General features: G+C 36.2%; 1 protein-coding gene and 1 pseudogene across 2 annotated transcripts; one reads left to right on the top strand and one right to left on the bottom strand.

The window, feature by feature from the left end:
- Positions 1 to 23,957: 23,957 nt before the first annotated feature.
- Positions 23,958 to 51,558, top strand: LOC143558887 (UDP-glycosyltransferase 85A8-like; annotated as a pseudogene). The gene is made up of 4 exons (XR_013139826.1): positions 23,958 to 24,281; positions 29,014 to 29,478; positions 49,106 to 49,683; positions 51,163 to 51,558. The product of XR_013139826.1 is annotated as a UDP-glycosyltransferase 85A8-like (transcript).
- Positions 51,559 to 56,112: 4,554 nt separating this feature from the next.
- Positions 56,113 to 84,783, bottom strand: LOC143558881 (UDP-glycosyltransferase 85A8-like). Its single transcript, XM_077047632.1, has 2 exons — positions 84,205 to 84,783; positions 56,113 to 56,464 (listed from the first exon to the last, which is right to left on the bottom strand). Exons 1-2 carry the CDS (start codon positions 84,778 to 84,780, stop codon positions 56,114 to 56,116), a joined length of 927 nt encoding a protein of 308 aa, XP_076903747.1. The 5' UTR covers positions 84,781 to 84,783; the 3' UTR covers position 56,113.
- Between the last annotated feature and the right edge of the window lie 59,396 nt (positions 84,784 to 144,179).

The raw sequence follows: 144,179 nt of genomic DNA on the forward strand, positions 1-144,179 counted from the left end.
AAACCTCTGCACTTATTTGATGTTCTTGGGGGGGGGGGGGGACTTCATTTGGAGTAAAGCTTCCACCTTCTCTGGGTTAGCCTTAATCCTTCCTTTGTTACTAGCACCCCCAGAAGCTTTCCTTCCTCCACACCAAAGGAACATTCACAGGGTTCGGTTTCATATCCCCCCCCCCTTAAAGTTTGGAATGTTTTCTTGATGTCATTTAACATCTTTTCTTCATCTTTACTTTTGACAACTAAATCATCAACATAAATCTCCACGTTCCTTCCCCTTTGGTGATCAAACAGCTCATCCATAATGAAAATACGTTGCTTGATGACGTAGGACGTACGTACGGATCGGAATGTTATCGCTCTAGCCTTGAAGTATGGAATTCAAGAAAGATGGAAGAACACAAGAAACATTATAGTCATCTTCATTAATGTTATCAGTCAATTACATAAGATGTGACAATTACAAGCAACTTTCTCTCTCTAAGATCTGAAGATGAGTAAAAGTCTTACTGTTCACGCATAAGTCCACTATTTATAGACTTGAAAAAAGTTCCACATCCAACGGATATGTTATACGGCGCATAAGTTATGCGCCGCATAACTTATGCGTTGGATGCTACTTGCGCTACATAACAACTATAAAACATACATTTGACTTTTAAGCAATACAAAATAAACTACGATCCTAACAATTGACATTATGCTTCTACAAACTCCCCCTTGGATGTTTCTAGGTCTTCAGTCCTTCATTCCAAAAACTCTTTCCATGTATTCCCTTCTGATATCTTCCCACGAACGCTTAGTAGACGGCTTTTGATTCGTAGGGATCGAAATACCAGTACCTTTGTATTGGTACTTTGACCACGAAGCACGCTCCCTATTCTCCTTTATCATCTGTTCCCGTTCCTTCTCCTTGCGTTCCTCTTCTTCTCCTATCTTCTTCCACTTGCTCTTCCATACTTGACCTGCATGTATCTTGTAAGTATGACAGACTTTCACAACCCGATGATACTGCAGAGCTGATTTTGCTCCCGATCAGAATATTGTTCTTGAATAGTGCGTCAATATCTTTTTTCGAGCAATTGATAAGCCGCATAGGATCCATCATATAAATAACATCCCACAAACCATCCCAATTCAAAACTATTGCAGCCTCACCCCTGTTCGCATCATAGTTCCTCCACTTGAAATAAACATGAAAATCCTGCTCCATCGGGTACATAGGAATGATCTTTAGAGTCTCTGGCTTCTTATACTACCAACTCTTGACAAAATCATCGATTTCTGAATCTTTCTTGATGCGAGACACATGTAGAAACGGATCTAATGTGTCCAACTCATGAAATTACACTTAGCTTGCCTCCTGATGAATTCCTATATTTTCTTAACAGGGCCTCATTTGGGATAATATAGTAACTCCTTATCAACTATATCCACGACATCCATCCAGGGCAAAGATTTCAGCTCACACAAGCTCTCAAAGTATTGCACCCAGAATGTCCTTCGTACAACAATCTTTCTAATCTTTAATAAGTAAGCAATGCTAACCACTTTCCCGAGTTTTACCTCATTTTCCTTTTTATAATACTTGATTGGCTTCAAGTATATATGTTTCGGCTCAATCTTCCTCCTCTCGAACCAATCAGCCTGCTCCTGACTATTAACTTCCTCATCTTCAACATACTTTCCTTTATCCCCTTGAATTGGATTACCCTGACTGTCAAACTCCTGGCTTATCATGTCAATCTCATTGTCAAACTTTTCAGCGAACTTTGGAATCTCATGATATGCATTCGCGTACGTCACGGGTTCTTTTTCCAACTCCCCTCCAGTATCGGTTCGTTAACAAGAACAACATCTAAACCACCAACAGCATCTAAATCCTTCTCAAAATCAAACTTAAACTCATCCTCTATGACCTCCAATAGTCTAGCAATGTCAGCTCGTGTCATTTCAATCTCCCCTTCCTCTAACTCCTCTCCAGTAGAAGTAAACCTAGCTGGAGGTTTAAACGATAAAGGATCGACGTCTAACACTTCTAACTCCTCAACATTACCACTAGTATGAGCCTCCCCTTGACTTGGTTCAGTTGCTTAAGATGCTTCAGTAGATGATTTAACAACAGCACTCGAACTAGAACCAATTAGAACTCCAACACCTCCACCCGCACTCGGATCATCAGGATTATCATATTCAAAGTCATCATGAGTCGGGGAGTCTCCATAGTCTACCTTTTCTTCATCATCTTCCTCCTGATCACCTTCATCAACAACTTGATCATGAACAGGCTCAATAACAACTTGTTCTACCACTGGTATAACATTCACCGGCTCAGCAACCACAGGAACAACTATAGGCTCAACAACTAGCTCTATCATTGGTTCTACCACCAAAGTTTCAACAACCGGATCAACAATCGGATCTGCAATCAAAGTAGATGAAGTTCCAACATCCTAAACCTCGAAGTGAACAACAGGTTCATCAACCTTTCCTTTCCCCTTGGCTTCTACTCGATCCTGATCATATTGCATCTTGAATTCCAATTCCTTAACACGCACTTCACCACCATAAATTCTGGTAAAGAACTTATCATCAGCATCTGACTTCTCCAACTCTTTCTTCAAATCAATTCCTAATCTATCCTCCAGAACTGCAAAGTACCTCATATGAAGATTCAACAGATCGGCTTGTTGTTTACGTCTCAGCTCACCATATTCAATAATCTTCTCTTCTAAGCATTTTCCGTCCTTAATCGATCATTTCCAGCCACCAAGCTATCGATCTTAACACCCTGTTTAGTCACGATCCCTTACAACGTATCATGCTCCTTGAATGTTGGAAAATCGCCAAAACAACCTGCGTCTAGTGATGGAAAGCTACCAAAATCAGCAGCTTTAGTTGGTGTTTGATTGGGTGAAGGCTGCTGTTCAGGAGCTTGTTGTGTTGGTGTAGGATGTACAACTGGTGTCTTCAACGTTTTATCATCACCACCCAGATCCACAACAGGTTCCTCAACAATGAACTCCGGGTTAATTGGTGTAACAACAATCTCCGGTTGATCAATATCCGGCTCATCAACTAACTTCAATGCCGGAGATTTAGCCCTCTTTGACTTCTTCTACAATCTAATCGTCTTCTTCTTTACTGGCTTGTCAAATTTCATATCAGGAACATAAGACTCATCAATATCATTAGTAGATTTTCTTTTCTTGGATGCAGCCTTCTTCTCAAATCTGGTTCTTGGATCAGCTGATGTCGTTCGTCTCTCCTCAGAATCCGACTCAATCTCCTTCGGATCCATATCAGATGTAGCAAAATAGACTACCTCCTCCTGTGTACTCTAAGTCACCACCTCTTTCTTAACCACGTTTCTCTTTTTCTTCTTTGGTGCAACGCATTCATCCTCAGATTCTGACTCAATCTTGATAAATTTCTTACTCCCCCAACAGGTATAAAATCTAACGTCAATCTGTCCTCTGTTTCTCTATGTGAGTCACTCCCATCCTTTCTCCACTTGTTATCAGATGGAGGAATGCAATCCGGATTCGAAAAATGACCAAATAACCCCCTAAACTTTGGAATCTGTGCTCCTTTATGTTCTTGTATGACACAAGCTTCGCCAAATTATTCCCAGTCATATGATCCAAGTAAATAATCGGTCCTTCTTTCTTGACTGCCGGAAATAACTCATCCACGAATATCTGTATTAATCTAGGATACTGTAACCACTGCTCCTTCCCAAAATTCAACTTCATGTCGTCCAGCACCATCGTTGAAAAATTGTACATCGGATTAAGATATAAAGCAGCAAGAGTACTCATCTAGTAGTCTAATATCTCTTCGTATCCCCTTTTACGATGTCCCAAACAATGAACACCCACAAGAACTAGAAACTTTTAAGGCTTGGATAAAGCTGTCTTCCTCAAAGACAACTTATTCAAAGACTCTCTTTAACCCATCCTTAACATGCGCCCCTTAACCATACGCTCGTCCAAATCAACATGATCTGTCGGATCATCACCAAACTCTAATACCTTCCTGATCAAAGTCTCAGTAATAACTATCTACTTGCCCTAAAACTTTGAATGTATATCTGACCCAAAAACAGCAGCCTTCTTCCAGAACTCGGAAATGATACTCTCGTACGGTACATCAAGGTGTGTCATGGCCTTGTATATTCTCGATGTCTTTAGGAACGGCAACATTACAGCAAACTTCACGGATTTCTTGTCATCCTCATTAAGATAAGCGCAGATATTGTTCTTACCGTTAGTATTCTTAGCTTCCTTAACCATCTGAAAACAAAATCGGTCAATTAAACATGTTATAATTATTTTTCAGATTTCAAATTATAAAAGCTGGTTGTCTATGATTATTACTGGTCACGCATAAGTCTATGTGACCAGTTTGACCAGCGTATAAGTCCATTGACCAACGAATATGAAATGAACGTATAAGTCAAGTTGACTTTGTTTGATCACGTATATGTCTGGAACCAGCGTATAAGTGATAAAAATGATATCCGCCGCATATGTTTTGACATATGTGCCGCATATGTCCAAACGTATGCGCCAGATATATTACGAAAAAATCTAATCTACACAACAGGCCAGTTTTGATTAATTCAAACCCACATATGTTGCCAATAGATGCCGATTATCACTAATCAGTAATCAATTTTGACCTTTTCATGAGTTTAATTAGCCAATTAAGAGTTTATATCACCGGAGATATGTGTTACTCTAAGATCTGTCTACTATTGACATATTAAAACTCAATTAACTGTGTTCATAAGATTCATTAAGCAAGTAACAGTTCAAATCTATCATTTATTAGTAAAACCCCTTTGTTTTCTAGTCAGATTCATATATGTTCATAAACACTGTTCACTTCCAGATCTGTAACATATATCATCAAAAAATCTCACCTTTAAACTCTAAGTTGGTGTGAAATTCACCAAAACAAAGAAGAATGGGCAGTATAACGGCTAGATATTGAGCAAATAATGAATCAAGATAGAGAGTAATTCAAGTTCCAGCGCATAAGTAATAAACTAATGCGCCAGATATGTTGCTTTATACAGTGGATGATATACGGTGTATAAGTTTAATAAACTTATGCGGCACATAACTTATGTGCCCCATAAGTTTGTAGACTTCTGCGCTGCATAAGTAAACAACCACATATCCTAATTAAATTTCCAATTCGCACCCATGTGATATGTAACATCTCGGGAATACCCAATTCAATTTTGGGCCAAAAGTGACAAATCTGAAACTTAGAGGATTGAAAATTGAAATTTTGGTTTTCCAGACCCATGGCGCTACGCGATGGGCATATAAACAGGATCATCGCGCTACGCGATGCAGCTTCCCAAGAAATCATAAAAAGGGGGCGCCACGCTACGCGATGGTCCAAAAGCAAGTGGGCATCGCGCTACGCGATGACCGGGTTAAGTAATCAGGGCCACGGGGCCAACCACGTGTCCACACGTGACAACACCTCGTCAATTGCGGCGTCGCGCTACGCGATGGCCTAAGGAAAGGCCCATCGCGCTACGTGACGGTCCCCAAAACTTTGTCTATAAAAGGGGGCTATGGGTTTGAACCCCATTCATCCCATAATCACATTCAAAAACACACACTTAGCCTTGGGGAACGTGCCAGGTTGCCGAGAAGCTCCGAGGTGCTGTTTCTTGAAGTTCGTGCAAGTATCGAAGTTTTAATGAGCCATAGAGCAGTTAAGCGAGTTAGGAGCAAAGTTCTGCCGACTAAGCAATCATTCTATCTTAGCATAAGTACTTCTAACATTCACTAAGGTAGAATTTAAGTTTAAGTTATTAACAATCATATTATAATAGCTCAGACTCAGTCAAGGCTATGGCCTTTAACCTTGAAAGTATTTTCAAAAGCATTCACAAACAGATTTCAAGCAAACATTATTTTTATAAATATAATGTTAACAAAACTATATTTTAACAGGCCTGTAGTAACTAGAAGGGGGATATCATTAGTAGACTTTTCTTGCCTAAGGTAAGTAATTCCTACACATCTCAATCAACCGCGGGACATGTTTACTTACCTGGATAAGTTTGCCAACGTGATAGACTCTATTAGGCCAAAGCAGGCTATATCAAACATCACACAAATACAATCATGATTTCAAAATACATTCATAAACCTAATCAAGATTAAAACTAGACTTATGGTCTGCAGTCTAAACAAGAAAACACCATCAAGGTGATCATTCAAACCTATTTTGTTATAGGTTAACAATCAGTCACAATCAAGAAATGTTTTCAAATCAAACACCCCGACGGTACAGGTGAATACGTTCAATCTTTTTATATAACGTAAATACGTTGAACTTTTACAAACAGTCAAAATATACTCAATGAGATAGATAGGTTATTTGTCTTATAGAGTCAGTCAAACGTTTACATGATATTTCATGATCTCTAAAACGTTGTAATACAAATTAGAGAATAAGAACAACTCAGACCGAATACACATGTGTCTGGATCCAAACAAAACTGTTCAGCCTAACAGTCAAGGCTACGTGGCCGCGGGCTAACGTTCATAACTTATCCTCCGGAATGGGCTACGTGGCTCGAAGACTTGTGTGTGTGTAGGGCAATGTTCCAAATATCGGAAGTAGAAATATTTCTAATGAGATGTGTTAAGAAATCTATATTCGTATTATGATTGTTATTTAAATGTTTTTAGAGTCTTAACTATTCACCAACATATCGCTGACATATTTTTCCCCACATTACAGGAAAGCAAGCATAGTACAGATAGCAAGGCATAAGAATCATTTATGGAGTTAGATGCTCACAGGTGGAGATGGATCAGTTTTAAATAAATCAAATATTGTAAACGAGAATAAACAAGGTTTGTAAACCAAATACTTGGATATTTATTATCCAAGAGATTTTCAAAATAAATTATTATTTTAATATATTCAAAGACTTTCGCTAATAACTCGCAACTCTGATATATTTACAAAACAGGTACCAACTATTGGTCACACGCCCAGGCCCAGAATCGGGGTGTGACAGGTTTGTATCAGAGTCATCGATCTTAGCGAATTAGGTATTTAATTATACCTAGGCTTTGATCAAAAGATAAAATATCAGTCTTACTACATAATCATTGGTTTTAGTAAATTAGGTATTAATATGTTAATACCTAAGCTTTAATCACTTGTTTAAAAAATAGGGATAAGCATTGAGTACATATCTTTAAGTATAAGTATGCAGATATACTTTAGGCACAAAAATCGAGTAGTTGTACGTTCAATTCAAGCCATCAGACATGGCCAGTAATAAACAGTTATTACATGAACTTTTTTGGTCAAGAGCAACTGATAGTTTCAATATTATCATATAGAAAACAACCGGTGTATATACCGGGCAGTCAGCAGATGTCAATCAGAATATCACATTCACCCGTTAGAGATTTTATCATCCTTCGGAAGAAATAAGATAAACAAGAAACAAGTACGGATTCATTCAGTCAGATAGATTACCATTCTAGTAAAGGTTAGTGATATTTTGGGTCGTAACCACCTAATTATCAAACTCCACACATAACCGCAAGAACCAAACCGTAAGCCGAAAATAAGAGTTATTATGCCCCATGAAAGAAAAACCATTCTAAATGCCAATAAGCTTTTTACCTGAACCAGAAGAAGAAAGGAAGGAAGAAGAAAAAGAAAATTGATCTCCTTACCCTCCACCATGTCAAGGTCCGGTACCAACAATCTATGAACCAATGAATAGGTCCGATTTGTCGAATAATTTTTCTACGAACAATATCCTAGAGGAAGAAATGCAAGCTTATGTGGAGAATCCACATTTGTACCCAAAGAAAAATAGTCTATCTTTTTCTAGCAGCATCCACACCTGTAAGATATCCAAGAGAAAAAGAAATAATAAATCTTCATAGATATCTTACCATCACTTTAGTCAAGGATCGATAAAGCCTCCATTCGATAAAGGTAAGGGATATATAGGAACAGTTATAACCTCAATTCCTATATCTAGTAATGAGGATTCCTACCGAAAAAACAATGAAGTAAAATTTAGACTCATCAAGACCCCGCTAATCCCAAAGAGTATAAAATCATAATATACATGGATTAGGATAAAGTGGATCCAAGAAGCCAAATATATAAATAATGGCATATACAGAAAATTATCCTCAGGGACAGGAATATTTAATCTGGCAATTTAAGAACTATACTTGGTTATACGCAAGAAGTGATGATTTATTAAGGAATGATTGCCAAAGAAAGGAAAAAAGAGAAAAGAAGGGATAACAAGGTTAAGAAATTTACCATTCATTGGAGGAAATAAGAATATCAATGGTTATAAGTAATCTTGTGCAACATAAACAAAAGATATGTTCTGTTTCTTTGAAATATAAACTTGTCTTTAAAAGATTTATGTCAAGAAAATATGGTAAAAATTCTCAAAGTAATTCTTCTGGCAAATTTAGAAATAAGAAAATACCAACAATAAGATGAATCAAAGGTCCAGGTGGACAAATTTCAAAGAAAGATTAACTTTGAGTCGAAACTAGACAAAAATATTTAAGGGAAAACAGGATAGACCCAGAAAGAGAATTAAAGAAATGCTCATGGTTTGTTGTACACAAGGTATGTACTAGCCACTTCAAGAGTATATGACAAAGTAATTATTGCTACCTCTTTAAGAACATTCGTCAACCATCATTATATATGGAACATGATTATGAGACATATGAATTTATTGTCCTATATCATTACCCTAACATCATTCTCAAAGAAGCAAACATTTGGATCGTGCCGAATATGACAAAGAAAACCACAATAGGGAATTAGTTGAGGTCAAAGACAAGAAAAGGAAACATCATAAAGAAATCCTCCTTAAATATTAAACGTTTCAGACCTTTCGTATTGTATCGTTGTTTTAGTATCTCTGTCATACTAAATCAATTCCATTTTACAGAATGTCGAATTCTAACAATCACATGAATAATGATGAAGCTTCAAGCAACAGAAACATAACAGAATCTACTCAGGAGATTCATGAGCAGTATTTCGTTAAAATGAAGGAAATGATCCATAACACACTAACTCCATACATAGACACAATGAGAGAAGAGATACATAAGATTCAACATTCAAATAAGATAATTAGAAATCATCCATACTTAAATCCTTCTCGTTATAGTAAAATTACCAAAGACAATTTAGAAGGCCAAGGTTGTAGTTTTGAGGAATTCGAAGCCTTTAAACCAAAAGAATTTTATGGAGACCAAGGTGTCATACCAGCTTTACGATGGCTTGATGAGATCGAGACTATTGTCATTATTAGTCAATGTACTGAGATTGAAAAGATACAGTATGCATCTCTTAAATTTAAAGGTGAAGCCCTAGAATGGTGGAACCATTTAGTCATGTTAAAGGGTAGAAAAACCATATATCAAATGAAATGGGAAACATTCAAAGAACTGGTGTTACAGCATTTTTGTCCCATTAGTGAAATCGATCATATTCAGATCAAGTTTCTAGACCACAAAATGGAAGGCACAAATTTCAAGGACTATAATGCCAAGTTCTTTGACTACTACCAATCAAATCCATGCCTAGATGATTCATAATACAACAAGGTTATTCAATACATATATGGGCTACCCGAGGAAATAAGAGATATAGTAAAAACCCATATGCCATCAACAATCTACTTGGCCATGAGATTAGTCGAATACTTGATCAATAAAATGTCAAAGGACATGGAAGTTATAGAGGAAAATAATGCAAAGAAGAAAGAAACAGCAACAGTAAAACAAATAAAGACGAACAATGAAAAACCAACTAGTGAGTATTGTGGTAAACAACACTTTGGAAGATGTCGAAAACAAAACAAAAGCAATGCATCAGTTATATGTACGTACAGTAATAAAGTTGGTCATTTTGAGTAAGACTGTAGAAAGAAAACCGTTACATGTTTTAATTGTAGAGAAAAAGGGCATTTCAGCATTGAATGTTCGAAAAAGACAAGTTACACAAGTGAAAGTGGTGTTAAGGAAAGAATGCCAGAGTAATTATGTTAGACACAAGAATAATATGGGAATCAAGAATAAAGGAGGATAAGAGTATGTCAAAGGGAATGATCAAGAATCCAAGGCATTTGAAATAACTAATAGTTTAGATAAACTCTTACAAACTGCTTGTAAACTCATTTTAAAACGAGAAGTTTTGTAACCATAACATGTTCTTTGTATCCCTAATGTGAATAAAGAAACATATTAGTATATAGATCGTATCTTTACACAAAAATGTTTATACTCATCAAAAAGATAGATTCGAAATACGACAAACTATATGATTAATATAGTCCATCATCTATAGAAAGATGAAATAAAAAGAAAGAAGGGAGTATGTTCAAAGAAAATCGGTTATGTATTCTTTGAAAGTCCAAAAGAAACAACTGATGGATATAAATGGGAGAAGTTCGTCAAGATCATAAAGCAACGAACAACGCGAGACAAGTAAAAACTATCTTGAAAGTTATCAAGACAAATAAGTTGGAAGGATTTGATAGACTAAATCCAAAGAGGCATTTTGGATAACATCAGCAAATGTTTAGAATACAATAGGTAAGCTAAATAATTAAACACAACTGGCCACTGTGTTTAGTAATTTATGATTACTTATGATATTCTGAACCATTGACTAATAATATCAATCAAGATGCAAAAATCATTTAGTATGGACAAATTAGTACAACTATATGTTAAAAATATTGTATCTTTGCATGGTGTGCCATTATGTATCGTCTCTGATAGAGATAGTCGTTTCACTTCAAAAATTTTGGCAAGTTTTCGAAAAACTATGGGAACACGATTAAATTTGAGTACCGCATATCACCCTCAGGCTAATGGTCAAAGTGAACATCCTATATGCTTCTTGCATGTGTGATTGATTTAGGAGGAAGTTGGGATACTCATTTACCGCTAATGGAATTTTCATACAACAATGTTATCATACGAGTATCCAAATGGCACCATTCGAAGCAATATACAGACAGAAATGTAGCACGCATGTATATTGGTCAGAAATAGGGGACAATCAATTATCCGGTCCTGAAATCGTTCAAAAGACCGCTGATCAAGTAATGCAAATTCGAGAACAATTGAAAGCGGCAAGGGATAGACAAAAGAGTTATGCCGATTTTCGCCGCAAACCATTAGAATTTCAAGTAGGAGATAAAGTACTACTTAAAGTATCACCTTCGAAAGATGTAGTACGATTTGGAAAGAAAGGAAAACTGAGTCCACGATTTGTTAGACCATTCAAAATACATGAAAGAATAGGACCTGTTGCATATCGATTGGAGTTGCCTGATGAAACGAGAGGCATACATGAATGTTCCATGTGTCAAATTTACGCAAGTGTTTAGCTTATGAAACTCTTGCGATACAGTTAAAAGATATTGAGGTTAACGAAAAGCTTAAATTTGGGGAACAACCACTTCAAATTTAAGTTCCTCAAACGTAAACAACTCAAGTTGGTAAAGGTCCGTTGGGATTCAAGACATGGACCAGAATATACATGGGAACTTGAATCTAAGATGAAAAGAAAATACCCACATTTATTTCAATAAATCTCGAGGACGAGATTATTCAAAAGGTGCGGAGGATGTAACATCTCAGAAATACCCTATTCAATTTTGGGCCAAAAGTGACAAATCTGAAACTTAGAGAATTGAAAATGAAAATTTTGGTTTTACAGGCCCATCGCGCTACGCGATGGGCATATAAACAGGATCATCGCGCTACGCGATGCAGCTTCCCAAGAAATCAGAAAAAGGGGGCGCCGCGCTATGCGATGGTCCAAAAGCAAGTGGGCATCGCGCTACGCGATGACCGGGATAAGTAATCAGGGCCACGTGGCCAACCACGTGTCCACACGTGGCAACACCTCGCCAATTGCGGCGTCTTCGTCAGCGTAGGAAGGCCAACCGAGCGAAGCTCCTTTGGCCGTTCCGTGAAGTTCAATTGTATCATATGTTAGTTAGAGAGGTTGGCGAACTACTACGATCTATAGATTCCCCATCCGTATCCAATCCCAACGAGAATAGAAGCGAGTAGCTTCCGGCTTGGCTTGTAGTCGTAGTCTTTTAGCTTATATAGTCGTCATGAACGCGAGGTGCAGGATACCAGGCCGAGAAAGCCGGGCAACCACTCCCCGAGAAAGCAGGCCGAGAAAGCCGGGCGCTCAGCTCCGCTGGAGAGGTAAAGCAAACTCCCTCCTTGGACGAGCACGGGCTTAGTCAAGTAGAACCGGGTTGCGCTGCTGGATGCTCCGATCGAAAAGAAATCAGTGGGGCCATGCCGGTACGACTGAATATGCGTTAGAAAGGTCAATGCGCTACGTGATGGCCTAAGGAAAGGCCCATCGCGCTATGCGACGGTCTCCAAAAGTTTTCCTATAAAATGGGGCTACGGGTTTGAACCCCATTCATCCCACAATCACATTGAAAAACACACACTTAGCCTTGGGGAACATGCCAGGTTGCCGAGAAGCTCCGAGGTGCTGTTTTATTGAAGTTCGCGCAAGTATCGAAGTTTTAACGAGCCATAAAGCAGTTAAGCGAGTTAGGAGCAAAGTTCTGCCGACTAAGCAATCATTCTACCTTAGCATAAGTATTTCTAACATTCACTAAGGTAGAATTTAAGTTTAAGTTATTGACAATCATATTATAATAGCTCAGACTCAGTCAAGGCAATGCCCTTTAACCTTGAAATTATTTTCAAAAGCATTCACAAACAGATTTCAAGCAAACATTATTCTTGCCTAAGGTAAGTAATTCGTACACATCTCAATCAACCGCGGGACCTGTTTACTTACCTGGAGAAGATTGCCAACGTGATAGACTCTATTAGGCCAAAGCAGGCTATATCAAATGTCACACAAATACAATCATGATTTCAAAATACATTCATAAACCTAATCAAGGTTAAAACCAGACTTATGGTCTGCAGTCTAAACAAGAAAACACCATCAAGGTGATCATTCAAACCTATTTGTTTATAGGTTAACAATCAGTCACAATAAAGAAAGGTTTTCAAAACAAACACACCGACGGTACAGGTGAATACGTTCAATCCTTTTATATAGCGTAAATACGTTGAACTTTTACAAACAGTCAAAATATACTCTATGAGATAGAAACGTTGTTTGTCTTATTGAGTCAGTCAAACATTTACATGATATTTCATGATCTCTAAACCATTGTAATACAAATTAGAGAATAAGAACAACTCAGACTGAATATACATGTGTCTGGATCCAAACATAACTGTTCAGCTTAACAGTCAAAGGTTACGTGGCCGCGGGCTAACGGTCATAACTTGTCCTCCAGAATGCGCTACGTGGCTCGGAGACTTGTGTGTGTTGGGCAGTGTTCCAAATACCGGAAGTAGAAATATTTTTGCTAAGATGTGTTAAGAAATCTATATTTGTATTATGATTGTTACTTAAATGTTTTTAGAGTCTTAACTATTCATCAGCATATCGCTGACGTATTTTTTCCCACATTACAGGAAAGCAAGCATAGTACAGATAGCAAGGCATAAGAATCATTTATGGAGTTAGATGCTTACAAATGGAGATGGCTCAGTTTTAAATAAATAAAGTATTGTAAACAAGAATAAACAAGGTTTGTAAACCAAATACTTGGATATTTATTATCCAAGAGATTTTCAAAATAAATTATTATATTAATAATCAAAGACTTCCGCTAATAACCCGCAACTCTTATATATTTACCAAACAGGTACCAACTATTGGTCACACGCCTAGGCCCAGAATCGGGGTGTGACATGATGTTACAAGTACAACCTAATGTCCTTGTACATCAAAATAATAACTTAAATAGTTCAATTTCGAACAAATATTGTATATCAAGTTTAATTAAGTACCTTGAATATAACAGATAAATGTTTTGATTCTTGTTTTGAAATGATTGCGAAACTCAGCTCGATTCATTGTTCTTTGAAAATTATTATCCCCAAAGATAGTTCACACAGACATCAAGAGTCGAAAATTAAAACAGAATATAAAAATCTTTTTGGTTTTTAACAAATGAAAAAAAGTAAAGATAACAAGCAAATGGACTTCAAGCTATTTACAAATAGTTAATCACATATTTTTGTGAATTTGAGCAGGGAATCATATTGACCAAATAGCCCTTCGGTCACAGTTTTATTTTCAGCTATTATTCTGACTGGTGTAAGTCAGTCATTGGTATTGTCGTCCACCTAAACCTTCCAACAAATTTTTCATAAATTCTGTGATATGATTAATTGGTTCAATTAAGCACGAATCTTATATGGACCCCACTTATCAGACATAATTTGTATATCTTTATACTGCGATTTTTCACAACTATGCTTTTGATTTGGGATCTTTAAAACTTGATTAGTTGTGACTCATGCAAAAATAACAAAGCAAAACAACTCAGAACGTCAAAATTTTTCCTTAAGGTCGGTATTACTACACGCAAATAAGGTTACATTTTAAAAAAAATAAAAAGATAAAATAAGATGAAGTTATACATGCCTTAATCCCCAGATCGATGCATGACTTTCACACGTTTGTGCTTATAGTATATGCGGAGGAGATCCAAGGCTTGTACGAAACACCAAGAAAATAAAGCAGAACATTTAAATCTTAGCCCTCATGTCGGATAATCTTATCACGGATGAGGGAATCCAAGATTTGAACAAAAATAAAGAAAAATAAAGTTGAATTTCTTTGCAAAATAAAATAAAAAGTAAGTTAAATTTCTTTGCAAAATGAAAAACATGCACACAAAGCAATCTTAAACTTTTCGTTGCTTTTAAAACTTATATTAATCAAGCATCAAGATGTTTCCCACTAGATTAGACAATGTTTTAGTTTGTATCACATACTTTTTTGTACTTGTTTGTTTAAATGCCTACCAATGCACTAATGCAATTAAGCACACAGCCTTTTATACCTACTTTTTACTGGACTTGGGACCAGATGATCAATGCACTATAATCTTCCCTTTGTGCTTCAAAACTCATTTTCTGAGGAGTAAACATATTTGAATGTTTTTGACTTTTTGGATTTTATAATGTTTTAGACTTTTTCAAATATTTGAATGTTTTTGGTTTTTCTGAAAATATCTCCCCTAAAATCAAAAACTATATGAAAACAAAACAAGAAAATTGACTCCGATGTATAGGCTCACGGATATAAGAATCATGTGTCTCGGTAACACTCTTTTCCCCACCGCCCATACATTTATACCATTAAGCTTTAGTAAGTAATTAAAACGTGTTTTATCGAAAGCTTTGGTAAAAAGATCAGCTTTTTATTCATCGGTGTGAATTTTGTCTACGGTGATCAATTTCTTTTCGTAGTAGTCACGAATGAAGTGATACCGTATTTCTATATGTTTCGTTTTAGATTGATTACCGGATTTTTAGTTATTGAAATTGCTGCAGAGTTATCTACAAATATAGGAGTAGTTAGAAAATTCAAACCGTAGTCCCGCATCTGTTATTGTATTAGAGAACCTGAGAGCAGCAACTTGAAGCAGCTACTAACTCAGCTTCACATGTAGATAGTGACACCGTGGTTTGTTTTTACACTACCAACTGACTAATCTCCTGCCAAAGAATTGGCAACCGGCTATTGTATATTTGGCGTTCAGCTTGCAGCTTCCATAGTCCGAATCTGAGTATGCCCTCAGCACAAATTCATCGTCTCGCGGATATAATAGATCCGGACATCCCTTAAGATAGCGTAAGATGCGCCTGACGATCATGAGATGTGAAACCTTTAGATTAGACTGATATCGGGCGGACAACCATGTGGCATACATGTTGTCTAGCCGGGAAGCAATGAGGTACATTAGTGAGCCAATCATGGATCGGTAGAGAATTTGATCCACCTTCTCCCCCTTGGGATCAGGGCAAATCTCATGACTCAGAGGTAGAGGAGTACTGATAGCCGATGCATCAGTCATGTTGAATTTCATTAGGACATCATTGACGTATTTCGTCTGGTGAATGAAGATACCGTCGGATAGCTGCTCCACTTGAAGCCCTAAGAAAAACTTCATCTCCCCCATAGCACTCATCTCAAAATTTTGCTTCATAACCTCCTAGAAATACTTGCACATATCATCGTTTTTCGACCCAAAGATGATATCGTCTTTGTATATCTGCCCGATCAGTAGATGGTCATCCACTTGCTTCGTGAAAAGTGTACCGTCAATGGTTCCTTGAATAAAGCCATTGTCCAGCAAGTGTTGGGACAATGTCTTATACCAGGCTCTCGGGGCCTGATGGAGACCGTATAAGGCTTTATTGAGTAAGTACACCTTGTCTTTGTGAATCGGATTGACAAACCTCGGTGGTTGTCCCACGTAGGCCTCTTCACCAATTCTCCCATTGAGAAAAGCAGACTTTACATCCAACTGATAAAACTTAAAGCCCTTCCTGGAAGCGAAGTCTAGGAAGATCTGAATCACTTCCAGTCTTGCTATCGGTGCATAAACCTCGTTGTAATCAATCCCTTATTTCTGATTAAACCCTAGAACAACTATTGTTTCTGACAATTATAACATTCTCGTCCTGCTTGCACTTGAACACCCACCTGGTGTTAATCTGCTTCTTGTTCTCTGGCAAGTCGACGAGCTTCCAGACCCCGAGCTTTTCAAATTGCATAAGCTCCTCCTGCTTCGCATTTATCCAACTCTCTTCGGGTAATGCTTCCTTATACGTCTTCGGTTCTATATGAGAGATGAAACATTTGAATGAGAACCAGCTTTGTAGTGGTGATACACTCGTGTAGAAACAATGAGCTCTGATCAATCTGACGTCTTGTCTGGATCACCGTGTTCAAATCACCAATTATGTTCTCTTCTGGATGATGTGACAAGGTACAAGGCATGACTTCAGTGGGTACTAGCACATCAGATTAGAGGTTATATACATTCTCCTCGACTGAAACCTCATGTGATGAAGAAGAAATAGCCTCAATTAACTCCTCAGATGATTCACCATCATCATCAAAAACAGGTGTAGTCTCAGGTACATCATCAGTCTGAACGGGATCTGGAACATTTTGAGGAATAGCAACATTAGGAGCTTCTGGTGTTGACACTTTGACTGAATCTTCAGAAAGCAGTTGTTGATATAACATGGTGACAGCATCTTCAGATATAGTCTCCCCATGGAGTTTGAAACTCTCCTAAAGGCTATCATAATCAAACAGCCAAGAATCTCGAGGTCTCTGGGTTGGCGGAGTGTAATGTTGACAGTCAACATTTTGTACTTGAACGATCCGGTGTCTTCTAGGTAAGTATACACGTCTGAGAGGACTAGCATAACCCACAAAGAACCTTTCAACCGACTTGGGGATCAAATTTGCCAGCGGGTTCAAGAACGGTGCAGGTCGATCCAAACGGTTCAAGCCACTTGAGATTCGGTTTTTGCCGATTACGCAGCTCAAAACACGTCTTCCCGATCCTCTTGACAGTAAGAACGCGGTTAAGAGTTTAACAAGGCGACGCCACTGCTTCGGTCCAAAAATTAACTTGTAACTTTGAATCTACAAGCATGGTCCGAGCTGTCTCAATCAAAGTCCGATTCTTTCGTTCAGCGAACATGTTTTGTTGCGGAGTAAAGGGTGCGCTAAACTCATGAAGAATCCCCCATTGGTTACAATACTCTAGCATCTGATTGTTATTGAACTCTGTCCAGTTGTCGCTTCAGATACGACGAATCGGTAAATTGTACAGCATCTCCAGTTTCTTGAACTGAATCATAAGCGAATCAAGCGTCTCATCTTTAGTATCCAAAAACATAACCCAAGAGAATCTTTAATAATCATCACTGACCATGAGGCAATAGAGTTCGCCCGTGATACTCTTGACATTCACTGGACCAAATGAATCCATGTGCAGACGCTCAAATGGTAAGTTGATGGAGTTGATCATTTCTTCAAATGAGGTTTCTTCGTTTGCTTCCCTTTCTTACATTCCAAGCATTCTTCATTCAAATGAAAACTCCTCAAATTAACCCCATCGACTAGATGATTATGAAATAGGTGGTTCATCTTTCTCACATTTATGTTCACCATCCAACGATGCCATAGAATTAACTCCCGTTCTGATGCCTTTGACATGAACCATTGAGCATTTGATAAAAACGTTGACGTGGTGCTCATGTTGAGAACATAGAGATCGTTCTCTCGAGGTGCACTTATCAATATCCAATCATCGGGTATCTTGAAACCATGTTTCAAGATAAGGCACTCCTTATCGATGAAGTGAGTCAAGAAGCTTTTATCACAAATTTGTGATATACTAAGTAAGTAGTTCAAAAACTCCGATATATAGTTCACCTTGTCAAATGTAACCTTGTCATTTGTTAACGTTCCCTCACCCACTATCTGACCACCTTGGTTTCCAGCAAAGCCGGCATACCCTCTACGTATTGATTTGACATTCTCGAGCAAGTGTAGGGTACCCATCATGTGCCTCGAGGCTCCACTATCCATTATCCAACGCGAATCTTGGGATCTTGGAAGCCCCTGCACAAACTGCTAACGATTTAGTGAAACAAGGAAACCCAAGCCTTGTTGGTCTTAAGTTGTTTCAAATTACACAACAACATCTTCAAATCATCTGATTCTGAATCACTTGATAGTAAATCACAACTTGATATATGTGTATCAGTAACAGATCTTTTGTCATCTTCAAAACTCGGTGGTTTGTCGTTTGACACTGTTTTTACCACCCAGTTTTGACCAACATTCTTTTTCTTGATGTAAAAAGTGGATGGTGTAGATTAGAGCATTCAACTTTGTCACAACCACTTTTAACAACATCTACTCTCTTTAAAATCCAAACTGGCTTAGATTTTGAAGTACCTTTAAGTTTGTCAACATAACCGACACCCCGTTTTCTTTGAGATAAACTTCTTAGGTTGTCCGTGAACGTGCTTCAACCTATTTGGACGTGCATAATATACATGCCCAATTTCATTGCAATTGAAACACCTCCTCCTATCATGAACTTCTTGACTGGAGGTGATGTTTCAGCACGCTCGCGTTCAGCTTTTAAACGATAAAACTCTTGATTAGTTTGATTTCGAAAGATTGCTTCTTTCTCGGACTCAGAAGTTTCACCCTTGACAAACGCAATCTTGTTAACAACTTTCAGTTTGTTAACACCAAGAGATTGCTTATTATAGAAACTTGTCTTAGAAAACCTCTTGGAGTTACCAACACCGTTATTCTCAGAATGATTAACCTTAGTAGGTTGTTTGATTAACACAGACTCTACAACTTTCACCCCGGCTGCGATATCACAACCAGAACTATCAATATTAGTAGTTACAGAAGCATCAACACACTCATCAACAGGCACAGTGGAATCATGAAGTGAAGTGGTAATCTCCACGTTCAACGCCTTCTTGAAACCTCTCGGTTTCTTTGGAATGTTTAAATTCCAGATCGGTGGCGAAACAACATGATATTCCACGTTAGGTTTAATGTTCTCGGTCACATCATCCTCAGATTTAGCATTTGAAGAAGTTTTAGGCATAATGTGATCGAGAACATAAGATGAAGCAGCATAACTTTTTAGTTTTAAGCTGACACGCTCAGTCTCAATCTTGAGTGTTTGCAACTCAAGTTTGAGGGCTGCGTTACATCTGTGTGCCTATTAATAGCTATCAATTTGTCCTCAACAGTGTGTTTCAGCATCAAGATGGTTTTCTCATCTTGTAGTATTTTCTCCCGCGGCTTCTTCTCACACATTTGAATCTTATCATATGCTTCATTAACATACTTTAAGTCAAGTAAAACATTATCATAATATTTCTGGACTTATCTTAGCTCTAAGTCCTTAAACTCATACTCATCACACGGTATCTCACACTTGTCACATAAAACATTAGAAGATTGTACCTGATTAGACATGAGTGTGTGTTCAACTGGTAGACTTTCCTCAGTTGAGTATTCAGATTCTTCGTCAGTAACATCTTCAACCAGTCCATCAACCTAATCGTTCTGAACTTCCACAGCTGCTGATTCATCCTGGTCCTCTTCTCCAAAGTCTACATTTCCAAATGGTACCTCTTCTCCGTTAAACCAACCTGCAAAACTCTCAATAATGTCAAGTGGAAACAAAGATTTAAGGTAATCAGAAGGAACTGGATGAATTCTGCCGTATGTGCGTGGCAAGTCGTCTTCTGATTCATCAGCTTGACCATCAGTCACTTGATCATCATCCAAAACTTTGTCCTTACAAACCTCTGTCACAATCTCATTCTTACCAACCTCATTCACCAATACATCCTCTTTCAAACTCATATCCTCAACTTTATCTAAAAACCAAATCTTATCCTCTATCTTATCCTCAATACCCTGACCAATCACTTTGTCCAAATCACTATCAACCTGCTTATCCTTAACTTGTACAGCTTCAGCACATTCCTTAATCAAACCAGAATCTCCCTCAACAACCTCAACAACATTTGCTTGGAACACCGAATTCCAATTAAATCCCTCATCAACTTATGCAGTAGTTGCCTTTGGTTATGAAGGTGAGGCTTCTATTGACTTCTTCTCCTTTGAAGATTCTGCATCACTCGATTGATGATAGATGTCTTTTTTATAATAATCTCTCCCAAACGGATTTGCCCCATTGTCATCAACAACCTTGCTTGTGCATTCCCTCTTGAAGTGCCCATTTTCCCTTTTCCTTGCACCTAAAGCAACAAACCTTGGATTTATCAAAATCAAGTTTTGAAGGCGACCCCTCAAGAACATTCTAGCCCGTGATCTCCTTGAAACGTTGTTCTCTACGAATAACACTAGCCAAGCACCATCTGATATCAATAATTTCCATTTCCTAGGGATCGATCTAGTCATAATCTTCTTTGGTCATGATGTAGTTGCCGATCCTCCCCGCAACCAAACATTCATTGGATTCCAGAACATATCCAAGAAATGCCATGTGCTCCTTGACAATTTCAGTAGTCATACCACCAGTATTCTTAATATTTACAGCTATGTTGCAATGAAAAACATCTGGATCTGCTGCTTGTGAACTTGATGATGCTTGAGACACCGGGACTGTTCGTGAATAGTTGCTACTGTACTGTGGTGTACCCTGCACATTACCAACAAAAGCTTGACCCGTTGGCTCCACACAAAAAGCAGTTTGAATCTTTGGGCTTTGTGAAACAACATATTGAGAGCCTTTGTAGTATGGCCTTATGTCTTGTGATACCGCAGTAATCTTCATCTTCTGCTTCTTTCACAGCTCCAATTCATGTACCTTCAGTTTCTCAATAAATCGAGCAAGGTTCAATCGGGCATATGCAACATGATTTAATTGCTGAATCATTCACTCTTCAGGTAATACATCTACCAGCTTGTTACTCATATTCAGGCTTGTCAATCCCCAATCTTTTCATCTCATTAACTAGATGACAATACCTTTCAACAAGCTGTGCAAATGATTCACCTTTTACCTGTGTGAATATGTCGAATTCTTTCTTGAGCAAAGCCATCTTGCTTTTCCTCATGTCAGGATTCCCATGGTCTTTGTTCAGCAAAGCTTGCCATATAGAATAACAAGACCCGTTGTGCTGTAACAGTTGGAAGATCTCAGCTTTGATTGCTTGCTGAAATAAGTTCAACATTTTCTTTTCTTTTTGAAAGGCTGCCTTATCACGTTCATCAATCTGAGACAGTCTGTAGTTGCTTCCATTCTCATTCTTGGGAATTATGTATTCCTCCTCAACTGTTATCCATGTCTCATAGTTTAACGCTTGCACATACGTCTCGAATTTTTCTGTCCAAGATGGATAGTCTTCCATCCTAAGAAACTTTGGAGGCTTATTAGAAGTACCCATCTCATTCTCCAGGTTAATGTTTTGTAACAAAGTAGATGGTTGAGACACATAAGCACTTATATTGTCCATGGTTTCAGTCAAAGATCAAGGATAGAACAAGTCAAGGTTTGGATAACGAGTCAAAGTTTGAATAACAAGTCAACAGATATGTTTAGTAAACAACGGATAAGTAAGAGCGTATATGTTTGGTAAGTGAAAGTCAAACGGATATGATCTGGTCAACGGATATGTCAAACAACGGATATGTATGAGGGAGCGTATTTTCCTATTAACGGATATGTTTTAATGCATAAGAACATATACGGCGTATATGTTATGCGCCGTATATGTTATGCGCTTGTAACATATGCGTTAACACACATATGCCCCCAGATTGAACAAGATAAATTTTTGACATTTTGTAATGGATGTTGTTGTTGCATTGAGATGAAACTTGGTAGGGTTTGACACGGATGTATAAGGAATTGATGGTGAAAATTTGAAGAAGTTTGAACGGTGAAAATGAAGATAGCGAGAAAAGAGTTGAATTCTTGCGTTTTCCAAGCGAATAGCGAGTCTATTGCTCTGATACCATTTGAAAAGACGTTGCTTGATGACATAGGATGTACGTATGGATCGGAATGTTATCTCTCTAGCCTTGAAGTGCGGAATTCAACAAGGAAGGAAGAACACAAGAAACATTAAAGTTATCTTCATTAATGTTATCAATCAATTACACAAGATATAACAAATCCAGGCAACTTTCTCTCTCTACTTTCTCTCTTTAAGCTCTGACAATGAGCAAAAGTCTTACTGTTCATGCATAAGTTCACTATTTATAGACTTGACAAAAGTTCCACATCCAACGGATATGTTATACGGCGCACAAGTTATGGGCCGCATAACTTATGCGTTGGATGCTACTTATGCGCTACATAACAACTATAAAACATACATTTGACTTTTAAGCAATAGAAAACAAACTGAGACCCTAGAAATAGTCATTATGCTTCTACACATAAATCGCTGGTAAGTGGCCCCAACATGCTTTAATCCGAAGGGTATCTTTGTATAATAGAAGGTCCCTTCATTAGTGTAGAATGATGTCTTCTCCTCATCTCTGGGGTTCATCTGGACTTTATGGTACCCGTTATATGCATCTAAGAAGCATCTTAAGGGAAACTGTGCAAGGGACTCAACCTTCTTTTCTACTTCAGGCAAAGGATAAGAATCTTTGGGGCAGGCTTTGTTCAAGTCCTTAAAGCAATACACATACACCAGCTGTGGTCGGACTTGGCTATCATAACCGCGTTCGATATCCATTGAGGATATCTTACCTCCCGTACTATTCCATCTTGCAATAGCTTCCAGGTTTCCACTAGAACAACTTGCCTTTTCTCAGGTCCCGTGCTTCTCTTTTTCTGTATCATGGGTTCCATCCAATGGAATTCCTTGAGACTGTGTTGTACTTTGTCTCAAGGTATTCCCATGATGTCTTCATGTCTTCATGCGAAGACATCGGTGTTTCTCAACAACATTTCTTTCAATACTACCTTTCCCATGTCTGACAGCTGGGCCCCTATCTTTACTGTTTGCTCCTAATATTTGCCATTGAGGACCCACTATTCTATTCATTTTTGTCCCTTCTTGGGTGTATCTTCTACCCCCACACTAGCCACTATTTCAGTAGATGACCGGATGGTAGCTACCCCCTAGGAGTAGGTAACTTTATGCAACCATGTGTCATGGAGCCTATGGCCCTAAGGGCCCTCATTCCAGGTCTGCCAAGTACAATGTTATACTTAGAGGGAGCTCATACCCCAGAGAATCGTAGGCGCACAGTTCTGATTTTCTCACCACCCTTTAAAGTGAACGGGAGAGTCAGGGAACCCAAGGGCTTTATGACGTCCTGTGAAAAACCCTATCAACGGACACATATCTTCCTCTAGCTTGCTTCTCACGTCCCTTTCAAGTCTAGCCAAACAGTGTTCATACATGACCTCTACACCTCTTCCTCCCATCAATGTGTACTCACGTTATCCAATGCCCAGCTACACTAGCTGATATGTTCAAAGGCATTTCCCTGGCATCTTCTTTACTTAACCCGGAAAACAAGAGGGGTGCATTCATCCATGACTGGTTTGATGGGAGTAGGTTTATTCTCCCGACTTTAGGTGCTTTGTCTCTTTCTTCCTCATCACACTCTCTTCTTCTAACCATGTCTAGGAAGTGCTTATCTTCGTCTTTTTCTTTGACTTTTGAGAATGACTCTTTAGAAGGTGGCGGCAGCTACCCTGATTTTAGCGCGGTCTCCCATAACCTTTTCAGTTGGACACAGCTTTACGTGGTGTGCCCTTGGCTTTTGTGGTAATTGCAGTATTCCTGGGGGGTGGGCTTATAAGACTGCTTGAAGGGGCTGGATGGCTTTGGAGCATACTTATTTTTGTTTGTTGGTAGCCATCCCCCATCCCAGAGGACGGCTTCTCATTAGCAGGGAGCTTGTAACGCGAAGTCTCCTAATGGAGGTTCATGGGGAACAGGGGGGAGGTAGTAAGGGGAGGTGGGAGAATAGGGATGTGAAGGCGGCTGATAAGGGGTGAATCGGGTTCCTTCAAAGGAAGACTTCCCTCTGGTAGCTGTAGGCCCACCATTATGTCTCCCTCTACCTCCTGTTCTGGGAGCTACTTTCTTGATTTCCCATTCTCTTAAGTTGGACCCCATATCTTTCCCCCGAACAAATGCCCTGACCCGATCCATGAGCTGGTCAAACAGGGAGGGGAAGTCTTTTCCTAGTTTTTCTGTGAGTTGGGAGAATCTTACCCCGTTGATGAACCCACTTCTCTTCGTAACTTTCGGTACCCCCTTAATGTTTATACTCTCCGCCACGTATCGTTCCACCTTTTCTTTATCTTTTCTTCGAATGTGAAAAATCTCGTTCGGATTTTTCTTTGCCTTTCATTGCTGACTGAAATTTTGAAGGAACTTTTCCCTTAGCTCTTCGTAGCCATCTATGCTCCCAGGTTCCAAGCTGTCGAACCAGACCCGGGCTCCCCCTGTCAAGGTTTGAGGGAACATGAGGCACCACATGGCATGGACCACCCACTCACAAGCCCTCCCCCCCCCCCCCCCCTAAAGGCATGGAGATGATCTTCGGGGTCTTGAATCCTGTCATACTTGCCTACTGTAGACGGGTAGCATAGCTTGGGGGAATGGTGTCTTATGTTATGCGCTTAGTGAATTTAGAAAAGTTTGAGGTATCCTTAGGCCGATACGGGGTTTCTAGAGCATCATGAGGTTTTTTCCTTACCCTTGGCTGCAGACTCGAGAATTCATTTGAAAATCATGATCACTCTGATCTTGATATGTGTCCAGAGCTCCAAGCCTCTCCCCAGTGTGTTGCTTTGCCGTTAACAAACACGACCTTGGTGTCTCGATTACAGGGTTAGCTCCGAGAAAGCTAAAAAAATTTTGGGCTGTAGTCGATTTTTTTTTTTTTTGCCTTAAGTAAAAGGAGTATTTTGTTAGGCTTAAACAATTCAATTTTGATATGGGCTTACTTGGTTAAAATTTAGGTTGTGTGAAAAAATTTTGTATAAAAATATGATTAAACATGTTTCAAATGAGACTGGAACTCATAACCTTTTAGTTGGGAGTAATACCCTTTTGCCACTAGACCAAGCTAGTGATTATTTAATTGAGTTTACACACTAAATATACATATTGTTTTAATAAAAACATATAACTTTTTTAAAATTCGGGCCTAGCCGGGTGTCGGGCCTGTGGTCGTCGACCCCCCCCCCTCCCAGGGCCGGTTCTGCTCGATTATTGTGAAGTTTTTTACCTGTCGTTAAAGCTTTAGCCTTTCCATGTAACTAGTTACTAAGCTTGTATGCCATCAACAGACCCGACCCTAGTGTCTTAATTAGCGTAAACCATCTGCCCGATCGTTAAAGCCTAAGCCTTGCCCTGTAGCTAGTTACTAAGTTTGTTTTCGGTAAGGTTTATAAGCTTATGTGCTTACTTAGTCTAAGCTATGACCTTAGACGAGGTTGTAGTCATACCTTTATTGAACGTATAAAGTATTTAAATTAGTTTTAATACAAATGCTTTGACAAATAAAGATTTCTTCGTTATGAAGGTCTTTTGGAATAAAGATATAACTAATCAAACAGAGAGAAAGTCTAACCGTTTATATAGATTATCAAAAAATAGAAAATTGTTTTTTCTAACAAAGGTTTTTATTAAATAAGTGTTTCTTCATGATGAATAAATCTATAATCTATCTATAATCTATATAGACGAAAACCCTAAAATCCTATGTGTCGTGATGTGGTCGCTCTCCTTTTTATGGAAGCCACCAGATTGCTTAACTTTTAAATTGAGGTCTCTCATTGATTTAACCCCAATTCATGGGTATGGATCTTACCAAAACCAGATAGATCTTAAATGGATTATAACATCTCATTAAATTAAAAATTAATCTTACCAATTATTTGATATGAAAATCCTATAAAATAGGAATATACTAGAATTTAATATCCAATTTAAAAAGGAAAAAAAAACTATTTATAACTAATAAACAATTTTATAGTAAAAAACATAAGCTGGTCATGGGTCATCAAATCCAGATAGCTTTTAAACAGATTATAACATATCATTTATTTATGAAACACTTTCATCATCAAACCCTAAGTATATTATTAACTTTCTTACAATAAAGAAAATTAAAATCCAAAAAATAAATATTTAAAAACGAAAAATGTAAAACAACCATTCTCTCAAGCCATCATATTGGTTTATTTGTAAATGAAGGCTTCTCACGCATTTAACCCGAAATCAGGGGTAAAGGTCTCACTAAACCCAGATATCTCTTAAACGGGTTAAAACATCTCATTATATTAAAAATTAATCTAATCAAATATTTGATGTGGAAATCCTATAAAACAGGGATATACTAAAAATTAATATCCTATTTTAGTGAGACTAAGAAACAATTTTATAATAAAGAAATTAAACAGGTAATGGGTATCACCAAACCCAGATAATTTTAAACCTGATTATAACATATCATTTATTTGTGAAATCATTTCATCATCAAACCTTAAGTATATTTAACTTTCTTACAATAATCAAATATGCATATATAAATATTAAAAACGAATAATGTAAAACAACCCCCGTAATACGGGGGATAAAATCTAGTAATATATATAAATGAAAGCCTTTAAAAGCTCTCTGGTTGCTGCCTAAATTCTCTCAAACCATCAAATTGCTTTATTTGTAAATGTAGGCTTCTCATGCATTTGACCCGAATTCATGAGTATGGGTCTCACCAAACCCAGATATCTCTTAAATGGGTTATAACATCTCCTTAAATTAAAAAAAAATTAATCTTACTAAATATTTGATGTGCAAATCCTATAAAATAGGGATATATTAAAAATTAATATCCGATTTTTTTAAAAAAATATATATTATTTATAATTAAGAAACAATTTTATAGTTAAAATAAAATAAGCGGGTCATGGGCTGTCAAATCCAGATAGCTTTTAAACGGGTTATAGCATATCATTTATTTGTTAAATCATTTTATTATCAAACCCTAATGGGGTGTTTGGGATTCCTTATTTTTTCCTTCTTGTAACTTATTAACTTTTATAAGTTAAAAAGATGTTGAGTAATGCGACTTTTTTAAGTTTTTAAAGAAGGAAAAAGGAGGTTTTGATAAGTTTGAAGGGAATAACTTATCAAAAACAACTTACATAAATCAAAAGGAGGTGCAAATAAGGAATTCCAAACATGGCCTACGTATATTATTAATTTTTTTAAACTAAAGAAATTTAAAATCCAAAAAATAAATATTAAAAAAAGAAAAATGTAAAACAGCCTCCGTAATACAGTGGATAAAACCTAGTGTATAATAAACAAACATAAAATTGTTCAAACAGATAGGCTATATTCTAACTCTATTGCTGACTTATCTAAAGACAGAATGTTTTAAGAAAAAGGTTTTGAACTATAAAACAAGATAGATTTTTTACAACATTTGATAAAGCCAGACCTTGGAAGACTGAAATTAGATAAAGGTTTTGAATTATAAAATGAGATAGATTTTTTACGACTTTTAAAACTATAAAGCCAGACTGGAGGAGACTGAAATTAGATCCCAAGATGATCTAGATAATCGATACGAACAAGTTATGGTCCTGAACAATAGCGAGAGATAGAATTGAACCACGACTTTAACTATATTAAAAGGTGAATATGCCCTTACGTTTTAAAAGTATTTGAATGAGTCAAAGTTTACATGCTGGGATTTTAAATCCATATAACTTTATAAACAAAAGTAATCATTTAAACTTACGCTAAGACAGGCTTCTCCCTTTCGATATTCTCCCTTGATCGAAAGTCGACTCTCAAATTTTATTACTTGTTAAATTACTTTGATACCAACTATTTTGAAAAGGCAGAACCAAACTCAAACACAAAAAACACGATGCATTATTTATAAAATAAAGCACAAAATGACAAAAATTACAGTAGACCCAACAATCTATTTATACCGGTTAAACTCACACTAATTCTAACTCAACTCAAAGTCTATTGAAGTTACAAATAAACCGATAGACGTACCATTTAATTCAAACCAACAGTTACCCCTAATTTAAATATAGACTCAATAAATAATTAAGCAAATTATCTATAAGGTGTCTTGATCTTGATCTTATTAATGTCTTCATCTGCCACTGTCGGTGACAGATCCGCTTGAATTTACTCACAAAACTATCATTGTCGTCGTTCGATTCAGCTCTAGTCAACAGAGGTTAATGGATTTCCTAGGTGGAACCCTATAGCCGTCACTAATCTCCTTTGCTAGAACCACCGAAACTCCCACGTACCCCCAACTATTGTCGTCCGTCGCTACCAGTTTTATCCCAAAAAGACGCTATATCATTGTCGGCGCTCACCTCTCCTCTTTCTCTTACTCAAGAATCACATTGACTAATTGAGGCTAGCAACAAGGATTACGGATTTATACTGGGGTTAGTTTGTAACACGATATGGGTATCATATTTTAGGGTTCACATGCCTTATGCATCCCCTATCCAGCCCAAAGGCCACATCAACCCCACGATGAAACTAGCCAAACTCTTTCACTTTAAAGGCTTCCACATCTCCTTCCTTTGTCAATAACCACTACAACCACAAACGCTTGCTCCAATCCCGAGGCCCATCGGACAGCCCGACTTTTGTTTCTACTCCATAACCGTCGGGCTTCCGCCTCACTCAGTCGATTCCTGCCATTTGTGAATCAGTTCCTAAGCATAGTTTGGAACCGTTTTGTGAGCTGATCACTAGGCTTAATGATTCAGATGGGCCACCGGTGAGTTGTATTATTTCGGATGGGTGCATGAGCTTTACGCTTGAAGCGGCCGAGAGGTTCAGGCTGCCGGAAGTTTTGTTCTGGACTCCAAGTGGGTGAGGGGGGTTGGCTTACACTTACTATCGTGATCTTGTTGAGAAGAAGTATGTTCCCCTCAAAGGTAAAAAAAATGTTACTGTCATGTTCTTTAAGTTAAACCTTACTCTTTTTTTGAGCAATGTTTTTGACTTTACGGTACGTCATTAGCCCTACTAATTAAAAATGCCCAAGAACCGTGACGTTATAAAGATTCACCTACTAATTAAAAATGCCCAAGAATCGTTCATTATTGTTTGATGCTATAAAGATTCGAACCTAAGACAAATTAAATATTAGTTGATTTTTCCAAATGAAATTGAAAAAAAAAAAAGACAAATTAAATATTAGTTAATTTTCCCAAATGAAATTGAAAAAAAAAGGCATCGTGTTTTTAAATAGAGTTATGGGAGTTTCCCATTGAATTTTTATAATTTTTTGAAATTCATTTAGCTTATTTAAAGTTAGTATGTTTTTGACTTTGTGAGATGTCATTAGGCCTACTAATAAATATGCCCAAGAACCGTCCATTATTAGTTTGACGCTATAAAGATTCGAACCTAAGACAAATTAAATATTAGTTAATTTTTCCAAATGAAATTAAAAAAATAAAAAGAAAAAATAGACATCGTGCTTTTAAATAGATTTATCGAAGTTTCCCATTGAATTTTTATAATTTTTTGAAATTTCATTTAGCTAATTTAAAGTTAGTTATTACAGTGAGTGAGAGATTTTCGATGGTATTTTTAGAGACAGATTTCTAAAGTAAAGAGCTATCATTAGATTCATTCGGCATTAATACCCATATTTTTCGGTGAGAAATGAGTTTTTTCCCAAAAAGATGTTGGTGGGAAAAATATTTGTCTGTGTTGATTCAAAATTATTTACTAAAACAGTGTTGTTAGATAATTTTTTTCTCTCTCCTATATATATATTAGGTAACTTGTATTTTTATAACTAATACCATTAAACCTTTTTTTTAATTACTCTCAACCAAATATGAATTTTACCTGAATAATAAAAATTAGTATTAGTAAAATAAATCATAGGTTTTTATATATTTGGTCAATCAAAATTTATCCACAATAATATTTGTGGGTCTGAAAAAATGAAAACTTAATTCTCAAAAGCTATATAAAAATTTAAGCATAAAACAAACCGATTTCCTAGCAAAACATAAAAAATGGAACCGTTTTTTCATCAAAAACATTCACTAATGCTTTTACGAAAAATAATTAAACTTTTTTTTATACATTTTCTTTCAATAAGTTGTTTTTTGTTGGGTTGGATTTATGATAAGAAAGATTGGAATCTTTTCAACCTCCTCAGAAAACTACTAAGTATGGACTTCGAGCAAGCCTAGACGATCGAGCATGGTTTTACAACTTCGAGCAAGGTCTTCAGAACCTTAGATGGTTAATTCTTCTAAGTGTTAAGGCTTCGAGCAAGCTATACTTCAACGAGCAAGAGTATTCTTCTATCGAGCATGGATTGCCAATCGAGCAAACAGCTTGATCATACAAGTTTTAACCAAGTGTTACGAGCATAGGATGATCGAGCACATGGAGACAAGCATGGATGCAATAAAAAGATGTCACGCGATCAAAGTAAGGACTTCGAGCACAGTTCAGTTCCCCGAGCAAGATTTACATCCGAGCATGCTAAAGATTGCTGAATAAGAATACTGAAGACATCAAAAAGAATGAGCTTGCTCGATAGACGAGTTCGAGCAAAGCATGGATTGGTCAAGAGGAATGAAGCTTGCTGGAGGAGAATATCTTCACTGAAGATATTCTAAGTAAAGTATGCTCGAGGACATTCATCGAGCATACCTAGCATAGTGAGTTTGCTCGAGCAAGATTGTTACCTTGCTTGAGGACTCAACACTTGTATTATTTTGTATTTCATTATATAATGATTAGGAACTTCTAGAAGGAATGTCAGGGTCTATAAATAGGGGTCCAAGGTTTCCATTTAGGTCACGGATTTACAGGTTGGAACACACGGAATACAAGAAACATTCTAAAGGAATATTCTATTTGTTTCCTCGTACAACCACCGCCGCCGTCATACACGAAACCCTAGACATTCCTTTCACTATTTCATTAATGAATCATTTAATACAGTGAATCTTTGTCTTTGAATGAGCCTTTATTGATTATCTATTATTGTTTTGTGTTTGCTATTTTCACTCCTTCGTTCCCACACGTTGGACATCCTGATTCCGCTGGGATATTCAACAGGCCTTTTGGGTAATCGAGTCGGTGTGTTCTTTTCAACCTTTTAGAAGGTTTTACCCGACTCACGATCTTGACATTTTTAATCAAGATACTATGTTCAAATTTTTTTCTCACACATAAATAAATAAATAGATATATAATTCAAGTTTATTTACAAAAATATAGAATTCAACAAAATGAACTAGCATAATACAATTATGTTAGTTGAAGAATATGTTATAGCGTAATTACGCATTAATTCATGTAATTGCAAAAATGACACCGTGTCACTTTTTTATTCACTTCGCGTTGTCTGTGAAAAAGATATAAACATCGCATTTTAAAAAAGTTTTTAAAAAGCTTGCCAAAAGAAAATGTACATAAAAGAAGTTTAATCATTAAACTGGTGGACAATTTTTAAGGAAAAAAATAGTGTTATTTTTTCCAGGGAAATCTATTTACCTAATTATTTTTGTCTAATTATTTTTTTGCGTAAAGTTTTATATAGCTTGATTCACCAAATATATAAAAGCATCTGATTCATTTTACCGTACTATTTTTTATTATTCATTTAAAACCCATATATGGTTGAGAGTATTAAAAAAATAGGTTTAATGGCATTAATTAATTATTAGCTTACAAGTTACCCAATAAAATTAAGAGTGAGAAACAAAAATTATTGAACTGTTATGAATGCATACATTATGTGGTGACTCTTCACATACACAACTCATCTTTATTGCTCTTATATTAATGTAAGGCCTATATATATCACTCTTTTGTATCGATAATAGATACTCAATGAGAAAACTCCTCTTATTCATTATTCTATACTATCTCTCTCTATGTATTATGTTTTTATGTTTATGTACTATGAATATTGGTTGCTAATAAGCCGTAGTTTCACAACACGTTATTAGCACGAATTGCATTTGGAATATATCGTATAATCATAAGGTAAGTCTCTTTAATTTTATCTTCATTCTCCTAAATATAATGCATTCTATAATTCGTACAACTTTGTATCATGTGGAGATTATTAATCAATGTTCTTGCTTACATACTCTATAACAAAATCTGTTTAGTTTTATTTGTCTCTATTATTTTATCATACATTTTATTATATTAAATGAATAAGAAATCATTTCATTCATTCTCTTCGTATTGTTAATTTAAAGTTATTTTAGAATTCTATGATTTTTGTTATGAAAAATATATTTTTTAAAGAGAGAATGAAAAGGCATGTATGCTACTTTATTGGTTATTTAAGCGCATTTTATGTTTCATTCACATATTCATTAATAGTACAGCATAACTAAGAAATACATTCATATTACTTTATTGGTTATTATTTAATGGCATTTGGTTAATATTTACATAATGTACTTGATGTTTCATGTTCATACTATTGAATGTTACATAAAGATGGTGGTTTCAAGTTTGATGATTAATATATTAATTAACTAATTAGTTATTAGATTATGACTATATATATTATACATGTAATAATATATTACTTTTCAAAATTGATATCTCGTATTGAAATAATATATAACCGCATTATATGACATGAATATTACAAGATGATTGTTAAGATTATTTACATAATAGTTGTTATGGTATTTATTAGATGAAAATGATATAGTTATGATGCTTGTTAAATTGCTACATATATGAAAAGTATTATTACTTGATTTTTTTAATATCCGCCTGAATGATTTATTGTGTTAGTTTGTTTGATTGTTTTTGTTATAAAAAATAATTGTAACATAAAGATAATGAATGGGTGTTAAATTGATATATTAATTTATAAGTTGTAGTTACCCTTGAATAGATGTTATTAAATTTATTAGTTTTTAAGGATATTAAAAGATAACCGACTTTTTCAACACCATTTGTGCTATTTTAATTCATGGTTGTAACATAATTTATTTTATGATTTCCAAGACCAATTATGACTATGATTAGTAACATAATATATTGCTTGTTACGATTTATGAAGACATTCATTTCATGATGCGTTAACACTTTTAAAGACCATTTTTTTTATTTTATGACTTGATATATATTACCAATGTGAATTTGTGGATCGCCATTGTTTTAGTGCTATTATATATATTTTTAAGTGTTATTTATACTTTCAATGAGTTATCATATAGAGTACATGATTCACTTTAATAATGGATAAAAGTTGCTTACTTGAATTATATGGTTACCACATAATAACATGATACATAAGAAATTTAAAGAAAGTTGTATTCTTTTGTTTATGAAAATTTATTTGATCTTGCATTCATTTGGTGTTTTTGTATTTAAAGTATTACATTTGTTGTATGACAACAAATCTTTATTTTGTAAGACATTGTCATCATTATATATCAACTATTAGTTTGCATTTGTGATGCACTAAGTATTTTGCAAATGATGTTTAAAGCTTTTAAATTTCATTATTTTACTTTGTGATATATGTCTTCTAGATGCTGCAAAGTATATAATTGGTCTTAACTAAAACAACTAAAAGACCAAAATTATGCATTATTGTCATTCTCATTAAAAGATTATAAACACAATTGAGTTGTGGTAAGTCCATTTATAATATGACAGTACTTATTGTATCAAACTCTGTAAATCTTGTGATCGGTTATAAAAAGAACATTACTCAATCATAATTACTTTTCAATTGATATTTATGTGATTAGAATATTATTCATAAGAAAATGTTGAACAAAATAGTTATTCACTTGTCACGCTTCATATATGCTCAAGAAATAGCAATGTTATTACAAGTGTATAAAAGGTTTAAAATAACCAAAACATGAAACTTGTGTGGTGCATATTCATTCCTTGAGGTGAATGTGATGGTAAAATGATCATTTTAAATATCATGATAGTGTAAATAATTGATGAAATTGTAATAATTTTAATTCATTCATCGAAATGAATATGATGATATAATGAGCATTGTAAATGTCGTGATTATGAAATTTGTAATGACTATAATCCATTGAAGGGAAAGTGATGATGAGATCATTCGGGTAATGGTGGTCATGATTATAATGAGATCAACCGAGTAGTGGTGATCATGAGAATAATTATATCAACCAAGATTATAACGACGCTCCTAATTATGAGATCAACCAAATTAATAATAAAAGTGACCACAAGTTGCGATACACTAAGGGAGTGATCACGAGAATATAATTGGGAAAAGTGCTAACATGAATTTTCGAATAATTGGGAAAAGTGCTAACATGAATTTTCGAACTAATAACGCACTATACTCTTGGATATAATGTCGTGTATTAAACAAACACGGGTGAAAGTAAGCATATATGATCAAAATGTAGAAATTTATGAATCATAATTGCTTAATATATTGGCTTGACTGGTTGGACCATTCCGAGTCATTGATGATGTGAAAATATTGAAGAACAAGAAGATTCTTTATAGTAATTAAACATACAATGTTTGCTCTCAATAGAAATTAGTCGTCAACCAACTATGTTGGGTGTAAATCTCTAATATACTATGGAAATTCTAAAAGGTTGTGTGTATCCCGACATGATACCATTTAGTGTTTCAAAATCGATGCATCGTCTAAATGGTTATCAAATTCGCAACCAGAAATTTGCGTGACTTGTGGCTTGGCTAATAAGATAGCAAGCACATTATTCCATACTATTTTGATAAATGCGGTGAACTTAATTCCATTTTAGTAATGATTATTGGAATAAGTGTTAAACTACATGTGACAAAAGTTGTTACAAAAATTTCTTTTGTCGAAGACGGTGAACAAACGTCTACGATTGATAAAAAAAATCCAATAATCATGAGAGCAGAAGTTCATATTTGTATGTTGGAACATATGTTTTTACATGATGTAATATTAACACATCAGGCCAATAGGTGATAATACGTCATCCCCATTACAATTGGTTTTCGGTCAGGAACCAAATACTTCCCATTTATAGTTTTAAAAGTGCAATATACATTGCAATTACTCCACCACAATGTACAAGTATGGGACGTCAAGTAAGGTTAGGAATATATGTTGGATATGAAAAGGTATTGATAATTATATAGTTAAAGTCATCAACATGGGATTCGTTTATGACTCAGAATTGATTTTTACTTAAACAAAATAATATTTCCAACATGAGGGGGAAATAAGAAGCGGTTGCAAAAATTAAAAAGTTGTAATGAATTATTATTATGTTGATCCTCAAGTTAAAAAGGGTAAAACAGAAGTTCAAAAGATAATTCATTTACAAGAATTATCGAATTAACACCATATGCACTTACTGACCTAAATAGAGTGACTAGCTAAGTCACATATAACAACTGCTAGTGCTCCAAAATATGTTATTAAAAGGATAACCATAGATTGGTGATGAGTCTCTAGCACGCCTGAAGCGTGCTAGTTATTCGGTTCAAATAATAAAAATCCTCGAAAATGGAGCAAGTAATGAAAATGTTCAAGTCGAAGTATAATGAAAAATTCTCTTTAAGAGACGATTGACATGATGGTTCTCGAAGAGAACCTCAGGTACCTGAATATAAAAGAGATCTCAATAAACTATATCATGTGTAGAAATATATGGAATCGAAACAAAATCGACGTCGATAATAAATGTGTACATAATATAGCGCTTGAAATAATGAAAATAATGAGAATCAAGAAATAAGTTCTGCCGAAAATGAGATATTAAATGATTGGCCAAAATGAAATGATGCAAATAATGCAGAACTGAATTCTCTTATCAATCTGTTAATTTTGGACAAGTGGTCCATACAATTAAATGTTGTAAAATATATTAAATATAAAAAAGTTTTTTTGTGTGAAAGCGTAATAAGAGAAATTTTTATGCAATTTATGGCATAATGGTGGCATAAAGATGAGAAGTTATATACTCTAGTGGTGGATACAATATAATTTAATCTGGTAATACAAGAAAGAATTTATATGCATCATACATATTATGGTAACGAAATTAATCCTTGAAAGATTTAATTTGCCAAAATCATATGAAATAAGTTCTCGAGAACGATATGATTGCAATCTACAAATTTAAGGTTAAGTACATGAAGTAAGCATCTTAAGTATGTAGCATATCACGATATTCAATAAATTATGCATAATAATGGTACAATATGAAATGAAAATTATATAATATGGATGACATATTTGAATATGACATAGAAAATGATGTGGTAAAAGGATGCTAAATTCTTGAAGAGTAAATTTGTATACATGATTGGTCAACATGGAAGGAAGTCCATGACAGAGTGTAAAAATTCTTGAATAGTATATTGTATACATGATTAGTCAACATGGAATGAAGTCCATGACATATTATATATGCATAAAACATTTAAAACTAAAAGCCCAAGAAATTTATTATGTGAAATTAACAAAGTTTTATACATGGACTACAAATTCCGAGTTAGAAATGATATAATCAACTCGGTGATCATCTCGTGGAAAAGATATATGAATATGATGGATATGATCCATGTGTTGAATACTATAATATTAAATCATTGATATCATGTTGATAATTGCATTGTATCTCATAAAGGGATGGTATGCGGGTTGAGCATTTGTATAAGGGTATTTTAAGAAGATGTTGGAAAATTTTAATACAGATAAAGTTCATTTCTAAAAGGTTTAAAGGATGTTAATTAATTTGATATAGTTGGTTTCCAGTGAGGAGACATCCAAATGAGCTAAAAATAAATATTTTGATACTTTTAGATATGAAATATATGAGTTTATATTATTCTATTTAACTATAAAAAAGTTTTGGTTAGTCTTGTTGATGCAGTGAGTGTAACACATCACGTTCGTTGGTCTTGTGACCTTTATTTACCAAAGGAGGCAACATTAGTTATACAACATTGCTCAACTTAAAGAATTGCACATACGAGAGCAGAGACTAAAATTCTTGGAATGAAGATCATCAATGCTCAGCTTAAAGAGTTACAAATTAAGAGATCAAATGAGATTATTGACCAAAAAAAAGTTTTTAGAAACTTTCACAGAAGATCAACATTGTCACTCAAAAGTTACTTATTAAAATGAGGGGGGTATTACAAATGTTGTATTATTTACCCTTCACTAAGTTTCGACCCAACAAGTTTCTTAGCAAGTCTTCAACGAGACAATACAACAAATTTGGAAATATCATGTGATGAAAGTACGCGCTGCATTCTTTTTTCCTTAGCTGTGGTTTTATCCCACTGGGTTTTTCTAGCAAGGTTTTTAACTTAAGCAGCATCACCAAGCGTATTAAAGAATAATCTATTACCATGTGGATCGTCAAGGGGGAGTGTAATGAATGCATAAATTATGTGGTGACTCTCCACATGCATAATTCATCTCTCTTTATTACTCTTATATTAATGTAAGGCTTATATATATCACACTCTTGTATTTGTAATAGATACTCAATGAGAAAACTCCTCTTATTCATCATTCTATACTATCTCTCTCTATATATTATGTTTTTATGTTTATGTACTATGAATATTGGCTGCTAATAAGCCGTAGTTTCACAACACTATTTTGGTAAATAGTTTTGAATCAACACCAAATTGATAAATAATTTTTCCACCAACACTCTTTTGGAAAAAACTCGAAATGAGCATATATCTTTTAGATCCATACGGCAACACCCATTTATCTTTGTGGGGGGCTCGGCCGAATATTGTGAGAGGTAGTGCCGCGGGTAGGGTGTAAGCAAACCGAGCTCAAGCTTATTTAATTTATTAGAGCTCGAGCTTGGGTCTTGAGTTGTTTCTAAGATCGAGCACGGCTTAGGCTCGGCACATTTATTAATTATCAATTATTTTATTAAAAAAATTTCACCATTAATAGTTATTTTTTTATATATTTATATTTATAATTATAGGTTTTGTATTTAGCATAATTAATATATAGGATTGTTGGATTTAATTACTTCAACTTTCACTCATTAGTGGAGCACAATCAGAACTAACGAAATGCTTACCACTACTCCCAACGTTTATCTTTTCTGGTATTAAACTAGATACGAAACGACCACCACCCGCCTAGCCACCTCCAACTCAACCGACCGAACGCACCGTCGTCGACCACCATTTGCTTCCACCAATGACCATCACACCTACTGCCACCAACAACAATTCTCGATATTACCAGCAACAGTCTTACCACCAATGACCATCACACCTATTGCCACCACCATCTATTGCACCTGAGTGGGGCGGAACTGATATATCATCAACACATTCAGTTAACTCCAAGAATTGTTCCCACCATCTTCCCTCTAAATTGGGAATAAGTTGTTTCCGCTTCCGACGATAGATTAATGTTCTACCAGCAACAATCGTACTGTTCTTCATGCATCAAGATCAAAGGGGATTCAGGGGCTTCTTTATCTTCTGAAATCGATCATGGTTTCGATTCATATTAAGGATCTTAAGGGCTATGCTGTTGTCATTGATACCTACTCTTGGCTTCACAAGGGAGCCCTTTCTTGTAGTAAAGAGGATGAAGAGGTGGTACCACCCTTGCAAGATATCCAAAATACAAACAGATGGTCTCGTAAATAGTCTTAATTCGAAGTTGTCATCTCACTTCTCGCCAAACCACAACTAAACCAAGAAAGCTTTTTTCTACACACCACGAAACCACCACCAAGTTCACCAAATGAGATAATCAAACGAAACACCACCGTTGAACAACGCAAACACTCTTGAGTTGCTCGTGCGGATGATGGTGGCTATTGCTAGAGTTTAATGGTGTTGAACAACAAGAACACCCTTGGGTTGCTCTTGCAATCCTCTGGTCTCCCCGGCCCCACTTTTCATACTCACTCTTTTAACTTCTTGTAACCTTCACATCTATGAAGATATACATATAAACAAATATAAAGAATACTATAATAAAAGTCTAATTTAGGCTCCCAAGCTTGTTTGAGCTCAATAAATGAAGTGGGCTCGAACTCGCTAGTTATGTAAGCTTATTTTTAGGCTTGTTCTTGTTCAAGCTTAACTCGATTCAAACTTTTAGCGTGTTGATTTCGATCAACTCATTAACAATTTGACTCGTTTCCATCTTAACCGTCGGTAAAGAATACGAAAGAGAAGGAGACGGAGAAGAGAGTAAGTCCATTAATCTAAGTATTGTCCAACTTGGTGCACCCACCCTTTCTCACTACTATTACTCCAAATAACAAGTTGGATCGATAGGGACCAATTCCTATTCATAGTCGAAATAAATCAACTAACTTTTTCTTGTTGTCTTTTTGTCTCCTCCCGGTCCCACTTTTTAGACTCACTGTTTTATAAAAATAAATATAAATAATACTATATTATAAATGACGTCCTTCTAGCATTTATCGACCCACAATTACTTGGATTGCAAATGAACACACATTACATGCAACCGGTAAACCTAAACTCACATATTCAAAATGGGTAATTACACAACTTTATGGATATGTGATCGAGTATGATACTAGTTTTAAAAATTATTATAAATATGAGATGGACATGATATTAAATAATACCCAACACGACTACCATCAACTATAGATTTCATGGTTGATTTTCTTCTTTAACTTTTGGTCGGCTGGTTTTGAAAATTAAAACCATAGCAAACGGTTTGGTTTATGATTTATATCAAAAACCGGCCGTATTAAACCGAACATGATAGCAAGATTTAATATTTTTTATAATTATATATATTGTGCTTTGTTAATTAGTTGTAATATATTTACCTAAATATCCAATTGGGTTTTTATCAACCGTGTAAGATTTGTATCAAAATATGTCATCTAAGAAAACTTTATCAGTATTGTGTCAGTCTTCATTTTTTCATCATCGTACAACACAATCAAGCGTTAAGTTCTAATCTCAAGTTTCTAAAGATATCCCATCTCTACTACACTGTTAGATAGTTTGCTGTTTTATATAATTGTAACTTTGCTTTAAGCATTTCTTTTATATACTTTGTTATATTTTGAACTTCTTGTATTAACTATTAAGACTCCAGGAGCACAAATCGTGAAACCAGATCAAAACCAATCAATCAAACCGTAAATAACAGTTCAGTTTTAAATTTTAACAGTTCGGGTTTGGTTTTCAATAAAAAAAACCGTTGCTAACGATTTGGTTCACGGTATGACCTAAAAAATGTCAAAACCGGACCGTGAATACCCCTATTTTAATGCTTTTAAAGAATTATGAGAATTTCATCATGTAATTTTTTTTTTAATTTTAGTTTGTAATTTATTAGATTTTATAGATGCATATTTATATTTATTTTTATATATGATATAATTTATCCAGTCTACGTATCAAACAGGTTATTAACCCGTAGAGGGCCCATCTCTCTCACTACCATATGACTAACAAGTGGGACAAATTCCCAATCATATAATCCTTACAAATTCATCAAACTTTTCTCTTATAACTTAGAATCTTCTTCCCTCTCTCCGTCCCACTCTTCCACTCTTTAGCTTGTTGCAACAATAAAAGTATTCATATCTTCAAAGGTACACATGAAAACTGTAGATATACCGTTCACAAATTAAAGCAAAACAATAAACTTTAAATTTCTATTAATATTGATTACAATACAAGAGTGAAGAAAACCAAAACAACTTTACATAAAATTACATAATTGAATATAGAAAACAGTAGTACAAAAATGAAAGCAACATAAAACGAGTGTTGGTTGAGGATGTATGTTTAACAGAGGTCCCTTAAAACAGATTTCGGGCCACCCAGGTGAACCCGTCTGTCTCCCAGGGTACAACAGCCGAAGCAGTGTATACTACCGGGATTAACCTAGCACCCGAACTATACCTGGAGCTAGAGTGTGAAGTTGGAAACGAACGAACCGAACTATTTCATGGTGCGAAGCGGGGTGATGAATGTGTGTTGTGAGTTGTATCGGTGTGTTGGTATCTCAAAACTACTCACCCAACCTTTCTATATATAGTGAGTTAGGTGATGAGTCAATATGACACATGTCAGCTCGTGGAACACACTTCACCAGGAAGTGACACCTAGCCGCTGACTAATCACAGGTTCACGACACATGGCAACACACTAACTTAGATCATGACACTTGGCAGCCCGTTTCATACACACATGTCTCATGACCCGGTCCGACCATCCAAAAATACTAAGGCGGCTCTCAAGTGTTCTACCAATGTGGGACAAACCCATTTTCCTTTTTTACTAATGTTCAAGTTCTCAACTACACACTTTAGAGTATCGATGTCGCATTCATCTTTACTCTTTGGACAAGTTACTAATTTACTTATTAGTAACAAATACTAATAAATATTATATATTGTCCAAAATTTCCAACAATCCCCCACATGAATGGAGATCGATTCGTACACTCTAGTGTCAAGTATAATTATAGTGGTTGAGCGTTGCAGGAGAAGTAGGTGTTTCCTTTGAACTTTCTCTTGTGAAACATACTTAGTCTCCTAGCGGTTAGTAGACACGATGTCTTTGAACTAACCCCTTTTTACGTAGACGTTATTACATTTCACACAACACTCTTCCTGGTCTGGTTAACCCCTCATTATCGTGTCCGTTCTGGTCATGGAACACTAGCCTGGTTCTACGAGAGCTCTAGGATTTGCACACCCCACAAATCCATTTGAAGCGACCTCACTTCTCTCTCACATAGGTGATTTGGTCCTCAAATCATTATGGTTATCATGATTCACAAATCCTTAACCATCACTTGGGTGATTTGAGCCTCAAATCATTAAAAGCATTATGGTTACTATGATCTCCATATCATTAACCATATGTTATGCTTAGCCTCACCTTTGTCCCTGGCTTTCTTAGGAATGGACTAGGATGTTTATATAAACACCTTTATAATTTAGGGGGGTATAGATATTAGCTTATGTGCCAAGTTATACATAAGCTATGCCCCATAGTGACCACCTTTCATGCAGTTAGGTTGTCCTATTGAACCTAGATCTTGGGATATCCAATCTCATAGGTTAGTTTTTCCTTTGCACTAACTTACTCCATGGGCTTTAGTCCCATTCCTCTTGACGACTTATATACGGCCTCTCTGCTTAAGCCTTTTGTAAGCGGATCCGCAATGTTATCCTTTGACTTCACGTAGTCAATAGTGATAACCCTTGTTGAGAGAAGTTGTCGTATAGTATTGTGTCTACGGCGTATATGTCTAGATTTGCCATTAGACATCGCACTTTGAGCTCTTCCAATAGCCAATTGGCAATCACAATGTATGCAAATATCCGTAACAGGTTTTGTCCATCTTGGAACATATTCCAAAAACTGGTGTAACCATTCCGCTTCTTCACCAGCTTTTTCTAATGCAATAAACTCATATTCCATCGTGGATCTTGCTATATATGTTTGTTTGGAGGATTTCCAAGATATAGCAGATCCTCCCAGGGTAAACACATAACCACTCGTGGACTTGGATTCTTTTATGTCAGATATCCAATTAGCATCATTGTATCCTTCTACAACAGTTGGATGTTGGCCATAATGCAGTCCATAATTCCTCGTGTATCTTAAATACCTTAGTAATCTTGTCATGCTTTTCCAATGCTTAGAGCTAGGATTACTTGTATATCTACTTAGCCTGCTCACAGCGTATGCTAAGTCCGGCCGAGTACACGACATAAGATACATAAAACTGCCAATTATCCTTGAATACTCCAACTGAGCAATTCCCTCACCTCTATTCTTTGATAGATGTTGGGTGGTATCAATCGGAGTTTGAGCTATACTCGTGTCTCCCGCATTGAATTTTTCAAGGATTTTATCAATATAATGAGATTGACTTAACACAAGACTGTTTTGGGTTCTAATGATCTTTATTCCAAGAATGATGTCGGCTAAGCCCATGTCTTTCATGTCAAATCTCGCCTTCAACGTATCTTTAATAGACCCAATCATCTCGTTGTCACTTCCAATGATCTACATAAAGGCACAAAATCACATAATCTCTCGATGTGCCTTTCGCATATACACACTTATCACACTTATTTATTTTGAACCCACAGTTTAGCATGACTTGGTCAAACTTTTGGTGCCATTGCTTTGGAGCTTGCTTCAAACCATATAGGGACTTGAAAAGTTTGCAAACTTTACCCTCCTGGCCAGGAGCAGAAAAACCCTCAGATTGTTCCATGTATATTTCTTGGTCCAAATCCCCCTTTAGAAATGCAGTTTTTACATCCATTTAATGTATTTCCAAATTTCTCAAAGTTGCAATCGCAAGCACCAACCTTATTGAGATTATCCGAGTAACATGTGAGTACGTATCAAAATAGTCAAGACATTCCTTTTGTCTAAACCCTTTGATTACTAACCTTGCCTTATACTTGTCAATGGAGCCATCAGGTTTTATCTTCCTTTTGAATATCCAACGATATCCAAGTGGTTTAGAACCCGGAGGAAGATCCACTAATTCCCAAGTATGATTCTGCAGAATAGAATCAATTTCATTTTTGATGGTTTCTTTCCATTGTGGTCCTTCTAAAGATTTGACCGCTCTCGATATGTTTGAGGTTCTCCCTCCATCATGTAAGTAATAAAATCAGGCCCAAAGGACTTCTCAGTCCTTTGCCTTTTGCTTCTTCTTGGCTCAACTTCTTCAAGATCGGATTGTTCCTGAGTTTCATCTAAAACCATCTCATCAACCTGTGAACTGGCATGTGTTGATGAACCAGCATATGTGTTTCCCAAGCATGGAAACACATTTTCAAAGAATGACACACTCCTTGTTTCCATTATAGTATTTTTGTGTATTTCGGGATTCTTAGATTCATAAACAAGAAACCGGTATGCACTACTATGATGGGCATAACCTATAAACACGCAATCCACAGTTTTTAGTCCTATCTTTTGAACCTTTGGTGGTGGAACCAACACCTTTGCCAGACACCCCCACACTTTCAGGTATTTATATGATGATTTTCTTCCTGTCCATAACTCATATGGAGTCACATCTTTTTTCTTGAGGGGTATTTTATTTAAAAGATAGTTAGTTAACAAAACGGCTTCCCCCCACATACCCGGGCTCAATCCGGAACTCAACAATAAGGAATTCAACATTTCTTTTAGCGTACGGTTCTTCCGTTCTGAAATTCCATTTGATTGTGGGGAGTATGGTGGGGTACATTCATGTATAATCGCACTTGTGTGCATAGATCCGAAAATGGCACAACATACTCACCACCTCTATCACTTCTTACCGTTTTTATTTTCCGGTTCAGTTGGTTTTCAACCTCATTTTTATACAAGATAAACTTGTCTATTGCTTCATCTTTACTTTTAAGTAGGTATACACAACAATACCTTATACAATCGTAAGTAAAAGTGATGAAATACTTATTTCCTCCTCTTGTGGGAATTGATTTAAAATCACATACATCAGTGTGTATCATGTCAAGGGGTTCGGTTATTTGTTCAACCGATTTAAATGATGATCTTGTTTGTTTGGCTTCAACACATGTTTTACATTTAGTTTTTGAGTCAAAAGTGATATACGGTATGTAATTTAACTTAACTAATCGACGCATTGAATCAAAATTAATATGACCAAGACGACCATGCCACATATTTTGAGACTCAATCATATAAGCAGAAGTCATAGCATTTTTATTCATATCTTTGGTCACAGCCATTACATTTAGTTTAAACATACCATTAAGGGCATAATCCTTTCCAACAAACAAACCACGCTTGGTTAACACAAACTTATTACTTTCAAAAACTAAACGAAACCCATTCTTGTTAAGCAACCATCCCAACTTGGAGGCAACTTTTCAATCATAGCTGCCACTTGGAAAGCCTCACCAAGAGCTATTCCTTCAAAGAGTATATCTGCAATCAAGATTTGCAATTCTTCAACTTGACTCATCACAGTTTTAGAGTCAACCATTTTGAAGTCCAAGAATCGGGCCACAGCAAACTTCTTTGCTCCCGCATCTTCTGTCTTGTACTTGTGTTCTAACGACTCCCAAAGTTCTTTAGCTGTTGTCATTTTGTAGTACACATTGTACAGTTCAATAGCAAGGCCACTTAACACATAGTTACGGCACATGTACTCACAATGCTTCCAAGCATCAAGAGCAGCCAATGTGTGAGTGTCGACATCCTCACCAAGTTGAGGGGGAGACTCTTTTAGAAACCTTGCAAGATTCAAAGCGGTAAGGTAGAACAACATCTTTTGTTGCCATGCTTTAAAGTTTAAACCAGAAAACTTTTCTAGTTTTTTAGCATGGTTTGCAATTGCTTGGGCTGCTTGGGTACCAACTAATGGTCCCATAGCGGTGGGAAACCGTAGATCCCATAGTGGTGGAAATCATAGATCCCATAGTCGTGGATCCCATACTAACTGTGGTGGAGGCTGCAGTGGTGTCGACCATTTCTGGAACGAGATTAAAATAGAAGATAAGTATTGGTTTCCTAAAAGCCAGAAAGTTTAAAAGTTTGGTTTACATAAAACCAAAAAACAACTTTATAAGAAATTGCAATAAAAGTAATCAATAAAATTTTTAAAAACTAAACATGAACAGATGGTAGTTTTTAAAATCTGTTTTAAGATTGTAGATATACCGTTCACAAATTAAAGCAAAACAATAAACTTTAAATTTCTATTAATATTGATTACAATACAAGAGTGAAGGAAACCAAAACAACTTTACATAAAATTACATAATTGAATATAGAAAATAGTAGTACAAAAATGAAAGCAACATAAAACGGGTGTTGGCTGAGGATTTCTATTTAACAGAGGTCCCTTAAAACAGATTTCGGGCCACCCAGGTGAACTCGTCTGTCTCCCAAGGTACAACAGCCGAAGCAGTGTGTACTGCCGGGATTAACCTAACACCCGAACTATACCTGGAGCTAGAGTGTGAAGTTGGAAACAAACGAACCGAACTATTTCATGGTGAGAAGCCGGGTGATGAATGTGTGTTGTGAGTTGTGTCGGTGTGTTGGTATCTCAAAACTACTCACCCGACCTTTCTATATATAGTAAGTTAGGTGATGAGTCAATATGACACATGTCAACTCGTGGAACACACTTCACCAGGAGGTGACACCTAGCCACTGACTAATCACAGGTTCACGACACATGACAACACACTAGCTTAGATCATGACACTTGGCAGCCCGTTTCATACACACATGACACATGTCTCATGACCCGGTCCGACCATCCAAAAATACTAAGGCGGCTCTCAAGTGTTCTACCAATGTGGGACAAACCCATTTCCCTTTTTTACTAATGTTCAAGTTCTCAACTACACACTTTAGAGTATCGATGTCGCATTCATCTTTACTCTTTGAACACGTTACTAATTTATTTATTAGTAACAAATACTAATATTATATATGTATTTTAACTTACGTCCTTAACTCATTCATCATCAACCGATAATTACAAGGATGGCAAATTAACCCAAATACAATATAGATAATAAGACGAGTTTTGGATAAAATTGACTGAATATAACATTAGGTTTAAATATTTCTAATTAAGAAATGAGATTTGCATCATAAACTATATGAGTTGGCCCGACACCCTTTCGGACACAGTGCTTACGGCGTCTCTTCTACCGGCTTTACCCTTTTCTTTTATCTCCAGGTAATGAGTAATAAATAATCAATTAATGTTTTAGTGATTAATCAATTAAAGTAATCAATTACTTTGCCTTCTTGCTCGTAATTCATAAAAGTTTTTTTTAGATAAACTTCTTTTGTTTGAATAACTATATTTGCACTACTTAAATTTTAAACCTTGACCGAATGATCCATACGTTTTAATCAACTTATCATACTATTAAAGTGAAAATAACAATTTTTAAATAAACTCATCGGCAAATAGAAAAAATTATATTTTGCGATGGATCAAATTATCAAACCCTGAACATTCATATCATACTTCTTAAATTTCAGACAAATTATTTGCAGTTGGAAAAATCGTAATATTCATAAAAAGCAATGATTGTGAGTTGATAGTTAATGTCAATGTTGGGATAGCACACTTAGAGGATGTTTGGGATTGCTTATTTTCACTAACTTATAACTTATTAACTTTTTAAAAAGTAATAAGGTGTTTGGTATTGCTTATATTGTGACATGAAAAGTTTAATAAGTTAAAATTTTATAATTTATTAACTTAATTAAAAATTATTAGAAAGTAAAATAAGAAATCTCAAACACCCCTAAAGGCATACCTCTTAAAAAAGAGGTCCCAGATTTAAATATGAAAAAGGTGTTTAACATTGGTTTAGTAATAGGAATCAGCAGTTAAAAAAAAAGAAAAAAAAAAGAATTGATAGTCAATATGGAAAGCAATGATTGACCAGTACGAGCTAATTATTAACTTGTATATGTATAGCCAATAATTCAATTATTTTCAAAATAAATTTTATAATATATTTATTTCAGATATAAACAAAAAAGAGCCATTAAGAATAAATAGATGATAAATCACTCTGTATTAATGTATTATATCTATTTTTAGATCTATTTGACCTTCCTTCTTTTATTAATGCCCTATGGCTTATTATTGTAAATGCTAGGAGATTCTTTAATGATTTGAATAGTAAGTTTAGATTAAAAAATTATTGACGCAAACGAGATAACATATAAATTGTAGGGGAAGGTGATGTGCATTTTAATCTTAACATGAGAACGTAGGAAATAATACCAATTTATAAAAAATAAGAATGTAAGAAACAATACCAACGATAATACCAATCTACATAAAGAATTATTTATAATAACAAAGAAAAAAACCTAAAAATTATAACAAAAGAATCAAAATCAAGAACAAAATAATAACAGTAAATACCAACAAATATTTATATCAACAAAAGAAAAAATTTAATAATAATAAAATATAAATAAGCAGAACTTATAACTTCTCATAATCAAAAATTAGCAAATACAAACAAAAAAATAATAGAAAACACTTATAAAAATTAACCTAATAATAATAGCAAATTACTTCTTACTGTTTTTATGTTAATAATAAAATGTATTTAATTCTGTTTTATAAACTATATACTCTTAACTAAATAAGTTGGTGATGTTAAAGAATTATTATTTATTATATCCAATATTGAAATGTGTGTCAATCACATGGAACAGTGATTTGAATGACCACCCTCGTTATTAAAAATGTGATCTTTTAGATCTGGTTGACTCTTGGTACAAAATAAAAAAAATATCAATGATCTCGTGATGGGCCCCAAAGGCGTACACGTGCGTGTCGATGTTTTAGTGAACGAATATTTTTAAAAGTTTTACTCAACGACTATTTTATCAAAATGATTTGTTCAAGTAAAATTGATAATTTTTCTTGTTAGCTTTTAAGATTTGATACAAAATAAGGACATAACTATAAAATTTTGTTATAATTGATTTTGTTGTGTGTTGTACTAATAATCGTTAATATTATTTGATTAAATGCTACAGATATGAGCGATGTGACAAATGGGTATTTAGAGACAAATCTAGATTGGATTCCTGAAATAAAAAACATCCGATTAAAGGATTTTCCAAGCTTCATTCGAACCACAGACATAAACGATGTCATGCTCAACTTTTTGATTACATAATCTGAAGCAATCCCTCGAGGGTTAGCTGTCATTCTCAACACATTTGATGCATTAGAACAAGATAGTGTTGAACCCTTACTTGCCTTGAACCCAAACATCTTCACCATAGGTCCACTACACTTGATGCAACAATATGTTCATGACGATAGGCTTAAAAACATTGGGTCAAACCTTTGGAAGGAAGATTCGAGCTGCATCAAATGGCTTGACACAAAAGACCCTGGCTTGGTTGTTTATGTGAACTTCGGAAGTATTACAATTATGACAAAAGAACAACTAATTGAGTTCGGGTGGGGACTTGCTAATAGCAAGAAGGATTTCTTGTGGATAACCAGGCCGGATATTGTTGGAGGCGATGAGGCCATGATGCCACCGGAGTTTGTTGAGGAGACTAGAGGAAGAGGCATGGTTACTAGCTGGTGCCCTCAAGAAGAGGTATGTAATCTGCTTTACATTAGAAAAAAAATAAATCCAAATAAAAAACTTTGGGATTATGTTGAACAAGACATCATGGGGCACTCCTTTTGTATTACTAGTGGTTCATATAAAACCACGAAAACACTTCTAGGTATTTTTCGAAACTACATGTAAAACTAGAGAGCTTATTGGAGTGGGTAGTGAACTCACTGAATTTTCTAAGAAGGAAGCGAATTGTTAGAAATTTGTTTTTCTTCTTTTGTGTTCAATATTTTAGTAAACATATACATTTATTCACTTATTTTCGTTGATAACTCGAGAAAATATTCTTCATTACAAGTCTTGTCTAATTAACGAGCACAGTTTATTAAGAAAAAAAAAAAAGGTTACGTGTTATATTAAATTTTGTAACAGAAGGAAAAAAATAGAATTCAATTTGGAATTCACTTATCTATTAGTTTAACTTGGTGAGGATTGCTACCCACCGTAGAGAATTTCTCTAGTTTTACATATATATTATTGAGTTTTTTTAATTTGTTTATTTAATAAAATATTTTTAATTAAATAGATAAATTAATCAATTTGTGATATGTGTAAGGCACATGACCTGATTAAATGAGAAAAACTGGCATAGTTTCGGTCAAAGGCCAAAGGGTGTAACATTTGAAAATGTAAAGTACAAATTAAGTTAGTTTTCAAAACAAAGGGCAATTACTGAAATCTAACACAAATATAAAGAACAATCTCTATAATTATGTCTAAAAGTATTGAAATAAAAATACATTGATTAATACTAATTCTGGCATGTAATAAACAAATCAACACACAATGCATGTTTCTCCTTTTTTTTTCTTTTTTGAACGCCCAATAATTTAATGTGTAAACCTTCTCTTTCGAGACTATGTTGAAAGTTAACTTCTTGACCTACGTGAGACTGTACCTCCTGATGTGTGGGAACCGGATGGAGTTCGTAAACCCTCGCCCCTGTCGGATTCAAGCCCCGATTCATCCCTTCACCCAGATATCCTTCGAACTGACCCAAATGAGAAACGAATTTGTGTCTCCACTAAAAGAGGACAAGCCTCTTACCACTGGACCATACGAAATATGACAATACAGAATAAATGCATGTTTGCTACTATCAACAACAGATAATAATTAGATGAAACAAATATAATACAATAATATATTGGATGTAGAAACATATACTAAGGCCGCTCGTGTGGTACAATGCCACCGACGTTATACCCCATCCATGTTGAAAGCCGTCGCCACGGCCCCATACTGCCCAAGCTAAAGCTGTGGTGTAACGCTTGAAAACATCGGAACGGCGGGATGCTTAACGTCGGCCAACCTGCAAAGTGTTGTCACGTGGATGTTAACGCCGGTGGAGTTAGTACCACAGAGTATGGTCTAAAGACCATATACTTACAATTCAATTGTCATGATCATGAATATATGACACTGATTTCTTTTTCTAATAATCTACGTGTGTAGGTTATAAAACATCCAGCAATAGGGGTGTTCTTGACTCATAATGGATGGAACTCGACTATCGAAAGCATTAGTAGCGGTGTTCCGATGATCTGTTGGCCGTTTTTTGCGGAACAACAAACAAATTGTTGGTATTGTTGTGTAAAATGGGGCATTGGAATGGAAATCGATACCAATGTGAAGAGAGAGGAGGTAGAAGCTCAAGTGAGGGAGATGTTGGATGGCAAGAAAGGGAAGATGAAAAACAAGGCTTTGGAGTGGAAGAAAAAAGCTGAAGAAGCGGTAGCTATTGGTGGATCATCTTATCTTAACTTTGAAATATTAGTCGGTGATTTTCTATATAAAAAAGTGAAGCCAATGTTTTTGTCACATACTGTGTCTAAAAAGTATGGGAAATAGTTGTGTGGTTATAAGTTGTTTGTTTTCCCATTTTACTATTAACTTTTTTTCAACAATAGCAAATTATTCAAGAATCTCTACCTGATAATATTGTGCAAAATATTTATTTCAATAAGATGATGTGTTTAAAATTAAGTCAAAAATAAAAGAGTTCACATAAGTGAAAGTTCCCAACATATTAAAAAAAAATGGGTTGAGAATGACGATTGATGAAAGCTTGATAAGATGTAAACTCTATCAAAATTTGTGGTTGGGATCTCCTCCTAGATGAGTTTTAGTTAACTAACGGATCAACTTACATAATAAGACGTATATACTTCATAGTATTAACGAAGCTTCAAGTGTCCAACTCAAGTTTGAAAGCAAACATACAATCTATTGCTTCTATTTGCTGATGTCCAACTCCTAATAGCCCGTCCTTAGGAATGATAAAAAAAAAAAAAAATTTAAGGCTCGCGAAAATTTTTTTTGGCTTTCTCATAGTATAAACTTATTTATTACATATAAAAAAACCACAATATGAATATAATGTTTATAAAATAAACAAAAACAAACAGAACTAGTGTATCAAAATGATCGGAATCACTTAAGTGAATTTTGAGGCTCTCCAAGCATTCTGGTAAGCAAAGCTCTCGATCAAGTCTTTATACTCCATACCTTATGTTAGTGATTCTAGTGTAATTGGGGATTAGCTTGCTGATCAAGTTAATTGTAATATGAATCTAAATAACTCGGGTGTGAGGTGTACACTTATTTGATCTTATTATAATTTATAAAACCCTATTGGTACTTAGGGGCAAAGGCCCTAAGTCATGGGGGGTCCAAGGGGGTAACGCCCCCTTCGTGGTGGTCCGGGGGTAGCGCCCATGGTAGTAAGGTCCAAGGGGCGACAGCCCCGGCAAGGTCCAAGGGGCAGCTCCCCTGGCTGGGGTCGAGTTGGAAGCTCCTTTTGTTTCATTAAAATTTACAATGAAAATTAATTAAATTAATTTTCTAATACGATTTTAATGAAGCAACATATTATCACCCATCTTAATCGTACGAAATAACTCTCTGGTTCATCATATTCTCTCACGAAAACATACTTGATTCTTGCTCAAAATTCTTAGTTTTATCCGATCAAATCATTTGTGAACCATAAATAGTTTTTGATCTGAAAGTGTAATCATGACTCTCAGATTTCCAAGATAATTCGTTTGCTAGAAATTTCCCTAACAAAAGATCAAAATTAATTGCTGTGAAGATGGTGAATGGGCAATCATTTAAGGACATGACGAGCAAGTTTGACAACCCGGAGAAATTCGAAGGCTAGGATTTTCGTAGATGGCAAAAGAAGATGCACTTCCTTTTGACTACCATGAAAGTGGAGCACGTGTTGAGTGCACCCATGCCGGTGGTTGAACAAGAAAGAAACCTGGAACAAATAAGGAGGAAATTAAAATGGGAGAATGACAACTACATCTATCTCAGCCTTATTCTGAATGGTGTGCGTGATATGTTCTTTGATTTGTACCAAAACATTGAAACCACTAAGGAACTATGGGATATACTTGAAGCCAAGTATATGACAGAAGATTCTTCGAGTAAGAAGTTTCTTGTGAGTAATTTTAACAAATACAAGATGGTTGAGTCCAGGTCTGTTGTGGAATAATACCATGAATTGTTTCGAATTTTAGAACAGTTTTCCCACTACAAGATGAAAATGAATTAATCCATTTCTGTTTCATCTATCATTGACAAGTTACCCCCTTCATGGAAATATTTCAAACACAATCTGAAACACATGAAGGGTGAATTAAGTTTGGTTGAACTTGGAAGTCACTTCAGAATTGAAAAGGGCTTCAGAACATTTGAAACTATTGATGTCAATGATGTTAAAAACACGGTGGTCAATTTATTAACATGGTTGAGGATGCTGGAACATCCGAGGGTAAGAATAAGTACAAAAGGAAACGTAAGTTTCAAGGAAACAACAACAAGGGTCCAAATAAGAAAGCAAAAGAGGGCTGCTGGAAATGTGGCAAACCAGGCCACTTTAAGAGAGATTGTCGGTTTGGAAAAGTGAACAATAATGGTCCAAAGAACAAGCATGATGCAGGTCCAAGCGGTTCTAAGGACCATGGAAAGCAACAAGGTCAGAAAGTCGTACACAATTTTAATTTGGTAGAGAATTATGATTCACTAATTTCTAAAACATGTTCTATCCAAGATGATGATGTTGCTGGTGGGTTGATTCGGGTGCAACTAGCCATGTATGCAAAAATTTCAATGGTTTGAAGAAATTCAAGAAGTTGAAGATGGATCTATAGAATACCAAACTGATCAAGGGACTAGGCAAAGTCAAGCTAGTTTTTACTTTTGGAAAATGTTTGTGTTTAGACAATGTTTTATATGTTCCCCTGATTTGAAAGAATCTCTTGTTTGGCGTTCTTTTAAATAATTACGGTTATAAGCAAGTGTATGAAAGTGACAAATGTATCTTGTCAAGACATGGTACTTTTGTTGGTTTTGGTTATCAATGTAATGGTATGCTTAAGTTAAATGTTGATGTTTCATTTGTTAATCAATCTGTTTGCATGACTTCCACTAGTTCTAATATTGTTTTAAATGAATATGAAATGTGGCATGCTTGTCAGGACCGGATCTGGTGCAAAACTAATAATAGCTGACAAGAACACACCAGATCTAATAAACTAAAGACCTTCTTATTATACCGGTAGAATCAATATAACCAGAGGGTGGGAATGAAGATTAGAGTGATATAGCAAAACACGAGAAATAGACAAAAGATTCACTATTTAATATATCATTAATGAACAGTGAACAGTTTGTTAGGTTTGAATTTGAATTTTTGGTACAAATTGTTATTTGGTATGAAATATTATCAAACGTGAATGTACTGAGCAAAAGGTTTCAAGCAAATGATGTGGTTCTTGATGTTGTTATGGATTAAGTGGACAAATTGATTAAATACTTCAAGAATTTTAGAGAATTGGGGTTGTCTAAGGGATCTGATGAAGCTCCAAAAATTACTAATAAAATGGGTGTTGATGCGGATTTCCTCAAAAGCGTGTGATACATAGGAAAAAACAATTTAATGAGACTTCAAATGTAGAAGAAGTTAAATTTTCGCCCACTTAGGAGTTTAAAGTCATTTACTTTTATGCATTGTTGATCAAGCTATTGTTTCTCTTGAAACAGGATTCAATCAATATCAAAATTTCAGAAAAAAAATATTTGGTTTTCTGCTTCCTAAGAAGTTGAAGACACTTGATGAAAAAGATCTTAAGTCTTGTTATCGTCTTCAGTATGCATTGAAATTTAAGGAAGAATTGGACTTTGATGCAAATGAACTTTATTTGGAGTTGAAGTTGATTGAGACATTCTTACCGAGTCACATTGTAAGCCTTTTTTATGCTTTAAACAATATCAAGCGGTTAGGTCATTTTCTTAATGATATAAATGCGTATAAAATGCTTTTGATAATTCCAGTAACGGTGGCATTGGCAGAAAGAAGCTTTTCAAAATTGTTGAAATCTTATTTATGATCGACAATATCCAAAGAAAGGCTTAATGGATTGACGATGAAATCTATTAAACACATAATATTAGAAGGTATGGACTATAAAGACTTGATCGAGAGCTTGGCTTCCCAAAATGCTAGGAGGGCTTCAAAATTCGTTTAAGTGAGTTTGATCATTTGATACACTACTTTTGTTTTGTTTATTATATAATAATTGTGTTCATATTGTTTCTTTTTGATATATAATCGATGAGTTTATATTATGAGGAGGCCCAATTTTTTTGGTTCGAGGCCTGATTTATTATTACTTTTATTATTTATCATTCTCGATGAATGGCTTGTTAGTGGTTGAACATCAGCAAATAGAAACAATATGTAAAGAGTATATGTTTGCCTTCAAACTTGAGAGCATGTTTGGGATTGAGTTTAAAAAATGCTTATTAAGCTTATTAGCTTTTTCAAAACCATTTTGAAAAGCCAAGATTTGAGGCTTTTGGAAAAATACTTTTTAACCCCTTCAAAAAGCTAAAATAAGAAAGATTTTTGTGATTACCAAACACATTTTAATTTATTGGCTTTTTGAAAACACCAATAAGCATTTTTCAAACTCAATCTCAAACATGCTCTGAGTTAAGCAGTCAAAGCTTCATTTATACAATGAGCTTTTGAGTATATACGTCTTATTACGTTATCCGTTAGCAAACTAAAACACGTCTAGGAGGAAATCCCAACTAAGATGTTAATTGAGTCAACATCTTATTAGACTTACATCAATCATCATTCTCACCCCATTTATTTCCGGAATATGTTGTACACTTTCATTTATGTGGACTCTTTTATTCTTGACTTAATTTTAAGCATAACATCCTTATTGAACCAAAAATTTTGTGCAATATTATCCGGTAGAGATTCTGAATAGTCTGTTATTGTTGAATAAAAGTTATTAGTAAAAAAGGAAAAACAAACAACCTATAAGCACACAACGACTATTGACAATACTTTTTAGACATCGCCTGCGACAAAGCATAAGTTTCACTTTTTTAAGAGAAAATCACTAACAAAATTTCCAAAGTTGTGATAAGACGATCCACCAATAGCTATCGCGTCTTCGGCCTTTTTCTTCCACTCCAAAGCCTTGTTTTTCATCATCATCCCTTTCTTCCCATCCAACATCTCCCTCACTTGAGCTTCTACCTCCTCTCTCTTCACATCGGTATCAATTTCCATTCCAATGCCCCATTTTACACAACAATACCAACAATTTGTTTGTTGTTTCGCGAAAAACGACCAACAGATCGTCGAAACACCGCTACTAATACTTTCGATAGTGGAGTTCCATCCATTATGAGTCAAGAACACCCCTATTGTCGGATGCCTTATAACCTACATAGTAGGTTAATAGGAAAAAAAATTAATGTCATATACTCATGATATATATATATATATATGTAGTTGATTTCTTTTTAGAAACTATATGAGTTTTAAAAACTTAAAAACTAAATAAATGAATCATATTTAACCATATCACTTAGTCCATTATAATAATTAAGGGTAATATGGTATTTTCAATATCACAAATTCTCATTCCTTTTTCTACAGCACCAACTTTTAAAACCTTAATTTGTCTTGGATTTAGTAATGATAAGTTAAAGTCACCTACAATAAACTAGAAAATTTTAATTTTTGTTTATACATATATATATATATATACATATATATATGTGATATCATTTGATAACCATTTGAATTCTAAGAACTTAGGAATCAATTTTGTGAACCAGATTTAACCGCATCACACATCTATACTACTTAATAAACAAAGGTCTTCCTTTGCCACGTGTCTTCTTCATACCCCATCCTAATTCTCAAAATCCCGCCTCCCTTCTGAATCCTTATATCACTCACAAATTGGATTCCTGTTCCACCCTATTTTGAAATTATAACCCCAACAACCATCTCATCATCCTTGAGGTTAAAAAACGCTAAACCATTCTTGCCTCTTTCCTAGATAGCCCGATCCTTAATCAGATCCCTCAAACTAGAACAACCATGTCATAATCCTTGCTTAAACCCGAACAAGCAGATTCTTATCACCGCATGTCATCATCATCCACATCTCCTCGATCCGCCAGCGACTTAGGTATAGCGTTTTTTCTAATTGTTTGTTTTTCTATGTTTTACAAATTTTGTATATGTTTGTTGTTCTGTTAGGGTTCCGATTTTAATTTTGCTTTTATGTTTATTTTTCGTTAATTATTATCGTTGAAGGAGATGTATTGTTGTTGAATTTGTTGTCTCCATGTTTAATTTCATTTAAACCTTAATTTTGCTTTTATGTTCAGCTTGTAAAAAATTTTTCATGTAATTTTGTTTTCATTAATTCAAACACTTGGCGTGCATATACACATTATAATGAATATTGTGTAAAAATATTATTCATTGGTGGAAACCTTTCTATTTAAATAGGTTATGAATTGGGGTTTGGTGTACAACTTCTAAATGAGTAAAATTTTCATAGGTTGCCATGTTAAATTGTCGTTTTTATTCAAAGAACACGAATTATTCCAATGAAACTGAAGCAAACAATCGTCCAATGCAAGTAAATCCGAGGATGATGTTGAATGGATGAATCAGATTGCAGAATGTCCTGTTTATCATTCTTCAGTTGAGTCCGTTTTGAATTAAATCAGATTGCACTAAAAGCAAACAATCATCCAATGCAAGTAAATCAGATTGCACTAGAAGCATCAAAATATGGTGAGTTTTGATTATTTTTTTACTTTACTAAATTAATGATTGATTTATGTTGTTTTGAATTAAGTTAATAATTTGCAGGTATATGCAAGATTGTTCCTCCTTTAATCTCTCAATCGGTTTCCACAATCCACATATCTTAATAATTGAGCCGTCTTCAAGATTTAAGGTATCAATCATCGTAATCGGCCATCTTCTTCAAGATTAAAAGTATAAAACTAGCTTGCTTTACATCACCATTTATACTCAATTATCAACATCGTTTGTCATCGATTCATAACTAAAATCATTTTGAAATCATCGTCTTAATCAGCTCATTATATACCCTCTTCAATATAAGATTTGTATCTACATCTCTTTATTATTGGGTGCTCGAATTAATATGGTTACTTATTTCTATTTCCAAATCCTCGATTTCGATTGAAGGTTAATATATGGTTTAAACATGTATTTGTTGTTTTTATGACTTTTATCATCCAATTTTTTTAGCCTATTAATCAATATCCTTTAGAATAGGTTGCAGTTAAGAGGATAGATTGAAGATCATGTGTAATAGATGGTAGGAAATCTGTCGGTCAAAATTAATAAATGGGCCATTTTGTGAATACCAGAACTTGAAGCATAACTGTATATTAGAAAGGTTAAAGTAATTTGAAATTTATGCATGGCTGCATTCAGTATGTTTTTAAAAAAACTATACTTTCTAACAAAAAGATATAGTAAACATAATTCTTTGTTGCATTTCAAAACAATAACACCTAACTCGATTAGGGATTATATGGTTGTTAATACGTTGTTGACAAATATCAAAATTCCAATTCTTAATGGGTTGGAAAAAGGTAAAAGTCTAATATAGTGTCAAATTTGAATGAATTTTATGGCACTTACTACATTAGATTAAGTTTGTGCAGTCCTGTGATACATTCTTTTTTTTCTACCTAAATTATTATGAATTATTGTTGACTGCGTAGTGACCTGTTATATTCACTATTAATTAGATTAGTTTTTGATTGTGCAGGGGTCCTTGATCTTTGCGTCGATTTGTGCCTTTTTGTGTTTCTTTGCATCTGCTCCCCATATCCCATTTCCAGGTAAGTTTCTTTGCTTATGAATCCTTTAAATTAGGGTGTGCGTGGTGTGGTTCGGTGCGTTTTTAAGATAAAACCAAATAAAAAACCAAAACTTAAGTTTTTTGAATTTTAAGACCGTTTGGTTTCGGTTTTCTCGGTTTCAGTTTTTCGGTTTTCGTTTTGGTTTCTGTTTGGTTTAAGTGTTTTCGGTTTTGGTTTTTGTTTCGGTTCCCTTTCGGTTTTTTTCATTTGACCTTAGAAAATTTAGGCCGAAAAAAAAGTTGTGGAAAAATAATGAATATAAGTATCAATAATTTTGTTAATTGTTAACTAATTGATAATTATGCATTTTGGTTAAAAAATATTTGAGTTACATACTTATTAAATTCTTATAAATTATTTAAAATAAAAAATAAATAAATAACAATTTAGAAATTCACTTCGGTTCGGTCTTTTCGGTTTTTATTTCATGAAAAAACCAAAACCGAAACATAACTTCAGTTTTTCGGTTTTTACTGTTTGGATTTTTCGGTTTCGGATAGGTTTTTTTGTTTTCTTGCACACCCCTACTTTAAATCTATTTGTCTCCACTAATTGCTATGATTGCTTTTCTTTAAGTGAAGATATCTACATGTTCTTGACGTGACGATGGTTAAATATGGTTGTTAGGAATGGGTTTTTTTTTTGGCTCTTCAACTTTCATTTTTCATGTAAGTCCACAGATTTTTTTTGTGTCCATTTTTTTCATTTGGGTCTGAAATCTTTAAAATTTAATGGTCATCACATGCATTTAGAGAACTTACAAGTTATTATTTTTGTAGTTAACATTTGTAAAAACCTTATCTTTTTAACAATTTGCAGGGTTTGATTAGCCATTTTGCTGCAATATTTCTTCAAATATGTGATAATTTGTTTGGTTTAATCTTGTCCTTATTTAATATAATTCACCATTTTGTTTATTCTTTTCTCTCATGACATGAATAATTGTATCATTTATATTGTGTTCGATCATTTATTGTATAGCAAGCACATTAATTATTCTTTTTCTTATAGTATGGTCATTTATGTTGAGATTTCGTTCTCTGGTAAACGGGCAAGTATTTATAAGGTATTTTTTTCGTGAAATATAATGCTATATGGTAGAAAATGCTATATTTACATATTTATGTTTGTTTAAGCACACTTATCTTCTAAAATGTAGAAAATTTTAAACCTTACTATTAAACAAACATGTGATATCTATCATAAATATTTTGTCAAGTTATAATTAATGCATTAATAAAAACAGTATATAATTTAACTATAACATATGTTTGTACCTTTTATACTTAATAGCCAAATTTATTTATCATGACTTATTATTATTGATACTTTAAATGTTTTGAACTTATAAAATTAAATTTGTTAAACCCGTGTTATACACGGGTATTTAGCCTAGTTAATTAAAATAATAAAGGGTTAGTAAGTCTTTACACATCACACTTTCTTTCCTAATTTAATTAAATCTAACACACTCTCCTTCATTGTTACCTTTTAAGCTCCTTATATTTTATATAGAAAAAAGTTTTTGTATTTCCCTATTATCATATTTTTCCATTAATATTTTTTTATTTAGCCATAATCAAATAAAAAGTTAAACGGACTCAACATGGAAAAAATAGAAAATTTCAGTTTTTTAATAATGTTGAGCAAATTTGTGTGCTCATATGGTTGAAACAAAATAGAGAGAGTTGGAAAGTAGAATGTATTAGCATCGCCATCACACATTTTCCATATTTATTTTTTAAATTATATAAATATATATATTTTTTAAATTGTGGTTTTTAGTTACACAAAAATAACATTAAACTTATTCAATTAGTGATATTTTATGTAACATGTGTAATTTGTGTATTTTATGTAATATTTGTATTTTGTGTCGTGTAATTTATGTACCTTGTATAGTATATGTAATTGATAATTTATGTAATTAATGTAATTATGGGTAGTTTGTGTAATTGGTGTAGGTATAATTCCGGTAACTTGTGGCATTTTGTGTATTGTGTAGCTTGTATACTTGAGGTCATTTATGTAATTTTGTAGGTTCCCAGCCGGATCTACACGAGATATCGCGTACTACGCAGGTGCGGAATCCCTACGTAAGACGTTACGAGTATAGAAAACAATACGATTAACACACGATAATCAAACACGTTGTATACCAACCTTAAACACGTGATACGAAGATCACTTGATTACAGACTCTCTCTGACTCGAATACACGAAAACTGAATTAATCATTTTAAGCCGTAACAGATGGCTTATATAATCACGACAACTTCGCCTGGCATGTTCAGGCGAAGTTGTCACTAACTTCGCTTGACTAACAAGTTCGCCCATATCAGCGAACTTGTTAGCAACTTCGCTTATACAAAACATAAAATATTACAAACGCGATTACAGACACTAGACACTGAACTACTGACATCATGCACCAACAGACTCCCCCTTGGCAGTAGCTTCATCTCTTTAGCTTCAAACACGTGTCTTGTAATCTTCAACCTTGTATCTTCACGCATGCACTCCTTCTCTAACACAAACCGACACAACTCTTTGATATTTCCTCGCTTCATCTTTCCAAGCAGGAATATAAAAGATTTTCTTCTCATTGAGCACCTGCAGATCAGCTTGCGATAAGTTTACCAAATGCATCGGATAGTAAACTCTTAGTACCTCTTGCTCATCCTCGTCTTCCATCACCGCCTCAGCTGTCTCACAATCTACAAACCACCACATTAGGTCTTTAAGCACATCCTTGGGCATAAGCTTCATCAGTACTTCTTTCAAACACCGGATCGGTTTATACTTCATTACCATCCAAGGCTTTCCATCAGCTCTCAAACCTCTATCCTTGACTTCAACAAGTTTTCCCTTTTGTGGCTTCAACAGCTCAAACTTCTTCTCTTTTATACTTTCTTTCCATACAATTTTCCCAATGACTCTAGCCATATTATCATCACTTCGATTGATTAACCCCAATCTGGCTAAGTCTTTCACTTCACATTCCGGCAGTGTATTCAACGATCTTAACATTCTTTTAAAATACTGAACACCGTCATACCTTTTAATCATGAAGAGCCTCAACTGCTCATCATAGATCCAGCATATAATCCCTTTCTTCGCTTCAGCATAGCCTTTAATGTTGTAACTCTTCTTAAACATTGTAGGGACCGCAGGTTTCTTCGTTTTGACGAACCACTGAGCATAGCCTTCCTTCCACCTAGGCTGCTCTTCCCATTCAGACTCATCGCTTCCAATCTGTTCACTCAAACCTGCTTTCTCAACATCTGGTATCTCATGCTCCACATTCTCTTCTACTATCTCTCCCTCTTCTATCTCTGTATCAATCACAATATCTTCTCCAATCTTCTCTATCACATCACTTGGCAATACATCATCATCACCAACCAAAACATCATCCATCTCCTCTACGTCCACCACCACCACATTATCACCACCAGCTGCAGATGTCGACTCCCCCTGAGTTGTGGAAGTTCCAAGAGCTTGAGTAGTTCTTGGTAGCTCACCACCTGCATCTTTCGACGCATTGGGATCATCGTCTCTATCATTCCTTCTCTTGGTCCTCAACTCGTCGCCTTTACAGCTCGTCTCCCCCTGAGATGCCAAGAACTCCTTCAGAGCATCTATGATCTTTCCATGTTTTACCAGCAGGGACGACTGCATCTGATTCTCTGCAACTAGGCGTTGAATAGCCTGGGTCTGGATAAGATTCACCCTTGATTGTTCTGCCACGACCCGTTCAAGTGCTGCTATTCGTTCTGAGTCTGAGAGGGTTGCATCGAAATCGAACATCATATGTGAAATGTCTTGAGTGTACTGAGGAGGGATTTCCGATGTCACCGGGACCTCAGAAGTAGAAATAGACGTAACTGGAGGTGGTATCGTCACCGATAGCCCTGCAGTGGCCACAACAGTCGACTCAATAAAGCGTGCCACGACCTCCGATGGAGTAACAGTCGGAGGCGGCCGAAACGATCACGGGAGTCGAAAGTTGGAAAGTAGTGGGTGGAAGGCCAAATGTATATGAGGTAGCCACTACGGGAACACCCGTAGCGCTTGGCCTTGTAACCTGTAGGGATAAGGGAACCATTGTCATACCGAATAGTGCTGGTGGAGTGAAACGTACCACCCTAGAGCTTTCACCGGCTCCTGATCCTGCACCTATCCGTTCCCTTCTTGACCTTCTTATCAACTGTTGTACCTCTTCCTCAAAGTCTGACTCGTCATCATCATCTGTTCTCTTTCTTTTCCCATGTAGTCTTTCTCGAGTCACCATAATCCTTCTCGCCTCTGCCACTTCATCATCAGAATCTGAGCCAGCCACCGTTGTAGCTGCCCTAGTAACATGCACAGTCGAGGCACGTTCAACTGGGACCTGAACGTTCTCCTCTGGATCCACCCGATCCATATCAAAGAATCCTTGACCACCAAATTCTGCATCAAGGTCCACTTCCTCCTCCGGTGACACAACAGGAGCAGCAGGTATAGCTTGAGGTGCTCCTGCCTGTTGTGGTGCCGGGTCCCTAAACTCATCCCCACGAGCAGACACATACCCCGGGTTGATTAAGTACCCAAAGAGTGGAGTATGGCGAGGACGAAGCTCAGGTTTGCTCCTCGCACTGGAGGATCGACACTGGGCGAAGATCCGTTTGTTCACACTCTCTACATATCGGATCGGACGGCACTGAGGAAGTGTTGGAGCAACATGATTCATGATCATTTGAAGGAATCTTGGATACATGATGAACCGCTCACGCGCCATCGCTCTTCGTTGACGATAAATCTCGTAAAAGACCATCTGACTAAAGCTGAATCGCTTGTTGTATGTCAGAGCAGTCATTGCTGACTGCATGGTCGCGCCCATGCCATCAGTGCCCGCCTTTCTCCCTGACATGCATACTATCATAACATGCATGAGAAAGCGCCACTGGTCAAGCAGAAAACCCTTCCTTCTCTGCGAATCCCCCAAGGGACCTGAATAACCCATCCTTAAAAATGGTCCATCGCGGGAAGGAGCTACAAACTCTGTCGGGTCATCCCTTGTCTCGTTTCCAAACTGCAGAGCCGCCCGGATATGTTCAGAAGAGAACTGAACTATTTGATTGTTTACTGTTGCTCGCATCACCGGGGGTTCGACTCTACAGTCGTATTCCACGGTCTGCCAGAAATCCTCAATGTTGGGTAAGGATATCGGCAGAGTTGTTGTAATGGCGTGGAATATCCTCGAGCGTAAAAGGAATGTGATGATTTCGCGGAAATCATCAACTCCGCTCGCTTTCGGGTCTAAGGTGATATACATGTTGTGACCCGGGAAGAACTGTCTTTGTTGATCACCTCCGTCACACCGCCTGCACCACCTGCTCCAGCAACAGCAGCCATATCTGCAACAAACAGGTTAAGTTAGATAAACATCAAAGCGAATCACAAGTTCGCCTGTTACCATGAGCGAAGTTGTGATCAATTCTGTATAGGCGAAGTTAAAGGTGAGGCGAAGTTGGGAAACAACTTCGCTTCAACTTGAACTTCGTCTGATAATAGTTAAGTAACATGATCCAGGCGAAGTTACGGATAACTTCGCCTAATCACAACATCGCCTCATAAACTGTTTCAAAATCAATAATCAGGCGAAGTTAAACCTCAAGCGAAGTTACGGATAACTTCGCCTAAACTGTAACTTCGCCGAATCCGAATCGGCACCAGTTAGGTTTATCAAACGACGTGTAGGTGATGAAATTGGAGATCGAGGACTGAAATACATGATTTTATGAAGTTTTAAACGTTCAAGTAGTGTACTATCACGTAAAAACACGTTTAAAATCGGGTGTTTAAGGTTTCAAAGAATCGAGGTCACGGAACGGGTCGAATCGACCTGTGATTAACATTAAAGACAATGATTATACGAATATAGAACCCTACACACCTTGAATCGGATTAGAATCGAATACAAAATAACAGATGATTTAGATCGATGATATAAGTTCGCCGGTTGACAGAGAGTTAAGTTCGCTGGTATTTTGAAAATAATAAATCTGTTTGACCTTAAAACTTCTTTATATAGGGCCACAGATGTATCGACGAAGTTGTGGATAACTTCGCCTATAAGGCGAAGTTATGCAGAACTTCGCTGATATTAAAATTTTTGAAAACAAACCCCATAATTTGAACAATTTGCAATTAGGTTTTAAAACATCCTTTAAAGTGTTAAATGAAACGATCAAGACCAAGTAACCAGGTATAAAATCAAACAATTACAAAAGTAACAAAAATTTGAAAAATTAAAGTACACGGGATCAAATTTCAGTCTCGACAGGGACTACCATGTTTTGGAAAAGATCCGAACAGGAATCATACTAATTTCATGACTGTCACACAGATCCGTGTTCAGCTGTATTATGACATAAAGAAACAGGTTGTAAGCAGGTAATATACTTAAAATGGTTTTCATCGTTTCTGTGATACGAGTTAGGTTCAATTAAGCTCAAAACTTAAGTGGGCAACAACTCAGAGATTATGATGCCTCCTATCTATTCTCAAGGCGTATTTGATTTTCCCCAAGTCACCCCGAATTGACCTCAACCCGTAGTGTCTGATTAAGTAGTAATTACTCTTCGATCTTAGACTCTGTTTCCCGTTCACCTTCTTGTGTCTTGATTGATAATCATTATCATTATGAACTCTAGATATTATTTATTTTTTTTATTTTTTTTTTATTTTTTTTAACTAACATGTATATACACAACTTCAAGAAGAAAATAACTGCAAGTCCCGAATCTGGATCACTGCAGCGTCTTGACACTCTATCTTCACGGGAATCAGAACACTCACGGGCTCGTGTATGACTGGGTAATCGATTTTCTGCCTATCATTCGGAAAGATATTTATGAAGACATGCACAACTCTTAAGGAGTTTCCACAAAAAATCGAGTAGATTTAGTTAGTATCACTTCTACTTTTACGCACCATAAAAAGCTACCATGACATACAATGACTGTTCTAAAGACTTTTAAGCCTAATAACTTCACTAGTTAAGCATACAGAATCAGTATATCTATCATTTTCCAAGGTTGGATCAATTTTCTGTTAAACATAGTAAAGTAACTTCTTACGAAGTAGTAGACTTGAAAAATAATTTCATCTCCCGAAAAGAAAAATTTAACTTCTATCGCTCCGACCAAATCAAAGTCTTCAGGTTAACGGCTATCCCGAAGATCCAATGGATCAGCTGGACCGACCACATACTAGTATGTGTCCTTCTAACTAAGTATGATCGACTAATTTTCAGCGAAAGAATGAAAACTCATCATAAACCGCCCCGGTCACTTTCAGTCATCTGGTTAATGGCTATCCTCATATTCTACAAGTAGAAATGAGGACCAAACATATCCTAAGACATGTCCTTCAAACTGAGGCAACTGACATAGTTCTAAGCGATAGAGACGGGTTTTTTTTTTTTTTTTTAATCAAAAACACAAAGCATGGTTACTCGGGATTGATCATCCCATTCAGCTCAACAAGGTTTTGAAATCTAGTTTTGTCAAACGCTTTCGTGAATAAGTCAGCGAAATTATCTAACGTATCAACCTTTTCGAGCTCAATCAGCTTCTTCTCAGCACAATCCCGTATAAAATGATGACGTATGTCAATATGTTTAGTTTTACTGTGCTTCACGGGATTGTTAGTTACTGAGATAGCAGCTGTGTTATCAATGCAAATAGGAGTAAGTGAGAAATTCAGACCATAGTCGCGCAACTGTTGTTGAATCCAAAGAACCTGAGAGCAGCAGTTGGATGCTGCCATGTATTCTGCTTCACAGGTTGAAATTGCGACTGAAGTCTGCTTCTTGCATTGCCACGACACCAATCTGCCACCAAGAAACTGACATCCACCAGTTGTAGACTTCCGACTCTGATTGCACCCTCCATAATCAGAATCTGTGTAAGCGACTAGCTCCAAGTCTCCTCCTCTCGGGTACCACAACCCCAGCTTCGGTTTGCCCTTGAGATACCGCAGTATCCTCTTCGCACCCTTCAAATGAGATTATTTTGGGTTTGCCTGAAAGCGTGCACAAAGACAAACAGCAAACATTATATCAGGCCTAGAAGCAGTTAAGTACATTAAAGAACCTATAATAGCCCGATATTGGGTTGGGTCCACGTCTGCATCGTTTTCTGAATCAGCACCCAATTTGTGATTGACGCAGACTGGAGTATCATATGGAGTGCTGTCCTCCATCTTGAAGCGTTTGAGAACATCATGGACATACTTCGTCTGATGAATGAACATCCCGTCTTTCTTCTGATCAACCTGCAATCCTAAAAAGAAAGTTAGTTCACCCATAGCACTCATTTCAAATCTCTTCTTCATGACGGCCTCAAACTCCTGACACATGGCGACCTTTGATGCAGCAAAGATAATGTCGTCCACGTAGACTTGCACCAGTAGGAAGTCGCTTCCTTTTCTCTTGAAGAACAACGTGCTATCAATCTTACCTCTTTCAAACTCATTCTCAAGCAAGTAATCGGATAACGTTGAGTACCAGGCACGAGGTGCCTGATGTAGTCCATACAGCGCTTTACTTAGCTTGTACACGTGATCGGGAAAGTCAGGGTCAGGAAAACCCGGAGGTTGCTCAACATACACAACCTCGTCGACTTTACCGTTTAGGAACGCGCTCTTCACATCCAACTGAAAAACTTTCATCTCCTTATGAGCAGCAAATGCCAAAAACAGCCGAATGGCTTCCAATCTTGCCACAGGAGCAAATACTTCATTGTAATCAATCCCCTCTTGTTGATTAAAACCTTTAACAACCAGCCTCGCCTTATTCCTGATAACAACCCCTTTCTCATCTCTCTTACATTTAAAGACCCACTTCGTGCCTATCGCATGCACATTTCTTGGTTTTTCAACCAAATTGCATACTTCCATTTTCTTAAACTGAGCTAACTCTTCTTGCATGGCTTCGACCCACGAGCTGTCCTTAAGAGCCATTTGATAGTTCTTTGGTTCAATCTGGCTGATGAAGCAGGTGTACAAGCACTCGATGATTATGCCTGATTCTTTAATGCTTGCGTAAACACAGGTGTGCTCATTCAAGCTTTGTCTTGTTTGTACACCGGCGGACGGATCACCTATCACATTCTCCAAAGGATGATCTTTGTGAATTCTCGTAGTCGGAACCGAACTGACATTTAGATTATCTTCCAAGTTCGAAGATAGCTCATCCATGGTTGATTGATATTGAGAATGAAACGGATTGATGAATTCCTCTTCAGTAGAGGCAGCAGGGGTATTGACAGCATTTGACGAGGAAGGCTGACATTCATCATACTGTGGTCTTTGCACCAAAGTGTCTTCCTCATCGCATATCATCTTCGTAGCAATTCTTTCCTCAGCTTCTGCAAAATCCAGATAAGGTATGTTAAAAGATTTAAAGAGTCTATCATAGTCGAAAACCCCAGCGGGTCCCGTGCTTGGTTTTGGTGATTTGTAACTTGTGATATCAGTGTTACATACCACCTCAACCTTGCTGGTCGATGTAATAAAGACCCGTCTGTTGGGAGTCCCAACAACGTATCCGACTAAGATTCCTTCGTCGGCTACTTCACCAAATTTTGAATTGGTCTTTAATATCGAACACGGGGACCCGAATGGTTCAAAACCACTCAAGTTGGGTTTTCTCCCATGCATTAGTTCATAGCAGGTTTTATTTAATCTTTTAACAGTTAACACTCTATTAAGGATATAACAAGCTGTAGCAACAGCTTTAGCCCAGAACACCACGGGAAGTTTCGAATCAGCCAGCATGGTACTGGCTCCTTCAATCAAAGTCCTGTTCTTCTTCTCAGCCACTCCATTTTGTTGCGGAGTATACGGTGCGCTGTATTGGTGTTCAATCCCCTTCTGTAGGCAGAAGATCTCCATCTGATAGTTCTTGAACTCAGTCCCATTGTCACTCCTGATGTATTTAACTCTTTTACCCATAATATTCTCAACTTTGGTAATCAAATTTATTACCATCTGAACAGTTTCATCCTTCGACTTCAGGAAATATACCCATGAGTATCGAGAAAAATCATCAGTAATCACCAAGCAGAACGATGTTCCCCCTAGACTTTTTACATTCACGGGACCGAAGAGATCCATGTGAAGTAATTCTAGGGTACTGACTATTGAGTTGACCTTCTTGGTGTGATGGGATTTCTTGTGTTGCTTTCCCTTCTTGCATGATAAGCATTTGTCTTCGAAGTTGAAATTCTTCAAGGGAACTCCCAACACAAGCCCATTTTTGACAAGGTAGTTCATCTTACGAAGATGAATGTGCCCCATTCTCCTATGCCATAATTCGGACTCTGATTCAGTCGCTTTCGACAAAAGACACGATTCTTCAGTGGCCATTTCAGTAGACCTCATATCCATGATATACGTATTCTTCACTCTCGGAGCCTTCATAACAATCCAGTCCTCTGGTATCTTAAAACCAGGATACAACACTATCGCCTCATTCTTCGTGAAATTCACGGTATAATCCTTATCACAGATATGCGAAACACTCAGCAGATTGTGCTTCAGTTCTTCAACAAAGTTAACTTTCTCTAGCGTCATCTTCCCGTTAGTCACAGTCCCAATTCCTGTGATCTTTCCACTGCTCTCTCCTGCGAAACTCACTCTACCACCTTGAACAGGTTTCCAGTCTTGTAACAATTTCTTGTTACCCGTCATGTGCCGGGAACAGCCGCTATCCACAACCCATTGATTGTTGGCAGCCCTGTTCAACTGTTCCTGCACGATTAAAGCAGATTATTAGAATCTTGGGACCCAAGACCTCTTGGTCTTGGGTCGATACATCCCGTACCTTGGCTGTCCAAAGTTAGTATTATAATCATTTCTGTGAGTCCTAACAGGATACCTTCTTGTGGATTGTCTATGAGGCCATCCAAACCGTCTTGAATTAAATGAATTATTAGTTATGGTTTGGGTGTTACCAGTGAAAAACTGAGATCTATTTCTTTGAAAACCTGGATTAGTCCATTTTCTGAAATTCGATGGGTTTTCAGTTTTATCATTAAATTGATTACTGTTAGCTTTTTCCTCAGATTTTAAAGGCCTCACACCTCTGAATTTTTGCTTCAGAGGGCAATCAGCAACAGGCTTACTAACTTCTGGTTTTTTAGCAGTAACTGGAACTGGAACTGTCTGACCATAGTCAACATCGACAGATTTCTGATTACTAGGGTTAAAAGTGTAATTATGATTGAAATGTGGTGGAACTTCATGATAACCAATTCCTCCCCTTTTTGGAGACCCTTGATCACTAACGAGGTGATCAAGTATAGCGGAGGAATTTCTGAATTGTTCAAGTTTCCTGTTAAGTTCCACCACTTTTACCTGGTGATCAGCTATCTGTTTTTCCCTCTCAGCTATTAGTTTGGTTTTCTCTTCTAGAACTTCATAGCTAAGATCAATCATGTTAATTTTTTCAGCAAGCTTTGTTTAAGACTTTTAATATCTGTTTCACTAACTTTAATTTTCTTTGTAACTATTTTCTCTAGCTTTAGTGAAATGATGATCTTCTTTTAAAGTTTTATATTGCGCATCCAAACTAACAAACTGATCAGTTAGAATTGTCAGTTGTTCAGACAGAAGTTCACACTTAGTACAAGGGAGTTCGGTACTTACCTCGGAGAGCTGGTCTGCTACATCTGCCATGTACGCTTCATTTTCGCCAGTTCCCTTCTCACTATCTGCATTTTCGATGTTTGCCAAGTTGGCCTGTTCAAATACTTCTTCAACATGCAGATTCCAGTTGTACTCTTCATTCTGTCTGGAAATCATGGCTCTATAGTCATTACCACTACCACTTTGCTGTGTAGATCTATTCTGACTGCGTTCTACACGTTCATTCTTGCATTCTTTTGCAAAGTGACCATTCTGCTGACAGTTGTAGCAGCGAACCTTAGACTTATCAAACCCTGGCCTCTCTCCGACAAACTTCCTGCCAGTCTTCTTCATGAACCTCTTTACCCTTCTCACTATCATGGCCATCTGCCACTGCATATCCATCTCCTCCAGATCATCAGCATCGATCTGGTCATAATCTTCATCCAAAACTGCAGGATCAACGATCTTACCCTGAATGTAGTTCTCATACGAAGCAATAAAAGATACATAGAGAGCAAACTGATGTTCAGCAGATTTGACACTCATGGGCATCTTCGAGTAGTTGTTGTTTGAAACACTTGGGGAATAACTACTCTTGGTCGCTTGAGGTTGAGAAGCATTTGACCCTCCAGCTACATAGCACACATCACCGTTCATATTGAGAGATACATGTCCCTCATGTGTTGAGCTCGCGCCTGACTCTCCCTTCGAGTAATAAGCAGATGATTCCGTTTTCGAACTTGATCCGGAGTTAACCTTTGCCCCATACATACCCGGATCTTGAACCTGATCGGTAGGAGTCTCCTTTCGTACCATGTTCAGTTCAAACGTTCTCAGCTTGTTAACTGCTGTCTCAAGGTCATAGTCAGCAAAGTCTTTATCTTCTCTCATCAACACAGTATACATCTTCCATTTTGGTGGGAGAGCATCAAGAAGCTTCTCAACAATCTCATCTTCTTTGTATGCAATTGAATAGTTGTTGAGTTCAGTCATCAGATGATAATATCTGGTGATGATATCATCAAGTGATTCGTTTTTCAGATACTTGAAGACCGAGAATTGAGTTTTTAGAAGTTTAATCTTCGAAGCACGAATTCCCACATTGCCCTCAAAACGGTTTTCAAGAGCTTCCCAAAGCTCTCTAGCAGTCTTATACTTTCGGAAGGTGTGAAGTATCTCTTGTGGAAGAGCCATTGTAATTGCTGCATGAGCTTTACTTTCTGCCTCATACATCTTCTTCTCTTCATCTTCCATCTCTTTGTACTTCTTGATCTGATCACGACCTTCATACTCAGTAGTAGGTGGAATGTAACCATCTTGTATACACACCCACATCTTGGCATCTTGATTCTTGACATATTGTTCAAAACGATCTTTCCACGCTACATAATCCGTTTTCTTAAGCATCTTGGGTGCCTTTGTAGCTGAACCTGCTTCTACTTCCATCTTTACTAGTTCAGTAATGTTTATCGAAGACATCTTTCTCTAAACTCAAAGAAATCCGAAAATAAAAATTTTATTTTCAAACAGCACTGTTGGCGAAGTTGTGGATAACTTCGCTTAAAGCTTAACTTCGCGTGAATTTGTAACGTCGCTCACTTTCTTAAATTCGCTTAAGTTGAGCGAACTTGGGAGGTAGGCGAAGTTGAGGGTAACTTCGCTTGAGGTAAGCGAACTTGAAGAGGTAGGCGAAGTTGTGGATAACTTCGCTTAACCTTATATCTTCGCCGAAACCCTAGTAACAGTGACAGCAACTTCGCCTGATGAACACGAAGTTTCTGCAGATTAGATTTCTGGGTTTTTTGAGGTTTGTGAAGGTGTTATGGGTTGTTTAAGCTTGTAGGAGATGAGTATGACACAAAAACTCAGAAAACTCGTCCCGCGAATAGTCGAACGGAACGATTTCTATACCCGCGTGATAATCCCGAACCACACAATCGAGCAAAAGCTCTGATACCAATTGTAGGTTCCCAGCCGGATCTACACGAGATATCGCGTACTACGCAGGTGCGGAATCCCTACGTAAGACGTTACGAGTATAGAAAACAATACGATTAACACACGATAATCAAACACGTTGTATACCAACCTTAAACACGTGATACGAAGATCACTTGATTACAGACTCTCTCTGACTCGAATACACGAAAACTGAATTAATCATTTTAAGCCGTAACAGATGGCTTATATAATCACGACAACTTCGCCTGGCATGTTCAGGCGAAGTTGTCACTAACTTCGCTTGACTAACAAGTTCGCCCATATCAGCGAACTTGTTAGCAACTTCGCTTATACAAAACATAAAATATTACAAACGCGATTACAGACACTAGACACTTAACTACTGACATCATGCACCAACAAATTTGTATGTTTTATTAAATTTGTGTAGTTTGAATAAATTACGTGTTTGTCTATGTAATTCTCTATTAAAAAAATAGACTGATGATTTTATAGATACTTGTTGGTTTATATTTAAAATTCATTTTTTTAAAACATAACTTGTATAGAAAAAAACCATTAAATTTTATTGAAATTTCATTTTTAGGTGAACAACTATCATATGCATATTATAAATAACCTTATTTAGTTTTAAAAAATTAATTTTTTTACTAAAAAGTTTATTTGGTAAAAAATAAATATAAAAACGATAAATGAAAAAGAATATGATTTAGGTTGTGTCTTTTTTTTATTTTTGCAGTTTTACTTAAATATCCTCTTACCATTTAATATTATTGCTTCTCTCTTCTTCTTAAATTTTTTATTATAGTTTAATTAACAATCACGTGTGTGTGGGGATGATATCTTTTGAGAACCTATTAAGTTTTAAAAACTAATTTAATGGATTAGATTAAGCCACATCATACATTTCAATAAATAATTAAAGGGCATTTTATTAACATGAAAATTTATCTTTCTTTCATAATTATCATAATTCCCTCCCTCTCTCTTCTATTCTTTTATTATAAAAAAATATTTGAAAATGAGTTTATAATTTGGAAAGTATAAACATATTTGGTTGTATATATTTGAAAAAGAAAAAGAAAACACTAACAATTAACTTTGGGTTTGCACCTTCAAATTTTCAACTAATTTAGTTTGGGTTTTATTTTCAATTTTACCTATTAATTATAACAAAAATGGGTTTTTAATTTCAAGAAAAAAAAAGGTAACGGTGATGGTATGATGGTCAAGTGAAAAAAAAATAAAGAAAATAAACGTTGGAACTAACGTTATGATGGTGGGGTATAAATCTTGATGTAACTTTTGTTTTTTTTTTATCATAAATTTATGATAACAATATTATTATTAAATGCATTTTCTTCTACTACACCACCGATCTATTTCATCTTAATCTACCCATTTAGATACCAATATACTATTTATTTACCTATTTGGTTTGTAAAATGGGTGGATTTTTTAATTTTGAAGATGATGATGTTAATTAATTGGATAGTTTTCGTAATTGTTGTAAATATAATTTAGGTAATTTTTGTAATTGTCGCAAATAATATATGCAATTTGTGTAATCGATGTAAATTTAATTTAGGACATTTCTTTAATTGAAATAGATAATTTGGGTAATTTGTGTAACTGGTGTAGATTTTTTATTTTGTGTAATTGGTGTATTTTGTAGTAATTTGATAACTTGTGTAGTTGGGGTAATTTGTGTAATTGGTGTAGATTTTTTATTTTGTGTAATTGGTGTATTTTGTAGTAATTTGATAACTTGTGTAGTTGGGGTAATTTATGTAATTGGTGTAGTGTTTGTAAACGTTGTGTAGTATCTATAATTGGTAATTTATGTAATTTTGTGTACGTCCTTGTTAGATAATTAGTATAATTTGGGTAATTTGAGTATTTTGTGTAATTGGTGTTGATGTAATTTGAGTAATTTATGTCATATGTGTATTGTATACTAATTTGAGTAATTATATACTTGGTGTTGATTTGAAATCATCAGCTAAAAGAAAGACAAACTTTAGTTAAGGATGGTAGAATTGTAATATTATTTTGAGTAGACCGACTAAAATCATTATATATGTATTCACATATTACCCAATGTAACATGAACTACATTACTTAATATCGTATTTGAGTAATAAGTTTAGATTAAAAACAAATTTTAAATCCGGATTTAAAAGAGTGTTGTCTTTTGTGATCCAAATTTATAAAATAATAATAAAATTTAATCGAAAATAAAGTCCTTAGAATAATAAATAATAATGATTAGGTTTGACTTTTTTTAATGTATAAAAAAGATTGTGGAATTGCATTACTAAAATACCCCTCCAACCATTTTAAAATATTTTTCTCTCCCTTCCTTTAGTTTTTTATTCAAATTTAATTTCATGCACAAAACTAGGGCACATTTAATTGAACTTGTGGTTGTAATTGGGTTCTTAAAGTTCTTATAGTTCAATGAGTTTCCAAATTATTTTTTCTTCATATATAGATAAATATCATTATAAAACTCTTAAATTATATAAGAATTTAAAGAAAATCTTAATAACTAATATTTTTTATAAAAACTTTTGTATATTAATGTTATTTGATTGTAGTTTTTATCACTTTTTATATCTATATTTACGATTCCAATTATGAAAATTAGTCTTTACACATATCTAAATTTTTTTAGGTATATATAAGTTTGTTATTACATAAATTTACACATATGTAAACTTGTGATTTATATATGTAATAAAAAAATTATATATTAAATATGGTTAACTATTCTTAAACAATGTTAATATATGAAAAAAAAAACCAAAAAACTGTTTGGTTGTTATGAGTTTCTAGAAGTTATTAACTTTTTTGAAATTTTGAAATCATACTAACCATATATATATATATAATGGTTCAAATAAAAATAAAGAGTTTGTTAGGAATAATAAGAGCCAATAGATTTTTTACATGTGATATTACAACCTATGATGAAAGAACAATTCTAAGAAACTATGTCGGGTTTCGGTAATTTTAAATCTCAACCATTGATTAACATGATTTAATGGCTATGATTTATTCTTAGTCTTTCTAGTAAACTACTTGTTTTTAAGATAACCTTTATATATATATATATATATATATATAAAAAAATATATATATATATAGGGGTGGGATCAAATGAAAACTCTTTTTAAAGAGAAAACTTAAAAACTCTTAAAGAATTATTTTTAACTTAAATTTTTTTTTTTTTGTAGTTTCTCTTTTTACCATTAATCTTATATGTTGTTATTGTTCCCAAAAAAAAAAGACATTGTTGGTAACCTCGTCGGTGTAGTGCACTTGTGTAATAGTGTGCGTTGTATATATGCAAAAGTGTTGTATTGCATAGAATACAACACTATTGCACATATTTGATACACATATATGCAAAAGTGTTGTACTGCATAGAATACAACACTATTGCATATATTTGATACATACTATTGTATATATGCAATTTAAGACTAATACGCACATCGAATACACATTAGTACGTATGTGTAACACAACATTAACGCACATGTGCACTACATCGACTTTTATTTTATTATTATTATTTTTTTCATATAATACAACATTACTACACATATACAATACAGATATATTGAATATATGCAAGTAAACACCATTGAACTTAAAAATACATAGTAATACACATGTATAATACAACGGTATCGCACAGTAATACGTATGTGCATTACAATGTTTTTTTTAATTTTTTTTCGAGTGAAGGGTAACAAAATATAAGAATAATAGCAAAAACGAAAATTTGAAAATATTTTTTTATTTTTAATTAAAAATAATACTTTACTAGTTTGTAAGTTTTCGATTTAAAGATGAGTTTTTTGTTGATTCTCTCCATATATATATATAAGAGATAATTTGAGAATTCTGCTGAATTTTAAGAATTTCATTCTTAACCACACATTTAATAAATAGATTAGATTATATGGTTGAGATTAAATTTGATTAAAAAATTAAGTAGGAGAGAGAATAAATATGCACAGTGATTACACTAATTTGAACGTTTGTACACCTATGTAAAAAGTCGACTCGGTGCGCTAAAAATTATGTAATTTTTCTACGTGCATGTAACCTACATATATTGCTACATGTAAAAAATTAAAAAAAAAGAAATTGTTATGTTGAGTGTTTCGATTTCTTAAAACTCAAAGTGATTCTCAAAAGCAATCTTTTATATATATATATATATATATATATATAGGGTTAGGTTAGAATAAAAACCTGTATGAGTTGTGAAAATTATAGAAACTTATTCTCAACCACATGTTTTTAATTAAAGATTAAATCTTGTGGTCCACAATTAAAGTTAATAAAAAATGTAAAAGTTAATTTACATTTTCTCTCTACTGAAAACATATACAAAATTAGTAAAAAAAATATTAAAAAAATAGCAAAACATATTTTTTTATGTTTTCGATGTTTTGTATTAATGTAACAATATATATTACATGTACAAAAAAAAACGATGTCACATAGGGTTTTCACGGGTTTTCACAACTCAAGTGGGTTTTCATTTTATACTTTGCCTATATATATATAAAGTGCATATCATGACATGGTGTTCATTGCCGACAAGATTAAATGGATTCGTATACCCGTCTTTAGCTAGTAGACGTTTCTACATTACTTGATGTGCTTTTTTTTATATATATATATATATATATATATATATTTATATTTATATATATTAATTATTATTTGTGTAGTTGATTGTAGGAAAAATGCATTTGACCATTTGTTGTTGTTTTAGAGCATTCTTAATGGGTTCTCTATATTTATGCAAGTGTATTCTCTATTTTTTAAAGTATGGTTGTGAGTAGATGACTGGAAAAAGTTACTATTCATGATTAAATTTGAAGAAACACTGTTCAGACTCTAAAATTTTTTAATATATTTTTTTAAAATGGTTGTGAGTGAAAGAAAGAAAAAATGTAATAATAAAAGTATAAAAAATATTATTTAATTTAAAATAAGAGAAAAAATATAATGATTTTTAATGTAATTTTAAAAATGAAAATAAAGAATAGATTGGGAATGCTATTAGTTTATTGTATGCGAGAAAAAGTATGAATCAAGGAGTATTTTTTTATTACAATATTTTTTGATATTTCAAACCTCACCAACTTTTACCATAGAGAAGCGAATTCCGAGTTAAATTTTGTTTGGATTTTATTTGGTTATTTCCTCTTCTCTTAAATATCTAATTAACATATAATTTGTTTTTTTTGTTTAATAACCTGTGCTCGTTAATTTAGACAGCTCTACTTACAATAAAGATTTTTTCAAGTTGTCACACAAAACAATGTCCTTGGATGTTTTTAAAATTAACTGTAGGGGTATGGTACCAAACCCGGTTTTACGACCCTAAATTTATTATGTTTGGCTTATTTTATTATATGGACTAATACAATGTTATTGGGCTGAGAGGATTTTGTGGAGGTAACCCTAACTGGGCTAGGCCCATTAGGGTACCATGATGGTGGCCATGAGGCTCCCTATATAAGCAGGTCTCCACCTCTTTATTAGGGGTTGGTCATTCTCAATAAGAGCCACCACCATATTTTTGTGTCTGTAAACAAGAGATCCTCGAGATTTCTTAGCGGTCACCTCCACACCCCCAAAAAGCCATTGCAGATCCCAAGCAGCCGGAGAAGAAGATCAAAACGTGGTTCGTTCATCTCGAAATTCGTGGAAACATCGTCATGGATCAGGTCAGATTCATCTCATGCTTCGACATTGGCGCCATCCGTGGGACGGCAATGAACCACACTTCGCTTCTCGTCTCGGCCCTCCGATCTGTTCATCAATATCTCAGGTCTACGGTTTTTTCTTCCAGATATGTTCTATGGAAATCCAAAAATCCGTAGATCCAAAGAATACTTCCAGATCTGGAAATACACAGGAAGAGATACCACCAAACTTTTGGGGAAAACCCTTAGATCTGTGTTTTTTCTAAGTGAAATATACCAAATCTAGTTATGATTTTTTCAGATCTGGGTTCGTTTGAGCAACAGTCACACTTCATATTCATAGATCTATAAATCCTATCAGATCTGTTGGTTTTACATAAAACCTACCTGATGTGGATATTCAAAATCTCTAGATCATGCGCGTCACCGCGGATCAAAATCGCTCCCCGTGGATCAACTTCGGATTCCGCATGCGCGCTCCCGGCGATCACTCTACGCCACAGCGGGTCGCAGGCGCGCTCCCGGCGATTACTCTACGCCACAGCGGGTCGCATGCGCGCTCCCGGCGATTACTCTACGCCACAGCGGGTCGCATGCGCGCTCCCGGCGATTACTCTGCGCCACAGCTCACGTATATCACATGCTCACGCATAACACGTATGCTCACGCATCACATATGCTCACGCATCACGCATGCTCAAGCATCACGCATGCTCAAGCATCACGCATGCTCACGCGTGTCACATATGCTCACGCATCACGTGTGCTCACGCATCACGAATGTTCACACATATCACATGCTCACGCATCTCATATGCTCACGCATCACATATTTTATTGGGCTTCACGTATGCTCATGCATATCAGATGCTCACGCATCATGTACGCTCGCGCATCACATCTGCGCGTGAGAATAAAGGAGACCTTGCGCAGGCCGCGCGTAAGCGACACAACAAATGAAGAACAGTCTAATCCAAATCAGGATAAGAACAACCATGATTGTACTCATCAGACGAGACAATAGTCTAATCCAAATCAACGAATGAGTCATACTTAAAGGTTGAGAATCCTCATAATATCCCATATGGCTACGCGCCACACTTAAAGGTTGGGAATCCTCATAATATCCCATATGGCTACGCGCCACACTTAAAGGTTGGGAATCGTCATAATATCCCATATGGCTACGCGCCATATATAAAGGTTGGGAATCCTCATAATATCCCATATGGCTACGCGCCATACATAAAGGTTGGGAATCCTCATAGTATCCCATATGGCTACGCGCCATACATAAAGGTTGGGAATCCTCATAAACCCATATGGCTACGCGCCATACTTAAAGGTTGGGAATCCTCATAAACCCAAACGGCCACGCGCCAATATAGGCTGGGCACACCTCATAATTTGCCCGAGGATGGGAACTTTATAATACATCCACTCTTACTTTAGGTTTTTACAGGTTCGGCTATGAGCCGCACAAGCACCTATGACATCGTTATTATTATCTGGCCATTTGTGCCTCCATCACTATTTTGAAGACAAGCCGGGATAGTCATCCTGCGCAGAAGAGGCCCTTTTAGGCCAGTCATTATCATCATATTACAGCTCATAAGTCGCCTCGCGCGCAGGCTTTATTATTCTATAGCTCGTAAGTCGCCTCCCGCGCCAGCTTAATTATTATTATAGCTCGTAAGACGCCTCGCGCGCAAGCTTTATTATTTTTACAGCTCGTAAGTCGCTTCGCGCGCAAGCTTTATTTTTTCATAGCTCATAAGTCGCCTCGCGCGCAGGCTTTATTTTTCTTACAGCTCGTAAGTCGCCTCGCGCCCAGGCTTTATTATTCTATAGCTCGTAAGTCGCCTCACGCGCCAGCTTAATTATTATTATAGCTCGTAAGACGCCTCGCGCGCAAGCTTCATTATTTTTACAGCTCGTAAGTCGCTTCGCGCGCAAGCTTTATTTTTTCATAGCTCATAAGTCGCCTCGCGCGCAGGCTTTATTTTTCTTACAGCTCGTAAGTCGCCTCACGCGCAGGCTTTATTATTCTATAGCTCGTAAGTCGCCTCGCGCGCAGGCTTTATTATTCTTACAGCTCGTAAGTCGCCTCGCGCGCAGGCTTTATTATTCTACAGCTCGTAAGTCGCCTCGCGCGCAGGCTTTATTATTCTTACAGCTCGTAAGTCGCCTCGCGCGCAGGCTTTATTATTCTTACAGCTCGTAAGTCGCCTCGCGCGCAGGCTTTATTATTCTTACAGCTCGTAAGTCGCCTCGCGCACAGGCTTTATTATTCTATAGCTCGTAAGTCGCCTCGCGCGCAAGCTTTATTTTTTCATAGCTCCTAAGTCGCCTCGCGCGCAGGCTTTATTTTTCTTACAGCTCGTAAGTCGCCTCGCGCGCAGGCTTTATTATTTAATAGCTCGTAAGTCGCCTCACGCGCCAGCTCAATTATTCTTACAGCTCGTAAGTCGCCTCACGCGCAGGCTTTATTATTCTATAGCTCGTAAGTCGCCTCGCGCCCAAGCTTCATTATTTTTACAGCTTGTAAGTCGCCTCGCGCGCAAGCTTTATTTTTTCATAGCTCATAAGTCGCCTCGCGCGCAGGCTTTATTATTCTTACAGCTCGTAAGTCGCCTCGCGCGCAGGCTTTATTATTCTATAGCTCGTAAGTCGGCTCACGCGCCAGCTCAATTATTCTTACAGCTCGTAAGTCGCCTCACGCGCAGGCTTTATTATTCTATAGCTCGTAAGTCGCCTCGCGCGCAAGATTCATTATTTTTACAGCTTGTAAGTCGCCTCGCGCGCAAGCTTTATTTTTTCATAGCTCATAAGTCGCCTCGCGCGCAGGCTTTATTTTTCTTACAGCTCGTAAGTCGCCTCACGCGCAGGCTTTATTATTCTATAGCTCGTAAGTCGCCTCGCGCGCAGGCTTTATTATTCTTACAGCTCGTAAGTCGCCTCGCGCGCAGGCTTTATTATTCTTACAGCTCGTAAGTCGCCTCGCGCGCAAGCTTTATTTTTTCATAGCTCATAAGTAGCCTCGCGCGCAGGCTTTATTATTCTTACAGCTCGTAAGTCGCCTTGCGCGCAGGCTTTATTATTCTATAGCTCGTAAGTCGCCTCACGCGTCAGCTCAATTATTCTTACTGCTCGTAAGTCGCCTCACGCGCAGGCTTTATTATTCTATAGCTCGTAAGTCGCCTCGCGCGCAAGCTTCATTATTTTTACAGCTTGTAAGTCGCCTCGCGCGCAAGTTTTATTTTTTCATAGCTCATAAGTCGCCTCGCGCGCAGGCTTTATTATTCTTACAGCTTGTATGTCGCCTCGCGCGCAGGCTTTATTATTCTATAGCTCGTAAGTCGCCTCACGCGCCAGCTCAATTATTCTTACAGCTCGTAAGTCGCCTCACGCGCAGGCTTTATTATTCTATAGCTCGTAAGTCGCCTCGTGCGCAAGCTTCATTATTTTTACAGCTCGTAAGTCGCCTCGCGCGCAAGCTTTATTTTTTCATAGCACATAAGTCGCATCGCGCGCAGGCTTTATTGTTCTCATAGCCCGTAAGTCGCCTCGCGCGCAGGCTTTATTATTTTATAGCTCGTAAGTCGCCTCGCGCGCAGGCTTTATTATTCTCATAGACCCGTAAGTCGCCTCGCGCGCAGGCTTTATTATTCACATCTTATTCATGCTAGTGCACCATCATTATCATAAAGACCACAACACGTCACCATCATGAAGAAAACCTCCCAAAACTCAAAGACAATAAAGATAAGGCCGAAGAAAAGGGAAAAAACCGCCTCACCTCATAAAGTCCAGCGCTCCACCTAAACGCTTGCGCGCCTAGGAGCAACGCTGGACTTTGGGGGCTTGTAGGGGTATGGTACCAAACCCAGTTTTACGACCCTAAATTTATTATGTTTGGCTTATTTTATTATATGGACTAATACAATGTTATTGGGCTGAGGGGATTTTGTGGAGGTAACCCTAACTGGGCTAGGCCCATTAGGGTACCATGATGGTGGCCATGAGGCTCCTTATATAAGCAGGTCTCCACCTCCTTATTAGGGGTTGGTCATTCTCAATAAGAGCCACCACCATATTTTTGTGTCTGTAAACAAGAGATCCTCGAGATTTCTTAGCGGTCACCTCCACACCCCCAAAAAGCCATTGCAGATCCCAAGCAGCCGGAGAAGAAGATCAAAACGTGGTTCGTTCATCTCGAAATCCGTGGAAACATCGTCATGGATCAGGTCAGATTCATCTCATGCTTCGACATAACGAAAATAAGTCCCTGACAATCAGTAGTGTGCGATCTACGATATAGAGGATATCTACAATCTCCTTCCATAAACAACTAAGAGTTCCAAAACCAACTAAGAGTTTCTTTGCCTTGTAAGTTATAAACCTGACTAGCATCGACGGATTCAAGGGGGTCCCTTGTAAGCCAAACGCATGGTATGCCGAAGTACCCCATCAAATCTTTTTTATAGTTTGATCCTTTCGATTTTCTCTTATGAGATAAAATTTAACGTTAAAAGAGGAAGGTAAAAGTTTTATGGTTTTCCTGCGGAGACCGGCGACGGCTCTGTGGTCGGGAAAACTGTTCAATACGATGAGAAGATAATAGGAAGAAGGAAAAGTTTAACCTAAGATATATTAGTGGGCTATTTTTTAAGATAAAGCCCAAAAACTAATGTAAAAAGCCCAACTTAAATTATTTATGGTTTTTACTTTTTTCATATCACTAGATGCAATTCTAGTCTAATGGTATTTTGGTGGTGGGATAAAATTTAGTGATCACAAGGTTCTGAGTTCGAATCTCATAAGAGGGGGTTTTCTTAAATATTGCGTTTCCTCCTGAATTGGTGGCTTGGTGGTGGATATGATCGCATAATATCACTGGTGGCACGATGATACTTTACTGGTCCGTGAGTGATCCAAATTAGTCGTTAAAAAAATGAAAAAAATTGCACTACCTTTTTTCAGGTATGAATCCGATTTTTTTGCTTTTTTTTTTGTTTTGCGTTGGTTTCCATATTGATAATTTTTTTTAATAAATCAATGATATGAAAACTTTGCTATTATTTATTAATTTATTTTACATTTTACGTTGTTAGATTATTTCTTAATATATATTCCTTAGTTTTGCATTTTTTAATTTGATTTAAAAAAAGGTTATTCTTATAATATAGAAACATTTTATTATAAATCGATACATTGGTAAAAAGTCTTCAATCAAATTCTTAAAAGTAATAAAGAAGCTGAGAAGAAGTTGAACTATCAAAAGATGATATTGTTGGTGACCTTACCTTGCTTAATCCAATTAATGATTTTTCGGTTAATTGTCGAGAAACATGTTTTTGCAAGTGTTTAAAATGAAGCAATTTTCAGCGGTTTTAAGATATGTGAACTCGAAAGTTACCGTTATCAACTATTAGTAAAAAGTATAATTGATATTCACCAACGAATAAAAAATTCTATTACGAACCCCCCCCCCCCCCTCCAGTTAAAGAATCCTGGTTCTGCCACTACTGACTAGGATATTGAAATATTCTCCATTTACTGCGTGAATAAGGTCCGGATGGACTAGTCGGTAGGTAATTGAAATAAATATGTTTAATAAGGCATTGGACAACAAAAAAAAAAGGTAAAACAAATTTCAACTATTCACTTTCCTCTAAAAAAAATTCGGTGAGTTCGCCACCCACTACTGCAAGCTCTGTGGTTTTACATGTACAATTTTGAAAATCACAGTGCTATGTGGTTTTATGAACCACTAGTAATGCAAAAAGTGTGACCCCGTGTTGTATGCCTTTTTCAACATAATCCAAAGGGTTTTTTGTTTGTATTCTTTTTAATGTAATTAAAGTAGATTACATACCTCTTCTTGATGGCACCAGCTAGTAACCATGCCTCTTCCTCTAGTCTCCTCTACAAACTCCAGTGGCATCATGGCCTCATCGCCTCCAACAATATCCGGCCTGGTTATCCACAAGAAATCCTTCTTACTATTAGCAAGTCCCCACCCAAATTCAATTAGTTGCTCTTTTGTCATAATTGTAATACTTCCGAAGTTCACATACACAACCGAGCCAGGGTCTTTTGTGTCAAGCCAGTCAATGCAGCTCGAATCTTCCTTCCAAAGGTTTGACCCAATGTTTTTAAGCCTATCGTCATGAACATATTGTTGCATCAAGTGTAGTGGACCTATGGCGAAAATGTTTGGGTTCATGGCAAGTAATGGTTTAACACTATCTTGTTCTAGCACGTCAAATGTGTTGAGAATGACGGCTAACCCCCGAGGGATTGCTTCAGTTTCAGTAATTGGATAGTTGAGCATGACGTCGTTAATGTCTGTGGTTCGAATGAAGCTAGGAAAATCCTTTAATCGGATGTTTTTCATTTCAGGAATCCAATCCAAGCTTGTCTCTAAATACCCATTTGTCACATCACTCATATCTGTAACAAGTAATCAAATAATATTAAAGATTAATATTAGAATAAACAAGAAAATCAATTTATAACAAAATTTAATAGTTGTTTTTAATCAAATCTAAAAATAATAACAATAAAAATTATCAATATTACTGTGGTTGGTTCACTAAAAGACACTTCTTAATAGCCGGTAAATTTTTTTAATGGTTAAGTTTCAAAGGCATGCTGAATGATTTATAGACTATCTTTTAATCAGCCAAGCCTCTAAATAATTTAGCAAAGAGTAGCCAACTAACCTTTAAGACTTGTTAAAAAGTTTGTCAAACTAAAACATCAACACGTGTACGTCTTTTGGGACCAATTAGTGAACCTATTAGGCTGAGGGGTGTGGGGCTTCAATGGGGGCGCTAGAGCCCCTCCGCTCGCACCCCAGGGGCTAACACCACACCACCGGGGCGCTAATGGGGGCGCTAACGGGGCGCTAACGCGAAAAACCATGCAGGCGTGAGCCTGTTAGCGGGAGAAGAGAGAGAAAAGCTTGTCTTGGTTTTAGAAAAAGAGCCGTTGGGCTCTTATTAAATTTAAAAAAAAAAAATTTCCTATATAATACCCTATTTCACCCATTTTTATACCACAACTTCAAACCTTCACCCAAAATCAATTCATCTTCTCAACTTTTTTTTAAAAAAATGGCTGGAAATTGGTACCCAAACCTTGATTCAGATTATATTGACGACGATTTATGGTCATCACCGCACCAACCGATGTTTTATTCGGAGCCGCAAGAATCATCCGGCTTTCAACCATCCAACACACAACCGTCTCCTAACTTTGTTGTTCCGGAGACACAAGAATCACACGGTGAAGCTACGGGACCAAAAAGACGCGTCCACCGGAAAAAACAACTTGCAACGGACGGGTCGGGACCGGCTTCGACTCCGAGGACGAAACGGAAAGCCACTCCGTGGTCATCGGATGAGAAGGAAGCCTTGTGTCGGGCTTGGATAGTCATTTCTGAGGATCGGCGTTGCGGTAATTGTTTTAACGTTTTTAAAAATGATTTTTAATAAAAAAGTTAAATAAAAAAGTTAAATGGAAATCTAATTTATTTATTCATTTTGCAGCCGACTACCAAAAGAGCAAGATTTTTTGGACAAAGGTTAGGGAGACGTTCTACATGCTCGTTGGGAGTACAGAGCGGAACGCCGATATGATTTCGGGTCGGTGGTCCGAAATCAGAAAATTTGTCGGCTTGTTTACTAATCTTTTCAACAGGAACAGCGGTCGTATGAGACCAAGTGGCAGTGATGATTTGGCGGTTTACAATTTCACGGTCGAAGAGTGGAAGCAGGAGTGTTTGCGGAGGTATGGGATGGTGAAGACGTGGGACGATTTAAAGTTGTGGGATAGGTTGAAAAGGTGTTCCAAGTGGGTTGAGCTGGTGGCGCCGGACGTTGATGCGGAAGTAGGGCCGAAACGGACTAAAACTAGTTCGTCTGGAGTGTATAGCACTTCAACCGGGTCGGATTGCCGCGTTGGATTCGACCTAAACATTGCGGAGGAGGAAACGTCTTCACCGCCGAGGAGGCGGCCATTGGGAAGGGACGCCAAGGGAAAAAAACCGGCTGAGGGGGAAGCCGTAAACATCGCCAATCTTGTTGAATCCCTCAATAAATTCAACAAAACCATGGAGGTGGTCTCTTATGAAAAAAAGGAAAAAAGTCGAATGAGAGATTTGGACTTTCTTACTAGAGACTTCAGTAACCTAAATCCGGTCGATCAAATGCTAATGGAAAAGCAAAAGGAACGTATCCGAAAGAGGTTGATCGAAGAAGACCAAGCCGAAGAATAAGAATAATGTTTTTTTTAGTACTTTAATTTTTATTTTATTTTTAGATATTAATGTGTTTTTTTATTAATGTGTGTTTTTTTAATAATTTATGAGTTTTTTTAATAATACGTTGTTTGAATATATTTATAAAAAAATAAAAAAAAAATCGCTGGAGCCCCTGCCGGAGCCCCTCCACACCAGGGCCAGGGGCTCCAACACCCCCCTTATCTAGTTTCTCTCTCTGTCACACGTCATAATATTATTGGTTGGAGCCCCCATTAAAGCCCCCCACACCCCTCAGCCTTATATGGGATGGGGGGGGGGGGGGGGGGGCGCCTGACCATGTGATAAAAATTCTTTTACTAGTATATATTTCTTAAAATTCCAACCTACCCTTGCAATATTTTAACGACGACCCTGTGGAATTTCGAGAACCGTAGCACGACATCTATGGAATTTCAAGAATGACCCCCATAACATTTTGAGGTCAACACTAATAAAAATAAATTTACGTATTTAAAATTTTAATAATATAATTGTATGTAAATAATTTACTCAGTTACATTTGAGTTTAACATAAAAAAATTTAATACAAATTTAAACCAAATTGTCCAATCCATTTATACCTAATTTTTAAGCCAAAGTCCCATTCCAATCTACATTTAACCTAATACAGAAAAAAGTGGATCGTTAGACAAAAAGATTTAATCATAAAATAAATGTTTCGGATGCCTGTATATATTGTTTTGTTTGTCAACTTTTGTATATCATTTATTGAAGTTAGGTCTCATATTACCCTCATAACCGCAAGCGTTGAAAAATGCTTTTCGGTGATTTAGTAAATGACGCCTATTTGCGTAATTGGCTAGGTAATGAGAATTGAAATGATAGTTGTATTAGACTTGATTATGAATGTTAAACTAGATGTTTTGATTATTAGATTTTAAAAGATGAAAACATGTACAGAAAAAACTTTAAATATATTGTATTTTTATTATCCATTTCTAATGTAGTTCATGTTTTTTATGGTTATATGATATTTTCTTTGATATTTTTTATCCCAGCTCAATTTGACACAAGCGGAATAGTCGAACCGAAGAAACAAAAATTATATTCCGATTATCAGACCCAAAAAACAGATGTTGATTAATTAGAATTTTATATAGCAATAGTCAATTGAGTATCGATAAAAAAAAAGGAAAATTCCCAAAATAATCATTTTTAGAGAGAGAAAACCCAAAATAACCATTTTTTTCTTAGAATTTTTAAAATTTGGACTCATTATACGCATTGGGAAAATATAATAATATAGAGGGAGGATGCCAAATTTTTAAAGAAAGTTAGGGAGTATACCAGATTTGGGAAAATATTAAAGGTAAAGTCCAAATAATTTTGAAATGTTGGAGCAAAAGTTTAAATTTTTCATAAACTTTTTTTCTCAAAAAACTGTCTTAAGAGACCGTTTTTTATGTTTCCTACCATTTTCGTCCATATTTTCAAATTTTAGAAAAAAGAGATTTTGAAATCTCGTCTTAAGAGACGAGATTCTATCACCACCACCACCCACTGTTCGCTTTTTACCACCACTACCACCACCATCCACCACCACCACCCACCGTTCGCCATTACCACCATCCACCCCCACCACCCACCCATCGTCCGCCACTACCATCGATCACCACCCACCACCATCCATCACCACCATCCACCGTCCTCCACCACCACCGCCTTCTCCATCATTTTCATCATCATCATCATCATCATCACCTTCTTCATCTTCATTTTTACTGCCGGGTGGTAGACGGTGGTGGTGGAGAACGGTGGGTGGTGGTGATGGATGGTGGTGGCGGACGATGGTGGTGGGTGGTGATCGATGGTAGTGGCGGACGGTTGGTGGGTGGTGGGGGTGGATGGTGGTGGTGGCGAACGGTGGGTGGTGGTGGTGGTGGATGGTGGCGGTAGTGGTGGTGGTAGAAGGCGAACGGTGGGTGGTGGTAGTGGTGGTAGAATCTCGTCTCTCAAGACGAGATTTCAAAATCTCTTTCTCCTAGAATTTGAAAATATAGACGGAAAATGTATGAAATATAAAAAAACAGTCTCTCAGGACGGTTTTTTGAGAAAAAAAAGTTTAGGAAAAATTTGAACTTTTGCTCCAACATTTCAAAATTATTTGGACTTTAACTTCAATTCCTCTATATTATTATCTTTTCCCAATGCATTTGGAGAGTCCAAATTTTAAAAAATTCTAAGGAAAAAAGTACTATTTTGGGCTTTCACTCTTTAAAAAAAAAACTATTTTGACAATTTTCTCTAAAAAAAATTATCGATTATGTTGAAAAATATTTCTGAATAGGTCTTGAGACACCTCACGAGATCATTGATATCTTGACAAAACAAAGTCAAGCAGATCTAAAAGATCACATTTTGAATAACAGATAGGTGGTCATACGAATCCCTGTTCATGTTATTGACACACATTTCAAAAATCAGATATCTTACGGTACTAATAAAATAAAATGTTAAAGCTTAGGTGTCAAGTCGACATTTCAACTAATTCCTAATCTCTCATCTCATTCATTCTAGCTATTCATAGGTCATGGGTCAAAACCATTTTGTCAAATGAGTTATAACATAGTGTGGATTATATTTATTATTGAATTAAGTGTATTTTCATACCTAAGGTTTGACAGACTACACAACTTTAGTACATTTTTTCAAATTTCTTGCAAATCAACACCTGATGTTTCCAAAATCATGACATTTCCGTTTGTTTTTTCCATTAAGTCTACATTAAATTAATTTACAAATATTTTGAGAATAACAACTGAAATAACATACCTTGAGCATTCTCATCCCACCCCTTATCTCCAAAACAAAAATTATACTAAAACTCACTTTATTTTCTCTCTTCATTTCAATTAAATAATACTTTTTATACATTTTATCATTACCTTTTCTCTTTCCTTCACTCACAACCACTTTCAAAATATATTAAAAAATTATAGGAGATTAACAGTAACTTTTCAAATATACAGAAAAATCACTACTTTTTTCTAAAATATAAAAACCCTCCACTCACAACACCCTGAATCACTCTCTAAATTATAAAAACACCCCTCACATGATATAAGGAGTTGGATGAGAATGCTCTTATTTATCTTTATCTTTATCATTTGATAAAACCAATGTAATACACGGGTTCAAAAGCTAGTGTATATATATATATATATATATATAAAATCATTGAAGATTGATGAAATCAAATTTATATCATAACCTACTTATTATAATTAAGAACTAGGAAGATTCCTGCCGCGTTCCGCCGGGTTGATGTATTGACAGTCATACCCGTACAACTTATAATTATAATCGTGTAGTGCGTCTGCGAGTCGAGGTGAATTCGATCAGTGTCGGGTTACGAAACCAGTAATAAACCCCAATCCCCTCCACCCGGAGAAAAATAAAAAATTTAACTTTGTTAACTCAAAAATCCAACAAATTAACATAACAAAACAAAACATGCGTTGCGGTTACGAACCGATAACATTTTGGTTGGTATCTAGTTATGAAAGCAAAAATAAAGCAAACCATAAATACGTCCACATCCAAATACAACAATTAACATATTTAAAATATATTAAAAATGTGGCAAACAAAAAAACACGAGCGTTGTAGTTGCGAACTAATACGAATTCGTTGCTTCTGGAATCGAGGGACAAAAAAAATTGATAAAAAAATCTGCACGTTGCGTTTGCGAACTAACGCGATACAGTCGGAATCGAAGTTGTCAGCACTGAATCGTACGCAGAGAACCATGTGTTGTGGTGGTGAACACACGAGTTTGGTTGGTATCAGGTTACAACACCGAAATTAAAGCAATAAGTTAATCTTCAACACTCAAAATACAACAAATTAAAATATTTACATAAAAAAGATTGTGGCGAAAACAAAAAATATATGCGCGTTGTGGCCGTGACCTGACGCGAATTCTTCTAGAATTGATGGACAAAAAAACCCGCGGGAAAAAAAACCTTAGGTTGCGATCGCGAGCTTACGCAAATTTGGCGGGAACAATTTGACAGTATCAACGGGAAAAAAATCCCGTATTTACGGCAGCGAATCGACACGAATTTAAAATTAAAAATCAAATAAAAAGGCCAACAAACAACGTGAGACAACGTTTACGTCGCCAAAATTCTTAATTATTTATATAATAATATCACAACTTATATATTTCATAAATGGCGGTCGATTGTTGTCGTTTTCGTGAAATATAATGAAGAAGTCTTAGAGCATTCCAGCCCATTCCCTACTCTATATCCATATATATCATATAATTAAATTAAAAATTACTGTTTTTACTCTCTACTATTTAATTAAATAATACTTTTTATACCTTTATCATTATCTTTTCTCTTTCCTTCACTCAGAACCACTTTTAGAAAATATTAAAAAATTATACGGTATGAACAGTGAAATCTCAAATTTAACTTTCCCTATAACATTTTCTCTCTCCTCTACTCACAAACACTTATAACTATACCATATAATTTACAAATCTCCCTCACATAATTATAGGGAACAGGCTGAGAATGCTATTACGAATCAACCACTAATTTTTCAATCTAACTTACTATTAAAAGCATTAAAGAATCTAATAAGTAATAACGTACACAATGATGTATGCTCGTTTACGTGACATTTCAAAATCTGGATTAATTAATAAGACTGGACGCTATGGGGTGCCGTGGAGGAGGAAGAAGGGCGCGTGGAAGAGGGAACACCGTCGGGGGGCGCGGTAGAGGCGGGCACGAAGGGGCGTGGAGCCGTTCTGACGACCAGCGCCGTCCAAGCTCTCTCTCTCCTCTCTCACATACACACATAGATATATATGCATATACATATATTGGGGCGCCCAAGGGGCATTAAACCATAGCGAGACGGGCTTTGACGCCCCTTTTTTATGAGGCGATGACGTGGCACTATTGAGGGGCTTCGAAGCCCCCCACCATAATGGATAGCCTAAGGAGTAACCAACCAATCCATCCTTTTTTTTTTTTTTTGTAAAATTGAAGTTTGAAAAACTAAGTTTTTACACCTTAGACGATATGTTGTGGCACTTCACTGGCTGCCGCGAGCCTCCTGGATGACGAACACCACACCGAGATGGCGCGAGCGATGGCGTGAGCAGCGGTGGCGCGAGCAGGCGCCTGCTAAAGAAAGGGTATGTGGCGCGAACTGCTAGCGGACCACAACGAGCTGGGGCGAATGGTGGCGCGAGCAAGCAATGAATGAAGGGTTAGATCCAGTCAGCACCACGTGACGTAATATGATAGGAAGAATCTTGGGTTGGCTTCAACCACAACACATAGCCTTAGACTATAAGGTGTTGATGCAGGGGTGGACCCACATAGTTTAGATCGAGGTTCCAAGACACCAATGTTTTTTAAAAATCTCTTAGACACGATATATTAATTATTTTAAGGACCCCATAAAAATTAAGACTTAGAAACCATACTATAAATATTGATGTGGTTTGGTGAGAAGTCCCTTGTTTTCCCCATGAAATGTTGCAGGTTCGAGCCTCTCAAGCTTTGTTTTTGTTGTTCTTTATTTTTTTTAATTAATACTCAAGTAAACTTGTAAAACAAATTCCAGTCGTCATCACGTCTACAATTTAATTATTCCTTAATTGTAACAGCAATTATTTGATTGTTTTCTTTAATTAAATGACTACTTTAATATTCAAGTTTGAAGTTGTTTTATATATTCTATCTTTATATATATAGTTTTTACTTAATTTATTGATTATGATTTTATCCAACATCATACACAAGTGCTATAATATTCAATCACTAGAATAGAGTTTGTGTGATACACGGATGGTTAAAAAAAATAAAAAACTGAGTCACAGGTTATAACATAACTAAAAGGGTTCGTGTCCCATATTGCGTTTGTAAGAAGGGATGATAAAATAGGAAGCTGCTCACATGACATTTAGGTGACATCCTATGTAGAATACCTAGAATGATGTCATGTGGAAAAATCATCTTGGTTTAATATTAGATTATACACTTTTGACCTGTAAACTCGTAATACCTCTGTAAAAAAATTCAGCAAATTGATCAAAATGTGGAAATCAATTATTATTTATTAGGTAATAACTAACTTGAGATAATTAGGAATTGTTAATAATATAATTCTAAGAAAGTCATAATTGGTTTAATTGAGGTAATTAATAAATATTAAATATTAATAAATGCAATAATTGTTATATGATTTAACGTAAAAATGTATTAAATTGAAGGAGTGGTAATTAAAAAATTAGTTAATTAGATGGAATATGTATAAATGGAAATTGATTAGTTGGCATCCTATGTGGATAGCATATTTGAAGGACATGTGGAAAACATGTATTCCTTTAATATATTAGTTAAACTAGGTTAGATACCCATGTCATACATAGGTTTAACAACTTAAATTTTGTAAGTGATAACTTTTGATAAATAAAGTTGAGTAATACATTAATAAGCATGAAGTTAAATTACAACTACTATTCACATTCTTAAAAATAAATCATAAATCTATAAAATACTTCTTTCGATACAACAGTAGACGATACACTAAAAATATGGTAACAACTAAAGTAAAATAGAATTATGAGAGCATAAATGGTATAATCAGAACAATATGTAACACACCGACCAAAAGCGGATTATACATCGGGGCGCCACATATTGTTTCATTACTCATGACACTATTGGGTGTCAATATTTAATAAATATATTCATTCGCGCACGCGCAAAGTAAACACAAGGTAACATAAATCATCATAAATCAATATATTATAAATCATAATATTCGAACAGCAATAACTTGTCTTGATACATTTTAATCTAGGTCCAAAATAAAGAAAACTTCCTACGTGTCCTCAAACTCCAAAACAGCTACTGCCAACCTGAACATGTGTTAAAATAAACGTCAAACACTTGCGTGTTGGTGAGAAATCAAGTTTAATACAATACATAGATAACAATAAATCTGCGCGCAACATGTGTATGTCTGGTTTTCAACAAGGGTGTAATCCGATCGGGACCAACTCTAAGATTCATAGACTGCCAGTGCTCACAATTGAGCTCACAAACAAGAAAGACTGTGCAAGTGTAAACAAAAGAGAAAATCATAAACGATAGTTCTCCCGTGTTCATCTAATGGTACCATGAGAACTGCGGAATAGACCGACAAGACGGTTAATGATCCACACATACAAATAAACAGCCAAGTCTACGTCCTCAACACATGGGATACTGCGCGACTAAAGTTCATAAACAGTTTAAGACTCTAAGTTTGTAAGAACACATGAACATCCCAAAACATTAAAAGCAAAAAGGGATTAGGTACGAGATTACTCACTTGATAAACGATGCGGTGTAAGATAAAGCAAGAACCAACTTTAAACAAGCACAAGTTAACCTATAAATAAGATTATTGTTTTAATGATTTGTTTTAAGTCTTGATTATAAGTTAGCATAATTAGTAAGTAAATTATTATATATAATATATATTACCGGAAAAGCAGGACAGAACAGGGAGGAAGACGGAGGCAGAGAGGAAGACGGCAGAGAGAGCAAGGAGGAGGTTAAATTAAGTGTTTGTGTGTGATGTGTTAGGAAAAATAACATTATTATTTATAGAGAAACCCTAGGGAACACAATCCCTAAAAAAGAGGAAAAGATCTCCAAAAAGTAAAAGATTCCAAAAGCAAAAGATATCAAAAGATATGGCAGCTGCAGGGGACAAGAGAAAGCTGACAGGGAACAGTAAACAGGCATGGGCGGGTCAGATAAAGGTATTGGTCAAGCATGGAAAAAGCAGATCTCAAAAGATAATGTCAGTCACTTTTTCTGTCAACCAATGGGGTTGGTGCGCATGCTGCGCCAAAAGTGGCTTTTCAGACATAAGATAGGTCAGGTCAACAGCTCAGAAGATAAGACAACACAAAAGTAAACGGCTGGATTAAACAGAAAAAAAAGACTCAAAGGGGTTTAGCGCGAGAAGGCTGGAGCGCGCGAGCGCGAAGGCAGACACAGAAGGTCAAGAGAGCGCGAGCGCGAAGGCAGACAGAACCAACCTTAGCGCGCCGGGGGAAGAACTACATTTCTAAGCGCGCCGCGGGAAGAACTTCAATTCTAAGCGCGTCGCGAGAAGAACTATATTCCTTAGCGCGTCGCGGGAAGAACGGTATCCATAGCGCGCCGCGGGAAGAATTAAAATCCTCAACGCGCTGCGGGGACAGTTCGCCTCGCGTATCGCAGTAACAGGTGGTCTTCACGCAGGCTTCCTTGTAAGGAGTCTGGCGCGTGGAACTGCGCAGACATCCTTAGGCGGGAAGAAACAAAGGACAGCAAAGAGTTAGGAGAGAGGGAAACAAGGCTGAGGGGTTAAACAGGAGGGCGAGACGGCGACAAGAGAAAAGGAAGGCGGAAAGAAAAAAAGAAGAGGGACGGGACGGCGGAAAGAAAGAGAGAGAAAGAGGCGGGAAGGAAAATATATTATTATTATTAAAAGTAAAATATAAGTATAAATAAATATTAAATCACAAAAGAAAGAGATCGGATCAGAGAAACGGGTACCTGGGTCGGGTCGGATCGAGGCAGATGTCACACAATACGAACCAGTCATCAATAGAAGAAAACTTTCAGTCAGTCGAAATGTGCAGTAAAAGAGAATCAATAAGGTTTTGATCAATAATATATGGATAGAAAGAAAGAGATTACGGTTATAGGGGAAAATTAGACGGGCTAAATTCAATTAAAGATCCACGTATTTTTCACAATGAACCCGCTAAGCAAGTTTTAGGAGCTAAAATGTTTCATATACATGTAAATATTTTCTTACATATAAAAACAATATAATTTATATTAGAAAAATTAAATAATGAAAATGTTCAGTTTATAAAAATGTTTTATAAACAAACCTAACGTCTTTAAGAAATAAAGTACGTTTTGTAAAAGCAATTAGAGAAATCATTAAACAAAAAATATATAAAAAGAACTTTAAAAAATGTATAACTAATAGGAGAGAGATGCGGTAAAAAAATAGTAAGAATGCATATGGGAATGACATGTGTCAAGGGGAAAATTTTATTTATTATATAGTATAGATGAGAAGAGAAACCGTTAAGACCATCAACTAAGGTGAAATTCTTATATGTATTTTCCAACTTTGCAACAAATATTCGAGACGACTAGCATCTAGACTGTAAGAATTATTTTCGCGTTGATACCAAACTTAACACGTTTGAGAATTGCATAGCCACATACTATTGATGTAAAGGAAACAATCAGAAAAGAAACGCGGGACATAATACTAGTGTGAGTCCAACATAACGTAGCAAAAATCACATCATAATATGTTGTGGGACTTGCATAGCTATCCCCATTTAGCTTTTTGTTAGATTGCGACTTAGTTTAGTCAAAACTTGAATTTTAGTATAACTTTAAGAATTTACAAATGTTTATTTTTCTCGTTTCGAATGACATCGTATTTTTTTTGTTTTATAATGATATTGTTTTTTATTATGTTCCTTGTCTCGACATGACCCGAACAACGACTGATCCAAAAATTTTGAACACTGGGAAAATGGGACCCCGTTGGCTAAAAATCCTGGGTCCGTCACTGTGTAGATGCCATCTTGCTTTTCACTTTATAATCACACATCAGCGTCATATCATACCTAACTTCACTCCACTCTCTTATACAATAACAAGAAAATGATCAAAAATTTCCACTTCGCTCTATTTTTAAATAAAATAATAATATTTATATAACTTAAATTAGGTTAACGCAAATAAAATTAAGAATAAAGTTTAAATAAAATTACCTTCATTTAATTTAGGAAAATTGGATTTTAATAATCCCAACTTTCTGTTATTGGCTGATAATAATCCCAACTTTGTTTATTACCGTCAGTGGTCCCAAATTTAAAAAAGTTGGCTCTCAATGGTCCCCCGTTAAAAAAAACTTAACGGCGTTAAGTTTTTTCCGAATTTCAAACTAATTTTTTAGGGCTTTTGATCGGAAGAAGGATACGAGTCGATTGATGTAAAACTAACCTCGAAATGATACTCCAAACAACTTAATTTTTGTTAATTTGAAGTTCAAACACCCGATTTAAAGCACTAATCAAGCTATTTGAAGCATCATTTCGGGCTAAATTTTACGTTAATCGAATTGTATCCTCCTTTCGATCAAAAGCCCTAAAATATCAGTTTGAAATTCATAAAAAACTTAATGTCGTTAGGTTTTTTTTAACAGGGAACATTGAGAGCCAACTTTTTTAAATTTGGGACTACTAGTGCAATAACAGAAAGTTGAGATTATTAAAATCCAAATTTCCTTTAATTTAATATAACTAAATAAAAACAAAATTACATTAATCTATAATATATATAAATAAAACCCCTAAAATCCTATGTGTCGTGATGTGGTCGCTCCCCCCTTTTATGGAAGTCACCAGATTGCTTTATTTTTAAATGGAGGATTCTCATTGATTTAACCAAAATTCTTGGGTATGGGTCTTACAAAAACCAGATAGCACTTAAACGGGTTATAACATCTCATTAAATTAAAAATTAATCTTACCAATTATTTGATATAAAAATCCTATAAAATAGGGATATACTAAAATTTAATATCTAATTTAAAAAGAAAAATATATTATTTATAATTAATAAACAATTTTATAGTAAAAAACATAAGCGTATCATGGGTCACCAAATCCAGTTAGCTTTTAAACGGGTTATAACATATCATTTATTTATGAAATCCTTTCATCATCAAACCCTAAGCATATTATTAACTTTCTTACAATAAAGAAAATTAAAATCCAAAAAATAAATATTAAAAAACAAAAAATGTAAAACAACCATTCTCTCAAGCCATCAGATTGCTTTATTTGTAAATGAAGGCTTCTCACGCATTTGACCCGAATTCACGGGTAAAGGTCTTACCAACCTCAAATAGCTTTTAAACGGGTTATAACATCTCATTATATTAAAAATTAATCTCATCAAATATTTGATATGAAAATCCTATAAAATAGGGATATACTAAAAATTAATATCCTATTTTATTTAAAAAGGATATTATTTATAATTAAGAAACAATTTTATAATAAAGAAAAGAAACGGGTAATGGGTATCACCAAACCCAGATAGCTTTTAAACCGGATTATAACATTTCATTTGTTTGTGAAACCATTTTATCATCAAACCTCAAGTATATTGATCTCGCCGGATTATTAGGCGCGATCAACTCGTTGTAATTAACCCGTAATTGACACAATTGGTAGTATAAATAGATCAATATCATAAGCTTAAACCCACACACATCATCAATTAACATAACATAACACTTAGAAGCCGTAATCAAGCTTATTCCGATCAAACTTCCGGCCGTCCTCGTTCTTCTTCTTTCCGGCATCTCTCGAGGTAATTATTATATGGTTGTAGATCGCAATTAGCATCTAAAACAAACCCCTAAACCAATTTTAACGTACATGGATCAGTTTTCTTGATTAATAATCTAGGGTTTTGAAGTTAAAGATGATCCAGAAAGTGCTTTTATATATTCGTTTTTGAAGTTAAACTTGATTGTGATCTTGGACCAATGCTTAACATGTTCACGTATAAACAGTCAGACCCGGGTTTGAAACCCCGGGTAAGCTTTTTGTTATATTTACAATATGTGGACTGTTTCAGTTAGTTTATATAATTAATAAAAACCAAGTTTTAAACGAATACCTTACCTAGTCCATCTGGATAACACGCTGGTTTTGTAACATACGGACCCGGGTTTGAAAACCGGGTCAACCCTCTTTATTTTTAATGTTTTTTTCAATTAATCTTATATATATATATATATATATATATGTTAAATCTAATTAGTTTTAATCAATTAAAAAAATCATATTAAAATCATAAAAATCATTTTAAATTAAAAAAAAGTTATATAAATTAAATATAAAATGCATTTCATCTATTTCGCTTAAAAACCCAAATTCTGCTTTCTTAAAAGGTGTATTTAAAAATTACAATTTAACTCCGATCGTAACATTTAAATCATTTAAAATTATTTTCGTTAAAACGTTAAGTATTTTTCTAACTTGTAAACTTTAATCCAAGAGTCTCGAACATATAAACTTTATGCCTTCATCAATAAACTAATTATATTATATTAATAAACGCGTTTCCGTTAAAACATAAATATTAATATAATAATAGAGAAATATAAAATTAGTAAAAGGATCCCTAAACTTCAACATAAATTATCAATTTAATCCCCTTAGATTATCGATTGAGTCTCGTATTCGTTTATCCTAGCTAGTGTGGATCTTTCAAGTCGGCTTTTGTGACACTTTTGGTTCGTTCACCGTTTACCATCTTTACAAACACATTCGGTTATTATCATCATATCAACTTAAAAGGTGAGTTTCTCACAATCCCTTTTTAGACGTTTTCATATTTTGGGGTAGCATATGTATCTTAATACAAATTCAATGTATTATGATTTCGCTTACAAACTATGTTGGTGCATTTTGTGACTGTCGCTATGCAATTCTGTTCAGCAGAAACGAAGTACGAAGTTAGAACAACTTCGCCATAGGCGAAGTTGTAACAACTTCGCCATAGGCGAAGTTGTAACAACTTCTGCCATAGGCGAAGTTAGAACAACTTCGCCTTAGGCGAAGTTATAACAACTTCGCCTACAGGCCCAAGCCCAAGCCCGCGAAGTTGTTTATATATATATGTGTGTGTCTTGTTTAGGTTTGGTTAATCCAGAAAGTCAGAGTGTTTTGTGATCAGGTTAATTGTCTAGAGAGAAACCGAGAGGCAGAGTCGTGTGGGACGGCCCGAGGTAGAGCTCTTTGTTTTCATGTTTGGTATGTAACGAGTTATGATTATTATATGAAAGGATCTGCAGATCGTTTATCCCGTTCTTGTGTTTGTTCGTGTGTTTATGTATGTGTAACCGTGTTCTTCGTCTTCTACACCAATAAACGAGTCTAGGAGGATTCCGCACTCCTAGACCTCGTGCGGATCTCGTATCGATCGGCGACGCCCCGGGGGGACCTACAAACTACAATTCACTATATGGACTTGTGTGTCAATTGATTACTTGCTCGAATTTACTTGCACGTGGTAGCCTCAATAAGTATGATCATACGCCCCCCTTTGCACTCAGGTCCATTTGTATCGAGTGGAAAAGGGCCTCATTACCCGAGTACGTTGGTTGTTACCAACTGGAAAGGACCTTACTTGCGTGATTGCCCGAGTACGTTGGTTGATACCAAATGGAAAGGACTTTACTTGCTCGTTTATCACTTGTCCATGAATTGTTTGATTTTTACGTATTATATCAAACTGTGGGAATCTCACCAGCTATGTTCGTAGCTAACTTTATTTTAGACATATGTTACAGGTGTAGAGATACGAGGATGAAAGTTAGAAGACGCATAGCATGCTTATAGGATATTCAAAGAAAACGTATCATTTTGTTTATTTATTTGTTATAACTTGTATTATTTGATAAACTTGTGTTACATGAAAATTTAAATGAAATAATGTTAATATGGTCACCTAATAGTGTCACGTGTGTTTGAGCAATCTGTACGTCACACTCAGGCGTTTCCGCTTTAGCCAGGTTGTTATACACTTTTCCATCAATAAATCGAGGACCGCCTTACCACCTCATCAAAGTGAGAATGACATCAATCGCAATTCGTAAATTAAATTAAACATAAAATTTGTTTATTTGAGATTACTCTAAAATTTTTTTATGATTTTTAACCTATAATCCTTTATATTGAAATAGTTGCTAAATAGGCAAGAAGTTGCGATAGAGAGCAATTTGTCATCTATTTGTTTTTAATAATCCTTTTCTTTTTTGTATCTAAAAAATATATTTAATAAAATTTATTGTGAAAGTATTTAATATTATCTAATTAGTATAATTGAAAACTTTGATGTCACAAAAGCGGGTTCTTTTTGTTTTTTGTATATGTATTAATGGTTTTGAAAGATAACACATGTGTTGGTGTTGGTTGGGTGGCTATGTTGGTAAGTGAAAGTCTTTGTGTCGGTTTGCAACCTGGGTTCGAATCCCAGATTCAACAGATTATTCTTCAATTTTTTAATTGTGCTATTTATGTTTTTGTGTACTGTAGAATAGTTTGTCTATCAACATTAACTTTAGCGTTGACCGGATAGTTGTTTTGTTAAGTAAAACCGACCGAGTTTGCGTCAATCACCCTATTTTGTTTTAACATCGGTACAGTAACGAAAACTGACAGAATACCAATTTTGTTTTTATTTTTGCTTTTTTAGTTCCGGTATTGTAGCGAACGTGGCGGAGACCGCCGAAATTTGTGTAGACTCATCGCCCGAGATCGACAACACTTGGGTTTTACCAAAGCCCGAGCTTTACTGACAGACGTCACCCCATTGGTCCACCTCAGTTTTTAAATTGTTTTCGTTTTAGTTCTGATGCCATAATGCACATAACCAAAACTGACCAAATTCGTGTCGACTTACCGCCTCAAAACAGAGACCTACAATGCTTGGTTTTACCAACGGCCGAGTTTACCAACCTGCCTAGCCCAACGCACCGGGTAAAATACTAGTTTGTTATTTAAGAAGTTAATAATTCGCTCATGCCAATTAGCTTTAGTTCAATTGGTATTGGAGAGGTTGTGAAGATTTGAGTTAGAGCCTGTCATATCTCAAGTTCAAATTTAATCTCAACCAGGTTTTACTATAATGGGTCTTCGAGCGCCAGGTTTTCCCAGGAATGGGAGATAGTGAACATGGGATACCCAACGCCGTCTATGGTCGTAGCCATATGAGATCGCCTTTTGCCATTAGGTTATCCCGTTAGCCTAACATTTGTTGGATGATTGGGTATAAGTGTGTGTGAATGAATATCTCAAAAATTGAAGTGATAAAACCTTGTGCCGCATCGGTTGGGGAATAAAGTGAAGAGTGGTTAATAAGGTGTTACCTTTACTACTCATTTGAAGCTTTGTGATGTTTTATACTACAACTCTTACCCGCGCGCGGGGGGGGGGGGGGTGCAAAATTGGGTTTCTGGACTAAAATCCTTCGAATTCGTGCGTGCCCACACTTCTCGTGGACACAAATGCAGCTCCGAAAACCCAGCCCCGCGTGAGGCAATTTTTGCATTTGTTTTTGAGAATTCGAATTCATAACTGTTGGTCAATGGTTATTAATCATCATTATTTTATTATTATTATTATTATTATTATTATTTTTAGTTTCATATACTGCACTATTGACCATTATTCAGAATTATTACACTTTAATGGTCATTATTCAGTTTGAATACTGTTATGGTTTTGTGACTATAAAACCAGACCATATTCAGCAGTTCTAGACACACCAAAACATACACAACACTCTCTTCTCTGCAGCATTATTCGATTTCATTTCAGGCAAGTCGTCAAGTCCGGCAGCACGCTACGGCTGTTTTCGAACCGGCGTACCCTCGGACAGACCGCAAATCTGTTTAAGGGAATTGTGTTAAACGCAAGCCCGGTTCACCATTAACGTCTTTTCTATTTTATTGTTTCAGGTTCTAATACAGGATTACCAAAATACTTAAACAGATTACTAATTCTTCCTGTATATTTCGTTTCAGAATGTCCCAGCTCATGAGCACTGCTATTTCGGCAATCGTCACTTCTGCTGTTGCTGTCACAACCAGTTTGGTTGCACCACTGCCTAATGCAGTTGCGTCTCATGCTGGGAAACCGGAAAAAATTACTGTTGTGAATTTCAAACAGTGGCAGCAAAAGATGTTCTTTTATCTGACCACGTTGAACCTAGTGAGGTTCTTGACTGAAACTGTTACCCATGTTGATGAAGGGGAAATGGATGCTTATTCGCTGAGCCCGCGGTTCAGGCTTGGAATGATTCTGATTTCTTGTCCCGAAATTATATTTTGAATGGTATGGTGGATGCACTGTACAATGTGTATTGCAAGGCCAAGACTGCCAAAGAATTATGGGAGTCTTTGGACCGCAAATACAAAACCGAAGATGCCGGTGCTATGAAGTTCATGGTGGCTAAATTTTTTGGACTTTAAAATGATAGACTCAAAAACTGTCATGAGCCAAGTCCAAGAGTTGCAAGTTATTTTTCATGATGTTCATGAAGAAGGAATGTCGATCAGCGAGACATTCCAAGTCACGGCTATGATTGAAAAGCTACCACCAAGTTGGGTTGATTTCAAGAACTACCTCAAGCATAAGGTAAAGGAGATGACCATTGAAGATCTTGTCGTTCGTCTTCGTATTGAAGAAGATAACAAAATTGCTCTAAAAAGGATTGATGGTCCTGGAATGGCAAATGCCAATGTTGTTGAATATGGTCAATCTTCAAAGGGTAATAAAAGCGGTGGAAAGAAAATTCATGGGAAAGGCTCCAACCTTGGTCCTAAGGGGAGAATTGGGAAGAAGAAAAAGTTCCAAGGAACTTGTTACAATTGTGGAAAGCAAGGCCAAAGTACCAATGAGTGTAAGCTTCCAAAGAATGAAAATGCCCGACAAGTGAATATGGTTCGTGAGGTTGAAAACCTTGTTGCTATGGTCACGGACCTCTCGATTTCGGTCACCGAAGTTAACTTGGTTGGGCAAAATAACAAGGATTGGTGGGTTGATACGGGGGCTACCTGTCATGTGTGCTTTGACAAAAGTCTCTTTAGCACTTTCAAAGAGGTGACAAATGGAGAGAAGGTTTCTATGGGAAACTCCACCAAGGTCGAAGTCAAAGGCGAGGGAATGTTGTCTTGAAGATGACTTCAGGAAAGGAACTCACTTTGTCCAATGTATTGTATGTTACAGAAATTCGTAAGAACCTTTTGTCGGGGTGGCAGTTGAACAACTTTGGTTTCAAAATGGTTATTGAGTCGGATAAGGTCGTGCTGACCAAAAATGGCGTGTATGTTGGTAAGGGCTATGCCCTCAATGGTATGTTCAAATTGAATGTAACCGTGTTTATGGAATGAATGAGAACATTACTAGTTCTTCTTACTTGCTTGAATCTTCTAATGTTTGGCATGGTAGACTAAGTCATGTTAAATTTAATTCCATTCGACGCATGATTAAACTTAATTGTATACCAATATTAGATATTGACTCAAATAATAAATGTGAAAGTTGTGTCGAATCAAAACAAACAAGATTGTCATTCAAAAAGATTGAATGATTCACCGAACCCCTCGAGATGATCCACACCGATGTGTGTGATCTAAAAGCTATTCCTACTCATGATGGGAGTAAACACTTTATCACGTTTATTGATGATAGTACAAGGTATTGCTATGTGTACTTACTTAAGAGTAAGTATGAGGCTATTGATAAGTTTATCTTGTTCAAAGCCGAAGTCAAGAATCAACTAAATCAGAAAATCAAAAGAGTAAGGAGTGACCGAGGAGGTTAATATGTTTCACCTTTTGTTGATTTGTGTGAAAGAGATGGAATCATACATGAACTCATGCCTCCTTACTCCCCTCAATCAAATGGCAGAGCGGAACGCAAGAACCGCACTTTGAAAGAATTGATGAACGCCATGATGATAATTTATGGTATAAGCAAAGACATTGGGGGCGGGGGGAAGCAATCTTATCGGGAATTATTTCTTAAACATGATACCCAATAAGAAGAAAGATGTAACTCCATACGAATTATGGACGGAAAATAAACCATCATATAAATACTTGCGAGTATGGTGGTGCATAGCCAAAGTAGTAGTGACACCACCGAAACGGCTACTAATAGGACCCGAAACAGTGGATTGTATATTTATTGGATACACTCGTCCTGGTGGTGTATTTCGTTTTCTTGTGCATGATTCCAAGAACCCTGTAATAAACAACGACGCCATAATAGAATCAAAGGATGCATCATGGTTTGAACATATGTTCCCATGCTTGGGTAAAGGAAAAGCGAGTTGTTTTAGACCGGTTGAGGAAATTGTTCTAGAAAATGAGGGTGTAAGAGATGAACCTCGAGAACAACCTGAGATAGAGGAAGTTGAAATTAGAAAGAGTAAACGGCAATGGACCGAAAAATCCTTCGGCTCTGACTTCCTTACCTACATGGTAGAAGAGGAACCTCAAACGTACCAACAAGCGGTGAGTTCCTCAGAAGGACCTCAGTGGAGGGAGGCCATCAAAGGTGAGATAGATTCTATCTTACAAAATCATACTTGGGAACTAGTTAGGATATCGATGGATCTTCAAGAAGAAGATGAAACCAGAAGGCACCATCAATAAATACAATGAGAGGTTGGTGATTAAAGGATATAAACAACAAGAAGGTTTATATTACTTTGATACATATTCTCCAATTACGCGAATAACCTCCATCAGGTTGGTGCTTGCCATTGCCGCCATTAGAAATTTAGAAGTTTACCAAATGGATGCGAAAACAGCTTTCTTGAATGAAAATATGGAGGAAGAGATTTACATGGAACAACCTGAAGGTTTCATAGTCATTGGGCAAGAAAAGAAAGTTTGTAAACTTGTAAAATCTTTGTATGGATTGAAACAAGCTCCAAAACAACGGCATCAAAAGTTTGATCATGCCATGCTTGATCGGGGTTCAAAATCAATGAATGTGACAAATGTGTATATGTGAAGGACAGATTAGATGGATATGTTATTCTGTGTCTATACATAGATGATATGCTCATTGCTGATGAAAAAGTGATAACATCCACAAAGAACATGCTAAAGGCAAGATTTGACATGAAAGACATGGGTTTTGCGGATGTGATTTTGGGAGTTAAAATCACACAAACCCAAAGTGGACTTGTTTTAAGTCAAGCCCATTACGTAAACAAAATTCTTGAGAAGTTTAATGCGAATGACTCTAATGTAGCTAGAACTCCCATTGACACAAGTCAACATCTATCTAAGAATAGAGGTGAACCCGTTAACTAGTTGGAATACTCAAGAATTATCGGCAGCTTGATGTATCTTATGAGTTGTACTACACCAGACTTAGAATATGCTGTGAGCAAGCTAAGTAGATACATGAGCAACCCAAATTCAATTCATTGGAACTCTGTGATTCAGTTGCTTCGGTATCTAAGATACACTCGGGAATACAGGTTGTATTACAATAGATATCCGGCAGTTATCAAATGACACTATGATGCAAATTGGCTATCTGACACGAATGATTCCAGAGCAATAAGTGGGTATGTATTCACACTTGGAGGTGTTGCTATATCATGGAAATCGTCTAAGCAAACGGTTATAGCTAGATCCATGATGGAATCAGAATTCATCGCCGTAGAAAAAGTGGGCGAAGAGGCAGAATGGTTACGTCAATTTGTTGAGGATATACCAAGATGGCCTAAGTCGGCATCGGCCATGATAGCCAATCGGCAATTGGCAGAGCTCATAGCATAATGTATAATGGTAAGAACAGACATATTAGGCGTAGACATAATACAGTACGACAACTAATCTCTACATGAATTATCACTGTTGACTATGTGAAGTCAAAGGATTATATTGCGGATCCATTAACAAAAGGCCTAAGTAGAGAGTTAGTTCAGAAGTCGTCCATTGGAATGGGACAAAAGTCCTTGAAAAATTAAAGGTTCAGACGAAGGAAACCTAACTCAACAGACTGGAGACCCAAGAATTGAGTTCAATAGGAAAACCTAATTGTATGAAATAATGAGGTCATTGTTGGGGGGGGGGGGGGGTGATAACCCTACGTATTTAAAAAACGCAGTTTACTACATGGTTGGTAAACTTCCTAGTCCATTCCTAAAAGTAACAAGTGTGAGGCTAAGCCTATGGCTTTTAATGATTCGACTAAGGTAACCTTACATGGTGAATCACCTATGTGAGAGAGAAATGGGTCGCTTCGAAGGGTATTGTTGGGGCACAATACTTAATGGCTCTCGCAGAACCAGGCTCATGTTCATGACCATAACGAACATAATTATGAAGACTTGACTTTGTCAGGGAGAGTCTTGTGTGAAGTGTATTGTTGTCTACACAAACGATAGATGAGTTCAAAGATATTAATGTCTACTTAGAGTCAGTGGGCTAAGTGCGCTTCATAAGCAAAGGTTCAAAGAGTAAAATCTACCTATTGTATGCAAGATTCAACTGCTGAAATCTAATCGGAATAATACTGTTTTGACCTCCATTCATGTGGGGGATTGTTGGAAGATTGGGTATAAGTGTGTGTGAATGAATGTCTCAAAAATTGAAGTGATAAAACCTTGTCCAACATTGGTTGGGGAACAAAGTGAAGAGTGGTTTATAAGGTGCTACATTTAATACTCATTTGAATCTTTGTGATGTGTTTTACTATAACTCCTACCCACGCGTAGGGGTGGGGGTGCAAAATTGGGTTTCTGGACTAAAATCTTTCAAACTCGTGTGTGCCCGCACGTCCTGCGGACACAAATGCAGCTCTGAAAACCCGGGCCCGGATTAGGCAATTTTTTTTGCTGGTCAATGGTTATTAATAATCATTATTCTGTTTTTGATTATTTATTATTATAATTTTCAGTTTCATATGTTTTACTAATGACCATTATTTAGAATTATTACACTTTAATGGTCATTATTCAGTTTGAATACTGTTATGGTTTTGTGGCTAAAAAACCAGAGAATATGCAGTAGTTTTAGACACACCAAAACATACACAGTACTCTCTTCTCTGCAGCATTATTCAATTTCGTTTCAAGCAAGTTGTCAAGTCTGGCAACACGCTGCGGCTGTTTTCGAACCGGCGTACCCTGGGAACAGACCGCGAATCTGTTTAAAGGAATTGTATTAAACAAAAGCCCGGCTCACCGTTAACGTCTTTTCTGTTTTATTGTTTCAGGTTCTAATACAGAATTACCAACAACATTTGTTCGTTGATCGTTAAAAAAAATAATAATTCTCTCATACTACTCAATCATTGCTTTTTATATCGACCCGCATGGTCGCACTTTTCAATCATTGTTCTGTTTTCTAATTAATTTGATTTTTTTTTTCAACTGAATTTAAAAAATAGAATTAAAAAGGTAAATTGTATTGAGGGATGAAGTCTCTCCTTTTTTTTTTCTTTTTTGGAAGCGATGAGAATAATACCAATTTTGAAAATACTTATTTATTCTCGATCGTGAAATCATATTTTCTAAGTACTCGATTATAATTGTGTGTTATCCCAAGCACATTTTTTACTATTTTGATTTTTGTATGTTTTTATTACATAGGACACTAGAAATTAGATTACTTTATATAATCTTATATATAAGAAAACCAAATTTTTATTGGGTAAGTAGCTAACTCATTACCCAAAAATAAAAGCAAAAGGTAAATCCGCTACAAGAGACTTTGTATACAGGGGGCCCGGAGATTGTCGATTCATGCCATTAGGTTGGGCTCAATTTAATATCATACACAGTAATTTTTAACACTAACATTATACTCTCTTATACCCAAAACCCAGTCTAATTATCCGTCTTGTATGTGTTAAGGGTTCGAGTTTAGCCATAGAATTTGGGTTCAATTGCAATCCTTGTAATAACCGGTCGATGATACCAGTTATATATTTGTTTTCACGCGTACCTTTGAAAACATTAGTGAATATGTAAGGATTATGATTGGGAATTTGTCCCCCCCCCTAGCTAGTATCAATCCCACTTGTTATTTAAACATTAGTGAGAAAGATGGCCTATTACATTGGTACCATTTATATTGACAGGCTCTTTCCCTTCATCGATTACGTTAGTACCACTTATATTGACAGGCTCTTTCCCTTCATCGCTGGCGAGAGTGTAAATGACGTTTGTTAACTATTCATTAACGGCTGACTAAAAGACTGAACCGAACTCAGTCTAGGTGAACTCAAATCTAAAAATAAACTAATTTAATATTATTTATATTTGTTTGATATTTCATATTGTATTCTGTATAGGATAAAAATACTAAGTAATATATATTATGTTATATACAAAAATAATAATATAAATATATTAGAAAATAATAATAATTCTTATAAAAATTTTAATATAATAATTAAACCGTGCTTGATCTATAAAAATTATTCATAAATCAAGATCTAGTTCTCATATGTTAAACGATCCTAGCTCAAACTTACTCAAAGTCACCTCATTTCGTTTACATCCTTCTCGCAACACTCCTCTCACAATAGCCTCCCGCAAAGGATTTCCACTTCATGAAACGTGGCCCCACCTAGGAGCCTCTCATTGTCATTCGACGACCGCTTGCGTCGGAAATGGTCGTCTTATGCTATCAACTAATAATTTAGATATTTTTAAACTTCTTTTGTTGGTCGTTGTTAATATCGGATCCATGTCTCCTCTACAAACTTCCTTCTGAAGCTTTCTGAAGAATCCTCAGCTTTTGATATTTAGGTTGCAACATGAAAATTCAAAATTTGAAAACTTCCGCCTCTCTCTCTCTCTCTGTTGAAGCTTTAATCATGAACAGATCTGATATCGAAGAAAATTTTCTCACCCTAGCCGCTAACCATCGTGGCTGCCAACATCCTCCTGTTAACGGCTCTCGAGACAACCGGAGCTACTATTGCTTATTTTTTATTATTATTATTATTATTATTATTATTGTTAATTTAGTTACTGGTGCTAAAGCATGGTTGCTACGGGTTCTTTATCTACAAGTCATTCCTAAAGATTTAGGGCAAAATTAATTGATAAACCTTGCTCTTTCAAAATCTTTCCCCATGTCTGTTGCTTCCATCCCCGGCTCAATCCATCTCAAATTCACCGCATTTAGATATTTTAAAGCCAACCCATCAACTTAATTATGGGTTTTACAACAAAAACAGATTTTGGTCATCAATTGCTCCTCCTTCTGAAAGGGCTCATTCTTCAGATCCCATGGCCTTTAGGTATATTTCTATGAACTCGGTAAAGAATAGTCATTATTATTATTATTATTATTATTGTTGTTGTTGTTATTATTATTATTATTATTGTTATTGTTATTGTTATTGTTATTATTATTATTTAATCTTTGTTTGTTAACAAAGTTTAAGTTTGATAATTGAGGTAGGTATAATAGATTAGCAAATTATATGAATAATTGATGCATATTTTAATTTTATAATCTTTTTTTTGAATATTGCATGTTATCAAAATTGTAAGAATTTACTTGTCCATAGTTCTATACCATCCCACCTTTAGGAGAATTTGATATTTAATTTATTTTAATTACTTAATATGTGTTTCTTGATTAACCACCCTGAAATTGGCTATTTGGATTGCCTTTATGTTAGTTTGAATGAAACAGTACATCTAGAGCTCCGGTTAAGTGGCAAAGGGTACTTCTTAAAATTGCGGGTGGTGGTGAAGAAACACCCAAAGGTAACTTAAACTATATTTTGTTTTAATTTATAATATAGCTCTACTTTAATAAATATTAGCATATGATGCTACTTCTAATTAATATGTTACAATATCGATTGCAAGAGAAGTTGGTGATGTCACTCGCCTTGGCATTGAGGTACCATTTTTTTGTATAATTTAAGGGGTGTTTAGATGCGTGTTTTTAAACTGGTTATATGATATTGAATAATCATGTATACTATTTTTTCCTACTATGATTTTTGGTAGTCATAGTTGGTGGAGGAAACATCTTCCGTGGAGCCTCATAAGCCACAAGTAGTGGTTTCGATCGTTCATCTGCTGATTACATTGGGTAAAACTTCAGTCACTCTTTTGTTAGTAAATCTATAATTTTTACAGTAAGGCTAATTTGCAATTTTGAAAAAAACGTGTCAGAATGTTGGCGACTGTGAAGAATGCTATATATTTGTAAGTAACAATGGAGAGCATTGGGATCCCGAAACAAGTCCAAACAACATAGGATGTCTCAGGTTGTTGAACCGTATATAAGGCGAAGGGCGGTTAGGCATCTAGGAAAATTACGGGTCGTTATTCTTGCATCAGGAAACGGGATGTGTTCTCCACACAGATACTGCTGCAGCCTTTCACTGTGCATAAAGTAAGTTTATTTTTATCTATCATTAACATTGCGATGGGTTGAACATGCCAAATAGAAAATATTGTTAAAATGTTTATCAAATCGGGTTAGGTCAACGGCGAAGGAAGAGACTGTGAAGATTGATGCGGCGGATTTGTATAGGCCACTGTAAGTGGTTTTGATTTGGTGTTTAATTGATTGAATTGATTAGTTAGTGATTATTGTTTTGAATAATGTGAAATGTGTTTGGTGATTTGATTAGAGGTGAATTTAGGTATTCTGTGTGATTGAATTTGATTATCTGATTCTACTTGTATAATTAAAAAATTGATCTGGGATTGTGATTGTAAATCACATGCTGGGATTAGTTTATCTTAATTGATTAGTTAGTGATTATTGATTAGTTTGTTTTTATTTGTATGTTCTCATGAAATTGATCTGGAATTGTGATTGTTTATAAATAAAAGCCGCTTGATAACGTAGATCTAAAAATATCGTAGTCCAATTCACCCATTGCTGTTAATTCCTCTATTACATCCAAACCAATTTCAAAGTATTTGGGTTGAGCCCATTTTTAATCACAAATACCTTGATCGGATTAATTTAGATAAAAAGAGAGCTAAGAACTGAACCTATGAAACATAAAACTATCATTCCATGTAAATATTTTGTTAATTATTTTGTTATTTGTGAAAGATGCTAAAGATATGAACAACATACTTTTAAACGTTGCAGGTTGATTTTTTAGCAGGAGCAGAATTGGAAATATTGATGCTTGCTATGAATTTGCTAACGGGCCACGATTAAAGGTATAACCCAAACATCCTATTAACAAGATGATATTAACCTTTGTGATTTGAAAATTACAACTTTACTCTTAAAAATGAAATAAGTTGTCTTTACTAAACTGTATTTAAGGATTTTTATTGCATCATCTGTTGTAACTGCAGTTGCTGGAAGAACGTGAGCGCCTATGGTTAACTCAGCTCCATTCGACGGGTTGTTTCCTAAAATGTTACCGATCCCACCAACTCGATTCATTTCCATACTCTTGTCCCTATCGCTCGCAAGCAAAAGATATTGTTGCCCTTCTCTTTTTGAGGAGATAAAGAGCTAGGTAAGCATTGACCTCATCATTCATTTGTTTCAAGTTCAATATATTCTGATTATATTTTTTGTCGTGGAAAGTAATGTTTTTAATTAAAATATCAATACTTAATTAATATAATGATCCTGCTATGTATATTTTGGGTACATTTGTATTTACAACCTCTCCTGCATAAACAAGTTGATACATCTTCCTCTGTGGTTGTTGTATGGAGCTGCTGATTTGTGCCAGTTAAAAAGATAGTTGACTTTTTAGTTTGACTTTTTGGTTAGCTAATAAATTGTTTAGGTAGTGACTTATTTACCTTAGCTTTTAGAATACCGTTTGTTATATGCCTTTATTTGTCTTAATTAATTAACTCCCAATCTTCCATACCATGAGAACTAATGCCAAATAAATTTCATTCATCATGGTCTTCACGAGTCGAAAGTTTGCTTTTTGGCAGACGAGCCAACTTACGCGATTGATTAAGGAACCAAGGAATGTCGAGCCGTAGACATTCAATTCAGCGCTTACCGGGAGGCAACCCGGCATTTGTAAGTTTTATTTTTGTATATTGAGTCTAGTTAACTAATAGTTTTCCTCAAATCGTGCAGTGTAGAGCAAAAATCGAGTGTGGGGAAGCGAGCACATACGTTGCTAGAGGGAGCCCTAGGTACGTACGTGATTGGTATGTGGCGACCGAAGCGGGTGGCGGAGGAATCCAGCTCAAATAACACTTAAAATATTAATATTTTTTTTAAGCTCAAAATCATAAAAAAAAATAAAAATTGCATCTTCGCGTATCACGAAGATGCTAAAAAGTCAAACTGCCAGTCAAATTCAATGGTCATTAGTCAACGGTCAAACTTGCATCTTCGCGTAACGTGAAGATGCAAGGCGGTACATCTTCACGATACGCGAAGATGCACAGATCTAACGAAATTTTTTTATAAAAATCCGATTCCCCCATCACTTTCACCATATACTTTTTATCTTAACCCTATCCACAAATTTAAACTCCGGCCGCCACCGTCCTTGTCACCACCGTTGTCGGTCGCCACCATCACTACCGTCACTATTGTCGTGTATTTTTATCGTGTACACGCAACCCGATTGAAAGATATGTGTTTAAATTTTTTTGCAATTGGTTTATTTCGGGTTTGAATCGGGCATTACAGAGGTTGTTTATGGGTATGGAATGCATGTTAGTGGGTTGATTTGGTCGGGATTTGCGGATCTTGTTGAAATTTACGGGTAATTGATGACATTTTTCCGGTTGGGTTTATCGGATTGTATGAAGTTTGGTTGGAATTTTATAAGCCTATTCATGTTTTTGGGATTGTTAGAGATGTGTTTTTGAAAATGGGTCGCCGGAATATTTTCCGGCGAGTTTTCGAGTCAAAGTTGGAAAAGTTTATAAATCGTTGGTGATGTTTTGGGTTGGTATTGTGATCAATTGTTGGTAAGGTCGTGTGCTTTTAGATAAAGGAAAATTTTTCCGGCACTTTGGTTAGTAAAAAGTTTTGAAGAGTATCGGTTTGTGAAAACAAGTGAGTTGGAAGTGTTCATTGGTTTGTTCGGTTTGGATTTTTCTTTGAAAGTAAAACGTTTTGCACGAACGGTTTGAGGAGTGTGTCCATTTAGAGTTTTAGTTTATCTTGAGTTAAAAAAAAAAATATTTCTTGGAGGCAACCGCGATCGAAATGCTATACGGTTGTCGCCCGTTGTGACATTGACATGGACTTACTTGATATATTTAATTATAGATGTCGAGGAAACGGTCGAAACAGCAGCAGGTGTTTGACAATATGTCTCAGCAGTACACGCGCGCATCAATCAGATACGCTGTTCCCGAGATCGAGGTTTTTGGGGCCGCGGTTAAGGATATTACTGGGGGAGAAGATGAGGACCACATCATTCTACGCTTTCTCCCCGGTACTCCCGAGTATGAGTTGTTTGGACAAATTCGCGATTTGGAGATATTCCGACACCGGACATTTGATTGGGAGGTGTTGGAAACTATTGGTCAATTTCCGAGACTTAATAGGTTGTTACCGGGACGTTGGAGAAATATTTTAAGTTTTGAGCAGACGCAGTAAGAGGAATTGGTTTACGAATTTTACTATACTTTTAGGTATAATTCGAAAGATTTTGATGATCCCTACGCGGTTAGATTTGCGTTACGAAGAGAGTTATTTCAGTTCTCGGTGCCCCGGTTTGTGGTAATTGCGGGTTTGTATGGGCCACATGAGGTTGAGGCTCTCGAGTTTCGGGAGAGTATTAGGGGGTTTACCACAGGGTCGACTGCTTCTCGGCCTCACTGGATCTCGCCGAATGATTTGGCTACATTTTGGAGGACGATTAGTGATGGTAATCATTCGAGTAGTGTTGTCGCTTCACAGATTCGGGACCCACTGCACCGATATTTACACAGGGTGGTTGCTTCTACATTCACGGGACGACATTAGGGGAAAGATAAATGTAATAATCTTGATTTGATGTGTTTGATGTCCATGATTGGAGGTATGAATGTGAATCTGGCTACATTGTTGTTAAGTTCATTTAATAGGGTTGGTCGGAGAGCGAGTGCGGCCATGACTCAGTTGGCATTGGGGCCCATGATCACGAGGATTGCTCAGTCTTTGGGTATATTTGGACGTTATCCGGAGGAGTATTTTAAGGAGGGACTGGATACTGATGTTGTGACGTTTGACGATGCCCAAAAAACGGGTATTATGACTTATGGTGATCCGCTGCGAATGGTGGATTTGAGAGAAGAGGGTAGTTCGCGGGGCCAGCGTGTAGAGAGGCCACCCGCCCGACCACGGCAGAGAAGACAACCGCCGGTACAGCACCCCGAGCCCATGACATTGGATTATATGTTTCAGCAGCAGTTGCAGATGCAGGAGGATTTGCATGAGTATCCCGATGACTTTCGCGATTATCGAGATGAGTCCTGGGGTTATTTCAGAACCATGTTTGGTCACTGGCATATTCCACTGCTAGGTACTTTGCAGCCGCCACCGTCGACTACTACTGGTGGCTTTGACGTAGGTGGTTCTGGGTTTGGTGCTGGACATGTGTATAAAGGAGGATATGGTGGATCTGGTGGGTATGGAGCTGGTGTTGAAGGATTTGGGTATGGCAGTTATGGACAGTATGGGTCGAGTGTTTTTTATTATGCAGGTGCTAGAGGATCAGGAGCTGGTGGAGATGGTGATGGTCATGACTGGGAGGATTCTAAGGAGGAGTAGTAGTTGATGGAAGAAGCTGTCCTGATCAATGTTTTGGGTTTTATTTTATTTTATTATGTTTTCAATATCTTATGGGTTGTACTGATATTATTATTCTTATTTTGCTTATGGGTGGTTTGGTTGGGACATTTGATGGGATTTCTTCTTGGGGGTGGTTGCTTGTGTCTATTTTGTAGTTGAACTTTGTGGGTGTAGTTCACTATAAAACCTCACGAGACCATACTCGTCCACCCGGGCTACCGGGGGGTTTAAAGGGCTTGTTGCATACGCTAAATGCAATCGTGATTCCTACGAAAGTGAGTTAGGTCTTTTAACATTTTTACTCGTTTAACAAATTGGGTTATGAAATTAATTAATATTGGTTGGTAATTTAAAATTAATGGGTTTTTCAAACGGTTTAAAAGACCTATATTTTTAACATTTGTGAGAAGCTTGCTTCTACATGTTTTGAGAGTTTGCAGATTTTATTTTGAGAGTTGAGGAGTTAAGTTCACCGAGAGATCACCGAGGGCACGAGAGTTGCACATGAGAGTTTTCTTTTCTATCAGGTGACTTCGTTTTCATAACCTTATTTGTTTTATTAGTTTTTGTGTTAAAAGTGTAATTGTATTTTTGTAAATTTAATAACTACCATCACATTAGGCCCGGTTTGAAAATTGTCAAGTGAATTTTAACCCCGTCCCTATTTTATGTCTTAAATTTTAAACATTGAGGACAATGTTTGCCTCAAGTGTGGGGATATGGGAGAAATTGAAAAATTAAATGTTTAATGTTCCTTGAATTAAGATTGTTTGCACAATAATGGAAAATGATAGAAAAATCGGGGTTTTTTTTCAAAATTATTATATAATATGAGATAAATAAAACGATAACACACTTAATTTGGGATGTGTCGGTAGGCTCAGCCTTGAGAATGAAAGGATAATTTGGTTGTTGACTTAATTGAACCTTAAATACTTGATTTTTAGTGGGAAAAGCCTTCAGGGTTTTGTTTGTTTAGCTAAGTATGTGTAAGGACTGGAATGAAAGATTAGGCCATACTCAAGCCTTATTATTAGATTTGATCACTAAAAATATATTTGAATATGAATAGTATATAGCACAATGGTTGGATAGGCTTAACATTAGAGTATGCTAAATGGCTTATGATATAAACATAAATGAAAAAACTGCTAGTTAAGTGGCTAACACTTCATAGGCGTATGGTTTTATGGCCTTAAATCCTGTATTGATAGGATGCCCGGGGTACGGAGACCATGGGTCGGTATGCGGTTTATCATCTGGTATGCATAAATCCTAAGTGGATTTATTCATATTAAAAAAGCTTAAAAAGAGCAAACCTGTAGTTTATCTGCCAATTCGTAAGTCAATAAACATGATCACAAAAAGTGCTTTAAAAGTACAAATTCACTACTGACTTGATCATCCACGCTGTTAGTCATATGGAGTCCCCGTGCTCGCGTCTCATTACCATTAAGAAACGGACCACACGGGACACGTCATATGTACGCCCTACAGATGAATTCGTGCCTACTCATGTATGGTGATAGACTTCGGGGTATTGCTTGATAACGAGGGTATGTCATGTAGTGGGGGCTATTTACTAGTTGGTTACCTAATTGCACTTTAATCGTATCTAATGACCATTTTGGTAGACTTTAATACTTAAGTTTGGGTTTTGGTTCGATAAAAATATCCAAGATTGTCTTAGCTATTACATATGGGCTTGAAAAATTATACAAATGTGCAAAATTTTAATCGTCTAATCTTAAGGTTTAAGTCAAGTTGGGGTGGTCTGGTTCAGTAAAACTATAATGAAGCATGGTAAGGCGGTTTCAGGGCTTTGAGGTGTGGGTTCCATTTTAATCATATGAACTAATAAAACTTGTCACACCTTATTTTTCCCGGTAAGTATTGGGGCATGGGTTTAAATGGACAACAATATCGGCAATCGCGCTTTTTGTGTTCTTTATGCTTAATTAAGATAACCTATGAAGTATTTTGAGAATAGTCTTTGATTCTGATTCCATTGCAAAGTCTTTTTCGGGACGAAAAAGGATAAGTGTGGGAATGTGATGGCTGGGTAAAGTTAGTTATTATTATATATTAATTAGTTATATTTAGGTAAATAAATGAATGAACATTGGTACTTCAAGCATTGTTTACGTTTTTCAGGATATTGGAAGCTTTGGAGCTTAATGAGGATATTTACGGGCTTGGAATAAAGATCGAGAAGTGAAAGATTGGAAGTGCACGCATCACGAGGCAGTAAAGAAAAGAAAATAAAAAATGCTGAAAACTTACATCTTCGCGATACGCGAAGTTGCAGAAAATCGGCCGCGACTATTTTGTCCTTCGCGATACGCAAAGAAGCAAGCCAGGACATCTTCGCGATACGCGAAGATGCTTGAGTCGGCCAAAATTTTAGGTTTGCCTTATATAAACCCCTTAAAGTCCCCATTCGGCTAATAACGACATCCAGAGGCAAAAGAGGCTGCTTAGGACGATCTTCCATCATTCCAAGGCTTCCGGTTCATCTCGGGATTGCATGTTCATCAAGATAAGTGATATAATCGATATGTTGATGCTTGGCTAAGTTTCTTGTTCATTCTAGGGTAGGTTTTTGTGTATTTTAACTTCTGACTAGATTCGTATGCTAAATGTTTATGAGCTTGATTGAGTTATTGCCTTAGTCTTGCTTAAATTGTGATTGATTATTTAAACAATTTGTGTTTGGGATTATTAATTAATGCATTATTTGTTTGGTTGTGTTCATCAGCATTTAGGATTTAAGCTCTTGTGTCATTGATTAGTTATCATCAAATATTGTCTCTTAATTGGTTTTAACAAACATAAGTTGGTGATTAGGTAAACCGAGTTTCATTGTGTAATCAATTCGGTTAGGGTATCGTTTGACATCACAATCCAACTACTAGGTTTAGTAATTACTGCGTAATCAATATACTCGAATCTGGGATTAAGTTGAATGTCACATTAACCGAACCTAGAATGAATGCTTTTATTAATATTATTTACAAATCATTTTTAAGTAATTGTTACTTTTAATCTTTTTCTAAAAACCGCTTGACATCGTGTGTCAGCCTTAGTTTAATAATTAATTTAGTAATATTAAATTAGCACTTTCCTTGAGTTCCTATGGAGACGACCTTAGTTACCCGTACTAGGTATAGGTATTTAAGTCTTTAAATAATTGTTTTTGGGTAGACCGCGACAGCCTACGTCAATTGTCCATCCACTCCCTAATGTATCTAACTTCTCCATCAAGGTGGTCAAAGAGGGTGGTAAATCAAATGATGCATGCCCGTAAAAGAATAAGGGTCTGGATATGATGGTCCTGCACCATAGTCTGTGTGTGGTGTCTCTGGTGACAACTAGTACGTCGAACCTGAGCTAAAGGCATGTTTCCCTCATCCTGAGCAACCGGGACCTTGGGATTCCAAATCCTACCCTGGGAATTCACCAGACGATAGGCTCCGGTTGTGGCACTCTAATGATCATCTGCTTTGTTATACAGATGTCTAAGTCTAAAGGAGCTGGCATTCGGCCTTAAGTGCCGTGTAAATCCATACTGTAGGCCTCTTAGAGCCTAGCAATCCAAACGCCCCTGAACATCTTCTTCTTCCTACTTCTGCACACGTTTCCCATATTTTGCATAACATATAGACAATGTTACAATACCTACCTGTTTTGATGTAGTAAAGTGCCCAAAGATCCCTCAGACTGACTAACCTTTGCTTTCTGTGCGCCGTGTAATACGGTGACTGAGGATACTGTGAATATACCTAAAGAGTGGATCCTGCAGCTATGTACTTTTTGACTGACTTGCATTCTAAACTGCTTTTAGGCTCCCAGTGAGCAGTCTCCAAGCCACTTTTCTCTCTGTTGTGAGCAGTCTTTCTCTTCCCTCCTCACCGGTGAATAATCCCGCTGTGAGCCACATTTCTGACAGTCTCCTTATGAGTGTAAATCGCCAAATTGACTCCGAAATCTATCAAGGATGATCGGTACCACCTTCCCCCGAGCCTAAAGGACAACATATCATCCTCAAATGGGTTGTCCGCGTATAATTCCCCCATTTTTTATTTTAAAGTTGGGCAAGAACTCCATTGTCAGCTCTTAGTAAGATTGTGTGTTGTTTTACAGAAAATGAGTCCATGGTCCCGTAACTAAAGTGTTGTACCTGTCAAGCTGGTTGAATTAACGGAGTGTTTCTTCACGTGCATAAAATAGTGGATCCTCCACCCGTATTTCCATCAATGCAAACCTTGTTCGGGCTTCTACATTTCTTGGTTTATTTCCAATAAGCAACAAATAGTGGTGGTCAACATCCTCAAACCCTTCGTAATCTTCATCATAGTTGGCCATCATAAGGGATTAGAACGAAAAAGGGTCATGAATACATCAAACAAGAAATTTCAGAATCAGTTCAAAAGATTCAAGATGGCCGTGTTGAGCTCACCACGGCTCGTGCTGATTCGGGCTGTAGCATGTTAACTTCGAGGGTTGATCACGACTGTTTCTAGGCAAAACACAGCTCATGTGTTGCACGAATTCGGGATTTTGAAGACTTGAACGTGCTTACCAACCCAATTTACCAAACTTATCTCAATATGTTAGGATTTGGGTCAGTCATTTTGGTGAAACCCAACCTAAATTGAAAATCAACCAAAGCAAGCCAAAAAATTGTGTTTAAACTTGTTTATACCAAACTTTTTAAACCAAAATCACGTGTAAATTATTATAAACAAATTTAGGCATATCAATAAGGCCTAATTTAGCCCGAATGTTGTAGGAACTTGAATCTAGATTTCAGTGTATACCCGAATTTGATATGAAGCAGGTTGAACCAAGCCCTAGAATGGGATTGAAATGATTAAATTGACTTACCTTGACGATTGATGGAAGAAATCGGTGGATTGAGGGTGGAATTGGCTGAAAAATCGCCCTAGGCTTCGAGTGGTGAGATAATGTGTGAAGTGAGGATGGTTTTAGGGATCAAAACCCATCAGACCACTAACCGCAGCCGTGGTCAGCTAGGCACGGCTCGTGCTGACCCGGTCTGGTCCGGTTTTTTCATTTTTTAATCAGTTTTCAAACCATGAAAATTGTTTAACGGCTATAATGGACTGAAAAATTTTGGTATGTCAATTTAACTTACAAGAATATGAAATTTCATTTATGACATGGATAAACAAGTACATGAATGATAAACGGAAACTACGAGTTGTACAAAAGATGATATGCTAGAACCTAAACCTAACGAAAACTACATGAATAATCCCGGTCCTCCTCCAAACAAGGTCAGCATGTGGGCATGTCCTATCATGAAGTTGGTTTGGGTTGCCTCTCGGCCTGGTTCCAGTTAAAACAAGCTAGTTCGGCCATAGTTGCTCGAGGTGTGACATTTGAGCCAAAACAAGGTACACCTCAGTACGTATTTACCGATTAAGCAAATAAACGCTTTTTGTGTAAGAAACGAACGATTAACCGAATGGGTCGGGTTATGACCCAGATATCCCGAGGGGCCATCTATAAGTGATATACGTTTAATATAAGCTAATATATTAGCATTATGGCCTTAGTTCGATAGCAAACCAGTTAAACGTAAACATGCTCGTTTAACTACCCGCTATAGATTTAAACGCGAAAGATAGTTACAAACCAAGCATTGTATCATCCGTTAAGCCGAAAAAGACTTACCAAACACTTATTTGAAATGTTTTAAGCGATCCGTGAAAATATTTTCGATTTTTACAAACGTGTAGTATGTTTTTATAAATTTACACAAAACTAGCCGAAAAACACTCGTTTTCGCACTGTTTGACGCATCCGATATGTTTCTCGCACCAAAAACCGAACCCGAAATAAATTTGGGGTCGGGATTTCATGTCCGGGCACGAGAAACGAGGCAAATGAACAAGAGGGGGGGCCCATGGACCCCACCTTTTTGGACCCCCCCCTTAAGTTTTCCTATTAATAGATACTAAGTATAAGATATTTTCTAACACCATTTTCATGAAGAATCTGGACACAACCTGCTCTCCATAAAAAACCAGCAAGAAACTAGGTAAAAATATCATAAATAATTGATTTTCGGTTCGTTTAAACTTGATTAATACCATATAAACATACTATGATTGCCAAAAATCATTCCTAACCATGTAAAAACCCTAAAAATGGCATAAACATGTTTTGATCATACACATGGTAAGGAACCTGGTTTGATAGTTTTTTTGGCCATAAACACGGATTAAAGGGTTGAAATGGCATTTTTACGGTTCAAAAGTTCGTTTTTGTGCACTAGCCGAAACCCTAAGTTAAGGGCTGTTATGTTGATTAAATATTGCTTGGTTTGTGATATAGGACTTGTATCTAGCCTACATAGGAGCAAAAGAGCTTGAAAAGTTGATTAGAAAGGCGGAAACGAACCAAAACCGCTAAGGTAATGCCGAAACACTCGCTTACAGGCTGTTTTGGTTAAGGTTGTGATGTGCATATTATTAGGCCTTGAAATTTTACAGGGACATCAGGGACCATGTCATTGAGTCCCTGTTCAAATTTGGTAATTTTTCGACCATCCGAGAATATTTGACGAATTTATTACCGAATTGGGACGTTTAATGGGAAAAAATAGTTAAAATGCTTCACAAATTATGAAATTTTTCTGAGAACTCAAATTTAATGTATTTTTATCACATATGAATTTTGGGATCAATTGGAAAAGTCTAAAGGTGTTTTGTTCATATGTGTTCGTGTGAATTTTTATAGCCGAATTTGGGCCGAAAAGAATATTGCACGAGCTTTTTACATTCTGGAATTGATACAGGTTGTTTTGAGAGATAATTTGAGTATTCAGGAATTTTTTTGGAATATTTGGAAATTTTTTGGGAAATATTTTTATAAATTTTTATAAATTAATAAATCAGTAAACAATTCCAGAAATATTTTTATAAAAATCTACATATTTTAATTGATAAGTGGCTAAATTTTCATAATTTAATGATTAACGGTTAATAAATTATGCTAATTTGAAGATTAAACAAATTCAGTTTTTATAAAAACGGCAAGTTCGCGACTGACGAACCTGCGGGAATATCAAAACACCTAGAGTGATCAAAAATCATATTTTTGGATTAATTAAGTAAAAACGGACTTTTCCATGAGAAATCTGGAAAATCCGGATAGAGTGTGCGCGTTTCTTCTTAAATCAAACTGAATAAACGGAAACAGGCCATGTGGCTAATCCGGGACCCCAGTATGTGATCCTTCTTTATAACTTAATCATTTTATTAACCAATATATTTACCCAAGCTTATTTCCCCATAACCGTTTTCTGTACGCGTAAACGAACAACTTGGCCAAGTTGGGAAAACGGGAATCTGAGCCAAGTTCGGTTTTAAGTATTAGACATTGAAAAACATCACAACCTAAACCTAATGCCACTTTCTAGGTGTTCCAGCTATACCCAGATTAGTTATACAGCCCAGTTTAGTATTGAGATTATAATAATATTAAAATATTAATATTATTATAATATTGATTATAGGAAACCGTGATTACAAGTTACATAAACCTCGAATCGACGTGCTACTGATTATCTACTAAACAGTGAGTTTCATGACCCCACTTCTAAACTGTTTTTTGAACTTTTGGGGTGAAAAGCATGTTTGATTACATATACATACCTGAAACATGTATTGATGTGAATTATCTAAGTGCTAACACACGAAAGTCCCCACTAACACAGTGATTAACTTCGAGCCGGTGGCTTGTGAATAGTACTATTGGTTTGACAAACCCAAACGGCGCCAACGTGTGTTGCTGAGACTTTACCCCATTTGCATATGACGATAATTATACAACACGCTATGTAGTGTTAGACATAGCTACTTGGGGCATATTGTGGGCGGAAAGGGGACCACGATGGTTGATTGGGCGTGGGAAATGGATGCACGCAGCACAAATAGTCAAGGCTTCACTGTAGCTTAGCATAATTACATCATTTACATACATACATATTTATATCATGATTACAAGTGTTAACTTGTGAATATTCATAACTGTTTTCTTGAAACTCGTGAAACTCACAACTTTAGTAGTTGACCCGTTTTAAACTGCTTTTCAGGTGTACCTAAATCGGAATGATTTGGTGATCTGTTACTTGCCCAAGGTTTGTGGTTGATGCTATGTGAATAGAAGCAAGGGCGTTAGTAGTAAGATCGTATTGTTAACGAACTAGTTTGGTTTGTATCACCTAGACTTTAAAACAATGATAGAACAATGATAGAACAATGAAATGTAATATATTGTAAGTTAGTTTGTGATGTTTCTTTATAAACAATGTGTTGATACCAGAGGTGTCTGTTACATTCCCGTTTTACGCTTCCGCATTGTGCTAGTCGGGGTGTGACACGAGGTTCTCTTCCTGCTTTTCCATCCTTCGGTCTACATGATAGTGTTCGAAACGCAATGTTGCGATCTTGTCATGTAGCTCGCGGTTCCGCTATTATGCCTCCATGTTGACACTAACTAGCTTGTCGATTCTCTAACGTAAGAACATGAGTTCCCGAACTGCATCTATTGGAACCTCTTTTAGTCTTCCATAACTTAACCTCCATCCTCTCCTTTCCATGATATGTTATTGGGAAAGAATGTATGTGAAAGGGGTATGTCAAAAGAATGGGATGACACACAGAAGGGCAAAACACGGCCATGGTAGTTGAGTCACATAAATGCCAGTTTCAGAATATTATAGGAATGTAGAAATAATGAGCTGTAACAATTCTAAGGAGACCACGACCCGTGTGGATCTCATCATGGCCGTGGTGAGTCACTTGACATGAATTTTCGATTTTTCTTTCTTTAAAGGTAGTGATTTTGGCTTGTCGGTTAAGTGTGTGCAAACCTTATCCCTAAAACACCATTAACCTTTGTTTCATAAAAAGTCGTGAATTACATTGATTCCAAAAACAAAATACATAAAATAAAACACATAAAATAAAAAACAAAGGAACAAACAAATAAAGAACCGGGTTAAGCCTGGCTTGTCCTAAAATCGTTCCTTATACATTCCTTTGGATCTTCAACAAGCAAATCAGGAAAGGATGGAATAAGGGTCTCCAAAACCTCCTCCTCCTGGTAGGTTTCCGCCAAAAGGATCACCTCCACTGAAAGATGATGGTGGTGGTGGAAAGAACCCCAACCGGATGGACTGAATTTCATTGATGTCTTGGAGCTTTGTCTTCATCTCCTCCACAATTTCGGTTAGAGCTAAGTCTCGTTGCTCATTTTGAAAGCATTTTGGTGAGCTCTTGGGTCATCTCTTGAAGTTGCATTATCATCTCCAAGTTGGCGTTTTTCTTCTTTGGAGGTGTTGGGATCGGGTTTCCGGCATTAGAGAGTTCCATAGGCATTTTGGAGGCTGTTATATTAGAAAAATATTATTGGAAAATGTGCAAAATATTCAAGGAAGTGGTGCAACATTTATAATCTATCAGGGCCTATCAACACGGCTGTGTTAAACTCAACACGGGCCATATGGCAAGTTTTTTCTGAATTTTGACAGTCTGAGCCGGAAACAGTGCCAGAAATGATCACTGCAACGAAATTGTACTGAATACGGCCGTGATGAGTTCAACACGGCCCGTGTTTTCGTAATACACACACACACACACACTCACACACTTAAACTACTAAACATATCCCTAAAAACTAAAAACTAAACCTAAACATGCAAAATTTTTGTTGGAGTCAATAGCCTAACTCAAGGTTATGACAACTTAGTTTAGGTGATGGAGGTGAAGAACTCCATCACGGTTTCTACAGGTTCTCCTAAGTAAAGTTTAAGCCAGTGACCGCTTACCGTAAAGTTATGCCCATCCTTTTGAACAAGTTCAACGGTTCCATACTAATAAACTTCCTTAAATTTGAAAGGTCTGGACCATCTAGACTTCAATTTTCTAGGAAATAAATAAAGGTGAGAATTGTATAAGAGTACCTGGTTTCCTGATTTAAATTGTTTTTCACCTTTTAGTCAAGAATCGTGAAGTCTTTTCGTCCTTTCCTTCTAGATCTTTGAATTGTAATAGGCTTGCACCCTTAGTTCGTCTAGCTCATGCAACTGCATGAATCTGTATTTCCCAGCGTATTGTAGTTCAAGTTTGGCTGTTTTAAGTGCCCAACACGCTTTGGGTCTGTGCTCAACTGGCATGCCTTTCCGTACACCAATCTGAATGGTGTTGTGCCTATCAGAGTTTTGTATGTAGTATGGAAAGCCCACAGAGCGTCGTCTAGTTCTCTGACCAATCTCTGCGATTATGACTAATAGTTTTCACAAGAATTCATTTGATATCCCAATTGGTGACTTCTACTGGACCATTTGTTTGTGGACGATAAGGTGTAGCGAGTCGATAATGCACTCCGTATCTGGCCAATACTTTCTCTATTTGTGTATTGCAGAAGTGGGTGAAGCTTGTGTTTTAACCCATTTAGACACGTAGCCTACTGCAACTAGGATGTTCCGATGACCAAATGATGTTGGAAATGATCCCATGAAGTCGATGCCCCAAACGTCAAATATTTCGTAGACCTGGATTGGTCTTTGTAGCATTTCATCTTGGGATAAGATGTTGCTAGCACGTTGGCATGCATAGCACGAGCGAACCATTTCATGTGCTTTTCGATAAATGGTAGGCTAATAAAAGCGGAAGTCGAATACTTTTTTTGTTGTTGCCGATGCTCCATGATGACCTCTTGATAGCCCTTCATGACATTGTTTCAGAGCCTTGCGTGCTTCTTCTCCATGCACAAATCTTCGGATGAAATGCTCAGCTCCTATGTGGAATAAATAAGGATAAGTGTCCTCCCAAAAGTAATACTTAATATAAGAGAAAATTTTCTTTCTATGCTAAAAGGTCATTCCTTTGAGAATGATTTTGCTGGCTTTGTAGTTCATGAGTCAGTGAACCAAGGATGATGTCATTCACGAGTCTGGATATACAAAATTCATAGGGAAATTTATCATTTATTTTAACCCCCACAATTTCTTTTGAAGCTGGCCATTCCAAGCGAGAAAGATGATCACCTGCAACATTTTAAGCACCTTTTTCGTCCTTGATTTTGATGTTGAATTCTTGTAGAAGTAAAATCCATCGGATTAGACGAGGTTTAGTATCTTGTTTGGTGAACAAGTACTTAATTGCTGCATGAATTGTGTAGATGATGGTTTAAGAAAGGACTAGATAAGAACGGAAATTGTTGAAAGCGAATACTATGGCTAAAAGCTCATTCTCTGTTTTGTGTAATTCTCCTAAGCATCATTCAGATTTTTGTTGGCGTAATAGACTAGATGAAAGTGCTTATCTTTCCTTTTTCCTAAAACCGCTGCAATTGCGAAATCGCTTGCATCACACATATGTTCAAATGGTATTGTCCAATTCGGAGCTACCATAATTGGAGCATACAAGTTCGTCTTATAGAATTTGGAATGCATTCGAACATTCTTTGGAGAAGATGAATGGAGCATCCTTTTCAAGAAGTTGTGTCATTGGCCAGGATACTTTTGAAAAGTCTATTATGAAACGACGATAAAAACCCCCATGGCCAAGAAAACTTCGAGTGGATTTAACAGATGTGGGTGGTGGAAGATTGGAAATGATTTCTACTTTTGCTCAATCCACCTCTAGTCCCGTTAGAGAAATCCTGTGCCCGAGAACAATAGCTTCTTTAACCATAAATTGACATTTTCCAGTTTAGCACAAGGCTGGCTTCTTCACATCGTGCTAACATCCTTTTTAGATTTTCAAGACACAAGTTGAAGGAATCGCCAAAGAGGGAGAAGTCAATCATGTAGACTTCCATTGAATCCTTAATCATGTTGTGAAAGATAGCTACCATATAGCATTGTAAAGTAGCCGGAGCATTGCATGGTCCAAAGGGCATTCATTGGTAGACGAATATGCCATAGGGGCAAGTGAATGTTGTTTTCTACAAATCTTTAGGTGATATTGGAATTTGAAAATAGCCAGAGAATCCGACAAGAAAATAGTAGTACATCTTTCTTGACAGACGCTCGAGCATCTGATCAATGAATTGGAGAGGAAAGTGATCTTTCCTAGTGCCATCCTTGAGTTTGTGATAGTCAATGCAAACTCTCCATCCCGTGACGGTTCTCATAGGAATCAGCCCATTCTTGTCATTAGTGACCACTGTCATTCCTCATTTCTTTAGGACTACTTGAACAGGACTTACCCAAGGAGAATCAGAAATGGGGTAAATCAATCATGCATCAAGCAGTTTGATAACTTCTTTCTTAACCACGCCTTGCATGTTTGGATTGAGTAGTCTCTAGTGCTGCACTACGGGTTTGAAGTCTTCTTCCATCGAAATCTTATGGGTACAAAAATAATGGGTTGATGCCTTTGATGTCCATGATTTTCCAAGCGATGGCTTTCTTATGAGATTTAAGAACTTTGAGTAGTCTTTCTTTCTCATCGCTCGAAATGTTGGAAGAAATGTTGACAGGTAAATGAGAATTATCTTCAAGGAAAGTGTATTCGAGGTGTTTAGGTAATTCTGTAAAGTCTAAAGTAAGCGGATCATCGATAGAAAGTTTGGCATTAGGTTCTAGATTTCTATCTATTGTTTCGAATGTTTCCTCTGAGTTGTGTTTTTCTCCTCCTTCTCCTCTTGACAAATAACTTGTTCTTCTAGATTGAAGGCATGTGCTTCCTATTCAATCAGTTATGTGTCGCATGCTTCTTTTTCTGTTGTTTTTCGTAAAAGACAGCTCACTATTGACTCACACATACATAGGAAGTATCTGGAACCATCGTTGTACTATGGTTACCTCCTCATCCTCTACCCTGAGAGTGAGTTTACCGGTGCTAACATCTATGAGTGCTCTAGAGGTAGCTAAGGATGGTCTTCCTAGGATAAGGGGCACGGAGTTGTCTTCATCCATGTCTAGAATAACGAAGTTGATTGGAAAGACAAATTGTTAATTGTGACTAACATATTTTCAACTATGCCTCTTGGGTATTTTACTAACCTATCGGCTAGCTGAATGCTCATACGGGTTGGAGTAGGTTTTCCAAGTCCTAGCTTGGAGAAAACCGTATAAGTCATTATGTTGATGCTAGCTCCTAGGTTGGCTAAAGCATTGCTGACAAACAAGTTTCTTGTCAAATAGGGGATAGTGAAACTTTTTGGGTCAGTCATTTTCTTTGGAAGCTTCTTCTGCAGAATGACGGAGCATTCTTCACTGAGTATCATGTGAGACAGTTCTTCTAGCTTCCTTTTGTTGGAAAGAACTTCCTTTAATAATTTTGCATATTTTGCCGAGAAATGGCTTCTTTGAGTGAAAGGTTAATATGTAGTTGCTTAAAGAGTTCTAGGAATTTGTAATATTATGCCTCCATCTTTTCTTGCTTCAGTCGGGCTAGATAAGGAATTGGTGGAGCATATGTTTTCACAAGTTATTTGACAGGTTTAGGAGTAGTTGGTTTCGGTTGATTGTGGGATGTGTCAAGAACCTTAGTCTCACCTTTTGATTGGATAAGTGTGACTTGTAATTGTTTGTAGCAATTCTGCCACTTCTTAGGGTTATGGCATTGGCTTGAGCGTTTGGTTTGGTAATCGCGTTACTTGGGTCCTCTAGATGGTCTCTCGGAAAGTAGTTGGGCTAGCTTACCTACTTGGTTTCCAATGTTTTGCAAAGAAGCCTTCTAGTTCCTTAGCTCTACTTCGTTCTTTAGGAACCGATATTCGGTCAAAATTTGTTCGAAGCTTCAGTATTTTCTATGAGTTGCGTTAGAAGAGTCTCCACTATAGATCCACCATTTGGTTGTTGGCTAGCACTTCCACTTTGGTTCTCGTTTGGAGGTTTAGGTTGAGAGGTTTGGTTTTGATTGAAAGTTCGTTTATCAAAGCCATGTGGAGTTTGATTGTTGGCTCCATCCCTCCAGCTGAAGTTAGGATGGTTTCTCTAACCAGGGTTGTAAGTGTTGCCATACATGTTATTCTGTCTGCTTATGAAATCACATTCTTCGTTGGTCATACTTTGGCAGTATTTGACTCTATGATCTCCCTCACACCTGTCACACTTTACCTTTGCTTTGACCAACTTAGACTGAAGCTGTTCAAATATCTTCAATAGGAACTCAAATTGTTTAGTGATAAAGGTACTATTGTCGACAGGGTGTATGTCTTTTTGTGATGGGTTGACCAAGGTGGATTATTGGCAAAGCTTTTCTTGGTAGTTTTTTCCTGGATCTTGAATGCCTCACTCGGAGACTTGGTTCCGAGATCTCGCCATCAACCTGATCGATTGCTTGTTTGCGCGTCGAAGAAAGTTTGTACTTGAATCCACTTCTTCAATCCAAGGTGTGGACATCGTTGAAGAAGGCTCTTGTATCTCTCCCATGCTGCATGTAGTAACTCGTCTTCATCCATCCGGAATCCGGTGATGCTGGCACGATACTTGGAGGTTTTTTCGGGTGGAAAGTATTTTAGAAAGAATTGCTCTACAATTTGAAAGAATTTTGGGTGGTGCAACACTATTGCCATAGCCGTCGAGTGTCGACTTGACATATTGGCTCATATTTAGCTCATTGTTTAGTTCCACCATCGTAGGTTCTTCTTTGTTCTTCTTGGTCGTTGTATCTCTTTCAGGTTCGTCCTTAACTCCTATGGTAGATTTTCATGCCCCGGTGCATGTTCTTCCGAGAAAGTGGCGTTCGGGTTCGGAAAGTGGTGAATTGAGTTTGGGAGTAGATGTAGAGGACATATACTACTTAGAAAAGTAAAAAAGATCTAATGGCATAACTAAAACTAAGCTAAGGTAGGCAAATTATAAAACTAGTAAGATAATAATAAAACTAAAAATAAAGAAGATAGAAAAATATTTTTGTTCTTTTTGATGGGTTTTTAAATATATACACTATGAACAAGATTTAACAAATTCTAGGATTGTTTGTAAAAATTCATCGTGTATCCCCGGCAAGGGCGTCAAAAACTTTGTGTGCGTGCGATGGTATAGAAAAAGCTTGTAAGTTTTTCAAAAGTTTGTTTCACACAATGTCTAGTTTTATATTTATAAAAATGATTTTTATCATAACTAAACCACACCCAAATAGGCAAGTGTACCTATCGTATATGTAGAATAGTACTGGTAAGAACCAAGTATCGATCCATGGACACACTTGTTTGATTTTTATTACTAAATGGTTTTCATTCTATACATGCTCTCTCTCTCTCTCTCTCTCTATATATATATATATATATATATATATATATATATATATATATATATATAGCTGTATAGAATGAAAACCCATTTGAGTTGAGAAAACCCGTGAAAACCCTATTTAACATCATTTTTTTATTTATAAATACATATAATATATCTTGTGATAATCAAGTAGAATATTATATATACAAGTATAGTAATTATGTAATTACATTATAGAGTAATTACTTAATCACTCTATGATTTAATTACATAATTACTCTACTTGATTCACAATTAGCACGCTAATTTCATTTGTACGTTAACTTTCCCACACACACACACATATATATATATATATATATATATATATATGCTCAGGGTTCTGAAATAATTTGCATTTGTTATAGAATATATTATAGGTTATTAACCACCATGAATGCTAGATGCAAAAGAATTAATAAACAAAATGATGAAACAATATTAATAGAAACAAATTATGGAAAATCAAATATTTCTATTAGAAGACCAGTTAAATGGGAAGAAATAACATTCCCAGAAAATTGGGTAATAAACAAAGCAATAAAAAAGCAACCACAAATAAAACATAAATTAAATAAGCTTATAGAAACACCTGAAGGAAATATAGAAATAGAATTTGAGGATAATGATTTTAAATTAATATCACAAAGATTTAATAGATCATCTTCAGCTAAGTCGTACATTTCACCTCTAGACTATAAGGTAGAGTTTCCTGAATCCCTAGGGCCTCTACTTCTCAAATAAGACCTAATAGGGCAGAAAATTTAAATATAAATAATGATAATCTAGTCTCAGGTGTCTATCACCAACAAGTTAGGGAGGAAGATACCGTCTCTCAAATGAGTTTCAATCTTTAATGGATTACAAAAAATTAGATTTTAGTCCAGGATATGCTATTAGAAAGCAGATATGCGAAAAATATAAGCAAGAAAAATGGAAACCTTTTATAAAATGGTTTATGGAATCATTTCCAAGAGATGAGAGAATAAGACTAGGAGAAGAATTTTATAAAGATCTTCAAATCCTACAACAAATTATAGAATTTCCAGTATGGTTCATAAACAAATATTCCCAAAAATATGTCTCTATAATAGAAAAAAATTATAAATTAACTACAGGAACTATTATCAAGTCAATATTTCCTCCCCGAGAAGATTTTGAAATGAAAAGAGAAAATAAAGAAATATATTTCTCTGCTTTTAAAAAGGCAATAGCCAATGATTCTCTTCAGGCAACTGTCCTTCATATCAACCAATTAATAAAGCAAAATAATTATACAAATTTATGTCTGAACAATCTGTCAGAAATCCTTCAAGAAACAAATAATAAGATAGAAAAATATATTTCAAATAATAAAGAAGAAGGAGAAACAAGTAAAACCAAAGATAATAATAACCTTATAAAAATCCAACCTACAGTTCAACCTCCCCCAGAAATAGAAGATTATAAAATAAAACCCATAAATCAATTGATGGAAGTCTTAAAAGAAAAATTTTCCAAGTAAGAATTAAATACTTTGGAAGAAGAAAACATGAGTGATGAAACTTTCGAGGCTTATACAATAGATTCTATAAATAGATTAAATGGAAGAAAAAGACCAGAATCGTACAATACAAAATTTCCTGATAAGCCAAGACAAAGAATGTTTTACTATCCTAGACCCACTCCACAAGATGTTCTTCATGAAGAACAAGAATATGAGATTTCCAATTCCTATAATGGAAAGTCCATATACGAATGGAATCTAGATGGTTATACAGATAGACAAATATACATGATGACCCATCGTATGATGATGTACGCTACGATAGCAAAAAAATAATCAGAATAGTGATGTCAATGTATGCAAAATGATAATTGCAGGATTTACAGGCCAACTAAGAGGATGGTGGGATAATTATATCAAACCAGAAAATCAGCCTCAAATTTTTAATCATGTTAAATCAGAAAATGGCCAAAATGTCTCTGATGCAGTTTACACCTTAATACTTACCATCATAGAACATTTTACAGGAAGGTGGTCGGACAATTCTGAAACCATAAGAACATTGTTAAATGGTCTTAGGTGTACTACCTTAACATCATTTAGGTGGTATAAAGATATATTTTTAAAAAGAGTCTATGAACTCCTAGAGAATAATAGTTCTCATTGGAAGTCAAAATTTATTGATGGTCTTCCACCTTTATTTGCCGAAAGGGTAAGAAAAAGTCTTAGAGGAGATAATGTCCAAATTCCCTATGAAAGTTATACTTATGGAAGACTCATTGGGGTTTGTGTGCAAGAAGGTCTAGCCTTATGTAATGAATTAAAATTAAATCACCAAATCAAAAAACAAAATTTAACAGAAAAAAGACAATTAGGTCAATTATGTGAACAATTTGGAATGGAATGTAAAAAAGATGATAAAGAACGAAGTCCTTAAAAAAATTATAAACAAGCTTCTAGAGAAAAATATTTTGCTAAAAAAAGAGAAAAACGTTATAGAAGAAAAGCAAATAGAAAAGAAAGATGGACCCCAACGTGTTACATATGCAAAAAGAAGGGTCATACAGCAAATAGATGTTAACAAAGAAAAAATATGAAGAGTAAAATTAATAATTTAAATATAGAAGAAGAAATAAAAGAAGAACTATGTAGGATACTTGATACATAAGAATCTACAGACTATGATTCTGAACCAAATTCGGATCCCGAAGATTGTGAAAATTGTTGCGAAAATGGAAAATCAGATGATGAAATTTATAAAATCATATCCCAATTCCAAGATAATGATGTTAATGGGAGTGATATTAATTTTATAAATAGTAAAACTTTAGAAGATATTCTTAAAAGAATAAAAGACCCCGAAGAAAAGGTAAAAATTCTTGATAATCTATCAAGAAGAAGAAAAGAAAGATGATATACCAAAAGAACCAGAAGGTCCTTATACAATGAAACATATTCATGATAGATTGAATAATAGAAAGCATAACTCTTCAACTCCTGAAGATTTAAAAGCTGAAGTAGCCAAACTAAAATGAGAAATAATAAATCTAAAAAAAACAAAGTTATGACTTTGAAAAAAAGGATCCTAGATCTAGAAAAAACTAGTATTTATAATACTACATTAGGAGAAACAACTACTAAATCTTCCACTTATTCCGAAATATTCCCTCCTATGAATTTTGAAAATGAACATATTCATACCATAGAAAATATTATATCACAAAAATGGCTGGTGAAGATTACTTTGTTAATTGAGAATAACTTCAAAAAGGATTTTATAGCTCTTATTGACTCAGGAGCAGACCTAAATTGTTTAAGAGAAGGTCTTATCCCCACAAAATACTTTGAAAAAACAACGCATATTCATAGGACAGCTAACCACCAAGATATGGGTGTGAAATACAAGCTTCCTAAAGCAAAGATTTGCCACAATGGAGAATGTATTACTACTTAATTCTTATTAGTAAAAAATATATCTAATGAAGTTATCTTAGGAACACCGTTTTTATCAAAAATATTCCCATTAAAGAAAGTAAACAAAAAAGGTTTCACGGCAACCTATAATGGGAAGAATCTCTACTTTGAGTTTATAACTCAACCTATTGAAAAGATGATAAATTAAATATTGATTTAGGCAAAATCTAGTCAGATTAATTTTCTCAAAGAAGAAATTAATGTTCATACAATTGAAGAAAGGATAAAAAACCCGAAACTATTATTAAAAATTGAACTCTTAAAAAACCAATTTACAAATGACATATGTAATGATCATCCAAATGCTTTCTAGGATAGAAAACAACATATAGTTTCTCTCCCTTATGAAGAAGACTTCCATGAAAGTAATATCCCGACAAAGGTAAGACCGTGTCAAATGAACTCTGAATATTTAGAGTTATGTAAAAAGGAAATATCTTCGCTTCAACAAAAGGGATTAATACATCCCTCAAAATCTCCTTGGTCGTGCACAACCTTTTATGTAAATAAACATTCTGAACAAGAAAGGGGAGTGCCAAGGTTAGTAATAAATTATAAACCTCTAAATAAGGTATTAAAGTGGATTGGATACCCAATCCGAAACGAAAAAGACTTGTTAGACAGGTTATATGATTCGCTAATCTTTTCAAAATTTGATTTAAAATCTGGGTATTGGCAAATCCAGATTGACCAAAAAGATAGATATAAGACAGCTTTTAACGTTCCTTTTGGCCAATATGAATGGAATGTTATGCCTTTTGGGCTTAAAAATGCCCCTTCAGAATTTCAAAAAATTATGAATGATATATTCATTCCATTTTCAAACTTTATAATTGTCTACATAGATGATGTATTAGTATTTTCAAAAGATATTGGGACTCATTTTAAACATTTAAATTTGTTTAAAACTATTATAATAAAAAACGGACTAGTTATTTCTAGTCAAAAAATGGTGCTATTTCAAACAAATGTTAGGTTCTTGGGACATATAATTGAAAAGGAGAAAATAGTCCCTATCAGTAGGAGTATAGAATTTGCAAATAAATTCCCTGATAAAATTATTGATAAAACCCAATTGCAAAGATTTCTAGGGAGTTTAAATTATATCGCCCCATACTATAAAGACTTAGCTAAAGATTCGTCTATATTATACGATAGATTAAAAAAGAATCCTAAGTCTTGGGACGAAAATCATACAAAAGCAGTAATAAAGATAAAACAAAAGGTCTCTAATCTTCCGTGCTTAACCATTGCTAACCCAAATTGGGATAAAATTGTAGAGACAGATGCTTCAGACATAGGTTTTGGAGGAATACTAAAACAAATTTCTCCTCAAACTAAACAAGAATATCTTGTCCGATTCTATTCAGGAAAGTGGTCTGATGGCCAAAAGAATTATGCTACCATAGCTAAAGAGATTTTCGAAATATTAAAGTGTGTTCTAAAATTCCAGGATGATTTAATAACAAAAAATTTATAATAAAAACCGACTGTCAAGCGGCTAGATTCATGTTTAAAAAGGATTTTAAGCATGATGTTTCTAAACAAATGTTTGCCAAATGGCAGTCACAGTTAGCCCCTTTTGACTTTGAAATATTATATAAAAAAGGAACTGACAACAGTCTTCCTGATTTTCTTTCCAGGGAATACATAAATGAGAAGAAAAATTAAAGGTCCTTTAAAGATTTCATTTAATAATATAGAGCATGATATAAACCTTCATAATCTAATTATAAGAGATCAAATGCGTAGAATCCATGATATACAGCTTGATTTCACTGTTCATCCATATGATAGACAAAGAAGGATAAGATTTTATTATAATACAATTTATAATGCTAGAGAAAGGATAAAAATCCTAAAAGAAAAAGAGAAAATAATTTCTTCGGCTTAATTTTGTGTTTTCAGGAATGATTCCTCGAGAAGAGGCTCTCCTAATAGAGGAAGAGGTAGAGGACTCAGTATTAATAACAGGCAGGAAATAGTCCTAGCCAAATGGGAACCAGGTGGCTTATATCCTCAAACATTGCTTCTAGTTCAAATGCTGCCTCCAGTTCAAATGTTGTTAATAACAACACAAATGATACAGAAATTCAAATTGACCCGAATGATCCGTTATATGAAAAGGTTAGGGCCATGATACAGGCCCAGAAAGAAGAGGAAGCTTCAAAAGCTCCTACTTATGCATATGTTACTCAAGACAATGATGAAGAAGATTCCTGGTTCATAACCGAGAGACAAAAGAAAATAATCCTTCTAAATCAAGAAGATATCGAATCTTTTGATGATCCTTGGATACTTATGCAAAAATATATAGAACCAGCTTCATATGAAGCGCCGTCTTATAAAACACGGCAATATTATGAAAATATTCTGCGACTTACAGAAACTGCAAAATTAAGACACTTTTATCCCGGAGAGAGAGAAAGAAATATGTATAATTTTAGTAAAGTTTTTATAAAAAAAATTATACCTCCTCAAAAATGGGGGTTAAGTACGCTAAAAGAAAGGGAATTCATATATCCCGAAACAACTGACAGGCAAACTTATAAATATAACTATTGGGATTATATCCATGGATTCGAGAAATGTTTGTTTTATGAGAATCCAAAAAGAAAACATTCATGGTTTATAAAAGTCAGTGATAATATCTTCAAACAAGGTATACCTTGTTGGTTCCAAAAATGGTTCATTCTATATGGACCAACAGTTCAGATTCTTCCTGAACCATTTAAAGAGTTATATTTGGAATGGGTAAAAGTATCACCCAATCTTATAGAAGCAAAAAATAATAATTCATGGTTTGAGGGAATAGCCTCAATGTACTTTTTTATAGAATTTTCAATTTCATGGATTTGGAAATGGAAGCCGACCACAGGTATACCCTAAGGGATAATTTACCATGCCTTAAAAGAACTTGTTATACCAAGTTCTGGACAAAAATGACCAGGATAAATATGTCTACCAACAAGATTGAAGGCCAGGATACGGTGGATATAATCACCTCAAGGGATAAATATGTCAGAGCTTTATCAGAGCACTCAAAGAATCCCATTATGAACAGGGAATAAGCTTTATTAATTTTGGACCTTTTCTTTTTCTTTGTCGGATTTGCTTTGGGAAGATTCCTCCGGTTGGTCTATGAATTCTTCTTGGAGTTTTCTTAGATATTTCTCCAAGTCTGCATCTAGGCATGTGATGTCTTCTATTTCTTGTGCCTCTCCTGCTAAACAAGAAAACTCATTATAGTCTCCCTGACTATTAGACGAAATGGACATTGCCTTTGAGGAATTGGTTGTAGAAAAATGTTTCTTTAATTCTCTTTTCATCTCTTCTATATAACACTTGATAATTTCAGACTTTGAAGCTTCTTGTTTTCCTTCTATTAACCTTTTCGAAATATGTTCGAACGGACTGTTGATTTCCTTTTGTTGTCTTTTTACCATCTAGGTTTTATAATATTCTATTCTTGAGATTTGATCTCTTATAATTAGATTATGAAGGTTTATATCATGCTCTATATTATTAATTGAAATCTTTAAAGGACCTTTAATTTTTCTTCTCATTTATGTATTCCCCGGAAAGTAGTAATACATTCTCCATTGTGGCAAATCTTTGCTTTAGGAAGCTTGTATTTCACACCCATATCTTGGTGGTTAGCTGTCCTAAGAATATGCGTTGTTTTTTCAAAGTATTTTGTGGGGATAAGACCTTCTCTTAAACAATCTAGGTCTGCTCCTGAGTCAATAAGAGCTATAAAATCCTTTTTGAAGTTATTCTCAATTAACAAAGTAATCTTCACCAGCCATTTTTGTGATATAATATTTTCTATGGTATGAATATGTTTATCTTCTATATTCATAGGAGGGAATATTTCGGAATAAGTGGGAGATTTAGTAGTTGTTTCTCCTAATTTAGTATTATAAATACTAGTTTTTTCTAGATTTAGGATCCTTTTCAAAGTCATAACTTCGTTTTTTTTAGATTTATTATTTCTCCTTTTAGTTTGGCTACTTCAGCTTTTAAATCTTCAGGAGTTGAAGAGTTATGCTTTCTATTATTCAATATATCATGAATATGTTTCATTGTATAAGGATGTAGGTTCCCTGGACGGATCACACGAGATATCCCGATATACACAGGTGCGGAATCCCTGTGTAGATCGTTAGACGTAGAATATAATCACACGAACACACGAACACGATACGAACAAAACCACGTTATATTAATAACTCGAACCGTGATACTTACAGACTCTCGACCTCACGTCAATAGACTTACTGAATTACACGTAATAGCCAACTCAATCAACCAAAACTCTAACTCTTAAACAGTAAGCCGTAAACTATTTAAATACACGACAACTTCGCCTCAGGCGAAGTTGTCTATAACTTCGCTCGTTCAACAAGTTCGCCTAGGCGAACTTGTCAACAACTTCGCTTGGTTAACAAGTTCGCCTAAGCGAACTTGTCAACAACTTCGCTTTTACAAACAAATACACAAACAATATTACAGACTCGATTACAGACATTAGACATATGAACTACTGACATCTATGCACCAACAGACTCCCCCTTGGCAGTAGCTTCATATCTTGATCTTTCAGCTCTTGTCTCGTAATCCTGTATCTTCATGCGTGCACTCCTTCTTTAACACACACCGTGACTACTCGCTGATATTTCCTTGCTTCATCCTTCCAAGCAGGAATATAGAATATCTTCTTTTCATTCAACACTTGCAGATCAGCTTTCGATAAGTTAACAAGATGCATCGGGTCATACACCCTCAGCACTTCTTGTTCATCTTCGTCTTCCATCACGGCTTCAGCAGTCTGGCAATCAACGTACCACCATTTTAGATTCTTCAACACATCTTGAGGCATAGTCTTCATTGGAACCTCCTTGATGCATCGGATCGGTTTGTACTTCATCACCATCCATGGCTTGCCATCTGCTCTCAATCCCCTTTCTGTATCCTCCACGAGCTTTCCCTTCTGTGGCTTTAATAGTTCAAACTTCTTTTCTTTTATGCTTTCTTTCCACACAATCTTCTCAATCACTCTTGACATGTTGTTGTCACTTCTATTTATCAGGCCCAACCTGGCCAAATCCTTCACCTCACATTCCGGCAACGTATTGAGAGATCTCAACATTCGTTTGAAGTATTGAATACCATCATAATGCTTCACCACAAACAGCTTTATCTGTTCATCATATATCCAACAGATAATTCCCTTCTTCGACTCAGCATAGCCTTTGATGTTATAACTCTTCTTGAACATGGCTGGAACAGCAGGCTTCTTGGTCTTAATAAACCAATGAGCACAGCCTTCCTTCCACCTAGGCTGCTCCTCCCACTCAGTCTCATCCATCTCAGTATCCATGTCGGCTTTCTCAACATCAGGGATCTCGTGTTCAACGTCTTCTTCTACTATCTCTCCTTCTTCTATCCCATCTTCAATCACAATCTGCTCACCGATCTTCTCAATCACCTCACTCGGCAGCACATCTTCATCAAACAACACATCATCGCTGAACATGTCATCGTCCAGTTCCTTCAACGCATCAATCACGTCATCCTCCACCAACACCACATCATCACCACCAGCCGCGTCGGTAGACTCCCCCTCAGCTGTGGAAGTACCAAGAGCTTGAGAAGTTCTTGGCAGCTCACCACCTGCATCTTTCGATGCATTGGGATCATCGTCTCGGTCATTTCTTCTTTTCTTCCTGAGCTCGTCGCCCTTACAGCTCATCTCCCCCTGAGATGCCAAGAACTCCTTCAAGGCATCTATGATTTTCCCATGCTCAACCAGGAGGGATACCTGTAGTTGATTTGCTTCCACTAGGCTTTGAATAGTCTTCGATTGCTCTGCCACGATCCGCTCTAGTGAAGCTATTCTCTCTGAGTCTGACATAGGCGAAGGCGAGACTCCAAAAGCAGGCGTAACCGCAGGTGGTACCATACCTGATAACCCTGCAGCAGTAACGACCGTTGACTCTACAAATCGTGCAGCTACCACCGACTGAGTAAGCGTTGGAGGTGGTAGTGACACGATCTCCGGAGTCGACGTTTGGAGGGCAGTGATGGATGGAGTGCCAGCAGCTGATGTAGCCACCACGGGAACATCCGCAGCGCTTGTACTTGTCACCTGTACAGAAGAAGGAACAATAGACATACCAGACAGTGCGGCCGGAGCAAAACGTACAGTCCTTGAAGTCTCTCCAGCTCCCATGCCAGCACCTGTCCTTTCCCTTCTTGATCTTCTTATCAGCTTATGAATGTCCTCTTCCTCTTCCGACTCATCATCATCTTCCGTTCTCTTTCTCTTCCCAATCGTTCTCTCTCGAGACACCATCAACCGTCTCCCCTCATTCATAATCTCATCCAAATCGGAGTCAGCCATCGACGTAGCTGCTCTAGTCATACTCACACCCAAACCTTGTGCAGCCGAGACCTGCACCTCTTCAACTTGATCCATATCAAAATAACCTTGACCTCCAAAAACAGCGTCAAGATCTATATCCTCAGCAGTTGATACAACAGGCACAGCAGGAGCAGGAACAGCTTGAGTTGCTCTTGCCTGTTGCGGTTGAGGATCTCTGAACTCGTCCCCACCAGCAGGAACATACTCTGGGTTAATTAAAAACCCAAACAGTGGAGTATGCCTGGGACGACGTTCAGGGTTGCTCCTCGCACTCGACGTGCGGCATTGAGCAAAGATACGTTTGCTCACCGATTCCACGTATCTTATCGGGCGTCTCTGAGGAAGATTCGGAGCGACATGGTTCAATATCATCTGGATGAACCGTGGGTACATAATGAACTGCTCCCGAGACATCGCCCGTCTTTGTCTATCAATCTCGTAGAAGACCATTTGACTGAAACTATAACGTTTGTTATAGGTCAGTGCAGTCATTGCAGACTGCATGGTCGCACCCATACCATCCGTGCCCGCCTTCCTCCAAGACATGCACACTATCATAACGTGCATGAGGAAGCGCCACTGATCTAGAAGGAAACCCTTCCTCCTCTGGGTATCTCCTAATGGACCAGAGTAGCCCATTCGAAGAAACGCTCCATCACGGAACGGAGCCACGAACTCAGTTGGGTCATCCCTAGTCTCTTCACCGAATCGTAACGCCACCCGGATCTGTTCAGAATTGAACTGAACCTGTTGATTGTTCACCGTTTCTCGCATGACCGGGGGCTCAATACAACAGTCGTATTCGACCGTCTGCCAGAAGTCTTCGATATTCGGTAGAGATATCGGCAGTGTGTTTGTGATCGCATGAAAAATCCTCGAGCGCAGGAGGAACGTTATGATCTCGCGGTAATCGTCCACACCGCTCGCCTCCGGGTCAAGTGTAATGTACATATTGTGACCCGGGAAAAATTGTCTCTGATTGTCACCATCATCTCCTCCTGCACCTCCAGCACCAGCTACCGCAGCCATATCTGCAACAAACTAACCAAGTTAGAACGACAAAAAGACATAGCACAAGTTCGCTTTGTTACCATGGGCGAAGTTGTGATAAACTCTGTATAGGCGAAGTTAAAGTTGAGGCGAAGTTGGGAACAACTTCGCTTCAGCTTTAAGTTCGTCTAATTAATATTAAGTAAAAATGATCTAGGCGAAGTTAATGTTAACTTCGCCTCATCACAACTCGCCCCAGGCGAATTTAAGTTACAGGCGAAGTTACGGATAACTTCGCCTCATGCGAACTTAAGTTTCGGGCGAAGTTACGGATAACTTCGCCTCAGGCGAACTTACGTTTCAGTCGAAGTTACGGATAACTTCGCCTAAACCCTAACTTCGCCTGAATCTGAATCGGCGACAGTGAGATTATGGAACAACGTGCAGTTGATGATTCGGCTAGTTTTAGACGATTAAGTACTCTTAACCACAAGTTTTAAGGACATGTTGACGATCAGTATAGTGTTCAACACGTAAAAACACAAGTTATGAAAATCGGTTTCAAAACCGATGGTTCGAGGTTAATAACCGGGTCGAAACGACCCTTGATTAGCATGAAAGAACTTGTAATATATGATAAAACAACATCTCAAACCTTTGATCGGTGTGAAAATCGGGAATAAATAACACGTAAACGGTGTAAATATCAAGTTCGCCGGAAGATGTAAGTTCGCTGTGGATATAATAAGTTCGCTGAGTTTGAGATAATGAACAGAATTGACTGTTTATTAGCCTTATATATGGGCAGAGTTATTCAGGCGAAGTTACGGATAACTTCGCCTAGGCGAAGTTAACCACAACTTCGCCTGTTCAACAACATCGCCTATATATTTACAAGATTAAACCTTATAATTTGAACATTTTTCCAATTAAGTTATAAAACTTTCCTTTAAGAAATAAATGACAGGATCAATTCTAAGTAACCAGTTAAAAATCATAAAACTATATAAGTACAAGAACGTAAAAATTTAAAGTATAAGGGATCAAATTTCTGTCTCGATAGGGACTGCTACGTTTTAGAAAAGATCCGAACAGGAATCATACTAACTACGTGACTGTCACATAGATCCGTGTTTAGCTGTATTATGACATATAGAGACAGGTTGTAAGCAGGTATAACTTAAAGTGGTTTTCATCGTTTCTGTGATACGAGTTAGGTTTGATTAAGCCTCAAAATTTAAGTGGGCAACAACTTAGAAATATTGATGCCTCCTATCTATCCTCAAAGCGTATTTGGCTTTCCCCAAGTCACCCCGAATTGACTTCGACCCATAGTGTCTGATTAAACATGTAAGTACTCTTCTTCTGTTTCCCGTTCTTCTTCTTGCTCTAAGATTGAGAAGTCTTGATATTTTGTCATCTCTAAAATGTTTCAATAACTCCAATTTTTTTTTTTTTTTTTAAATAAACATAGACTTCAAAGTAGAAATTAACTGCAAGTCCCGAATCTGGATCACTGCAGTATCTTGAGATGCTATCTTCACGGGAATCAGAACACACATGGGCTCGTGTATGACTGGGTAATCGCTTTTCTGCCTATCATTCGGAAAGATATATATGAAGACATGCAAAACTCTTAAGGAGTTTCCACGTAAAATCAAGTAGATTTAGTTTGTATCACGTCTACTTTTACGCACCATAAAAGTTACCATGACATACAATGACTGTCCTAAAGCCTTTTAAGCCTAATAACTTCACTAGTCAAGTACACAGAATTAGTATATCTATCATTTTCCAAGGTTGGATCAATTTTCTGTTAAACATAGCTAACGAACTTCTTACGAAGTAACAGACTTGAAAAATAATTTCATTTCCCTTTTCTTTCAAAATTTAAACATCATTCGCCCCGACCAAAACGAAGTCTTTAGGTAAGCAGCTATCCCGAAGATCCAATCGATCAGCTGGACCGACCACATACTAGTATGTGTCATTCTAACTAAGTATGATCGACCAATTTTAAGCGAAAAACTCATCATAAACCGCCCCGGTCACTATCAGTAATCTGGTTAATGGCTATCCTCAAAATCTACAAGTAGAAAATGAGGACCAAAACATATCCGAAGACAAGTCCTTCAAACTGATGTAACTGACATATTTTTAAGCGATTAGTGACGTTTTTTTTTTTTTTTTTTTTTTTAAATAACACAAGAAAAGCATGGTTACTCGGGATTGATCATCCCATTCAGTTCAATAAGGTTTTGAAATCTGGATTTGTCAAACGCTTTAGTGTATAAATCAGCGAAATTATCAAGCGTATCCACCTTTTCAAGAATTATCAATTTCTTCTCAGCACAATCCCGTATGAAATGATGACGTATGTCAATGTGTTTAGTTTTACTATGTTTCACGGGATTGTTAGTTACTGAGATAGCAGCTGTGTTATTAATGCAAATAGGAGTAAGTAAGAAATTCAGACCATAGTCGCGCAACTGTTGTTGTATCCAAAGAACCTGAGAGCAGCAGTTGGATGCTGCCATGTACTCTGCCTCACAGGTTGAAATTGCGACTGAAGTCTGCTTCTTGCATTGCCACGACACCAATCTACCACCAAGAAACTGACATCCTCCAGTTGTTGACTTCCGACTCTGATTGCACCCTCCATAATCAGAGTCTGTGTAAGCGACCAGCTCCAAGTCTCCTCTTCTCGGGTACCACAACCCCAGCTTCGGCTTGCCCTTGAGATACCGCAGTATCCTCTTTGCACCTTTCAAATGAGATTCTTTTGGATTTGCCTGAAAACGTGCACAAAGACAAACAGCAAACATTATATCAGGCCTAGATGCAGTTAAGTACATTAAAGAACCTATTATTGCCCGATATTGAGTTGGGTCCACATCTGCATCACCGTCTACTTCAGCACCCAATTTGTGATTGACGCAGATTGGAGTATCATATGGAGAACTGTCCTCCATCTTGAAGCGCTTGAGCACGTCATGAACATACTTCGTCTG

The sequence above is a fragment of the Bidens hawaiensis genome, unplaced genomic scaffold (assembly GCF_021521415.1).
Source record: "Bidens hawaiensis isolate Kalapana, Puna unplaced genomic scaffold, B.hawaiensis_p1.1 tig00019665_1, whole genome shotgun sequence".
NCBI classification, from domain to species: Eukaryota; Viridiplantae; Streptophyta; class Magnoliopsida; order Asterales; family Asteraceae; genus Bidens; species Bidens hawaiensis.

Bases quoted from the DNA above. Each gene is read 5' to 3' on its own strand.
- LOC143558881 (XM_077047632.1), bottom strand. From the start codon at position 84,780: ATGAGTGATGTGACAAATGGGTATTTAGAGACAAGCTTGGATTGGATT. The intron at 56,465-84,204 runs GTATGTAATCTA...CCTACTATGTAG, and splicing joins GCTGGTGCCATCAAGAAGAG to GTTATAAGGCATCCGACAAT.